Raw genomic sequence first — 128,972 nt, 5'->3', positions numbered from 1 at the left:
GCGTTTGGTGCCTTGTGCAGTTTTGGCTCGTGCAGGCGAAGGAGAGTTTGTGCCTTATGCAGTTTTGGCTCATGCAGGCGAAGGAGCGTTTGGTGCCTTGTGCAGTTTTGGCTCGTGCAGGCGAAGGAGCATTTGGTGCCTTATGCAGTTTTGGCTCGTGCTAGCGAAGGAGCGTTTGTGCCTTGTGCAGTTTTGGCTCGTGCAGGCGAATGAGCGTTTGTGCCTTATGCAGTTTTGGCTCATGCAGGCGAAGGAGCGTTTGTGCCTTATGCAGTTTTGGCTCGTGCAGGCGAAGGAGCGTTTGTGCCTTGTGCAGTTTTGGCTCGTGCAGGCGAAGGAGCGTTTGTGCCTTGTGCAGTTTTGGCTCGTGCAGGCGAAGGAGCGTTTGGTTGAATTTGTGTTAAGCGAAGTGAGAAGTATCCTCCTTATGTTTTTCACCTCGGGAGGTGCTCGACGCATTATTCTTGAAGAATCCCTTGGGGAAGAAGTCATGTAGCATGATGGGGCTAGGCGACCTTTGTTTCAAGAGTTCATCTTTTGGAACCATTTTGTTCATATTTGATAATTCATTTCCTCTATGCCTTTTATGTGATTGAGGAGAACTTCTTTTGCTTACAAATCTTTTTGATCGAGGAGTTCTTGGCAAAGGAGCATTTTTATGTAACTTCTTCCGAGTAGCCAATGCCCATCCTTCATTATCGTCATTGAATGAATCGACACTACTTTGACTTTTCACTCCAACACACTCATACGGATTGAGTTGATGGGTTTCAGAGAATGCCCCCAGTGATTGAAGTGAGGGCGAATGTGCCGAACCAGATAAGACAAACGAGATCGTAGCATGGTTAGACTCTACCACCTTGTCAAGATCCATTTCGATTCTTCCTTGTTGTGCCAACTTCATGATGAGATCTTTCAACACGAAGCACTTTTCCACTGGGTGATTGATGACACGATGGTACATGCAGTATTTCGGGTGGTTAATATGATTCATCTCTTCAGGGCGTTTGCACTCAGGTAACTCAATCACCTTCTTCTCAAGTAAGTCTTCCAGCATGCCTTCTACGTCAGAGTCTGGAAAAGGATACTTCTTCTCCTTCATTTCTTTTAGGGTGTGTCGTCGTGGTTCTTGATCTTGAGTCGACTCGGCCTTCCTCGCATCTTTCTTGCCTCGAGTGGAAATCTTCATTGGAGTAGCACTGATCGTCATTGACTCCAAGATGCGTGTCCTCAAAGAGTCTGCCCCATTTCTCGACGACTTGTCATTTCGATGATCACTCACCATTTCCTTTCTTCCATCGTGATTAGCGATACTTAGCTCTATATCATGCGCACGAGTGGTCAATTCTTCAAAGGTACGGGGTTTGATCCCTTGAAGAATGTAGAGCAGACCCCAATGCATACCTTGAATGCACATCTCTACAGCCGATAACTCTGAGACTCGATCTTTGCAGTCGAGGCTTAATGAACGCCAACGATTGATGTAGTCAACAACAGGTTCGTCTTTTCGCTGCTTTGTGCTAGTGAGCTCTAGCATGCTAACTGAGCGACGAGTGCTATAGAAGCGGTTGAGGAATTCTCTCTCCATTTGTTCCCAGCTGTCAATTGACTCAGGTTCCAAGTCAATGTACCAGTTGAATGCAGTGCCTCGGAGTGATCGGACAAATTGCTTCACGAGATAATCGTCGTTAGTGCCAGCGTTGTTGCACATCTCGATGAAGTGGGCAACATGTTGTTTAGGGTTACCTTTTCCATCAAACTGCATGAACTTTGGAGGTTGATAGCCCGTTGGCATTCGAAGGTTGTCTAACCTTTTGGTGTAAGGCTTGGAATAGATAAATGTATCTTGAGAAGGCCCACCATATTGAGCCCTGATGGTGTTCGTGATCATGTCCTGAAGTTGTTGGATAGATAAAGAACCCACCGAGGCTGTGTTGCCTTTTCCGTGCGACTTATCATCCGACTCTGTTTCATGGCCCAATCCTTTCTCACTGGATTCAGCTTCATGATGTGATTCTTTCTTATGCACGTCTTGACTAGGCTCCTTATCTTGATGTGTCTCCCACTTGTTAATGAGAGAAGCAATCTGCACATCCTTCTCCTCGACCATCTTAGTCAGTTTGGTGACCGCTTCGCTCATATGGGCCAGCTGTTCTTCAATAGACATAGCTCCCGTCACCATGACCTGCATAGCCATAGAATAAGACTCACCTACGGATGCCGAGGTAAGCTTTTTCTGTTGATCGTCAGGCGGGGATCCATGGTATGAGCCTGTGCTCGAGTCAGCGTCTGAAACAGGCGAGAGTGAGCGTTCTCTCGAATTTTTCGAACCCGAAAAACTCCTCCCTTCACTCCGAGAGTTTCTCTCATCCGCCCGAGAGGTATTCTTCTTTTGCCCCAATGAGGCCAAATTGATAACCGGTTCGCGCCTTCGGTGAACATCTTTCGCCTTGGCTTGAGTCGGTATGGAAGTAACATGTTGAGTTACGGATATCGCCTTGGCCTTGCTCCGGGTGACGACCCCAGCAGAATCTCCGCTTGAGAAGGAGGCGCTCACGCTTTTGCCTCTCGTCGCGGGAACGGATTGAATCTTCTTGGAAGCCATCGTTTTTGGTGTGTTGATTGATTTTGGAACTGGAGAAAGAGATGAGAGGCAGAGATGGTCCCACTGGGCGTGCCAAATTTGTAAACACGAATTTCCTGCGACAAATGAGACAAGAACACGTGTACAAAATAATATTGTATTTATGAAATTTAGGGTTACAATCTCTGTATTGAATCCTCTGATTCGATCTCCAAAGTGTTTAAAGAAAATTTGTGTTTGATACAAGGGTCGTAGAGACTTGATCTTGATCAAACGGGTAGCACGAAGCTTGTTTGGTGTTTGGGATTTTTATGGTGAAGGAACCGGCACGTATTTGTTGTGCTTGGTGGCTCTTCCAAGGTAGGGTGAAGAATGCAGAGAGTTTTCTGTTTCTTCTGAGTGCTAGGTTTTTTTCTCCGACCCCTTCTTTCGTCTTGAGGCCTCCTATTTATAGGCTTTTGTCGGATGCTTGACCTAAATAACTTTCCTTGATTTGTGGGATTTGATTTGATTTAAATCAATTCCCATAATCTGGCAATTTAACCAGATTATCTTCAATTGATTAACTTGATTAATATTTGATTTAAATCAAAGTCAATCACAGAAGATTCTTTCCTTTAATTTTGTCTTCATCTTGAACCGTTTGATGCACTCCGTCGGATGTCGCCATTTGCATTTTTGACAACTAAACCGATTTTGATGAGTCACACGCCACATGGGCGAATTACGGGGCCCACGATTTAATCCACCGAACCATAATTATTTTCTTGTCAATGGAATTTATTACACCAAAATTTCTTTGTCTACAGACACATGTGAGAATGTTCCCCATCATATACTCTAACAAGGAACTGACTTGGAAGAGTTTGCAAGATATGTAAGAGCATTCATGTTGTATGTTTTGGGAACTGCTTGCACAAAAACCAACACAACTGTCAAGTTGTGCAACTTAGGAGCGTTGAACGGCATAAATGAATTGAAAACCTATGCATGGGAGCTACAATGCTTGCACACCTTCATCATTCTTTCGAAAAGGACAAGGGGATGTAGGTGTTAATGGTCATACATTCTTCCTTATGATAAATATTAATTTTGATAGGGTTTCCTTTTTGAGTTCGGTTTGAATAGACATAATGAACAATATAGTGCTTGACACCCAGTTGAATTTAATTTGTTGTTTTTAGAGGTGTGGGCACTTGAGCACATTCCTAGTTTTGCTTTTATTTATTTATTTATTTATTATTATTTTTTATTAAAAAAAATAATTTTATTTTAAGCAAATGCCTAGAGAGTATCCAAATGAGTTTCCACTATCTCATGGTTGAGCAAAACTCGTAAAACATATCATCATTAACAACCAGTTTTCTATTTGTTTTAGTGTTTGTCAAAAACTGATGCCAACTTCCTCAGTCAACCATAAAAAAATAAAAACCCAACCTAAAATACCAAAATAACAGGCCTAAAAGAACGAAATCCCACAAATTACCAAAACCCTAAACGAAGCCAATTGTCGTCGCCATATGCTGCCGCCGCCATAAGAAGAGCGAGGTCCAGGGGAACCAAGAGAGGAGATGTGTAAAGTGTGGATTTGGGGGAGCAAGCCACCATACATCATACTCAAGCGATCTATTAAGTAGTGATCAAAATTGACCATAGACTTACAAAGCCTACAAATGCATATCCAAGTCTTAGATATGGGAATTTGTTGTTGGAGTAAAATAGCTGCAGCAATCCAATTGCAAACCAAGTAAATCTTAGGGATAGATGGCTTTTGGGTTTGAGATTTGGTGGGAGGAAAGACACAGGTTGACGAAGGTGTGGAGGGATGAGACAAAAGAGAGATGAGGGAGATACGAGGGTTATAGAACAAAGGGTGAGGAAGTTTAAAGAGAGAAGGAGAGGATCTATGGGCCAACATTAGAAAATACAGCATAGGGAGGGCTTTCGAAAGGAAACACGTAAAGTAAAGAAGAGGAGCCATACAAAAGGAGGCGCAGTAGCCACACCATAAGTGGCAGAGGAGCCGCTTCGAACGGCCGCAGGATAGCCACCAACTGCTAAAATATGAATATGGTTTGAATGTATTAGGTTAACTTTATTCTTCTCCATAAGGAGGCATATATAAGAGTTTACAAGGTGCTATACAAGGAATTAGATACAGTAAAGGATTAGGAAAGTATCTCATAATTATACAATGATTTATCAATTGTATAAAAAAATAGGAAAGTAAATTCCTTAATTAATCAAGGAAGTAAATCTCGGGAGAGTCTTGGGAGACCGCTCACTTGCTTCTTGCAATCGGTCGTTTTCAGGCAGAGTCTCCGGCGACTGGTCGCTTACATTCTGCGACCAGTCGTTTTCAGTCTGTGACAATTCTAAAGGAAAAAGTCATGAAATTTGAGAAGTGTTGGCACACACTGCTCTTCCTATACGGCTGAAAAATATATGTCGTGTTCCCGAAACACAACATCCATAGAAGTATAGACCTTCTGACTAGGAGGATGATAACACCAGTAACCTTTCTGATGAGGTGCGTAACCAATAAAAACACACTTTTCGACACAGGGATCCAATTTGCTGCGTTGGTGATCATGTAAGTGAACAAAGACCACACAGCCAAAAATCTGTGGTTCTAGGTTTTTGGTATGAGGTATTTGGATATGGTGGAAGAGTGTTTGAATAGGGATTTGGAAATTAAGGATACTGGAGGGAATCCGATTGATAATGTATGCTGCAGAGAGCACGGCTTCTCCTTAAAAGGACCGAGGCATATTGGCACCAAAGAGAGAGGCACGAACCACTTCCAATAAGTGTCTATTCTTTCGTTCAGTCACACCATTCTGTTGGGGAGTGTAAGGGCATAAGCGTTGATGTATGGTGCCATGATCTTGTAAAAACTGATTAAGATCATGGTTGAGAAATTCTCCGCCATTGTTAGACCGAAGAACTTGAATTCTGAAATTGTGTCTCCACCATGTGATAGAACTGTTGAAACTTGGAACTGACTTCCCCTTTTGTTTGGAGAAGGGAAACCCAGGTCATACGTATGCAATCATTTTTAAACGTGACAAACCATCTAGCTCCCCCGAGAGTGGTAATTTTAGCTGGGCCCCAAACATCAGAATGAACAAGAGAAAAAGGAGCCAAACTTTTATGTGAACTTAAGGGAAAAGGAACACGATGACTCTTGGCTATTTCACAGATGTCACACATAAAACTGGAGATATCTAACTGAGAAAATAAGGAAGGAAATAACTTCTGTAAATATCTAAACGAAGCATGTCCAAGACGGCGATGCCATAACCATACTTCGGAAGTTTGCTTCTCAACATTCGTACCCCAATTTTGTAAGCGTGACTGAGGCTGGCTTCAGTGTCAGATGCCAAGTCCAGATAGTAGAGTTTGCCCCTCCTAGTACCACAACCAATCGTCTTGCTGCTGAGAATGTCCTGAAAAACACAATGGTAGGCCAAAAGATTACAGTGCAATTCAAAGCCTTAGTAATTTGGGCAACATACAAGAAATTATGATGTGAGGATGGAACAATCAATATATAATCCAAAGTGAGGGAGTGAGAGAGAGGGAACCCTCCCCAATTACTGGGGAGGGGGTGCCATTGGCATTAAAGACCACCGATTGAGAAAACGGTGTATGAGAGGTAATTTGTCCAAGATCAAAGGTCATGTGATCAGTGGCTCCGGTGTCAATGACCCAGATGTGTTTCTTTGAAGAACTATGCAAAACATAACTGTGGAAACCTGTTGTGGCAATTGTGGAGGATGGGGAAGTGGAAGCAGTGGTTTGGGAAGATGAAACGATATTCATGGCAGCGGAAGGATTTAAGAGAAGAGAAGAAAGATGTGTTTAGGGTTTTGTGATAAGAGAAAAAATTTGTGTTTAGGGTTTTGTGATAAGAGGATATGAGGATTTGGGTATAAAGATCTGAATCTGAAGCTGGAAATATGAGGAATTTGATTTAGGGTTTGGGTGTAAAGAAATTTGATATGAGGATTTAGGGTTTGTGTTTAAAGAAATTTGATATGAGGATTTAGGGTTTGTGTTTGAAGAAAAATTTGATATGAGAATTTAGAGACAACCGAGGATCGATGGTACTGATACCATGCTAAAATATGAATATTATTTGAATGTATTAGGTTAACTATATTCTTCTCCATAAGGAGACATATATAAGAGTTTATAGGGTGTTATACAAGAAATTAGATACAGTAAAGAATTAGGAAACTATCTCCTAATTATACAATGATTTATCAACTATATAAAAAATAGGAAAGTAAATCCTTTAATTAATCAAGGAAGTAAATCTCCTTGATTAATTAGGAGACTCACGTCAACACCAACTGCTCAAAAGAGGGCAGTGGAGACGAGAGAAATTTTAGAGAGAATGAGGAGCCTATCTCTCTAAAACTTCTCTATTAAGAAATTGCACATTGTTCAATTCACTTGTTTAAACTCATGAATGTTACTATAAAAAAAAATTTGATGAGTATCAAGCTATAAATTTTTCACTCATTTTATCTTTAAAATTGTAGCACCCGTTAAAAAATCTGGATTCCATCTAGTAAATCTGGGCCTTTTGACCAAAAATATCTGGGCCTTGGGTCCTCATTGTAACTAAAAGATAAAGTTAAAAGAAAATTCATAATTAAAAGCTTTTATTTTATTCTTTTCATAATAAGACTACAATGTGTTTTATCCAAAAAAAAAAAAAAAGAAAAGAAAAAAAAAAGAAAGAAAAAGAATGTTTATTTTAAAAAAAATTTAATTAGACGAGGGACGTTCTGGAGTGAGAGATGGAAACATACAAAAGCGTTTTCAATATCTCATGAACATCTCCTACTCTGTTTCCTCCGCCGTTTACAAGCCGCCCACCCCCCTTTCAGAATCACCCTTCTTTCTCAAAAATGGCAGAAAACACGGAGATTGTAAGCAAAGAAGAAGATCCTAAAGGACCCAAAAACTTATTCTCACTGTTTCCCAAGTTCAAGCTTCAATTTCCATTCTTGAAGCAAGAACCAAAAGCAGGCGTGGCTGTTGAAGATGAACCGATGAAAGCAGTAGCTGGTGATGAAGGACTGGAAAGTAAGACTCAGAAACCGGACACTGTGAGGTTCCCAAAAGCGCAACTTGTTGTTCCTCCTCCTGTGGCGGTTGAGAATGAAGAGCCTTCAACTAAGACTTCCAATCCTATTATACTCTGGCAGGCATGGTTTTTTGAACTTTATATATTTATTTTTTCTGATTTACATGAATTTATGTTGGGTATTGAGACTAAATGGAGGGAATGAAGAAAGAAAAATGAAACCTTGTGTGTTATGTTGTTTGGTTTAGAATTAGTTATATTTGAAATATGGGTTTTCATTCATGATGTATGTAAGTTGAGTTTCATGCATCCTCTTAGGTGAAGATAAAAGTTTTCTTAAGGAAAGGTATTTTGAAGAAAATAAATTTTGGGTACGAACAAATATCATATCATGTTGTGTGGACAGAAATCTGTCAGAAAAAAAAAGTATTTTGTTTGAACTTTTGATTACAAAAAACCAAAATTGGATAGGAAGGGGCCAAGTATAGGAGTAACACTTAAAGAAAGGGGTTTTGGGCACCCAATTTGGGATTCACAACCCTTTATCAAAGTTTGCATTGCTTTCCCAAAAAGGGGTAGAAAAAGAAGTCAAACAGAAGGTTCTTAATTTTGTTTGTACCATGAAGCCTATAGAGTCACCTTGCTATTGATTTCATTATTGCTTGATTATAGTCCACTGAAACGTTGAGAACAGCAAGATGCTTGTAATAGAGAGCAGTCTATATATGCTTAAGTGGTTAAGCAGCCTAGCTTAGTAAACATATGGACTGTGGGATTTGGAGGAAGTACGGCAATGATGAGGACATCTGTTACTTAGCAGCGTATTGATATTTGAGATTTTGTTTTGAAGATTGGTGATGACACAGTCATGCCAATGTCAAATGATGATTATTTTAGCACAGTGGTGGAAAGTCTCAAGTTGGTTCCTTAGGTATGGTTGAAAGAGTGTGTAGGGGAAGTTGTCATTGAGATTTAGGTGGGGTGATGAATATCAAGTATTAATTCACTAGAGAAGAAATTACATAGTTATAGTTGAGTCAATATATGGCTTGGCAAATATGTGAGGTACTTATCTGCTATTTTTGGTGCCTTATTAGTGGATGGAGATATGTTGCTAAGAATTTGAATGATTTATGTTGAACAAGACACTTCCTTCAACCTAACATTTCAGTATCTTATGGAATGTAATTAACAAAGTTTATGGTTTAATTATTTCGCTTGTAAGGCAGTAGGACTTGGAACATCAGTTTGGTAACGGTTTGATACTTGTTGACTGGATGAGCTTTGCATCTCTTGTGAGACACCTGGTTATATGTTCATGGTCAGCTGAATCTTTAGATATTTTAGTAAAGTCCCATTAGTGGCACTGATTTCAAAGCTCTAAGAAAGGTGGTTAGGATTTCATTGTTTTGACTTTGATTCTTTCAAAAAAAAAAAAAAAAAAAAAAAATTTTTTTTTTTTGACGGAAAAAAAAAAGAAAAAGATGCACATGAAGCAAACAAAGAACAGTGGAATAGTTGAGGAGATGGGATAGGTCACTAGCCCTGCTCTCAACCATTTCCTTCAGTTCGCCTGTGTTCATATTGTATACCTGTACTCATTGAGGTGGGAGGCTGAAAGTTAATACCATGTGGATCCTTGTCTTCTCCTGTTGTGATGAAATTATCGGAGCTCGCTATGAAGTTCCGACTTTGTGGCTTTCTAGTATCCAAACTTGCACTTAAGTTCAGATTATGCAATAGCATGCTAATAGTCAATCCATTAGCGGCAAAGTTCATCGGCTTTCTGTCCGTTATTTGTCTCAATGAGCTATTTTCTTTCTTCTTCATCATGTTAGTTTTTTTCCCCTGTTAATTTGAATATTTTCTGTTCTCAATACACATTCACTAGCCTCCTCATAGTTGTACTGATCACCCATTTGTTTTGGGTACATGTCATATCAAATTTCACTCATTATGATAAACTGATACTTGAATTAAGCGAGGGAAATAGATAGGACTGCAACTTTTCCAGGCTGTCTATATAGGTGCAAACCATGCATTTTGGGGGTTTAAATATCATGTTGAAGGCCATATCTTGTATACAGAATAACATGTTTGTTAAATTTTGAGTTAAAGATTATGAATAAGAGGAAGTATGGGTGGGCTGTGGAATACCCACATATTTGAGACTTTGGTGTTGTGTTTGGCAGTCATCTGAATATTTAGTAAGGACAGTAACTGTTTGGTTGATTATATTAGCCATTGTGTTGCCTTTTCATTATATTTTTGGTACAGGTTGGCTTTTTTTTATTTAATCAATGTCGACTTTGTACTATTTTCTAATGTTTTTAATTGGCAGTTTTTCAGTTTGCCCTATGAATTTTCAACTACTTTAGCACTGTGCTTGTTTGTGGGTACTATGGCCAGATGGTTGAGGTTTCAGTACACTTTGTTTCAGATATGGAAGAAAAACTTAGCTGGAACTGGTGGGGTATATGCACAGGTTGTATTTTTCTCTCCCCGCTTGGAGAGTGAAAGACAACTGATTTATACAACCTTTTCATGCAAGTTTTTCTCCAGTTGTGAATATGAACAGACACTAAAGGAAAATAAAGAACTAGACTATCTGGATGTCCTTCAAATTTAAGTTTTACTTATTTCCTTTAATTATTTAGTAATTTTACTTTGCCTACTTTCAGGTTTACGCTATTGGGGGGTTTCTGGTTTTGAGGTGGATCTGGGCAAGATGGAACGAAAGAAGGGATCGAAAGGAGGGGTCTTCTGATGATGAACGATCTTCTCCTGATGATGAACGATCTTCTCCTGATGAATAGGTTTTTCATATGCCATAGTTAACCCTTGAAATATGGAACATCGAAAATGCACGTTACTTTCCGAATTCCTATTGTAAGAAAATCAGTCCATCAAAACATTAGTGTGCTTAGTAAAGAAAGTGGCTTCCCTTTTGATTTCCTCTATTCATTTTGTCACTACTAGTTATTAGATTAAATTGCTCTTTTGATTTGGTTCTCTTTGATTGATAATGGTTTACACATCTCATGGATGTGATTACTTGTGCTGCACAAACTAGATTTAGCTTTCTGATACAAAAATCTTGGACACCTCTTAACAATCTCCTTTGATAAATTGGATCAAGATATACATGTACCAAGAAAAGCCGGACAAAACTACCATTTGAGTGGCGAAACAATGCATTTGCAGCCTAATTTCGAGGACATCTGCATCCCAAATTAAGACGAACAGTGAAGCTTGTTAAAGTTTCTTGATACCATAATTAATGATGTTTGAACGTGATCTATTACCAAAATCTTTATCATGATACAAGGAGGAACGCCAATTTGATGAGTTCTAATTTCTAATCAAAAGTGCTTTTAACTGTGTTTGACAAAAAATCATTTAGAAGTACTTATGGTTCATAATAGCGTTTTATGGAAAAGCATTTCTAAATGCTTTTACACTAAAAATTTCGACGTTTCTTATAATAAAAGTGTTCACCACAAAAATGTACATGAGCAAAAGTGTTTTCTATAGAAGTAGTCCCAAATGAGACTGTAGGCCTCATCATTAGGCCTGCGGGCTCATGGGCCGATGGGGGCTTGCCCGGCCCATTGAAAAAAGGCCTGGCTCGGCCCCGTTATGGGCTTTGAGATGGCCCGGGCCGCCTTGGGCTGGGCTGGACTAGACTTGGGCTTGGGTGTCTGAAGCCCAGCCCGGCCCATAGGCCCAGCTCGGTTAAGCCCAAGAAAGCCCGGCCCGTTAGGCCCGCATACATATATATAATTATGTATAAATAAGAGTTTAAGTTTATGATTATATCACTTAAATCACATATATAATTTGTTTCATTTCATTGACTTTTCTTTACTCATTCCTAGTTTATAATTGGATGATTAGCACATTAATTTGTGTCAATTATTAATACAACAATTTTGTATATATATATATATATATATATATACAATGGTTCAAAATGATATATATAAATGCAATATGACATAAATGATTATTACCCGATTCAAGTCAACCGTTGAATTTACATCCAACAGTGAGTGACCATAAATCTCTTGGACTACAAGGGTCCAAGAGATCAGGACTGTATATAGACCATAGGGGTCCAAGAGACTGTGGTCACCCACCGTTGGATGTAACATCCAATGGTTCAAAAAAATTTCTTAAAAAGAGTGCAAGAGTAAGTGACCTGTTGAATTTACATCTAATGGTGAGTGACCACAAATCTCTTAGACCCCTGTAGTCCAAGAGATCGGGACTGTATATATATATATATACACACAAAAAACATATCATACCATCAAATATAATCATATCACGAAACATAATCATACCACCAAATATAATCATCCTTTTCTTGAACACATCACCAAACATTTGCATATTTATTCATATCATCCTTCAAAAAAAATATTTTTTTATACTTATTATTTTTTAAAATTATTTCTTAAAACGTATTATGGTCTAATTATGTAATAACCTCAAAAATAATATTTGGTTTTATTATTTTTGTGGAAATCTTATTAAGTTGTGTGACTTTATTGGGGTGTTTTATGAATTTGGTTTGATGTGAAAATATTGGAATTAAGTGAGTTTAATCTCAAATTTGGACTAAAATGCCCTTATGATTAAGTTTATGATTTTTTCGAATGAAGTGGGCCGGTTTCGACCCGGCTCGGCATGATAGGCTTTCTCAAGCTCGGCCCATGGGTCGGGCTTGGACTTTGAATTTTCTAAAAAAAACCCAACCTGGGCCGGTCTGGTATTTTCTCTCTCCTCTTTAAAGCCCGGCCCAGTTTAACCCAAGCCCATTCTCGGCTCAACCCATTGACAAGCCCTATTTGGATGAAAGCATGGATTATTTTGGTAAAGGGAGTATTTTACATATCATTTAGGTGTACAATCATTACCAAGTACAAAGAGAAAAATCATGGTTCTCCTTTATATTTTATAATTTTCTTATTTCGGTATAAAAATAAAAATAAAAGTTAAGAAAAAAAAAGGGGGAAATTTCTGTAGAGCAAATGAATAGAGACGTGTTGCTGGTCCAAGTGTAAATGTGCAACCAGACGTTTGGCGTAGCTGACGGAACCGTTACGACTGATGACAACACCACAATCTCACAAGTTCCCGAATCCCTTAGCCCTTCCGTTGCCGTCTCCAACGTTCCGTCACTTAACCTCAAACGCCGTCGTCTCCTTCCTTCCATTCTTCTCAATCTCAAACCCTAACCCTAATGGCTTCCTCCGACGATTTCCCTCTGATCGACTCCTCCTCTCACCTCCACGCGCCGCCGCGCCCCCGCGACACAATCGACTCCCCCACCACCGCCAACAACGGCGATTTCTTCCCCCGACCCTTCCCCGACGACCCGGACCGGAGTCCGAACCAGACCCGAACCCCCAACACTAAACGGAGCTCTTACTACTACAAAAAACTCAAACCCTCCTCCGCAAACCCTAACCCTACCACCAGCACTACCGAAGCCGAGTCCTCCAGCGGACAGGAAACGGCGTCGCAGCGGGGTGACTATCGGAAGGACCGCGAGGAGTGGAGCGACACGGCCATCGCGTGTCTTCTCGAAGCCTTTACTGAGAAATTCAATCAGCTGAACAGGGGAAACCTGAGAGGGAGGGACTGGGAGGAGGTGGCTGAGATGGTCAGCGAGCGATGTGGGACTGGTGGTGGTAATAAGTCAACGTACAAGACCGTAGAGCAGTGCAAGAATAAGATTGACAATTTGAAGAAAAGGTACAAGGTGGAGCTGCAGAGGATCACTAGTAGTGGGTTGGGGGCCAGTCATTGGCATTGGTTCAAGAAGCTTGAGGTCATTCTGGGGAGTTCTCTTGTGCCTAAAGGTGGCGGTGGTTCGGATGAGGAACGCAGTGGTGGCAGAGCCAATTCTAATGTGGCTAAGCAGCCTAAGAGGTATTGTAAATTGTAGTAATAAATCTGGTATAAGTTTGTTGATGAATTGATTGTTTTGGTTTGCTGGGTTTGTGATTTTGTGTAAATTATGAAAAGGGGTTTGTGAATTTTTATGTGGCTTTAAGACTAGGCAATATAAGAGGGTGAAATATATGAAACTGCTTGGACTTGTTTCTGTAGCTATCCTTCTGGGCCATTTGACTGAAAAAAGTGCGCTCTTTGGAATAGAGTTAATAGCATTTGCTTTCATGTGAGTGAAATAAGTGAAATAAGCTAATGTGTGATTAGTGATTATTGGTTTTCTTCTCCCAAACAAAACATCTTCATGGAGTGGCAGATATTTCTATTGGCAGATACACACCTGGCAGCACTGGATTTACAAACAACCTGAAATCCAAATCGATGCCAAATGTAAAATGGAAAAGAGTAATGCTTAAAATTAGTGGTGCTGCGTTAGCTGGGGACTGCCAGAGCATCGACCCCAAGGTGCAAGTTTTAGCTGACAGATTATTGATATTTGATCAAGTGTGCTGAATAAATAAGCTGAGCTGCTTCTCTCTGTCGTTAGGTAGCAACGCAGATTGCTGAGGAAGTGGCAAGAGCTTGCCGTCTTGGAGTGGAGGTGTTTCCTGAACTTGCATTTCTTTTTTAACAATAGTTTTTACTTCCAATCCTTTATAATATTTGTGTTTTTTCTCCTAACTTAAATTTTTTAAATTCTATTCTTTGTAAAGGTAGCAATCGTTGTTGGAGGCTGTAATTTCTTTTGTGGAGACACATGGGTGTCTTCTACTGGATTGGATAGATCTACAGCATACCAAATTGGGTAATGTCCAATGTTTTGACTGTAATTGCAAGTATTATCTGGTGTCTGCTACTTTTGTTCAATTATATGGCTTGGATATCATCGTGATTGTGTTCAATTGGTCAATGAGCAACATCAAATTGGGTAATGCCCAATGTTTTGAACTGTAATTGCAATTTTTTTCTGGTGCCTTCTACTTTTGTTCAAATTATGTTCGAATGATCATTCTCCTTGATCAAAACTAGTTTTGGGTACTTAAAGGGGGCCCTTTTTTATTTAAGCATGTCTGGATGTTTTGTGTAGCATGTATATGTTTTATTTAGTGGCTTTGTGGATTGTAAGGCTTGGATAGAAAATTGCAGGGATTTTTAGAATTAGCTAGATTTTGCATATGCTGCCTGTCTGGGTGTAAAGTAATGTGGGTATCACTAAAATCTTTTAGGCTTATTCCTTTGTTTGCTTCGTTCGATAAAAAGAAAATCCTTTCCTTGCTTACGTCTTTGCATTTATATCTTAACTTCTTTTAAAAGAATGGAATAAGTAATCAATACACTTATCCTAAACTTTGGATTGGTAGAAGCATACTGATGTTTTGACGGTTGATTTCTTACCAGTATGATGGCAACAGTCATGAATTCTGTACTACTTCAATCAGCTTTAGAGAAGGTAGGTGTTCAGGCACGGGTCCAAACAGCATTAACAATGCCAGAGGTTTCTGAGCCATATAACAGGCTTCGAGCCATACGACATCTTGAGAAAGGCAGAGTTGTTATATTTGGCGGAATTGGTGCTGGCACTGGAAATTATCTCTTCACCACTGATATTGCAGCAGCCTTGCGAGCTTCTGAGCGTGAGATTCTACCATGTCCCCTATATGTTTTGTTTCTAATATACTTTTGTTTTCTCTGTGCTTCTTGTTCCTTTCTCTTTCTGTTCCATATTTTAACCATGAGGTGTACATATATGTTTTCTGGTTCAGTTAATGCAGAGGCGGTCCTTAAGGGTACAAACTTTAACGGCATATATGAGTGTCATTCTGGTAGCAACAGTGTCACTGTTGATCATACTTGCTATAGGGAGGTTGTTTCTAGAGGCATTACCTCTGTGGACGTCATGGCATTAACATACTGTGAAGAGAATGGAATTCCTGGTTGGTCTCATTCCTTTCCTACTTGCACAAATGTTAAACCCTCATTTTTACTAAGAATAAATGTGCTTTGTCTGTAGTTGTAATTTTCAATTTGCTGGAACCTGGAAATATTTCAAGAGCTTTATGTGGAGACCAAGTTGGAACTTTGATTGATCAGGCAGGAAGGATTGGCTAATGCATATGGAGCCATCCGTTCCGATGCTTTGAAGTGCGGTTTAAGTTTCTATGAAGTACCACTGGTCCTGAAAAGGATGTCGGATTTTCTGTTTCAGTGGCTCCCCGTGCATTCGCATGACCATAATTTCTCTCAGAAAACCTCAGAGTCTCCGTGAGAGAGAGCACGAAAGCAGACGAGCTAAGGCAGTTGGTGTGTTGTAAATGTTAACAATTGTGTATGAAGAAAGCAGAGGAAGCAGCTGCGTTAGGCAGTTGGTTCATTGTAATTGTAAAATGTAAAACGGTTGTGTAATAAGAAAACAAAGGAAGAAGGCGGGTTAATGCCTATGTAAAGCTCCCAACCAACCGTAGGAAATTTATGAATTATTAATTCACAGTTCATCCATTTTTTCGGCTCCCATTTCATCTCTGCACAGAGCTGACCCATCTCCAAACCACTAAGTTCACCTTACCTTTTCTTTTTTATGTATTTATTTTTCTCTCTTTTTTCCTGAGCTTGTAATTCTTTTAAGCTTCTTTACTGCTAGTCCTGTTGTAACCATTGAGTTACAATAAAAATGTAAAATCCCAAATATTTGGCTGCAGCCCCCCTTTTCGTGTAAAATTTTGACTGAGTATTATACAATTTTCTTATGTCTAATTGTAATTGTTGCCTGACAATTTTGCAGTTAACATACAACCACATGTTTAATTAGTTGAAGCGATTTAAAGGATTAATAATGGAGCATTTCTTTTGGATACTTGATTTACCCGTTGCCCTTCATTTATTTAAAGAATGTAGCTTGGCTTCTTAGCTTCTTAAAATTGAGGATGAATTTCTTTAAACTAATGTGGTTTTGATATTTGTAATATTTCAGTAAAATTGACAACAACAAAAAAAGAAGAGAAAGGTAAAGGAAATTGACCAGTGTCAAAACTACATTGATTTCATCATCATCACGTCGAGCTCTCACAACTTGTTGAACTGTTTTGCTGCAATTGTTGGTGTATTTCCAAAAATGGATGGCAGTCACTACTACCTTACAAGGCAGGGTTTGCATGCACCCAATGGCGTTTCTACTTTAAGGGCAGGCTAGGTAGCTGCCCAACCCAATTTTTTTTTCCAAACAAAGATATTGAATGGCCAACTTCTCTCCTCGTCTTGTCTACAGCAATTTCTCCTCTACTTCTCTTGACATATAGACATCAACTTCTCATCTTGCTTGCTAGCAATAACTTCTCTTTTTGGCAACAATTATTCTTCTCATTCTCTCCTTTTTAATTATCTTATGCATCTTTAATTTGAAATTGAATATTCTAAAGTTTAAGAATGAATTAAAATTTTGAGAATTTGTTGAAATTAATTAGGGCTTTGATTTTAAGAATTTTGTTTTGATGTTTGATTTGTTGTTGGTATTTTTGAGTTGTTTGATTTGTGTTGGTATGTTTGATTAAATACATTAATGCTATTTTGAGAATTTGTTTGTTTTTGTTGAGATGTTGATTTCTCTTTTTGGCAAAATCTTCCTGAATCTCCCATTGTTAAGCCTCAAGCTAAAAGAGTTGAGAATCAAAGAGTCAATGATGATCAAGATTTTAATATCAATTATCTCAAGTGTGATCTAGGATTACATTGTCTAGTTTTAATTTTTGTATTTGTTAAACTTTTATTTATTGATAGAGATGCATTTGAGAGTAGGCTCAAAATGTCCCTCTGACTATATGTATCTTTATATGTTTATTAACGAAATCCACTCGTACCATCGAATTTAGTATCTAAGTTTTACCCAACCGACTGTTGAATCCTGAAACCGACATTGCATGCACCACTTCTAAATAACCAAAGTGTTGAAATTTTCTTTGGCCATATATGTTTAGTGCTCGTCTTCTCCAAATACGGGGCTGATGGCTTGCCTATTGTGGAATGCTGGAAAACATGATTAGTAGAATGGAAGGGGAAGATGAGGAAGGGGACGAGAAAAGGGTGGCGGCGGTTCAGGCAAGGAGGAAGGGCTCTATGGATATGAATGGTCAGCTGAACAAACACTACGCAAGCAAAAACAAGCACATGATTATCAGAACATAAACTCTGGCAACATGATCAAAGCACATAAGTTTAGTACACGGTACAACACCAATAGCTAGTTCACAGTACATCAAATCTTCAAGAAGAACTAATGGAATTTTCTTCTCCTTTCCTTAAGACCTCAATAGCAAAGAAGCTTTTTAGTTTGTGTCACTCTTCCTCGCCAAACTTACTTTCACGACCATCATCGGCACATTTGCGATTGGGATGTAAACGCATTGTCTGCAACAACAAAAAAAGAAAAGGATAAACTTGTTAAAAAAGAGAAGAAGAGCTTAGTAAGAGCATAGTAAATTAATGAAGGCTGCTAATGTACGCACAAATCATGCTGCCTATATGAATCGAGAATTTTCTCTAGTGGAGTTTTAACATGGTTAGGCCTATCTCGAAGTCCTCCCGGTATTACCGTTGCTTCGTCTGGATATTTCTCCACAATCACCTCTGGATTATAAGGTTCTTCTAAATAAGAGATATTATAATACAAAGAAAAAGGATGTTAAAGTGACCATGAAACCAAAATACTAAGGCATATATATCAACAAATACGGTGCTTCAAGAAAGTATTAAATTTTAATAATTCAATTGAGTGGTCAAATAGAGATGATCTTTGAATGAGTATCTACAAAATAGATAGTTTGGATTAGTGAAATACAATATGGAATGGGCCCTATAATGGTGTTCCTCAAATAAGCTAATTTGAGAGATCCCTCAATAGATACTCTCTGTGTAAATATATATATTATTATTATTCAGACACGCATGAGATACAAAATCCACAATTTATGATTTCTTCGAAAAGAAAGAAAGATTTTTTTTTTTTTAAAATTATAAAAAAGTAGCAATGACTAGAGAGCTTAAGTAACAGAGAAAGTAGTCTAATAGATGATATATGTTATAGTAGGAGAGACATTTTTACAGGGTAAACAATCCCCTACCTAATTCGACCAAAATAAAAAATTTAAAAACAAAAAACAAACCAACCCAAACCAAACAACGGATCGGATACAGTTAAACATGAACTTAACAGAAGAATTCTACTCTAAGCTCGATCGATCAAGAACACTAACCTCTGATACGGGACTTGAATCGGAAACCGTACTCGTAAACGGCATTCAAAGTGGAACCAGCGTTTTAGGTTAATACAGGCTAGAGTTCATTGTTGAGCATGAAAAATACTACACCAGCTTGTTAGGTACCTTTCTTCAACCTTTTTTTTTCTTATCTTTGTGCCAGTCTTTTAGAAAGAGATTTGCAATGTCTGTTCTGTATTAACAGTGTATGCTGCAAAGGTTGTACTGGTGACACACAAATTAAAGGTTGAGAAGATAAAATTAATATAGAAAGCTACCATATGATTTGAATTTGTAAAACAAAAGAAATTCATAAAGAGCTACATGCATACTGAGACTAATTAAGATGAACTTGCAAGTAAACAAAATGGTGTTGGGACACCATTTCCCCAATAACTTGGAGGGCAGTGTTGGGTGATGGTTTCCTCCTGTAAGTTGAAGATATGGCCATGTCACATGCTATGCTATGGATGCATTTTCTCCAAAAGTGATGGAATCATCTGCGTAGCATATGCAGGATAGTTGGAAGGGCAAAATGATATTGAGTCGTTGTCCCCTACGAAGAGAGCCTCGTCTCCAATGCTTTTGACCTCAACATGCTCAACGTGCTCAACATGCCCGTGGTCATGCACTGCCTAGAGGAGTTTTCCTTTCATTTGACAAGTCTTTAACGGATCTCCCTCGGTTGATTTCACGAGATATGCTCGGCCTTTATAATGGTCTTGGTTTTGGAACATATAATGAGGTTGTGCTGTAAAATCTCTCTTAACCAACATGTAGAGTGAGTTAAGGTCAAACGATACAATCGATCTAGTAACACTTCCAAATGCATAGACGACTTGGCCTTCGTTAAAAATAGCGTCAGTGAACTCATATGATAATCTAATGCCAGTCCAATCACTTTGTCCCCTTTTAATGAAAGAAAAAGAGTTAGAACTGCATAATTGTCCGGATTCAAAGCTGGATCCGCAGACAAAATAAGTTATAGCGCTTTGCCAATTGGTATTGGGTTGGGATCATGAGCATGGGAGGTATGTTCTTACGTCATCGAACCATTGTAGACTTCTGCAAGACAAGACCATTCTTTGCAAACAGCAGCAAATCGAGCATGATCAATGGGTTCCAACAACTTATCAAGGACAAAAAACATAGAGGAAGGCTTGCCCATTCTGAATCAAAATTAAACTCAGAAACAAAATCAGAATCGCTCAATGTATCTCTAGCACCACCACCACCCATGTTCCTAAACCTAGCTGCGGTAACTGGCAAGCCCTCCTCACCTTTATTTATGTATATATGCATGTCAGTTTCTCTAGCCTCTTCTTAATCTGCTTTATATTTTTTTGTCTTATTGTTGGGGCCTTTTAGTTTAGAAAATAGAGGAAGATATATCCACTGAAAGAAAAGCAAAATTTTATTGCATCCGAATCAATCCGGGCATACATCGATCGATGCCCACAAAAAATAAACAGAAAAAATTACACAACTCAAATTGCCTAAAATCTGTACGCAGGCTATCCTAATTTAGGAAATAAATTTTAGCCTTTATGGTTTCCATACGAGCACCTGACAAAAAGTGTATGAGAAGTAGACGACCATATATACACCAGATCTTGCTTGTATCATTTTGGTTTTCGTTTCACCACTCCACAGACCTGCCTATACTAAAAATGGCCTTCAACTAACTCTACATCCTCTGTACAAAAGATCTCGAGACCCATCCTTCAATTTTCGGGTCCCTCCATCTGCATTGCTCTCATGTTCATTTAATAGTATTCTATAAAAAATCTTGGGATGTTCTAAAGATACTTGGAACTCTACCTGAAAATTTCAATAGGAAGAACATTGGAGGAGTGAAGTTGGTGCTCAAACCTCCAGCAGCTCATAATCTAAGTACTGCTCATTTAGGCTGGAAATAGCTATCATAAATAGAAAGTTTATCAAATGCCTCGTAGTTGGCCTTCAGTCCGACAAATTGGCTACCCAACTGAGCACAGCCAGCATCTGGCCACCTGCAGCCTCCATCTCGCATGCGTAAAGGGCATAAAGTTTCACATACTCGATCAATTGGGTTGCTGGAAACCAAATCATCTGCCATAACTGTAATTGAAACAGAGAGGTCTGATTTATCATCACGCTGTACAGCGCCATCTGCTTCTCTTTTTGAAGGATAAGATGACTTCAGTGGAGGTTCAATTTGGCTGCTTTCAATGTCGACGGTGCAATCTCCACTGCTTGAAAAGTGGACATTGCATCCCAGTGATTGAATAGCTCGCTTTATGGCCTCACTTTCCTTGCTTGCCCTCTTGGCCAAAATCATAGCTGAGCTGCTGACTTGCTTTTCATTTTGCAAATCTGCACTTAACAATTCCATAACGGCAGTGATTTCTTTAGCTTTCCTTTCTGCCGCTTCTTTTTCCTGTGAGGAGTTCATACAGAACCAACATTACCAACAGTAAATGTTATTATTCATGTCACACAAGCAAATTTGGAATGCCATTTTATTTCTAGGAATGTAACGATCAGAGATGCGCAAAACATAAATCATTGCTTTCAATAACATAGTAAGCACAACAAACAAAATGTTAATTAACTATCCCAATTGTTTGTTGTATCCTTAATCAGGTGAGTGTGAAATAGGGGTGGTAATTTCAAATACAACTTGCAAGCAACAAAAAGATGCATAAACATGTTTCTTTTGGTTGGCGTTGTTGACACAATGAAACAGATCATATTCAGGTTGGATCTACCAAATAAAATAAATTGACATATATAATGACCAAAAGGCCAATTGGGTTCAATTTCACAAGTAACTATGTTGCAGTATGTTTAAAGTTTTGGCTGAAATCGTGAGCAATATTGAAAAGAGATTATAAATAAAAGATTAAGAACAGATACCTTTGAAACATAAAATATATGTTTAACTGGCATTTCATGAACAAAATGTCTGGTTGTCTTCTGCTTTCATTTCATAATCCACTTTTTATAAACTCTCTCGATTCAGCGATTTCTCAATTTTCTTTTTTAGTCAGAAAAAGAGTCTTAGTCTTGAGTTCTAGAGAGCTCAAGAACACACAAATATATATACTTAAAGCTTTCGACTGGAACATCCTACTAGGTTTGAACCTGCAATTTAACAATCCAGCCATTCATTCATTCACTCACTAGGGCCTAAAAGTAAGAACTATTACCTTCTGTAGTTCAGAGAATTTAATATCCATCTTCCTAAATTGAGCTTCAACATCTCCAGCTTGAGCCTCTGCGGGACAAGCCCATCGGAGATGGAATTGAGGCCAGAGAGTTGGTGCTAAAGCTGCTGCTGGAGGCAATATTGGACCATCATGCTTCAATGGATCATAAAAGTAGTTATAGTGCACATGAGAACTTCCCTTCGAAGCACGCAAATCGGCCAAATATGCCCACATGCATCCACAAGCTTCAGGTACACCACATTGCTGCCTCTCCTTTTCACTGAAATAGATAAGCAAACAGGAGAATAAGTTAGTCTATTTCAAATTTCAGTACTTCTCTCAAATAATAAAAAAAGAAATTAAATAACCAAACCATGATGAACTCAAAAGAAGCTCACAGAAAAAAAAAGAAGGGGAAGAAGAACAAATAGATGTTGACCAAGTGAAGGATTTGGTTTTTGACACTGCCAGTAACTATGATATCAATGCATATGAACAACTAGAAAACCTCACCACTATCAACATTCCGAAGACATGGACACACCAAGTGATTAACAATGAAATATACTACAAAATATCACGAGTAGAAATCAAAATATGATAAGAATTTTCTGAACTCATTATCATGAGTCTCCCCTGAACAAAATTTGATATTCATTCCAAAACATAATGTATGTCGTTGATAAAGTTTAATCCTTTCCAAGCTTCAAAAGCATAGTTGAAACAGCTAGTCGATCTACTAGATCCACTACCTTGCCCTATCAAATATGTCCAAGCATTTGAAACACAACCTGCTCTAGATTCTTCCCCATCACAACCTGCTCTAGATTCTTCCCCATCCTATCCAGACTATCACTGCGGCCCGCTACATGCAATCATATGATGACTTAGTAATACATGTACAAGTACATTATTACAGAGTAATTTATGATGACTAGGTTACACAATTCACTTACGAAATCTCTATAGTTACTGCTCAAGTCTGCTGCGTAATGGTCTGCTGGACCTTTGTTATTTTACCTGTTTATATCTTAGGTAACTGACTCCACACCCTAAAGTAATAAACCCTAGCCAGGAAAAACATAATAATAATAATAATAATAATTTAAAAACCAACAGAAACTAAACTGCCACTTGAGCTCCTCATCTATGCATATAATGATATTCAAAGGTTACCTTCTACAAAATGCAGGAGCTTATTTAATTAGGTTTTGACCTTTCGGGCTCTTTTAGTAGAGTTTTTTTTTTTTGGAAAGTAGAAACTATTTATGTTGAAATTAGGATTTAATTTTGTTAGGGCGAAGGTTTTTTTATCCTCTTATTTTTTTTTGAATAGAAACATTTTTATTCAAATTGTAAGGATCAAAACAAGGCATTTAGACTGCAGATAAAAGAAAACACTAGCCGAAGAAACAGACACAAGGCCACTCAACACCTAACTAGCCAACCTAACATAAAACAGCCCCTTAAGATACTACGGCTAGCAAATTGCGCATAATTGAAGGATAGGGTACATCCTTAAAGGCAAGGGAAGTTGATGCCCAAAGAGCAGCCCAAAACTTCACTCTATCCCATAACTCTGCCACTCCCACTCCCTTATAATTCTCAAAAATTCTCCTGTTACGTTCCAGCCATAGGTTCCAAACCACTGCCTGCATCAGACTACCCCAGAGAATTTTTGCCTTCTTTCCCCTTCCCAAAGCATCAATTCTTATGGAAAAAAGTTCAAAGCAGCCTTCTGGTATTACCCACACCGTGTTAACTTCCTGCAATAATGTTTCCCACAACTTTAGGGAGAAAGGGCAATGAAGAAGGAGATGGTCCACGCTGTCCCCAGCCTTATTACATAGAGCACACCAGTGAGGGCTAATGCACAAATAGGGACAACGTCTCTGTAAAGTATCCCCAGTATTTAGTTTTCCCAACACCGCTTGCCACACAAAGATCTTAACTTTCAGAGGAGTCTTGGCCTTCCAAATTTGAGTGTACGGGGGGAAGATCTCCCCCTCACCACAATTCTGAATATGAGAACAGAGAGAATGACAGGTGAATAGACCAGAGGGGTCAAGCTTCCATATTCTCTTATCCAATCTGGAGGTGAACAACCTCACACCCTCCAATAGATCCAACAATCTAGCCACCTCCGTTATCTCCAATTCATTGAGATTCCTTCTGAAACCAAAATCCCAGCTGAGAATGAGCCCATCCGAGCTCGTAAAAGAGGAAATATTGTGGTTTTGCTTCCTGGACAGATTGAAGAGTCTTGGGAACACCACTTTCAAAACACCTCCCCTGCTCCAGTCATCTTCCCAGAATCTGACCCTAACTCCACATCCTACCACAAAAACACAGCCTTGAAGAAACAAATTATAGCCGCTAGAAATGTCCCTCCAAGGGCTGCGGCAAGATCCCCGAGTTGCAGGTTTAGCATCCCACCCATTTGTATCCATTCCATAAATGCTTCTAATCACTTTATGCCAAAGAGCATGAGGTTCATTAGGAAAACGCCAAAGCCATTTTGCCCGCAAAGCCGCACATCTAGCCCTCAACGAACCCACCCCTAACCCTCCACAGAATTTTGCCTTGCCCACCACCTCCCAACTCACAGCGTGGTTACATTTCCCATCCAAGCCTTCCCACAGAAAATCCCTCATAAGCTTCTCGATTCTATTGGCTACTCCAATAGGAATCCGGAAAAGGGACATGTAGTAGATAGGAATACTACACAACACAGCCTGAATCATTGTGACTCTTCCCCCTTTGGATAGGCAAGCTCGCTTCCATTTTTGTAATCTATTCTCCACTTTTTCCACAACGGGATCCCAAAACTTGATCGCCCTGGGGTTCCCACCTAGGGGAAGACCCAAATACAACATAGGCCAGACCCCCACTTCGCATCCCCACGCCCCAGCCATCTCATTCACCATCCCTTCTTCAAGATTAATTCCAACTAGAGAACATTTTGATTTGTTGATTTTCATACCCGACACAAAACAGAACAATTCCAGAATTTGAAGGAGATTATTCCAGTACTCCTCTTTATCCTCTATGAAAAAAATGGTATCATCAGCAAACTGAAGGTGGGATATCTCTACCATCCCATTCCCCCCGGAAAGTCCATGAAACTCATCAGCATCTTGAGCTTTCTCCATAATTCTGCTTAACACATCCATCACCAAAGTGAATAGGAAAGGGGAGAGCGGGTCTCCTTGTCTCAGACCCCTAGAGGCACGAAATTTACCCCTTGGTCTTCCATTAATCATCACAGAAAAATTAGCCGTCTCAAGGCAACCACGAATCCAGCTTCTCCACCTGTCCCCAAATCCTTTTCTAATCAAAACCTCATTAACAAATCTCCATTCCACGTGATCGTAGGCTTTCTCTAAGTCAATTTTGAACACCATTCCAGATTTGTTAAGCCTTCGACTTTCCTCCACCACCTCATTGGCAATCAAGACCGCATCCAAAATTTGCCTACCCTGCACAAAAGCACTCTGATAACTAGATATAGTGCTGCCCAAGACTTCCCGCAGTCTAGAAGCCAAAACTTTCGACACCATTTTGTACAAACTTGTCACCAGACTGATAGGCCAGAAATCACAAACTTTAATGGATTCCTTCTTTTTGGGAATGAGGCAGATGAACGTCTCATTTGTGATTGCATTGATTATACCACAATTGAAGAAGTCCGCCATAACTTTCATAAGATCCTCTTTCACAATATCCCAGCAAGACTGAAAAAGAAGCATGGAAAACCCATCTGGACCTGGCGATTTATCAATCCCACAGTCGAAAACCGCCCTTTTAACCTCCTCCTCTTCAAAGGGTCTATCCAACCATTCAGCCTCCTCAACACTAATTGCATTCCAATTCAGACCTTCCAAGCACCCCCCCGCCTCTGCATTGCTGCTATATAGATTTTTGAAGAAATTAATTATCTCCAATTCTATTTCCCCTTCACTGACAACCACACCACCACCCGCTACTTCCAGCTTCTGAATAAAATTTCTTTTCCTTCTGCCACTAGCTATACGATGAAAAAACTTGGTGTTGCTGTCCCCATCTCTTGCCCACTGGATTTTCCCCCTTTGTCTCCACTTCACCTCTTCTTTGTGAACTAAATCACTCACCATAAAGTATAAATCTTCCCTTTCTTTTCTCAGAATATTATCTAACCCTCCCTGCCCTTCCATCAAATCAAGAGCAGCAATTCTAGCCTCTGCCTCTTTCTTTGCAAAGACCAAATCCCCAAATACTTCTTTATTCTAGTCCTTTATTTTCTGTTTTATAGTCCTCAGCCTTCTAGAGAACTTGTCACCCTCCCATCCGTTAATCTGATCTTCCCCCCACCACTATTTGAATTTCTTCTTAAACTCCGGGTGTTCGATCCACATATTTTCAAAGCGGAACGGGCCAGGACCCCATTTCAAATTAGAGGTGTCCAACATAATTGGACAGTGATCAGAAGTAACTCTTGCTAACCCCGTATGTTTAACATGGGGGAAGGAATCTTCCCATTCTTCAGAAAAGAGGAATCTGTCCAGTCTTCTGCACACTGCGTTTTCCCTAAAATTAGACCATGTAAAGGAAGCATTCAATAGGTTTGGGTCTCGCAGGTTAGTGTCATCGATAAAATCATTGAAAATCTTCATACTACTTGTCATCCTACCTCCGTTAGATTTCTCAGATACAAACCTAACCACATTAAAATCCCCCCCAATACACCACTTGTTACCACACAAACCGAACAACCCCGCTAATTCCTCCCAAAATCTTCTTCTATCCCTAGGATGACAAGGGCCATAAATACCTGATAGCCACCAATCCCCCCCAGAAGCGTCCAAAATTCTTATAGAAACAGAAAATTCCCCAATTTCAAAGTCAGAAATGGAGGTAGTTTGAGAATTCCACATCACCACAATCCCACCAGACCTACCCCTTGAAGGGGCATACACCCACTCTTTGAATCTAGACCCCCAAACACCAGCTGCAAGTCTTCTATCAAAAACTTCTTTCTTTGTCTCCTGCAAAATAACAATATCTGGATTTATTCTTAACAACTGCTCCTTCACCATCACCCTTTTCCTTTTGCTCCCGAGACCTCTCACATTCCAAGATATGATCTTCATTTATTTAACTTGACCTCCCTCATAAGCAAAGTAGACTGCACACTATCCACTTCCGGTTCAACCCTAGTCGAACACCGTTTCCCCTTCCTGCTAGATTCACCATTTGATCGGCTAGATTTCGAGAGGCACCCAAGTGATAACTGCTTCCTAATGGGAACCATCGTGAGATTCAGCTTGGCCATTATCCGGGAATGCTTCTCCTCCCCAAACCTCTTTCTTCTGCAGTAACTCACAAATTCAACTTCTTTGGTCTTCTCCCCTACCACTCCATCACCATTGTCCCCCTCAATGTCTTGTGAATTCAAAGGCCCGGCCTCTCCGCCTCTTTCCATACCTGGCACCTTATCATCTTCCTCACAATTTTTATCCTCCAGCCCGCCATGACCCTCCAAAACCAGCCCATCAATCAACCCAGTCAAAATTCCAGCCACAGACTTGTCGTCACTTTCAATTACATCAACTGTCTCCTCCACCTCAGATGGGAGATCGTCCTCCTCAGTTCCAACTGAAGCGATTGATCTGCCATCCACAGAATCGCACGATTCGTCCCCCTGTCTCTCTTCAGATATAGTTGCAAACTCCCCTCCGTGTCCAGATCGCACATCGTGAGTTGAGGAGACGCCCCGTCTTTTAGATATAGTCTTTCTTCCACTAATCCTACAGAACTTAGATCTAAATCTGGTTTCATGTTGAGCGGGCCCAGCCCAACTCACATTACCCTAAAAGTATAGTATTGGGTTGCAATTACCTCCAGGCCCATAATTAGATACAGATTTAATTGCAGGATTTGGCTCAGAAATGGCTTCCGAAACAGGCCCAAATTTTGGGCCTCAATTAAAAGCCCATGCGCAGGATTTCTTAACCCCCAAATTGGTTGACCTTCTGACGAGATCTACAGGAAGTTGACAAGACTTCGAAGTTGGCTCCAGCTGTGGATCCAGCGATCCAGGTAATCTGCCGATCCCACAGATCCCACTTCCGCATTCCAATGTTCTAGCCGCCAATCTATCGCAATCCTTCTCGATACCTTCGAAGTTCCGCTTCTCAATGTGATTGCCCCTTTCCCCCTCCACGTGCGTTGAAAAAAAGTCCCCATGATTGAAAAGACCTCCACCGTCGCTTGGTTCCACTGGTTTCCGGCCACCCGCCATTTTAGGCAGAGGGAACCGGTAGTTTGTGGGCCTAATCGCAGGAGATAAAGGTCTAATTTTCACAAAATAGGACTCAGATCCTTCATTGAGAATCACAATCTCGGGAAGAAATCCGACTTGGTTTTTCCTGGTTTTGATTCTTGCTTCGAACAGATACTTGAAGTTTTCCGTTCTCTGGTCCAATTCAATCAGCCCCCCACATTCATTCCCAATACGTTCAAAGAAATCTTTTCTCCACCAATGCATAGGAAGACCAGAGACCCCAAGCCAGCCTCCATAGCTAACAATTTTAGGGATATTATTTTCCAGACCACGTTCCCAACTATATAAAAGTACGTCTGTTTGTCCCTCCACCGCCAGCTTACCAATGTTATTAACACTAATAGCCTCCTCTTTACTATCACAAACAAAGAAGGCCCTGTTAATCTGGTATGGAAATAGTTCAATCTCTTTATCTCACCAGCTTGTTAGGGCCAACCTGATATCACTCCAAGATTGATGTAGAACTTGCCTCTCACAGGCTACCACCCAACTCCAGTTCGAGTTCCCAACCGTAGTTTTGTTCCCAGTAGCCACCCTTTCATGCCCATTCTCACTTTCTACCGCCTCCTTGTAAGTTTTACCCACCGATCTACCATTGCCACTCGAAACGAAACAATCAGCTTCTGCCGCTGGGTTGACCATGTTCGAGTTGATCCTCCCTGTCAATATGGCTCTAAGTTTTCTTTCATTAAAACCCATCCGAAGTTGTTTCGACCCTGAGGAACAACCACAGACCTAACTACTCCATGTACACATTTCGACAGTCGCATATGAAGGCCCTTTCCATTATTAAGCTTTTCCATCCACACTTGAAAAGAATCTCCCTTATACTGTCGGAAAAATCTCTGTTCTTTATTTTCCAAAAGGTTCTGCAGCTCTCTGACCAGCCAATTCACACATCTAAGCTCAAGAGAAACATGGAACACACGCGCTCTAACCTTCTCTGTAATCAAGATTGATCCTCCATAGGAGAGTTCGTCAACCTTGATTCTGAATTCCTTTGCTTCAATATTAAAAAACCTGGGCAAGTGTCTAACACTCATCGCACCCCCTCCCACTTTCTCTCTCTCTCTCTGAGGCCACTCATTCCTAAATTCAAAAACTATGAAGATTTTAAAAAGTATATTATCTCAAGGATAGTGTAATGGAGACTGCCTAGATGTGAAAGCACCAATTTCTATTCATAATAACAGTGAATTCCCAGGTAGGAAGTCCGCGAGAAGTGATTTCAAACAAAATGCACTGAGCAGAGTCCACAACAGCTTGTCTCATTCCTGGATAGATCTATACCATTATTGAAGACTTGATCATGGGTCGGAAATATGCAACCTATGTCCTTCAGACCAATGTAACACCAATTTGGGAAGAAAGGATATTGCAGAAGCACAACTCTATCCTCTTATAAATAGAGGCTAAAAGCTATGTTGTAAATTACTAAAAATGTCAATTACCAATAAAGTTTAGCCTTCAGCTTTAAAATTTCTTTTGAGAACTCAAGGTTTGTCATTTGTTTCCCTCTCATAACCATGGAAGATCAATATCCATCAACGTATGCCTACATCATATCACGCTCGTAAGAAAAGCCAATTCTGAGATACTAAACAAAACTGTGAATTCACCATCTTGAGATATCTAGATATTGGTTTGATTCTCATCATGCAGTCTAATCTAAAGGAAAACAGATCAATTAAGAGTATGCAAAAGATCAAAGCCCCTTAACAAACTGTTTCAAGGATAATGCTCATAAAGGAATTTACCTATTACAGAAGAAGTTTCCAAAGCGACAGGATAGAACACAGTCCACAAGATCCACCAGGAAAGCCTAAATCACAAACCAGTAGAAAAGTTAATGAACTATTGTTCCCCGACCACAAAGGGCAATTAAAAGAACAGATAAAGCTGTTCGATAACACATTCAACTACATTTGTGATCAGTTTCACCAAAAAGAGAAACAAGTGTATTTTGGAAGAAGGATACATACTGAAGAGAACTCAAAAGCGAAAGGATACATTCGCAACAATTGTGAAACGCAATCAACCCACTGCATCAAAATACAAGCTAGATTAATTACTGTATGAATGCTGAAGACAACAATTTTCAGTGCAATACATTCTCCTTTCAAATGGTGAGAAAGTACAGAAAAATCTAGCACACAACATTCGAAATGAAAAAGGAAAACTCGACAACAAACTGAAAGTTGGACTGAGAGTGAACTGCTGCTCAAATCAAATTCAACAAAGAACTAACCACTTATTTAACAATTTTGGTAATATGTAATTATATATTGGATGTCACTCTCACATCTCTCAATTAATGAACCTGGCTGCTCCTATTTGTGCACAAGAATAAAACATCAAATAACAAACAAACAATGCATTTGTAACTAGAAACCTCAAAAACATAAAGAATTGGAGATGATGTACTTTTATTGCAATTAGTGTAGAATACCTCACATCAGGTGGAACAAGAAAATTAGATGAACAATGGTGAATTAAGATAAGTCCTAAGAAGATGCAAAAGATAACTACCTAGATACACATTTAATCCACAACCTCTATAAGGTATTTTACGAATATTTTGTTTAGGAGGTGCGCGAGTTGAGCAAAATTTTTTTTTTTTTTACTTTCTAGGAAGATGGGAAAAGAGGTGGATGGCGAGAGTTGGGAGGTGACAATCGTGCTGCTCTGTCATCTCTTCAGATTCTAATCATAGCCATCGGATAATAACCAATAGCTTATTAATTGAAGGATATCCTCAACATTTAAAAATTGACATTGATTTAGAAGTATAAAATAGTGAGTTAATACTTTATCATATACCCACATAACAATGCGCACCTGCAGAAATATGGGAGAATAGTTGTTCTGTGCATGAGAAGTAGGCGGTTGAGATGTGAACGATGCTGATGGCTGACGCATGGGTGATGACTGGATACTCCCAGTAGAGGACTGCCTTGGCAATTCAGAAGGTATGCTGCAACTTCCTGTTACAGTTGACATGCCCACTCGATCTGCAAATGGATGACCAAATGCTAGCCAATCTTTCTCAATAAGTGCCTGCATAGAAGAAAATAATCAAAGTATTTTTGAGTCACATTACATCACAAGTGCACATTCTGAATGTTCTAAGTCAAAAGACATTCGCTACTGTCAGCACCTGACCATATGTTTAAACTAAATATTTTACAGTGCTACCGTGTAAGAAGTTGAATTCCAGGATATGTACCAGTTTCACAATTTTGCAAAGTATGCAACTCGAGCATGTGTAGAGTTAAAATAAAAAGGGAAATAAAAGGAGCTTTCAGCATTAGGTCCCTACACATAAGCTCTCTCTGCACCCAGTCAGGCAGAAGATTATATTCTGTATGTGGTCCCAAAAACAGAATTGTTTTTTTCTAACAATCTTTTTATTTCTGTCATTTTATTTTCATTTCTTAAAAAATGTCAATGTTTCGATTGAGAATTTACAGTGTAAGGTACCGGCCCAAACCCTAAATTCCCCTAAACATACTAAACCCTCCAAACTGTCTATTTTTTAGGTTTCCTTCAAAGATCATTTCTACAAAAAATCACTTGAATCCAAATCCATTAGACCGCTCAATTAAATGGTTGTTATTTTAGTGTTTTCTTGAAGCACCGTGTTCGTCTATTTTATTAGTCACAATTAGATGTCTTAATGGTTTTCAATTTATCTAATTTTTTGCCACAATATGAATAAAGACTTGAAAAATAGACGATTCGAATCATTGAAAAAAAATTTCTAGTGGAACCCCAAAAGGTGTGCCATTCCGAGCAATCAACACTCCAACATCAAAACCGCGGAAGGACCACCTAATAAATGGAAACAAATGCACTCCTTTTTAACAGAAATGAGTTTCTGTTAAGGATTTTGGCATATTTTGCCAAAATAAAAATTATCCTACATTCCACCTTGCATGTAAAGTACTCATAAAACTGAAGAAAAACTAGCATCATAAATGAGAACAGCTTAGAAAGAATTTTCTAAGCCTAATATGACTCGAGGACCACAGATAAAAATGCAACTTTAACTGTCCAATTATGTCCTGCAGATACCTGAAATCCTGTGACTGTCCGATAGTATGGATCAAGCAGCAAATTGGCAAGCGAAATCAGCTGAGTAGTTCTGTCCCATCCATCACTAAACAAATGAATGGATTATTTGGAGATTAAAACTCCATAAATGGAAACACTGAATCAGCTAATTTGATGGAGTGCAACAATAATATTACTTACCTACAATGCACAAGCACTGATGCCGACTCCAAAGCAACACGGGCAGCAATCCAAGCAGAACCAGCCAAGACACTTTGAACATGTATTAACCAACCACTGTCCCCGAGAGTTGACACTGAAGCAGACATACTGCTAAGGTTGCCTCCACCCCAAGTCCATCCACCGTGTCTCTGTCAATAGCAACAAGTATAAAACATATATTCTCACCCACCTCAAACACAACTTTTTTTTTTTTTGGTTAAATTTAAAACAAAGGCCATAAGAAACTTCACCTTCCCTTATTTTTTAACTGTAAATACTTTCACCAAAATCAACATTCTTAACAGTGCTTCTTCGAAACCCTCAACATCAGTGGCAAAACCATTTTTAAGCCCATGGGATTGGGGACCACAACCCTCTAAAAGTACTCTTGTTCCACTTTCTGATTTAATACATCTAATATTGGAATTGGCACCTTCCTAGTATATGAATAACCCTCATTTGGTAAAAAATAAAAACCTTACTTGTTGCAGAGTGTAAAAATCTTACTTCTAGGGATTATTTAACCCTCTACAATTTTTTTTTTCAGTTGTAAAGGGCCGCACTAAAATTATTTTTACAGAATTGTTGCAGGGGGTCATTTGTTTTGGCACACGGGGATCTTGCCCAAAAATCTTGATTTAGTCAATAAGTATATATTCAACTTTGAGAAAAGTTTACGGAAGAATATCAGATGCAAATTGTGTCTGTAGTTTTTGGGTGTTTATATTTCTAGGTTTGCCCATTTTTGACGTGAGAAGTGGATATTTCTTATAAAGGTTTGTGTGGAATAAATTGATGGATGGGTATGTTACTGTTTATGGAAACCCATATTTAGAACCAGTCCTATAGCTTCAAAAGAATGTTGGGATGCGAAAGGGGAGATGCAGCCTTGGGGTTCGATCGTCAGATGAGAGAGAGAAAATTGGAGAGGAAAGAAAGGGAAGAGAGAGGGACGAGAGGAAAGAGAGAGAGGGCAGTCCCCAATATACCCTGAAAAATTGACAGAAGCAATTGTAGGGGACCAATTTTTGACATAAATCAAAGTCGTTTAACTTGGTGATGCCACAACTTACGAGACAAGCTACTTATCGACATTCATGCTTTGGAATTGCAGTTGTATGGTCTTCCCAATAACCTTATCCCAACTATACTGCCTATTTCTCATGGTATTCTCGAGACAAGAAAAGATAATAGCTATAATTTTTTCAATAAGAAACTTGAAAGTTATTAAAGAAAGAACCAAAAAAAAAAAAAGAATACAAGATCCGATGGACGAGATCCATCAAAAGTAAAGAAAATCATGTTTTATCATACCTATAATACAAGATATAGCCATCAGAAGATAAACAAACGATAAGTACCACAATTTAACACAGATAAACAATCCAGATATTCATAAGATATCAAGACTAACCAAGAAAGATGACATCCCATCCGATGAAGCCGCACCATGAGTGTCTAAGTAGTCCCTAAGCCGGGCAAAACTCTCTCTCATTGCGTGTATGTTGTCTATCCCAAAGAAAACTATCTGATACACCCCCAAAAAAAATAGTATGTTATATATTTTTTATATTAAACAACATTGAAAATTGCAAACCATAGACATACCTCAGATTGAAAATAATTTGAAGATGACTCAGAGCCACCTCCCATGGCACCATTAGCTAAAGCATTTTTTCGAGGTCTTGCATCTGCTATATATAGCTTCCTGACACATAGAAAGAAAGCAATCAATCATTTTAATCTTCTTAAAACATATATATATCATAAGACATAAATGTTATTAAATAGTACAACCAAATTTGTTTATCAGAAAATGATTAACACCACCTCTACTTATTTTTTTTTGAATAGAAACATTTTTATTCAAATTGTAAGGATCAAAACAAGACAATTAGACTGCAGATAAAAGAAAACACTAGCCGAAGAACCAGACACAAGGCCACTCAACACCTAACTAGCCAACCAAACATAAAACAGCCCCTTAAGATACTACGGCTAGCAAATTGCGCATAATTGAAGGATAGGGTACATCCTTAAAGGCAAGGGAAGTTGATGCCCAAAGGGCAGCCCAAAACTTCACTCTATCCCATAACTCTGCCACTCCCCCTCCCTTATAATCCTCAAAAATTCTCCTGTTACGTTCCAGCCATAGGTTCCAAACCACTGCCTGCATCAGACTACCCCAGAGAATTTTTGCCTTCTTTCCCCTTCCCAAAGCATCAATTCTGATGGAAAAAAGTTCAAAGCAGCCTTCTGGTATTACCCACACCGTGTTAACTTCCTGCAATAATGTTTCCCACAACTTTAGGGAGAAAGGGCAATGAAGAAGGAGATGGTCCACGCTGTCCCCAGCCTTATTACATAGAGCACACCAGTGAGGGCTAATGCACAAATAGGGACAACGTCTCTGTAAAGTATCCCCAGTATTTAATTTTCCCAACACCGCTTGCCACACAAAGATCTTAACTTTCAGAGGAGTCTTGGCCTTCCAAATTTGATTGTAAGGGGGGAAGATCTCCCCCTCACCACAATTCTGAATATGAGAACAGAAAGAATGACATGTGAATAGACCAGAGGGGTCAAGCTTCCATATTCTCTTATCCAATCTGGAGGTGAACAACCTCACACCCTCCAATAGATCCAACAATCTAGCCACCTCCGTTACCTCCACTTATTGAACTCAAAAAGCTCCCAAGCATAGAAGAATGTTATGGAATAAGAAATGTTAAAAAGTAATTAATGAGGACATGCATCATGGAAGGACATAGAGGCTTTTAAACAGCTTATAAACAATTATTAATGCTTGTTGTTTTGCGACATGCCACACTAACGATACTAAGTCATTAGGAAGTCGATGAAACAAGAAAACATGAATGTGAAAAAATAACACAAACAAAAGTACAAAGCAAAATGGACAAGAAAACTTATCACTTACCTCCGTTTACCTCTTGTACCAGTAAGTTGAGCACAAAGTGCAGCAACAATCTTTTCATCGGTGTTGCTGTAGACAAATGAATGGATGTGAATTTGTGGATCAACACAATTTCATAAATAAATAATAATAATAATCCAAAATATATTATAATATATAGGTGCTCCAAATTCGAAGCATCAGAAGTACATTACTTTTTAGGCTGTCCCCTTGATTGTGTCATGCATGTCTGTGCTCTGTGTGTGCACAAAAAGACAGGAGATTCAGCTTTGAAAACATAGTTTATATTACCTTCTCATATTCATCATGATACCAACCAAGGGTTGGGAAGAACGTGCAAGAACTGCTCCAGTTTCTGTAAGTTGTCAAGAATATTGAGAAGCAAGTACAAATACCACAACAAACAGAGTAACGAAAGACTTATAGCATACTTGGATGACACCACGTAACTACAGGCAAGCGACCTCTTGCACGGAAATTGGAAGCCTGGAGCACCTCATCATCACTAGCATCAGCAACCATACAAAATTATTAGTTGTGTAGTTCCAAGGCAATGAAGCAAGCCTCATTAAACCCTGAAATTCTTAGGGCAGAAGTATGGAAGGATGCATCTCAAACTCTTACGTAATGGATTTCGGAACTATCAAGGCAAATGGATAACTCTGGCACATTGTATAGCTGGAATTTATACTACTTATTCTCCACAAATCATTGGAAAATGTGAATGAACCATCCTCAATCATATTCATCGATGCACGTAAGGAGCCTTTTCCGAGAAGCCGAAGATACTCATTTAGTAACCGCACCTTTGGGTTGGTGTTATTGAATTTGGAAGGTCCAGAAACAAAAGCATAAAGATCCCATAGATTCGCTGGCTTTGTACACTTTAATAGTGCATTAAATACTGCACGTCTCTGCAAGTTTTTTTTTTTTTTTCAGGTAAAAAACAATACCCATGTTAGACAGCTGTTCACAACTTCACATGCAAGCAACTAAAAGAATTCATCATAATTTTAAAAAAAAATTCAGCTTTGATACACGACACCAAGGTTTTGTAAGCCATTTCGAGTTGATAGGCCACAAGAAACCAATTATATAAACTGCTCATTCTTTTAAGTTATCATACCGTCGCATTCTCCCCTCTAAGCCAAATTATGTCAGAACCCCTAACATAACAAACTACTCTTTTCATCATTGTTTTTTGTAGTTTGTATTTTCTGCGGCGGAGAACTTGTCCACAATTTTGTAATTTTATAAGGCTGTAATTTTTAAAAGAAAAAAGCTTCTTTTACTTTGCACATATGTAAACATAAACTGAAGTATTATATAAAATAACATATATAAGCATAATGTACATATATAAGTATAATATACATATACAAGTATAATATACATAATACTTTTTCTGTATATGTGGTCCAGACGTGCTGCCCCTTTGTGCAGCTGCCAGCAGCTGTTACGAATTTGGTTTCAGCTGTTGCTAGTTGCTGCAATATGCTGCTGCAAAAGGTAGCTGCTGAACTGCTTTTTGCAACTTTAGCTGCATTTATTCTTGCTGAAATATCGGAGAGACTGTCCAAAATTTCGACCAGACTTATGGCATTTTTTGTGAAAGTTAAAGCTAAAGCCTCGATTTTCACAACATGGTAAAAGCATAGTAATGTCCCCTTTGGTGAAAGATGATGATGATGACTGATGTTAATTAGACAATCAATGTAATGAAGAGCATTCAAGGGATTTCATAAAGTACATTTTGTCTTTAAAAAGAAAAGGATGATCATCTTAATTTGATAACATTAGTTTTTGAAAGTGTCATTCAGTTTTTTCACACCATAAACCATTTGATAGTCTTTAACCGAAATTTTAAGGATATAAAAACTTTAACAGCGATATACTGGACCAGAATGCAAAAGAGTCGAGAAGTTTTCACAGGAAAATTTACCTGCCTTGTTTTAGGGCGAAAGCCAAAGACGATGATCCTCATGTCTTTACCTGCAAAATACAAATACATGGAACTATTAGTTCTCTCACAGTCTCTGCAGAAGACCTACCATATGACTAGCAAACTAGATTTAATAAAATATATGAGTATCTAATCAACGGATCCCATACACAACCACTCATAGTTGGTGCCACAATTCCAGTAGTTACTATGGAATTAAAAAGAAAAGATTGCTTATAAAAAATATAGACAGCTACACAGCTAAGTCTTATTGAAGGAACCTTAAATTTCCCAAACATTAATTAACAAAGGATCATAATGAACTAACATAATCCCTTCAGTCACTATGACCATATGTGGAAAGGGAAGCGGTCTAAACTTCAAACTTCTAACAGAAGTAAAGAGGAAAGTGCACGGCTGTAGTGAGAAGTCCAAATTGTTACGAACAAGAATCCACAAAAACATTTGGCTCGTGTAAAAACTTAAATCTACTGGAAACTGTTAACTTGTTCAAGTACAAATTGTCATTGCAAATTTCCAGAGTGGTCATGACAGTAAACAAAGAAATGCGTATGATCATGAACGCTCTCAGGTTGATCAGAACAGAAAAGAACACATGTAGGCTGCTTCTTTAAGTGGGCATTCAAAATTGTATAAGTTCTATTCTCACCACACACCCAGAGAAAGAGAGAAAGAGAGTCTGTGTCTGTCTCTGTGTCTGTGTCTGTGTGTGTGTCTGTCTGCAGAAATGCAAACTGGCACTATTCGAGAAAATCAAAGTAGACCATGAGGAAAACTTTTGCCTGCACAAAACCATTGATCTTTAATACCACTCAGTCAGATAACCATGTTACTGCCATGACACCCATACTTAGCAGTGCTGAGGATTTCTGTGTGGTTCACTAAAACTATCTAACAATCTACAAATTACCATTAAAACAGCAATTTGACTGAATTAGTTTAGATCTAGGATAGAATCCAGACCTCTCATCAAACACATTCTTCAAATGATACACAAAATCTCACATGACAACCGATTAAACAAGAAAAAGATACAAAGCAATACAAAATTAACATGAGTACTTCATATGAAATCATACCAATGACCTGAAGAAGTCGCCTTGATGGAGTCTTGTCAGATTGACGAGGGGCTGATTGATTCTTTACAACCTACAAACTCAAGGAAATACAATGAACTAGATATTGCCATACACACAAAGAAAAGCACAATAAAAGGTGAAAAACAACATTGAATAGTAAAATAATTAAAAGAGTCCGATCACTAACAGACATATATATATTGGTCATTTTTCTTTTTGAGTCCATTCAATGATTTAGTTGAGCAAACAAAACCAAGGAAACTTAAGTCGTCTTAAAGCTCAGCCATCTCTCAAAACATGGCAAAGAATGAATTTATTCTCAAAAGAACAAGAAGAAACAAACAAAGAAAATGCGACAACGAGTGAAGAGATAAATGGTTCAAAAGAAAAAGATCATATGTCAAAAAGGGTTGATCACTGATGTATTGTTGGTATATCACTAGCAAAGTGGAACAACCAATAGGAAAGCACGAATGGCAAACATGATGGAGGTGGAGAGGACTTGGATGAGAGAGCTTTTGTAGTTAAAAATGTAATAAAATATTTCATATGAATACAGTTTCTTTTAAATAATAAATATTAAGCATTTCACTAACAGTTAAAAACATGTTGCCAGGCATCTCCCGTAAAAGTTACAAGTACAAATATATTTGAGACTGGAGCACCAAAACCAAAGTTATCACAAAAGATAAATACGCATATCTCGATTAGAACTTACAAATTTGTTGAACTTCTCAATTGTTGCCAAAGGTATCGTGCCAAGTGCAATAACATTCCTAGTTCCCTCACTCTTGAAAAACAAAAAGTAAGCATATCAAATAACCTGGGGTAGAAAAAAATGGGAACACACAAGTACACCACCAACCAAGACCATCATTATATCAAAGATTATTAAATACAAGAATTAAATGTTTTACATTCCTCCAAACCATAGGCAACTTAGGGGCAAACAATTTCACTAACAGTAAAATACATAGAAATTAGGCCTAACAAATGCAATATCTAGTAGAAGACCTTTTTTTTTTTTTTAATGAGCAAGCCATAGGGCCAGAATTGACATCATGGAGATCTATCCATTGATAGGTAAGAGGGCTCCTCTCTTAGCGTTTCACACTAAGCAAGTATAACATAGCATAATATAAGAAAGGGATCAACAATTTCTTCTCACAAATCTTGAAGCGTTTTCTTCTCCCATTTGTTTTTTCTAATTTTCCCCATCACCTTCTTCCTCTTCATCATATGCATCAATTGCACATTGAAACAATGTCGAGCAGAATATATGAAACAAAATCAGAAGAGGCCGGATTAATATGGCTGACTGTTGACACTAATTATACAGATACTCAGGTCAGCCCAATATGTAAATTTATGGCTTTATGTAATTATACCAGTGGTGTTAGGACTCAAGATCCCACATTGGAAGAATAGCAAATCCTAGAGTGGTCTAAGAGCTCTTGGGCACCCTTCCCTTACAAGCTGGTTTTTATGGGCAAGTTCTACCCATGCAACTGGGCCCCATTCTATGGAAGGGGCGACCTATAGGCTTGATTAAAATGATTGGTGTTATGTATGCGCATGATATCGAGTTAATGAATACTGACGAAGACGTTGGGTAAAGAAGCGTGGTGGAATGTTAGGATTCAAGATCCCACATTGGAAAAATAGTATATCCTAAGTGGTTAAGAGCTCGTGGGTGCCCTTCGGGACATATCTAATTTTCAACCGAGAGAAAGAGAGAGAGAGAGAGAGAGAGCTTTTTGTTTCAAACTCACTCTTCTAACATTACTCACTCTAGATTGCCACATATATAACATCAATTTCAGTGTTACTCTTCTAACATAAATTTTCCTTGGGATATGCATAAAAAGAACAGAACTAAACTTTAGAATGAGCACATTGAAGAGGGTATATTGTTGAATATCATATGAATTACTTACCAAGAAAAGAAGACGAAAATTGGTCACTATCAAGGTACCTGCCTCATCAGTATTTACAAGAACAACGCCATACCCCTGAAAGTAAACTTTGAATATTAAGGTTTCTTATGCATACCATTAGTTAATGAACAAAACACCACATTACATCCATCTTCGTCAGTAACTATTGTTATTTACAAATTTTACAAAGAAAAAATCCTCCACAGCTATGCAGAATTGATCAAGAATTCAAAACTACAAGAACAAAAGAATTACATTGCACTTCAATAATCCCTATTTCGCATTATCATTCAAGAATTCAACAAAGCATTCCAAGTACCTCAACTTCGACCTGTTCAGCTTCAAGCAAGCATTCCAATTGCACACGCGAAACCGACTGAGAAACGGACCGCGAAACCGGCTGCAAAACAAAAACAAAAAATGAAGAAATTGATCAACTAAATTTCATTAGAAACGGAAAATTCATAGGAAAATAGCCCTAGAAGAGGGGAAAGAAGAGGACCTCAATGGTCCAGTCGAGGGCGTCCCAGCTACCAGTGGCCTCCATCTTCTCGGACTCGGAAGAGTCCCTGAGAGGCGTCGATCGACCTGAGCTTGAGCGGGGCTTTGGCGCTGCCATGCGGCGAAACGACACCGTTTGTCCAACTTTTGACAAGATAAGAGAAGAGAGAGAGAGAGAGAGAGAGAGAGAGAGAGAGCTCGAGAAAAAGGAGATGGAGACGTGAGGTTTTGTCGTCGCTGTTTGTTGTGGGTAGAAATCGGCTATGGGCTTTACCTGCATTTCAAAGGAACAGCGGTTCGCACGCCATCTATTATTATAATATAATCTATATATATAAAGCAAAAAGTAAATAACGGTCAAACATTCAAAACACCAGAAAATATCATTGGTTAATTCAAATATTAAGAATTAAAATTATTAATTAAATAAGAATAATATGATAAATTCATATTTTTCATATTAAAAAATTAAAATAAAAAATAAAAAAAGATAATAGATCCTACTTTTATGGAACATAACTATCCATATTATTTTTTCTTAATTCTAAAAATAAAAGAAAAAAGAAAACCAATTGACACATGCGTGAGTATGTGTCAAGAGGTTAGAGCATCTACAATGGGCTCCCTAAACCACCTCCTTAGACAAATTTTAGGGATGTATCGTAAAAATGCAACTCCAACTATACTCTCTATCCATCTCCTAAAATAGTGAGTTCTCTAGGAGCTCCTAAATATGAGGAGAGAGAAATGACTCCTAATGGCTCCCTATAATTTAATGCTGCTTTATTTAATGAGTTTTTCAAACCTTTATTTAATATTAAATATTTTTTATTTTAATTTTTAATTGAGATGGACCAATCAAAAAAGAGTTATAGCATTTATGACTCTCTAAATTAGAAAGTATAGTTGGCGTTGAAATTTGTTAGACAGCTCCTAAAATAGTTTCTTATATTTTTAGCTAAATTATAGCAAAAAAATAGAAAGTATCATTGTGAATGCTCTTAGTATACATTATTGGACTTGTTTTCGTTCGGAGCACTCCTACTATTTCCGCACTTTTAAGTCAACTGGACCCAAACTTTGATGAGAATTTTTGTTTTGACTAATATCCTCGAGGAATTAACGCTCCACCCAAATTGTGTCAATTTATCCTTCATTTGACCGAAAGAGAAAGCTGACTGGGACACTTAACCAAAAAAGTGAACTGCCATTTGGTCTTTTAAACAAATGAGCTTGTTATCTATGATTCTTTAGATTGTTGCAGTGCAACTTTAGACTGGTCTTTGATCACCTGACAACCGGACATCGACATGTTTGCGCTTGGTAAGATTACACAGTAGAGCTTAGATCGATCTATCCTTGAGCAACGTCACAAGTTTTTTACGAAATCCAACGATATTGACCAACTTACGGTGATGTGGACATCATTGATTAGTTTCCTAATTTATTTGTTAGTTTTTTAGGTTATCTAATTTTTCATATTTCTAGTTTCTTAATTTATTTGGATTAGGATTTCTATTTTAATAAGGAATTTTTATCCTATTCCCTCTTGGAGAGATATTTAGTGATATACCCATTTCTAGCACTAATATTATAAATAAACCCTACACAATTGAATTCCTATAAATAAACCCAAAAAAAAACCCAAAAAATGATAGCTAGCCTTATTGAATTTAATATTGATTATTAAATTACTTTGATGCCCTATTGAGTGCTTTGGATATTTTTATGAGATTTTGGGGTTGGGCTTGTTTTAAGAAATTGATGGCAGTTTTGTAATTTATAAGAAGTTAAAAGNTTTTTTGTTATGTTGTAAATGGGCTTTGGGTGTGTTTCTAAAGTCCATTTTATATAGGGTATTTTTATAATTTGGGCCCCCATATTGGGTATAATAGTGAATCTCCCTTTAATTTACTATAAATACCCTCATGTAGTTCATTGAAATGGAAGTTGAGTTATTGAGTAAAGTGTTGTAAAGTATAAAGTAGTGGAGCCCACTTACTATTTGTTGGTAGACTTTGGTGCATAAGTTTATTGCAGATTCACGGGTGTCATTCACCTTTTCCTATAAAAGGCTTCTCTCTTATGCAAATAAGTGATACTACGATCAGAGAGATAGAAGAGAATGAAGAAAGAGGGTGAGTGAGTGGAGAGGAAAGAGAGCAGAGAGAAATTCTCCTAGAGAGAAAATTCAGTGAGCCACATATATTGTAAACACTAAAGTTGTAGCCATATTATTTTATATAATGAAAAGTTACTGCTGCTGTTCTCCGAGGACGTAGGCATAGCCGAACCTCGTTAAATGCTGTGTCTCATCTACTTTACGTGCAGCTCAATATTCGCACATATCCCAGTTCATTTTATAACATAAAGTTTATTTTTCCATATATTGGAATTCTGATGTGAAGCCAAACCCCTTGTTTTCCTATCTTTATTCATCTATTTTCTATCTATTTTCATTATTTTCGCTTCCGCTAATCTGCCTAAATATTCAATTGACCTATATTCTACATCAAATTTGTCGCCAGAGCATTTTATTGTTTTTCCTAGGGTTTGAAAATTTCGAGTCACTTTTTTTGCATGTTATGTATCGATTGTATGACTCCAAGGCTGGTAAGACATGCCAACTAGAGATGGACTCTGAACGGATTGTTCAAATGTTGGGAACTCTAACCAAGCAAGTAACAAATATGACCACCATATTCGAAGAACGATCCAGACTTGTTGATCGTCGTTGCAGACATAGAAGCATCTATTCAACACAGCATGACAAAGAAAGTGTGAATGGAGAAGAGCTGAATCATGATATGAGACATCACGATAGGACGAATGACCGAGACGGCAAAAGACATAAATTTCAGCAGGGCTATGAGCAAGACCTTGATGAAAAGGTAATGAGATTGGTGAAACTTGACGCACCTAATTTTGATGGTGAGTTAAATCCTAAAGCTTTCCTTGACTGGTTATTTTGAGTGGCATGACAAGTCTGAGGGGCAAAAGGTTAGACTTGCTAAAATAAAATTGATGGGTTTAGCTGGATTGTTTTGGGAAAATGTTGAAACACTACTAGAGAGAGTTGGTGAAGAACCAATCGTCCATTGGGCTAAGATGAAAGAAAGGTTGAAGCAAAAATATGTACCTTTAAGCTGAAGGAGCACTAGTGGAAAGAACATCATGCTGAAGGAACACTAGTGGATACCAGTGGTGGTGGGACGACAAGATGTTATAAATGTCAAGGTTCTGGACACTTCGCCGTCCACTGCCCAATGAAGAAGGCAACAAGAAATCTGTGCAAAGAGCTGAAGGCACTTCAACCCAAGCTTGTGAATCAGTCTCCACCAAACAAGCAGGTGCAAGTTAAAGAGGACATGCAAACGCATTGATCCCGACATTTTGGATCGTGATTACAACTTTATCTCGCCGGAGTCGAGCTCTTCTCAGCCAGGAGGAATGATGCGGACATCAGTGATTAGTTTCCTAATTTATTTGTCTCTAGGCTTTAGTCTGAATCCTATTGCATTTGGTGCTATGTTAAGCTACTGAAACATTTTGACTATTGCATGTCTTTCTAACAAAGGATTAGGTTCTTGGAAATGCTTTATGTTTAAGAATAAATAATATGAAATGACTTTGTTTCTGGTACACGCTTTATATTTAGTTGTATAGGCTCTCTTACTCTCTGTCGCATGCATATAGTTTGCTCACGCATCCGTCAGAAACATGTTTATCAGTTTTGTTTGGTGTTAAAATGAGTCCAATTTTAGTCTCAAAGGGCAGTATGAATTTGACCGGTGAAAACGTGCGGCACCAGTTTATGTACTTTGACTGAGTTTCGCATATTTTGGATTGCCTGAAGTATTAATTTAAGTTTTAATACTAAAGTATTAAAAAACTGTGTTCTTTTTTCTTTTTTTTTTCACGATATGAAATTCTAAACTACTCTAATCTAACGAGACGGAGTTTCGAATCCGGGCAAAACATCTGCAAATACATTGTAATTTTTGGATTTGTAATACAAGCTCAGACAAATTTCTATTCACTCTCCTAAATCATGGAATTCAAATTTAACTAATTATCCAAAAAGTACATAAAATAATTCTTAAACTTAAAAAAGAAAATTTCTAGAAAACATCCTCATAATTCTAACCAAAACAAGCTAGCATTTACTGAAGATGAGGGAGGGCCTGGTAGGCAACAGACAAGGGTAGTGCATATTTTAAGCTCACCATCACAATTCAGTCGCTAAGAAAAGAACATGATTTCACCATAAGAGGCCTTTGAGACATGGAGAGAACCTTCTATGCTAGATTTACAATCAATTATTAAAAACGTATAGCTGATGAAATATACACGGTACACAGCTTAAGTAAATACGGCAATCCATGCTGTGCGAATAAAAGAAGAGAGGAGCCGATTCCAGTGGCTTGAACTCTCACCAAAAGAAAGAATGTTCGGAAGCTCTGTCTCTACCTTTTAACTTGCACAAGGATGCCTTTAATACAATCATATTGAAAGTTGTGGTTGTTTCTCCGGGACCAAGCAATGATCAATCTGTCCAATAGCATTCAGGAATTTCATCGACTAGCCAGGCAAAAGCATTTGCTTAATGTGGTTAGTCGTGAAAATGATTTGGTAATTGCCGTGATCTGAAAGTAATACTACCCATCCAGATCCAAAAATTCATCATAGATTCTACTGCTACCACTCTCTAATAGAGCTTTTGCATTGACTTCTCTGCCAAATCGCCAGACATAATTCAACCCAACAAGCAGCTCTGTTATTGTTGCTTCTGTCTTTTGCTGATTTGCAAAGTAAAGGGTTTGTACCAAAAGCACATGTGTCCTGGAAACCAAGCTTTGCTGTTCAAAACTCCTCTCGGATTGCCATCTTATCATATTATGAGCAAGAGGTGCCAGCCACTCTAATATTCCTGCCATTGCCTCATTCCACTCTCCAGCAAGAACTGTATCATAAACTGATGAAGTCAAACTCTTACTGTATGGCTTTAGTCTGGCCCTTAATGTAGCTCTCACACTTGCAGGCAGCATATTGTACAGGTCATCTCTTGCATCAAGACCAATCAAGTGAGGAGATGCAACTAACTTCTCAATTATGATGACAACATTTGCATAGTGCAGTGCTAAGGCAGCAGCACCAAGGGTTTCAGGTGGGGCATCCAACAACCTGTGCTTGGAACTGAAGATTGATGTACTAGGATGACTTTTGTTGCCAGAAGCTAGAATGTCTGCATTGAGAATTGCTGAACGAACATCATTCGAACTCAAGTAGCAATTGGTGATGGGTGAATTGTTTGCAGTTATCATGCATCCTTTGAAAGGTCCAACTTGAGTCAACCTATTGGACTTTGTGTGTGATTTCTTCCCATGATTACTGCGTGAGTGATTCCACAACTTCCTGATGGTTCTATTCGTTGCAGCAATTGCGCCTGACTTTGTCGTTGACCTCCCAAGAGGGCCTGAAAAAAAGTTGACATCTCTATTCTTTCCCGAAATAGGGCCTGATTTTGTAATTGAGTCACCAAGAGGACCTGAATAGCAAATGTTGGTTTTATTTGTTTCCAATATTGGCCCTGATATAGCACTAAACCTCCCAAGGGGGCCTGAAGCAAATCTTGGAAGACCATTCTTAGGTGGACGGACTGAAGATTGCATTAGTGCAGAAACTGAATTGCTACGATTAATGTGATCAGAATTAATAATTCCAGAATCTTTGGTATCACCCGCATCTACCATCTGTTGAATTCCAAAGACATGATTGATCCTACTGTACATTGTGAAGAGAGATCTTGCCAAAAGGAGGACTACGTAATCATAAGTCCTGTTCCACAGAGAGACCTCTTTCAAATTCTTCACCTCCTGCTGCTTCCACACTACCTTCTTCTGAAACTCAAGCAAATTCACACCATCTAAGTCATCATTTCCCTTCATTCTCCTCAAATTTTGTTCAAGCTCTGTAAGCACTTCCATCTCTTCATACAAATTTGCATTTGCTGAAATGAACTTCTCCATCTTCTTAGCTTTCCTTTCCATCTTCTTCCATGAAAATTCCCATCCATAAGGGTCAATACCATTATTGATCCACTCAGTAAAAGCATTCTCAAAACTCTTCAACGCAGGATCAGTACAATTTTTGGCAAGCCTGGCCACAGATTTTGCCACGCGGACCATATTCTCAATCAATTCAGCGCATATCAACCCTACAATGAAGTCATCATCATCTGACACAAGCTTTTTTATACCCACTGAATTTGTGATTTCTTCCCTTAGCTTAGTAACCTGTTTATCACTCAGAAATTGCCATAGATGGACCAGCTTAGACATCAAGCTTGCAACTTCAAAGGCCAAAACTCCAACCACTGCTTTCTCAGGCCCTTCATGCTTCCTTTTAGTCTTCCAAAGACTGCGAAACCACGATTCTGCAACCATCTCTTACACCCAGAAAAGGTTTTGATAAATAATCACTAAGTCAAACCCCACATCATATTTCTTGATCCTGCAAAAAAAATTTATAAACCTATGATCAAACGATTAGGTCAAACAGCTAAAATTCAGGGCATTAACTTGAAGAAACACCCAGACAGCTTCCTATCAAAAATTCAATTACCATAATGCTCTCCTAGGTTGCTTGTCAACTACATGAAAAGTAGAGGAAGGGGAGAAGGGAGAAGCATAATCCGGATACTAAGAAGAACCTAGTATTGGTAAGAGAAAAGTCTGCTTAGCTAATGCATGAAATGGCAACCCCGTAGACTTTTTCTCACAACAACTAACCTCAGAATTCACTAAAAAAGAAAAGCAAACCCCCCAAAATCACAAGAAAATAAATCTTTGGGCAAACAGTTCATAACAATATGTGACATAAACCTAAAACCCAAAATCAAAATCCCATTACATAAATCAGCAAAATTCCAAGATCCATTTTTCAGAACACAAAAAGTTTATTTTCATTATATTTCTATAAAATTTCTGAACTTTTTCTTTCTTTCTACTTGGTTAATTAAGCAATTTATACAACGAAAAAATTAAAGCCAGATTTACTGATTTAGATAACAGCGTCAGTTGTATAACCAAGAAAATTCACAAACACTATAAGCATCAACCCAGATTTAGACAACTCTGTTTTCCAATTTCTTTGTTCAAATGAAGTTAAACAAGAACAAGTGTACGATCATATGTACAAAACTTCATAAACAAAATATATAAACATGTCATAAAGCTCACCGATCATATGAAGAAGAAGTAACCGACGAATCTTTCTACCCAAAAATTAGAAGAGAGAGAGAGAGAGAGAGGAAGTAGCGGGGAAGCTGCACTGAGAGCTTCCGCAGCCCACATGGAAGAGAAGCAGAAAATGTGGAAAGACCCAAAACGAGTGATATTTAAGATACATATCTTATTAGTTATTACTAATACTTTGGGTTTTGCATTTTCTACCCTCTGTCCTCTAAACATTTATACCCACCTACCCCCAAGTTTTTGTGTCTTGCTAACTTTGTCCATTCTTTTTCACAAATTTATCTTCTTTGTCCCCTTTAATTCTTTTTTGTGCACCAAAAAAAAAAAAAAAAACAAGAATTTAGCTCAAAGTATTTCATAATTGATTCATTGTTTTTCTTGAATCTATTTCTATGTATAGGCTGCGTTTGCTTGCCTCGAATCCATATTTGGAATGAGAAACAGTTCATTTCATTTGTGGCTTTAGTTAAATGGGAACTTCAAAGACAACTAAAAGAAAGATAATTAATTCTGTTTAAAAGGCATACTACAAATTCAATTAGGGTATATTTACTAATTAGGAATGGAAGTAACTACGGATTAGATTAAGCATGAACCAAATTAAACAAGCATCGTAGTTATGCATTTCATCCATCATGAATCGGAGGGAAAATCATTTTGATTACGAAAATACCATTAAAAAAAATATGTTTTTTTTATTTTCCAAAGACCACTACAATTTTTCATATGAAAAAAAATTAAAATTGTGAGGGGTATTTTTTGGCATGAAAAACTTGATTCCCTTCACTATTTTCCAATCCCACCTCCCCTTTTCGGAATCAAATCTCTTCAATATCAAGAATCAGAAATCAGATTTGTTATGGGCCGCGTATTACCGTTGATTCATCAATGTAAATAAACAAAGGAGTCATCCAGAATGAGAATGACAAGAGGTGGCAATATTGTACACAACCCGTTAACTCGACACAAATTCGCACAAAAAAATTCAATATTCGGGTCTGAGTTATCATGTTATGTTGATATCGTGTTGACTCGTTAGCCACCCATTAAGCTGTCTTGTTGTGTCAATTCACGAATACCTATTAACTTGTTAAACTCAGGGGATTTTTTATAAATTTATTTTCTTCTTCTTCTTTTTCTTTGTTTTTTCTTTCTCTTTCTTCTCTTCCATCTTTTCCTCCACCATAATTTTGAAGCAACAAATCGTCATCAATCAAGAGCATCAATTTATGAGGAAGAAGAGAAACATACTCCGGGAGGTTTCAAACCTTAGCTCTCAAAGAAAGGTTCAAACTCATTAATAGGGTGGTACCGTAGATAACCCTATTCCATCTCTCTCTCTCTCTCTCACTCTCATCCTCTTCCAAATCCAGAAGCTGTGACTGTTTGAATTGGTTGATTTTTTAATTGTTTAATATTTCTATTTTTATTTTTTATTATGATTTTTTTCATTTTGTTTTTAATTCTTAACTGGTTATCGTGTCGTGTTGTGTTCGTGTTTGACATTTCCAACCTATTTTCTTATCGTGTCGTGTCGTGTCGTGTCAACCCGTTAAGAAAAACGAGTTGACACAAACACGACATGAACACTGCAAACACAACACAAATGCCAAGTCTAAGAAGGATTGTCATTCTACTCATAACCATTTCGGTTATGTAAACATGCACTTATTTAATCTAATACACGAAATGCAAAATTACAGCTTCTACCATTTTAAACATTCAATGTGAATAAAAATAAACGTAACCTTTCAATCTGTTTTTTTTTTTGTTTCCAACAAATTGAGTAGTTTAATTTCTTCATCACGATGGATATAGGTGAAATTTCGACTATATTACAAATGTCATCATGAATTGTAGACTTCCATGCCCCGTTTGTTTGGTTGGGATTCTAATCATGAATGAAAATTCGTTTCTCATTCCATCACGACATGATGTTTGGCCAATTTGGAAAGGAAACAAGACAAAGCAATTGATATACAGCGAGAGATGGGTCAAATGATGTATAAGGCTATATATATGTTTTGGTGTTTCGGATTGCTCGAGCACTTAAGTAAATAGTGAATTTTGGTAAAGCGCGATACAAGTTTCATGTATCATTTTTTAATGTTGGAATAAGTAGTATTTTCTTTGTAATTAAGTTTAAAAATTATTATTAAAAAACTTCAAGAATTATTTTTGTTTTGGGAACTGATTTTCCCACTCATCTTTTGTTCATTTATACTCATTTTGTTGGAAATTATATATTCCCTCTCCACTTTGTTCACTTACATTTCTTTTTTATGTTATAGTAAAAAGTATTAGAGAAACATAGGAGTGGGAAAATCATAAAAGAGTGTAAATGAAAAAAAAAAAAAAAAAAAAGGGAAAAATCAGCACCCCTTAGCGTTCTATGTTTTCTTTTGCTAATTAAATTTCCTTATTCTATTGGGGCTTATGTGTATTATACAAATAAACATCATATTTATTCTATATCTGGCAGAGCCCATTCGGCAAGGAAAAAAATCAGGAAATGTGGCGGCCCCCTGCCAAAGAACCAGTCAGGCTCCCCAAACCTAGTTGCCACATCGCCCTCATGACATCTGCCTTCACCACTGTAAGCACAACGACCACCTTCGGTCAAGCCACTTGCCATGCTGGTCTGCTCTATGCACTTGTTGCGCCACTCAAAACTTGTGACATGTGTCATCAAAGAAATAACACAAAGTGCCTCCCATTTTTCCTCTATCAAATACGGCACTCGCCCTAATGCACCAGATAATAGTAATTTGGCACATTCACTATTACGCTGTCAAATTATCTTCGCTAATCAAACTTATGATAACTTAAGTATCGAAGTATCTTCGACCAGTACCATACCAATGTTAAATTTCTTCCCTTTGCTTTGCTCTTTTATAAATCCACCAAGAGTTGTCTATAAGCGAATGACACAACTTTAGAACCAATTGTGTATGAAAAAGAATTATGTGAGAATTATTATTTTGGTTTATACCAACGGCCAAATAGTTTAAGGCATTCATGTTCATTGATTAGCTAGTAAGTCTGGTTTTATTTCACTAGGAAAAGTTCAATGTTCAAAGCTACTAGCCTTTTCCACTGAACTCTTTCAATTGTATTCATTTTAATTTTTCGAATATTATCCAAGCATATGGGGAATTTTAAGGAATCATATTTTTAATTTTTTTAATAATTGAATGGAAATTAAAATTAAAGGTGGGATCAATTGTTCTCAATTGGAAAGATTTTTTTACCTACCGAAATTTTACATGTCTAATAGGTTTGGTACTTGACCATTCCAAATTCATTAATGTGTTATAAAACTATATATAATATTTTAAAATTTTCAATGTTATGTTATTCCAAAGAAAAAATTAAATATTTTGAAGAGTACGGTTAACTTGTCAGTTCTAAAGAGAGAGAAATGGGTTATAGTTGAGTTTGACAAGTCTGTTGGAGGGAGTTTGGCTTATGTGGCTCACCTAAATTAACATTCCAAAACTATTGAAGATGCTCTTACTACGATAGAATAGCATTTGGTCCCACAATTTTAGAAAATGACCCTACCTTATGCCATATAACCCTAGAAGCTGTTGAGAATACCTAAAACTCATAATCATGAATATTTTGAAGTATGAAATCTTTAATTGGAAAATGTGGATTTGTAGATAAATGACCAAAATACCCCATACGTGTTTTATTTCTCTCTACACAAATAAAATGTGGATGTGCTATAAATGTTCATATAACGTGTTTCTCATATATTTGTTGAATATAGAAAGTCATTATATATATATATTTATATTTATATTGTATATTTGTTGTGAAAATAACCAAAATCCTAGCTGATGGTGGATATTGAGGCCACTCGGCACCCTTGGCACGAGGCCTATTTGATGTAGTCCAAGCCGTACCTTCAACGGCCAAACGACAATTTGCTACTTTCTAAGAGAAAATTGATTTTGTTGTACTCAATCAGTCATGATACAAACAAAAGAGAAAGACTATTGGAATTGACAACCTGAAGGAATCTAAGGAAAGTGTTATGCAATTTCATTACAATCAATTTGTATACTTTCAGCCCACATTTGTTTGACTGTTCAATAATATGCTGATGTCAATTTCTGCAAGAAATGTATGGCAAAGAAGAGCACGGCATAGCGACAATTAGTAACAAAATGAATGAATCATTCTTTTGTTTCGTTTATGTATTGAACTAAAAATATGTAAGGTCAAAATATAAATACATTAAACTGTAAGGACTGCAATGCAAAACCCCGATCGAGAGATAGAGACTCGTCGCAATCATTAATGGCGACCACGCGGAAACATGACGTTTTACCGTTCTGTCCCCAGCCTTTATTGTATCTGCAAAGCGGGTCGGGTCATGGAGTACGGAGGGACCGACATGCAAAGCAAATGTGTAAAAGTCCGACCCCGGGAATCAAGAAAGTTGAATTCACATGGAATGCTAAAAAACAGAGAGAGATTCAAAAGGCTTTCACCACACCAACCCTCACTAATTAAATACTTGGTAGTTGCCTAGTTGATATTATCTTCTTATCCAAAAAGTCCAAAAACACCTTTTATTTATTTATTTATTTTTATTTGGATTGATTGTCTTTCTTGGTCACTTTTTTTTGGATGGTTAGTGCAAACTCAACTTAATTAGGGAATGTTTTAATGAATTTTAATTAAAATTTGACTGACCAATATGGGCTTATTTGCCTAACTCATGTTTGTTTAATTTAAAATTAGGGCATGCTTAGTTGATGAGTCAATTTGTTTATCTCTGTCTTTGTGCCAAGGGGACCCAAGAAGAGACTATGGTGGCAATTACTATTTATAATATTATAGGGGGGGTAGTTTATTATGATAGTACATGCCTCTTATTTGCACAAACAAAGAAAGTTGAAAGTTGAATGATTAACTCTCATCATGAGAGTAAACTTGCGTTTATCACTTTTTTAGGTAGATTGTCATAATTTCTTTTTTAGGTATAAGAGATAGTTTAAATTAGAGTGCTGAAGGTTCGAATATGAGACCATTAATCTGTAAGTTAAGAACAAATTATTTTTAATTCCATCTAAAAGCGATTCGAAACAAAAATCACAATCCTCATTTTAATTTGTGGAGTCATGCAACCATGATCCTCGTCTAATACTACATTTCACTGATGAAGAGTAGAGAATTGATGGATCCTATACAAGAAGGTTTGGTGGTGGTGGCCCTATCTCATGGAATATCATCTTTGAGACATACTCGATGTTAATTAATCCCTTAATTAAGTTGATTGGTTGTTCACGGACGATTCTGGATTATTTCACTTCCATGGGTTATCCGTCAGCATTTGCTATGGCACATATCTTCCTGTTATGGATGGTGCGTCTAATACATTCTACGTGACACTATGACACTAGTATTATCATCAATATACTTTATCATTTTAATTTATTATGGCTAACATGTAGATAATTTGTTCAACGGAGTCTAGCCTAAAGGAAAAGGGTATTGACTTGAAGGTTAGTAGTCTCACGTTTGAATTTCATGACACCTTAATGCGTGTGTATGTGAGAGAAAAACCTCCACCCCTTCGAGTTTACACTTGTACTAAAAAAAAAAAGTCTAAATAATTTGTGCGCAAAAGGAGCTAGTAATAATAAAAAAATCTTGTTTGTACCTTGCACCAAGGGGCTTGATATTTGACATCAGCATGAGGAGGACTACAATGCCCTTTGGTACCCTCGGTCGAATGGCAAGACTTGTTCTTGAAGCCATTTTTTGTTCTGACTAAGGACTCCACTATTTAGGGACACGTATCACCACCTCGTGTCACATCTGGAGTCCTGTTGAAGAAAAATGTGAACTTCCTAACATAATTTCACCATCACTAATTAAATAATGAGATTTTATTATTTTAGGTTCCATCCATTTGAGACACGGTGTCTCTTAATTACAATCTCTTGCTTCAAAGGAAAACCTTTTGATTCCATTATAAAGAAATAGAACGTGTGTGTTTGGTTTTGTTGCTGCCCCTAAGTCGAACCTCAAAGTGCCAACATATCCCTTCAGGGAATCAAGCCACTCGTAGTTCAAAGAATTGCAATGAATAAAGACTCATTTCGAGGGAAATTTGATTTGAATTGTATTGGGAAGTGTTTGAGTGAATTTAGCTGAATAAACCAGGGATTCGATATGGAATTGTGTTTGGGGGGAATTTGGTTAAGAATAAACCAGTGATTCTGTTCAATTTAAGATTTGAACGATTGCATCTAGATTGAATCTCTAGATTGCCTACTTACCCTTTTGAAGGGATCAAACCAACGTAGTTCCAAAATTGATTTGAAAATTAATGGGTAAGTGTGGCATACTAATTAAGAATTTGTGTCTTTGAGACAATTTGGAGACTTTCATATGTACATGACCCATGGTAAAAATTAGGAATTAATGGGTAAGTGTGGCCCACTAATTGAGAATTTGTGTTTGAGATATTTGAATTTAATCTTATTGAAATTTGCATGGGTAGATGACCCGTGGAAAAATTGGATGGTTTTGTACCATTTTTCTTATTGTCAATGTCCAAGAAAAATAATGAGCAATTTTGATTAACCCACTAATTTTTTAAAATTGACATTTGCACTTGGAAAAGTGTCTTGGTGAATTTGGATAGGATAAACTAGGGATTCAAATTTGGTTGCGGTTGTGTCTATTGGAATGGTAGACTACCTACGTACCCTTGATGGGATCAAATCGACGTAGTTCCAAATTTAGAAATTAATGGGTAAGTATGGCCCACTAATTTAGAATTTATGTCTTTAAGATAATTTGGAGACTTTCATATGTACATGACCCATGGTAAAAATTAGGAATTAATGGGTAAGTGTGGCCCACTAATTGAGAATTTGTGTTTGAGATATTTGAATTTAATCTTATTGAAATTTGCATGGGTAGATGACCCGTGGAAAAATTGGATGGTTTTGTACCATTTTTCTTATTGTCAATGTCCAAGAAAAATAATGAGCAATTTTGATGAACCCACTAATTTTCTACAATTGACATTTGCATTTGGGAAAGTGTTTAGGCGAATTTGGTTAGAATAAACTAGGGATTCAAATTTGGTTGCGGTTGCGTCTATGAGGATGCTAGACTGCCTACGTGCCCTTGACGAGATCAAACCAACGCTGTTCTAAATTTCGATTTAATTTGCATGATTTTGTGCCATCTGGGCTTGTGACATGGTTTTGTACCACTTGGGGTTTTGGCGTAGCTTTCTACCACTTGGGATTTGACGTGGTTTTGTACCACTTGGAATTTGGGGTAGTTTTGTACCACTTGGGATTTGGCGTGATTTTGTACCACTTGAGTCTTCACTGTAAGATCCCACATCAACCAACGGAGAGGGGGTGATGTGCCTTATATGTGCACACCCGCATCCATCTAGCACGAGGTCTTTTGGGAGCTCACTGGCTTCGGAGTCGTAGGAACTCCGAAGTTAAGCGAGTTGGGGGCTAGAGCAATCTCAGGATGGGTGACCCACTGGGAAGTTGCTATGAGCTCCTAGAAACAAAACCGTGAGGGCAGAGAGGGGGGCCCAAAGCGGACAATATCTTGCTACGGCGGAGCCGATCCCGGGATGTGACAATTTGGTATCAGAGCCACTTTGCCGTGTGGTGCGAATGTGCCGACGAGGACGTCGGGCCCTTAAGGGGGGTGGATTGTAAGATCCCACATCAACCAACGGAGAGGAGGTGATGTGCCTTATATGTGCACACCCGCATCCATCTAGCACGAGGCCTTTTGGGAGCTCACTGGCTTTGGAGTCGTAGGAACTCCGAAGTTAAGCAAGTTAGGGGCCAGAGCAATCCCAGGATGGGTGACCCACTGGGAAGTTGCTCGTGAGCTCCCAGAAACAAAACCGTGCGGGCAGAGAGGGGGGCCCAAAGCGGACAATATCGTGCTACGGCGGAGCCGATCCGGGGATGTGACATTCACTTGACGATTTAGGAATTAAAGGGCATTTTTGAAATTTAAGCCCATTAATCGATAATTTGAAAACTTGAGACTTTGCACCAATTGTTCGCCAACTGGATTTTTAATGGACAAGTCCATTAAGCTTGGGACTTATAATGAACAAGTCCATTGTATTTGAGGCCGTCAAGTCATGGAATGTCGACTTGAGATTGACTGATCTTGAGATGTGAGACAAGCCCAATGCATATGAGACCATTAGGTCTTGGGCCATCAAATCTTGTAATTTCGTGTTGGGCCTATTGCTGTCGATGATTTGGTAATGAGCTGAATCCTCATAAGCCTTTAGCTTTCTTGATCATGTCTTCTGAGCTCAAGGCAACAACACACATGGTCTTTCAACATGTGAATTGAAGTCTTTTGTGACCTCTTGCTATTTTGTTTGTTCAATTTTGTGCAGGTGGCAAGCAATTTATCTCCTTCTGGTAATAAAGTAAAGAGAACAAACTTCTCTTTCTCAACTTTATTTGTTGCAAGCCAAGAGAGAAAGAAGTCTTCTTCCTTTTGGTTTCCTTTCTCTGAATGTGTGGGGCCCATCATAGACTTCACCTATTTCTTAGATACTTCCTGCATGACAGAGAGAGGCTTGAAGCATGACAGAGAGAGGCTTGAACCTTTACGTGGTGGGTGAACCACCACATCCACATCCAATCTTTTTATTTTTGTTTGTCTCAAGCCGGTTGGAATATCTCACTTAGTAAATCAAATGTCTCACTTGCAAGTGTTGAGGAAGAGTCCTCCTTATTTAATTTTTTTTTTCTTGCTTTGATTGTGCTGCATAACAAAAGAAAGAAACAAAGTTTTTGTTTTTTTTTTCTTCTGCACATCTCACGTCCCTCCACCACACTCATTCTTCTTGTTCTATTTTAGCTTTGCAAATCTCCACCAAAGGCAAGATAACTTGTCTTGCTTCATGTGCAGGTGACGCAATGAGATATAAGAGATAGGGAGATCGAATGATAACCCTACAAGTAACAATGTCGGAATTCACCAACAAAATGGAATCCACTAGAGAAATTGAGTAAACCTCAAATATATTCATTGAAAATAATATGAATAATCTCAGGATGCACCAACCTATTCCTTTTATGCAAGAGAAACCTTAGACTTGCTTGGAAAGCTAATGAGAAACCCTAGACTTGCTTGGAAAGCTAATGAGAAACCCTAGACTTGCTAAGAAAGCTAATTAGAAAACAAAAAGGAAAATAATAAAAGTTTCCTAAAATATTCTAAAAACTTTAAACGCAGAAAAGTCAAAGTAAACGATCAAATTTGGCTAAAATAGCCCATACGTCACAACAAAGCAATGTGTTGCATTTGTCATGACATTCTCTTCTAAACGATAGGTCATGGACCTGATTCTGAGCTCAGAGCCCATACTTGCACAGATTGGGCTTTGCTGACTCGACGACGTGCACGCCTGTCCAGCTATTCCTCGATCAACTCGGCCATATGTTCTACATTAGTCCCTTCCACTTCGGAAGAACTCGACCCCGAGTTATCTTTAGGATAGAGTGGATCATCTTCATGGCATACAGGTCAGCAACATTGAAAGTGCTTGAAATCTCCATGGATGAGGGCAAGTCCACAACATAAGCATTGTCGTTGATCATCTTTAGAATCTTGTAGGGACCATATTTACTGGGCTATAAACTGCGATAAGTACCCACTGGAAACCTCTCCTTCTTCAAACAGACCATGACGGAGTCGCCTTCATTGAACACCTTAACTCGTACATGTTTGTCTGCGGCGGCTTTGTATTTAGCTGTGGTTTTCTCCAACCTCTCCTTGACCTCATTCTTCATGGCCTGGACATTTTCTGCCATATGCTCAGTTGCGGTACTTACACCATGGGCCTTGGGTAGCTTCACTAAATCAATCACATGGTTAGGAATCGAACTGTAAACCAAATTGAAAGGTGATTTTCCTGTGGCATGTGAACAACACTATTATATGCAAACTCAACTTGAGGCAGTGCATTATCCCACTATTTGGGTTTGTCTCCCCAGATGCTACAGATCATGTTACCCAAAGTTCCGTTAGTAACTTCTGTCTGGCCATCAATTTGGGGATGTGCGGTACTGCTGCGATTAAGGGTGGTTTCAAACATCTTCCATAAAGTAACCCAAAAGTGACTGAGGAACTTCGTGTCACGATCAGAGGTGATGGATTTGGGCACACCATGCAAACAAACAACCTCCTTGAAAAATAATTTGGCTACGCTAGTTGCATCATTCGTCTTCTTGCACGCGATGAAGTGCGTCATCTTGGAGAACCTGTCAACAACAACAAAAACAGGATCTACTCCCCTTTGTGTACAGGGGAGTCCCAACACGAAGTCCATTGAAAGGTCTTGCCAAATATCATTAGGCATAGGCAAAGGCATGTAAAGACCAATGTTTTGAGACTGGCCCTTAGACACCTGACAAGTATAGCACTTTTGCACGATCTTTCCACGTCATTTTTCAATTGTGGCCAATAATAACGCTCCTCCATGCCAGCAATTTTTTTGTCTCTTCCTAAGTGCCCACTTAGGCCGCCTCCATGTAAATCTCGAATTAGCTTCTCCCTCAAGAAGGTTTCAGGAATACAAAGTTTGTTACCTTTAAACAAATAACCATAAGTGGGGTGAAAATTTGTAACAGGTTGGTTGCGAACACACTTAGACCAAATCTCCTTAAAGTCTTCATCGACTTCATACAACTCCTTCAAGAACTCAAATCCCTTAACCTTTTGAGCCATGGTAACTAGTATGTTTGCTCTTCGGCTCAAAGCATCTACCACACGATTAAGGGTACCTGATTTATGTTTAATCACAAAAGGGAATTTCTGCAAGAAGGTACTCCACCTTATATGCATCTTGCTTACGGATTTCTGACTGTGGAGGAACTTCAGGGCCTGGTGAGTTGCATCAAGTAGTGCTCATACTATTTCAAAACATGAACCACTGCATAAAATTCTTACTCATAAATACTCCATATTTGGTGAGCTTCACTAAGTTTCTCACTAAAAAAGGCCACTGGTTTCTTCTCTTGAGACAAAACTGCACCTACTCCCACTTCACTTGCATCACATTCGACCTCAAATATCTTCTCAAAGTTAGGAAGGGCTAGGACTGGGGCGGTGCATAGCTTGTGCTTAATGAGTGCTAAACTCTTCTCTTGCTCATCACCCCACTGAAACTTTCCTTGCTTCAAACACTCAGTGATGGGTGTAGTAATGATGCTAAAATCATGAACAAACCTTCGATAAAAGGTAGCCAACCCATGAAAGCTTCTTAACTCACTTACTATTGTCGTGGTAGGCCAGTCACTAATAGCTCGCACCTTCTCATCATCCACCTGAATGCCATCCTCGCCAATAACATAACCTAGAAAGAGTAATTTATTGGTACATAAATTACACTTTTTCAGGTTGATGAAAAGTTGGTTTTCCAAAACTCGAAAGACCTGTTTCAAATGCTCCAAATGTTCTTCCTTGGTTTTATTATAAATTAAAATATCATCAAAATATACCACAACAAAAGAACCGATAAAAGGACGAAGAACCTGGTTCATAAAGTGCATAAAAGTGCTTGATGCATTTAATAAACCAAACCATTCACTCGTACAAGCCATCCTTGCTTTTGAACGCAGCTTTCCACTCATCACCCGGATTGATGTGAATTTGATGGTAACGACTTCAAAGGTCTATCTTCGAAAACACCTTAGAACCCTCCAACACATCCAGCATGTCTTCCAACCGTGGTATTGGAAATCTGTATTTGATAGTAATTTTGTTGATCACCCTACTATCAACATACATATGCCATGTTTCATCTTTTTTGGGCACCAGCAATAGTGGGACTGCACAAGAACTCATGCTCTTACGAATAAACCCTTTTTGCAGCAACTCTTCTATCTTCTCTTGTAGAATTTCATTCTCCTTGGGAGTCATGAGATAATGTGGTAGATTGGGGAGACTTGCTCCAGGCACCAAATCAATCTGATGTTGGATATCCTCCTTCATGGGAGGTAGCTGGTTGGGTATGTTGTCAGCAATCAACTCCTTGAACCCTTGCAAAATTTTCTGCAATTCTTTTGGAATTTCAGCTTTATCAAGTATGACTGCACCATGGGATAAATTGTTTCTGCATCTTTAACAGCTTATAAATAGTCACGTTCATTACTAGCTATGGTGAGGAAATTGGGATTCGCGGCTGGTTTCTCAAGTTTGACAAAGTCGTTCATGGGAGCCTTAGCAATTTTATGAGAGCCCCAATTGAAAACATACACGTTATCATGTCCGTTATGAGTGGCATATGTATCAAACTGCCAAGATCTACCCAACAAAATGTGACTAGCATCCATATTAATAATATCACAAAGAACCTCAGACTTATAATGCTTACCAAATGACAGCGGTACCTTGCAAACTTCTATCACCAGAACTGAAGGGCCTCTCTTCACCCATCTCAAGGAATAAGGTGATTCATGCTTCTCTGTTGGCAACTTTAAATAATCCACGATTTTTTTGGATATGAGTAACTCCTGCTGCAAGATTAGGTTAATTAATTCATCGTCTTCCTCATAGGCGAAATCAGCTCATTCGTACTATTCATCAGTACCATGATCCTCATTGTCATCCTCATTCACTTCAGCTAAGTTAACTTGCCTACGATTGAGACAATCGTTGGATTTGTGGCCCGGTTTGCTGCAACGATAACAGTGATCTCCATAAGGTTTTGCATAAGGATTCGGTCTTTGGAAACGACTTTTATCCCCAGTGCAGCTACTGCCTTCTGCTGCTCCCTTTATGCCTTGTCATTTATTAGTATTATTATTCCTAGGAACTTGTTCAATTTCTTTACCTTTGTCTTTTGCAGGGATAGGTGAATTGGCAGATTTCTTCTGAAAATTGCCAGAACTCGATCGTCTCTCGTTCTCCATAAGTTCTGCCTTGAGGGCCATATTATTAGCCTCTTGCACGGTCCAGAAAGTCTGCAACCCAGTTCGATCTTGGATGGAAGGTTTAAGCCCATTCATGTACCTTCACACTTGTTGACTATCAGTTTCATCTAGGCTATTACATTCTGCGATGTGCAAAAATTCAGATGTATACTCTGCCACCATCCTATGGCCTTGGATGCAATTGTGGTAAAGGCAATACAAATATTGCTAAAAGTCTGCCAAGAGGAATCTATCCATCATTAATTGCTTCATCCGTCGCTAAGTTCACGCAGGAGCTTTGCCTTGCCTTTGGCGCCTCTTCTGTAATTGATACCACTATATTGCAGCACTACCTTTGAGACGAAAAGTTGTTAGCTTCACCATGTTCACCACGGGAACCTCCATAAGTTCAAAAACCTCTCCACTTCAACAAGCCAATCCAAGAAATCTTCAACTTGTAAGTGCCCATTGAAATATGGAATTTTAGTCTTCATGCGATAGTCTTCTTGGCCTTGGTTATTGGGTTGGGCATGAACGTCATGAATTTCTTCCTCCGACTCCGCATCACTATCTTCTTGATGAGGACGTTGTGGGGGACATCGTTCGTTACACCGATCTTCTCCTCTGTCTTTGTTTGGCCGTGCTTGGTTTCCTAAGGTCAGGATCATCTGACGTAAACCCTCGATTGCTGAATTGAATTCATCACGAGTGATTGGTTCCCTATCTCCACGGGTCCTATCTTCTCCATCTGGACGAGCCATTGGAGGCACTTCGAGTCAGGCAAAAATCTGCTCTGATACCAATTGACGCATCGAGATATAAGAGATAGGGAGATCGAACGATAACCCTACAAGTAACAATGTCGGAATCCACCAGAGAAATTGAGTAAACCTCAAATATATTGATTGAAAATAATATGAATAATCTCAAGATGCTCCAATGCATTCCTTTTATACAAAAGAAACCCTAAACTTGCTTCGAAAGCTAATGAGAAACCCTAGACATGCTAAGAAAGCTAATTAGAAAACAAAAAGGAAAATAATAAAAGTCTCCCAAAATATTCTAAAAACTTTAAACACTAAAAAGTCAAAGTAAACGATAGTATTTGTCACGCTGTTCTCTTGAAATGATAAGTCATGGGCCTAATTATGAGCTCGTAGCTCATACTTGCATAGATTGGGCTTTACTGGTGCGACGACGTGCGCGCCTGTCCAGCTGTTCCTCGATCAACTCGGCTATATGTTCTACATCAGCAGGACATCAAGTTCTCCATTTAAAAGATAATCCAATCATGATGGAATTTGAAATTGCTTTTCGGGTACTCGCATAAATTACCACATGGTTTCTTCTTTCCTATTTGATTTCCTTTTTCTTTGATGTCCTCTTTGGCAGACACGAACAACATTGAACAAGTCTTAGCCATTGTGCCGTTGAAGTAAGAGAAGTCCAGAAAATTCTAGGAATTTCTCTACATCTTTTAACGGCATTGCCAATCAATTTTGGTTTTGTGATGGATAGCCCATCATGATAAGCAATCCCTACGGAGTGCTTATGAATTGGATGTTGAGCACATCCTGGAAGCGCCTGAGTGAAGCCGCACTTTGGAGAAAATCAGGTCTTGATCCTATGATGATTGAAATCATATTAGCTGTCAATTCGTAGCTGGATGTTATAGAGATATTTGAGAGGAGGTACGCCTTGGAGTAGATTCTCGACTTAATTTATGATGATTGAAATCATAATAGCCAAGAATCCCCATGGGTTGATTATACTGGATGTTGAATGCATCCTTGCCATAGAGAAATTCCTGACTTCTTTTGATGACGGGTGCTCCTTTATGCCACTGCTCCTCTCTACCTTCTGCCCCTCTCCTTCATTCCTGCGGCTCCCCCCTTTTTTTTAGGCCTCCTAACTCCCTTTTATAGGCCCTTAGTTTTGAGAAGTTTAAGATTAAATGACTAATCACTCATTGGCCTCAGTGTTTGACACAAACACTTTAGCCAAAATAACCTGCGGCCATGTTTTCTAATCATTGAAAAGAAAACTTCTTAATTATCAGAGAATTATATATGGATCATCTATCTAAAGGGAACATTTTTGCTCATCATTTTAACCCAATATGTATGCTTATTATGCTAAAATATGAAAACTATGAGAGAATATTTGTTTGTGAGAATTTTCTGTGTATTCTTCTCCTTGTAGGAGGTCATATTTATAATACAACGAAACCTGAATGGGCAAGTCAATAATAAATTCCTAAATCTATTTACAGTAGGAAATCAGGAATTAAAGTAAATCAATTACAATTATAATAAGAATTCTTGGTGTGTAAGGAAAGTAAGTCAATATCCACAAGTCACGCCAACATATCACCCATTTCAACATTTGACACGTGTACATAAATATAACCATGATTACATAAATCAAAGTAAAAAGTTAATCATGGTTATGCTTATGAACACGTGTCAAGTATTAAGAAGGGTGATGAACATACACTTTAAGTTAAAGTGACAGCAAAAATATTTCCCTATCTAAAAGGCACCGAATTTTCATGTATAGATATTGAAAGCAGATACATACTGTTTCCACTATTTTTTACATGTTAGCAAATAAGCGATATGTTTTGGCATCAAGAACTATTTGTCGAACAGATGCCACTGCCCCTACCCCGACCAACAAGAAGGAAACTCCTGCTATCAATGTGTTCACCCAAAAAATAAGGCTCTGTTTGGAGGGTTTGAAAGTTACGTTGTAGAAAATCATTGGCAAAATGAAGTCTAGAGGAATGCATCCAAATGCCCCAAACAAGGCCATGATATCTCCAAAGAAAGGCAACATTGCAGCAAATATTGTAGCTACCACGACGGAAAGTGACCGGAGAATCAATCTCGGCACAACATTACGGATGGAAAATTGAGGCATCTTTGGGTCTGCAAATTTTTTCTCAAACACTTCATTTGTTGGCTGCAAGTAAACCTACAGATAGACAGACTCATGTTAGTCTTGTGGAATAAGATGCATGGAGCTTCTAAAATGCACTCAAGCATTTGATCAGTGCACCCATCACCCACAAATATATCCAGACTTCCAATTATACTCCTAAATTTATTGATCAAAGAAATTAAATAATCCTAAATCCTAATTTATGTGAAGAGAAATTTAAACTTGAGTGTAAAGGACGGACTTACTGCCCTGACTAACTAATCTAACTCACGTGTAATATGCTTTTTTTATCGGTTTTAAGATGCACATATGTTAAGGCTCTAAACTTATGTTGGTAACGCGTTTGGGTTTCTTGTGGGCTTGAAAGTCCACCCAGAAAAGTCCATTTTAAAATTAATTTTTTATAATTGGAAAAGTAATTAGTAAGGTTATTTTGGGCTTTTGGATAAGAAATGTTGAAGCTAGCTTTTCTGTTTGTCTTACCACTGTGACAGCAGAAACTTGCGAAAGAGTGAAGACATTGGTCATGAGCAAAAACCAGGTAGGCAGTAAAGGCTTCTCATCACCCATAAAATTAGAAAGAACTGTTCCCATTGCTTGATTTCCAAACGCCCAGTACCCAGAGATTGCCACACTGAAATATGTTGTCACTATCACACTATAGCAAACACATAGGCCTTTGAACATCTTGCCTTTTACCGGAGGAGCTAAAGTTGCCTGCAAGTTTGATACATCTTTAGCCCATTGAATTCAAATATACAAATAATTGATTGATTTCTTAGCTCATTATCTTTCAAATAAAGAAATAATTGATTGTCGTTATGGCAATATTGTTTTCTTGGAAAACAATCTACCCTATTCTATTATGAAAATGTTATTCTAGCCCATATACATACAAGTACGCACAAGCGCTAACCAGTAAGTTCATATGCCGCTAGTTACTCGTTTGGGACTACTCCAAAATGTAACTTCATAATCCTAACCTTCTTGTGAAATTTCATCCAAATGAAAGATCAACCGTTTAACCACTTGATTATTATCGCGATTATTTACTTGTTTATCGAAAATATTGTGTTCGCTTATTTATTTAGTTACACTAAGATAATTAAATATTTTCAATTTGAGTGAATTTTTACGCGGATGATATATCAATGATCACCTAATTAAAAAGTGAAAATGATTCAGATTATGAAATAGATTGGTGGTATGGGCCAAAACTTGTGAATATGGCCGTATTAACATGATAAATAATTTTTGTACACTACCACGTGATCACACGAACAATCTCACAAATTTTTCTTTGATTGTTTCACAAGAAAATATTTTTCTAGTTTCAATTCATGAGCAACAATTTAAGCAAGTAAATGAATGAAAAATAGGTCAAATACCTGTATTTCAGGAATTATTCCACTTGCATATGTAGTAGCGATGATTGAAATGGCATTGAAGATACCAAAACTGCGGTCTTTTGCACTTCCTTTCACGGTATAGTCCCTTACAGGAGCCTTATTAGAATGTCCTGCAAAAGAAAAAAGAAAATGTATATTTTCTTGAAAATTAGTTTTCACTTCTGTAAAAACAGAAAACGAAAATTATTACCAAACATGTTTTCAGCTTTTAGAAAAAGTGATGAGAAAAATTGAAAAATTGAAAAATGAAATGATTATCAAATATGCCCTAATAATACCAATGTATATAGAACCAGCCGTGACGCAAGCGCTGAATGCAAGGCAAAGGATAAGAGATACAAGGTTTATGTGCCTTAGGGAGTGGAAGGATGGCATTTGAGCCAAAAATAGTGTCACGCCTCCAAACATAGTTATAAATTGGTAGAGCTTCATTTTCCCATCTGGGTTGGAAAGCAGGTAAATAAACTGCCAAAGAAACCCAAGAAAAGACAATTATATATTAAGTTTATACATAAATCTACCAAGTTCACTAGCATAAAGTAGAAGTGTAAACTAGAAGTGTTCATGTTTAGTGAGCTATTTTGTTTAAACTATAAGTGTAAACTTGGTCATGCTTTGTCGACCCACAATGTATACAAATCAGGCATTTTCTAGTAGCGTGATGATAGAAATAGAATAATTTTTCAGTGAGACGATAATACTGTCATTTCACAAATAACTTTGTTTTTTTGCCCCAAAATAAAGAATTAGTTGATAAACATGAAATATATACTAAAAAATGTACCAAAGTGTACTAATGACAAATCTGGGGGACACACTAACCTTTAGGCTCTGCCCTCCAAGTAGAGTGCAAGCAATAACAGCACCATAACATATCCAAAATTGCAAAGGACCAACAAAATATTTGCCCCATCCAGGACCTGGCAACACATGAAATTAACCACATGCATAAATATATATAGTCTCATTTTATAGAGGGATCCCTCAAATAGACATTATGTGGGATCCACAATGAATTCCACTTCAACGATTCAAACCGTTTATGTTTTAAGTCTTCGTTCATAGATATCTTTGGAAAAAAAAAAAAAAAACATTGGAAACTATTGAGACATCTAGTTGTTATCAACAAAATCGACGTACACGATATTGTTTCAAGAAAACACTAAAATAACAATTACACTCACCTAAAATGTCTCTGGCCATGTCTCGAAAGCGAAGCTGACGATGTCCAAGCTTTTCTTGGTGCTCCAGAACCAGAGATAAAAGATTGTAGGAATAGAAAGTGACCAAACCAGCCAAGGCAAGGCAAATGAGTCCTCCAACCCAGCCTAGCAAGGTGAGCGCAAATGGAAGACTTAGAAGCGCGGGAGCCGCTATGGATGTCGTCAAGTGATACCCACAATGCAACCACGACCCTATACCACAAATCAAACCACCCACATACAAAACATTTAGAGACGGAGAAGTAGATAAATACATCTTATAAGTACATCATTTGCCAATTTGTATTTTGATCCGTCAAATTTAAGGAACTAAATAGTCATTTTTCAAGTTTGAGGACCAAAATGTAACGAGTATAAGTTCAGGGACTATTGTTCCTAAAAACTCCAGCGGACTCGACTTGAAATGACCATTTTACCTCTAAATTTGACAGAAAATGTAACAAATCTGACGACAGATCAACAGTAGGAGAGGAAATGAAATTACGTTGGAAGATCAAAATGCAAATTGGCCATAAAGTTAAGAATTATTACTCCTAAAAAGCCCGAAAAAGAAAAGGAAAGAGAAAATAGAACCCTAGTACTGAAAGCTCCGGCATAAAGTAAAAAGAAAATCAAACAATATCATATCATATAATAAGTTCTAAGCACTAATAACCTTGAGATTTGAGGACGAACAAGGCTCCGGCATCAAGCTCTTTTGGAGGGTTGGCAACCACACCGTTTTCCTTGTGAACACTTGCAGTTGCAGTTGCAGATACTTCCATCAAGTTTGGAGCCACCGTTCCCATCTCTCTCTCTCTCTCTCTCTCTCTTCAGTGTATGCTGAGACACATATAAGTATATCCTGTACTTGGGTGGGTGACTCGCTATACTGATGAGAGCATAAGAAAGGGATAGCCATGCCCAAGTCAAAGGCAACCATACACTTTCGACTGTTGGATGCTAAAATTAAGATAAATCAATAAAATGAAGAAATAAGAAATGATATATAAAAGCTAGATGCACTTGCACGACGACGGCATCTTGGAAAGAGTTCAAAGACTGTTTTGGACAAGTCAAGAAAGCCGTCCGCCAACAGCATATTATACTAAGATACAAATTTGGTTATTATTTTTATGTAGAATATGTGCATCTTGGTCTCAAAAGTCTTAACAGTGACGATTAATTGGGACCTGAAACCAAATCATTTTATAGCGACAATGGATTCGCTATATGAAGAAAGAACAACGTACAATTTACATGGAGAGGTTTGAGATCCTAGAACGACAATGGATTAAGATATCTCTGTTTGGCAATGCGCACACTTATTTAATTTACTGTCAGAAAGTGAGTTTTTGTTTAACATTATAGAGTCAAATGATCTTCTCTCCTCATATTATATGTAGATATTATCAATTCCCCCTTCCCCCTCCCTCCTCGGAACTATATAAAATTGGTCAAACTACTTGCACAATAGGATGCCGTTAAATAGAGTCACGAGTTGAACACATGAGTCATCTTTAAGGGCCTCTTTGTCATTTCATGCCTCATTTTAGTAGGTCACGGTATCAACACTTGACTTTCTTTTGACGACATTTAAGGGCACTTTTTGTATAGAATATGGCATGATATGACCAAGAGGCCCTCAAAAGGTTCGACACGTGATTTTATTTGATGGTATCTTGGATAAAATTGCGAGAGATGATGGTGAGAGTAGATTGACCAGTTTTGTATAACGTGGGGGGAAAATAGGCCGAACAAAAATTCTGTGGCGAAAATTTTTCATGCAGTTATTTGGACTGGCCTAAGCGGGTTCAATTTCAGACTCTCTTCTTGTTATTTGGCTTGATGCTCTTGATTTTGTAAACTTTGCCATTTGATTTTGCATTTTCTTGCACAGCTTCTCCAATTCCATGACCTTCCATTGCATACCTTGTAAATGTGCTCTTATATCTCATTGTCAGCCGAGAGATTGAATTTATCGGCATAAACCACATGTTCATTGGCATCAAATTTCCTTCCCCCATTTCTAACCTCATTTGCACTACTACATACACCAACGACAAAGCATAAACAGCCTCATATAGATAATCTTTAAAAGAGACTCCATATTTTTTTTGGTCTAAAGGGACTCGATGGAATAAGAATTTTTTTAAATGTCCTATTTGAATGCATGGATCATAATTTACAGAATCAAAATTTAACAAGAACAAAGGTTACGCAGTAGAGTAGAGTGCAGATCAAACCCACAAAACAAATTTTTTTTTTTTTTCCTGAGAAAACGAAGTAGTTCTTGCATATTTAGCTGTGACAGTAATCTGACTGAAAAGGAGTCCTTTTCGCTTCAACTCTCAAAGACCATAACACATGACACTAGTGAGTCATAGTTTAAACTAGTAGTAAAAACACTATATGATAAATAAACAAAATAATAGCCATACCAGCTTTGATGTCAACAGCTGCAATTTTCAGAACTAATAGCAAGGCATATACACCATCCAAAAGCAAAAGAAGAAACTCATAGAGATACAATGATAAAACTAATAAAACAAGATTTTGTTCCCTTTCTTTCTCATTTCATTCCCTTTTCATTACAACTTTCCATGATATTCCATTCCTTTCAAAACTCCCAGATTAATACAATAATCAGGAACAAACCGCCAATTACAGATTTGACAGCATTGAACATTGGTTCTAAAGTATCTGGATTACTAAACTTTTGGCTACAAAACTTAGTCCAGATAATTTAGAAAACTTAAAGGGAGAACCAATCTGAATATAACCAATCTACTGTAGTATCAATAATTAATGTAGAGCTCAAAACGTGCTTGTTCACACCACAAATTACAAATCAAGTGATGAGCAAACCAAGTGTGTTTTTGTCGTGGGTTGCAGCAGCTATTCGATTATCATATTCAGACCACAGAATTATAGTGCTCACCAAGCCCAAATGCATGCTTATGGTACGACAACATAATACTCGAATCAGAAGAACCAGTACTGCTGCTATCAGATTTGTACTCCTTGCCCATCTCCACATCAGGGAAGGATCCTGAGTATATCATGATATGCTTTTTGAGGCAGTGAGTTAAAGCACCAAGCTCTAGCTGTCCTCCCCATGCTGCTGTTGACTCCACTTCTTTACAGTAGTTCTCAAACCTCTCTGCAAGTGAATCCTCAGAATCTCCATCTACTGGATTCTCTGACAAGAAAAATGGGAGAAAATCAGATGCATGCTTCCTCATATAAGCAGCCACCATTTCTCGAAGCTCTTGGTACGTGTAAGGTGATGAACCTCCGGAAAGATGGGCCAGCTGATCCTGGATAGCTCGGTAGAGGCAATGACCATCGGGCTTTATTTCATTAATGGTCAAACCAAGCGGTTCAAGCTTTTTCGCTAGTTTCTCATTCTCAATCATTCGATCACTGACTAGGTTGCTCTGCTCTTCTTGAATTCTTTGCTCCCTAGCTGCATCTTGCTGAGCCCTTTTGTCCCGCCTCTTTGAACTCTTGCTGGGCTTTGCTTGGTCAGGTTGACTGAGGACAGAAACACCAGCTATGGCTTTGACTAAATTGTCAAGTTTGGCTTTCTCAGTTCCATTACTAGTGCTATAGCCTAATGAAGCAAGTTCTTCAGCATGTTTTTCTTTAAGCTTAGCAGAGAGCCGAGAAATCTCTTCCTCCACCTGCTTTTTCTTAGCTTTTTGTTCAGCCTTGCTCCCTTTGGCAGCTGCCTTCTTCATTTCAGTTTCCTTGTCCTGAAGTTTTGATATCTCTTTCCTGTATAAGCAGACATGTCAAAGGGGAATAACAGAACTATCTATGGGAAAGTTAACAAGGTCGACCTAAACAATTTTAAGGCACCAGCCTCAATGAACATATAATAAATCGTCATTCTTGTTATATCAACCACTTCTTGGAGAACATGAAAACGCATCACCAATACAAGTTCGTCAATGCAAATATATATAAGTTAAACTGATCTTATTTGCACTACCAATGTAACCACCAGCAAAATACAACATCATAAGAATAAGTAGAAGAAAACAACTGATAAAAATGCAGACTTGATGAGCAAACAACCTGTGCCTTGAAAGCATTTCGTCGCGAGTTTCCTGTGCATTTTCAGATAATTTGTCTGACATTGTTTCAGATACTTCTTGGGCATCCTCCATTTGAGCAACCCTTAAAGCCACGTTGAAAAGTATTAGTATTATCCATCAGGAAGATCATAAACTTTCACACTTACTAAACCCTGGCCTAACCCAACATCTAATAAAAGAAGAAAGTAAGAAATTTTCATGACTAAACCAAATCCAAACATGAAAGATAACAGACCAAGAGCTAATTTTACAATAAAAAAATAAGACACTGTTTCGGTTCACGGATTTGAACCAACGATTTGGGCATGCTGAGATTATGAACCTGAAAATCCAAATTAATTTGAGCTGATATGTATAACGAAATCTAATTACCTGAGAGTCCTAATCAAATTTGATTACCCCTTGCAGACTGCAGTTGATGACCCTGGTTGACCGGCGACGTCTGGGAGTTTGACAGAGAAACAGAGTGTGAGAGATGAGAGATGAGAGATGAGAGATGATAGTTTGGGTTAGGGTTTGAGTTCGAGATATGGGCCGAGTAAATGAAATTAGGGATTGCGGCTGAAACTGAGAGTTTGCGAATCTAGAGAGGTGACGGTGGTATGAGATAAAGAGTTACAGAAAAGAGAAGGGGAAAAATAACATGCTAAAAAAACTACTATACCCCACGCGACCACATTAATCATAATTCCGAACAAATATCACAAAACTCTAAATTAATTTAGTGCCTAAATGAACACTATCATCACTATTTGAAGAAGCGCCGTCACGATTTACACCAATTATCTCATGTAGCCTTAAAGTGACAAAACTTATGATAAATATGGGAAAAATATGACTCTCAATAATAACTACGCATAATAACAAACAAATACACCAAAACAACCATTACAAAGAACAATTGGGTGATTGTTGGGGTCTTTTTATTGGAAGGCTTGACTGGTTGCTGGTTGTTGGACTGCTGGAAATAAGGTGCATCAAGCCTTTGTGTACCCCATTTATGAGTTAGCAAGAACTAAACCCAAAACACTCCAAAAGATAGTGGATCTTAGAGAGTACTTTGTTTGGACTCCTCTTTGGCTCCTAGAACTAGAAATGGAAATGAGATTCAATGCTTGAGACAAAATTAGAAAAGGGCTTGACATGAGAGGCATGAGGTGTGGGAGCTAAAGACCACAAGTTTAGCAAATGAGAATAGATGTGTTTCCCTTGGTGTTGGCTATTCTTGAGCTTGGGAATAAGGTTTTTAGGAGATTTTGGTGTTTAATGACGTTTTGACTATGGTGATGGAATGCATAGCTTGGGACTTTGAAGATTATGGTGTTTATGGGTATGCTTCTTAGAGAAGTTTATGAGTTCTAGAGATGGGAGGATGAAGTAAAGGCTTGGGGTTATGCTTCTGTCTGGGCTTTACAGGGAAGAAGGATTTCAAGAATAGAAATGTGAGAGAAACATTTGAGGAGGTTATGGATGGGATGCTGGCAGTAACCAAGGGAAATGGGTCAATGGTTGCTTGGGTGCTTGCAGCAACCTAGAGAAAGGTCCCTTTGCCTGGGTCATGAATGCCAAATTATATAAGGCAGGGATCTTCCCTTATTTCCAAAAGGTAACAAGAGGTGTGGAACCAGCGTATTTCCAACGAGTAAAAAAGAGCATTGAGACATGCTTATTTCCAGTAGGTAAAACTAGTTAACAGAAAATTAATTATTTCTTATGGCTTAAAGGAAGTACGGAAAACAGATTGCTTTGAGTGGGTAAAAGGAAGTACTGGGAACGGCTTGTTTCTAGTGGGTAATAGGAGTGGCGTAACATGAGGCACCATAAAGTATCTCATTTGCTTATCCATATGGAAGAGCTCCAATGGGCTTGGACTTTGGTGCTCCCTATTTTTTAGTTAAAATTTAGCTAAAAAACCCACAAAATATTGTGAAACTAGGTAATTTGTAAGGAGAAATAAGAGGAAGAAAGAGGCAGTGTAATTTGCTCAAATCAACTTGTATTCTATTCATATTTGGATCCACTATTTATAGGGGTAGAGAGGCCTAAATCATTTACCAACCATAATTGGTAGGTTACAAGTATATAATGATGGGTATTATGATAGGTTAATAGTGGCTATTATTGTGGGCATCCATAACCTATAAACCCATAACGTATGGATTTATAACACTCCCTCTTGGATATCCACCATACAATGATATCATGTTGGATGTGCTAAATGTTGCCTTGTTAAAAACCTTGTCAGGAAAAATCACATGGGATAAAAACCTGATCAAAGAAAAAAAGAGTATGTTGCACATACATCTGATGTAGTAAAACTGAGGAGTTTCCTCGATTGATATCTCCCCCTGATCTTCAACAGTCTGATTGCTTGTAAAGTCATCCCATCCCTATATCATATACCAACTTCTGAAATATAGACTTCGGAAGAGCTTTGGTGAAGAGGTCTGCTAGGTTATCTTGGGAACAAATTTGTTTGACTTCAATCTCTTGATTCTTTTGAAGCTCATGTGGGTAGAAGAACTTTGGTGGTATATGTTTGATTTTGAGCTACACAAGCAGCATTGTCTTCATACATGATTGTCAGAGCTTTTGTTGTTGAAGAAAGATCACATGTTTCCAAATGTGATGAACTAGGGATCTTAACCAAACACATTCTCTACTGGCCACATGGAGCGCAAGAATTTCTGCATGATTAGAAGTAGCAACCAACGTTTGTTTTGTAGATCGCCATGAGATTGCTATATTTTCACAAGTAAACACTTAACCAGTTTGGGAGCGACCCTTATGTGGATCAGAGAGATACCCAGAATCCGGGTATCCAACAAGATTTAGACCATTGGGAGGTTCGTTCGAATAAAACAGGCCCATTTCAGTTGTTCCGCGAAGGTAGTGCAAGATATGCTTTATACTATTCCAGTGTCTACGTGTTGAAGCTGAACTATACCTGGCTAATAAATTTACTGGAAATGCAATATTTGGCCTAGTACATTGGGCTAAATATAATAAAGCACCTATCGCACTAAGATATGGTACTTCTGGACTGAGTATCATTTCATCATCCTCTTTAGGACGGAATGGATCTTTATTTGTGTCTAGTGGACGAACTACTATTGGAGTGCTCAACGAATGAGCATTATCCATATAAAATCGCTTCAAAATTTTTTCTGTGTAAGCTGATTGATGGACAAGAATACCATTGGGATGATGCTCGATCTGCAAGCCCAAACAATATTTAGTTTTTCCAAGGTCTTTCATCTCAAATTCACACTTTAAATATTCAGTAGTTTTAATGATCTCTTCAGGAGTTCCAATTAAGTTCATGTCGTCGACATACACTGCTACGATTGCAAATCTAGAATTCGATTTCTTTATAAAAACACAAGGGCATATGGGATCATTGATGTAGTCTTCCTTAATCAAATATTCACTAAGACAATTATACCACATTCTCCGGATTGTTTCAACCCATATAGTGAACGTCTCAACTTAATGGAGTACATGTTCAGTGATTTAGTGTTTGATTTTGCCAACTTGAGTCTTTCTGGGACTTTCATATAAATATTGGCATCTAACTCCCCATACAAGTATGCAGTAACAACGTCCATAAGACGCATGTCAAGTTTTTCTGAAATTGCAAGACTTATTAAATAATGGAACGTAATTGCATCCATAACAGGAGAATATGTTTCTTCATAATCAATCCCAGGCCTGTGAGAAAATCCTTGCGTAACGAGTCGTGCCTTATACCTTGTAATCTCATTTTTCTCATTACACTTTCTTGTGAACACCCATTTATATCCCACAGGTTTTACACCTTGCGGTGTTTGAACCACAGGTCCGAATCAACCCCGTTTTTCCAAGGAATTTAACTTAACTTGGATTGCGTCTTTCTACTTTGGCCAATCAGGCCTCTCTTTGCATTCATCAACATATAGTGGTTCAATATCTTCATGACCTTTTATAATTTCAACAGCTACTACGAAAGAAAAAATATAATCGATAACCATTTCACTACGGTCCCACAATTCATCATTGCATGCGAAATTTACAGAAATTTCTGTATTACGTATCTTTTCCTCTTCATTGGCTTGTGTCTTTTCAATGACACTTTCACTCTCTGGATGATTTGTAGGTTCAAGGCCAATCTCTTTCCCAATAATATCTTCATGAGCGTTTTCATTGGGGTTGGAATATGCTTTCGATTTTCTCTTTCTAGGAGCTGAGTCCTTCAAACCAATAGGTCTACCTCACTTCAGCCGTGCAGTAGATGATTCATTTGCTGCAACATTGGTTAATCTGATTGGGATATCAATCCTTGCTGGTGTATTTGCTTCAGGTATATGTGATTTTGTCACTTTTCCTATGTCAGTGAATGCCTTTGGCATTTGATTAGCAATTTGCTGAAGGTGGACAATCTTTTGTACTTCATTTTCACTTTGAGTTGTACGAGGGTCAAGATGAGACATAATGGATATGTTCCAACCTAATTCACGATGTTCTTCAGGAACGATCTTTTCTCCCCTTAACGGCGGGAAAAATGTCTCATTATAGTGACAGTCCGCAAAGCGTGCTGTAAAAGTATCTCATGTCATAGGTTCGAGATAGAGAATGATAGTTAGTGAATCAAAACCAATGTATATTCCCAATCGACGTTGAGGACCCATTTTAGTGAGTTGTGGGGGTGCAAATTGTACATAAACTACATAACCAAAAACCCCTAAATGTGATATATTGGGTTGTCTCCTAAAGGCAAGTTGTAAAGGGGAGAATCGGAGTTGGGCAACGGGCCTCAAGCGGACTAAAGTTGCTCCATGTAAAATTGCATGTTCCCAAGCAGAAGTTGGCAACTTTGTCTTCAATAGCAAAGTTCGAGCAATGAACTGGAGACGCTTAATAAAAGCTTATGCTAATCCATTTTGAGTATGGACATGGGGAACTGGGTGCTCAACATCAATCCCAAGTGACATGCAATAGGCATCAAAAGTTTGGGAGGTAAACTCACCAGCGTTATCAAGTCAAATTGACTTTATTGGATAATCAGGGAATTGTGCTCGTAATTTAATTATCTGAGCAAGGAGCCTAGCAAAAGCAACATTGCGAGTTGACAATAGGGAAACGTATGACCATCTTGTAGATGTATCGATTAAAACCATAAAATAACGAAATGGTCCACAAGATGGGTGAATTGGCCCACAAATATCCCCTTGAATTCTCTGTAAGAAAGATGGACATTCAAAGTCAAGTTTTGACGGAGATGGTCTGATGATCAATTTCCCTTGGAAGTAAGCTTTGCAAGACTGATCAATGGACAAAGTACTATGGTAAGGCTTTAAAGGATGTCCATTTGAATTTGAAATAATCCTACTTATCATTGTGGATCCAGGATGCCCAAGACGATTATGCCAAAGCATGAGAGTCGTTGGGTCAATGAACTTCTGGTTCATGATAGCATGGACTTCAACTGCTTTGATGGTTGTATAATATAACCTAGAAGAGAAAGCAGGAAATGTTTCCAATATACGCCTCTAGTTGTTGATATTGGTAGTAATGCAAAGATACCCCACATTGTGATCCTTTCTAGTTTCAATATGGTATCCGTTCATTCGAATGTCTTTAAAGCTAAGTAAATTTCTTCTCGATCTCAAAGAGTACAAAGCGTTATCAATGGAGAATTGAGTCTCATTGGGTAACAAAATTTGAGCTCTTCCAGACCGTCAATTAGGTTTGCAGAACCTAGTATGATAGCTACCTTTGCTTTTGATAAATGTAAATTATCAAAATATTTTTTATCTCGAAGAATTGTGTGCATAGTTGCACTATCCGCAAGACAAATGTCTTCGTCATTTCTCCCAAAACGAGAGCATCCATGATTGTTTTCCATGCCTTCAAATTTATAAGAATATATATATATATATATATATAAATGTTATTCAGAAAAATAAAATGCAAATAAAGTCTTTTATTCAATTTTATTCAATGAAAAAGATCCAAACTAACATGTGTAAAGGAAAAATAAAAATAAACAGGAAATAAACTTAGCTCAAACAACATAAAGCGAAGAAAAAAAAATACAACAAAATTAATTGGGAAGCATCCCACCACCAATCATAGGATCAAAAGATTTGCCATCAATATCAACAAAGAGGTCTGAAACATCAAGGTGAGTTGCATCCACTGGTTCTAACTCTGTTGGATCAACATCCATCCAATATGTCTTACCCTTTTTTTCTTTGCCCTTGATTGAGGCTTGGTAAAGATCAACCAAATGTTTTGGTGTGTGGCATACACGTGCCCAATGCCCATTTGTACCACACCTATGACATGCTTCCTCAATCACCCTGTCAGTTGAAGGTTGGGAGCCATTTGCCTTGTCTTGTTTGTTCCACTTCTAGTGGTTATGGGATGCTTGGGTATTTCTTGGACCCAAGCGATTTCTATTACTATTTTGGTCTTGACCATTACGGGTACCCCTACCACGACCACGTCCTCGACGACGGTCGCCATGTGATGAGGTAGCATATGCCTCATGAGATGGTGCCAAGGCAGCATTCACTTCATGGAGTAGTGCAAATCTAGTTGGACGGGACTGATGGTTCTGCATCAGAAGTTCATTATTCTATTCAGCTAGAAGTAGACAAGATATGAGGTCTGAATACTTGTGGAAACCTCGCTCTCGATATTGTTGTTGCAAAATCACATTGGAGGCATGAAATATGGTGAAAGTTTTCTCCAATAGGTCTGCATCAGTTATATTCTCTCCACAAAGTCGTAACTTGGAGCTAATTCTGAATAGAGCAGAATTATAGTCAGCCATTGATTTGAAATCTTGTAGACGCAAGTGCATCCAATCATGGCGAGCCTTAGGAAGAATAACCGTCCTTTGATGGTCATATCTTTCCTTGAGATTTCCCCAAAGGGCCAACGGATCCTTGACCGTAAGGTATTCACACTTCAATCCTTCATGGATGTGGCGTTTGAGAAAAATCATGGCTTTCGCTCGATCCACCAAGGATGCCTCATTGCCTTCCTTAATGGTTTCCCTTAGGTTCATAGCCTCAAGATGAACCTCAGCATCATTGATCCATGAAAGGTAGTTCTTTCCAGAGATGTCAAGTGCAACAAATTCGAGCTTTGCCAAGTTCGACATTTTCTATATAAAATAAAATGGAATATGTTAGAGCTCATTGTTGATATAGTAAAACATAAATATATAATGACCAAAACTTCTGGTTTGGGATGTTTAGACAATTAGAATTGAGGAACTTCATGCCTTCAATTATTTTGAATCACAGAAACTTAGGTTCTGATTCGATAAAAGAACTTCAGGTCCTTATCTATTACGAGGATCGAGGAACTTCAGGCCCTGATCTCTTGTTAAAAAGAAAAAGAAAAAAAAAACTCATCATAACATATTGTGTTTAAATAAAATAAAATAAAAACTTCAAAGTAGAAATGAAAGAAAGAAAGAAATAAATAAATTGCATAGTACTCGTGTTTTAAATAGCTACAACAAGCATGCATACAAGTTTTCAATTAATAGTGGTCATATAACAACCAAAAAAAAAAAAAAAACTACATGTTCATGCATTCATTGGAGTAGGGCTCGTTAATGGGCTGGGCCGGACCGGGCTTTAAAGAGAAGAGAGAAAATATCGGGCCGGGTTTTTTTAGAAAATTCAAAGCCCAAGCCCGACCCATGAGCCGGGCTTGAGAAAGCCCATTGGGCTGGGCTTAAACGGGCCCTACTTCATTTAAAAAAAAATTCATAACTTAATCATAAAGGCATTTTAGTCCAAATTTGAGATTAAACTCACTTAATTCCAATATTTTCACTTCAACCCAAATTCATAAAACGCCCAATAAAGTCACACAACTTATAAGATTTTCCACAAAAATAATAAAATCAAGTATTATTTTTGAGGTTATTACATAATTAGATCGTAATACGTTTTAAGAAATCATTTAAAAAAATACTAAGCATAAAAAATAAAAAAAATTAAAGGATGGTATGAATAAATATGCAAATATTTGGTGATGTGTTCAAGAAAAGCATGATTATATTTGGTGGTACGATTATGTTTCGTGATATGATTATAATTGACACAAATTAACGTGCTAATCATCCAATTATAAACTAGGAATGAGTAAAGAAAAGTAAATGAAAAGAAACAAATTATATATGTGATTTAAGTGATATAATCCTAAACCTAAACTCTTATTTATACATAATTATATATATATATATATATATATATATGCGGGCCTCACGGGCCGGGTTTTTGTGGGCGGGCCGGGCCGGGCTTTCTTGGGCTTAATCGGGCCGGGCCTATGGGCTGGCCCGGGCTTCAGACACCTAAGCTCAAGCCTAGCTTGGCCCAAGACGGGCCAGCCGGGCCCCCATCGGCCCATGAGCCCGCGGGCCAAATGATGAGGCCTACATTGGAGAACCCATAAGCATACAGACTTTAAATTAGGTGATACTCTCGGCAATTTAAATCATGTCAAAAACATGATTTTAAAAAAATCAGCCGTCATCGAGTTTTGTAGATAAAAGAAAATATATATATGGATGAATGTAAGCTATGGAGAAGAACATTACCAAGAGCTTTCGTGCTGATAACGTGTTGTGAAACTAGGAAATCTATAAGGAGAAATAAGAGGAAGAAAGAGGCAGTATAATTTGCTCAAATCAACTTGTATTCCATTCATATTTGGATCCACTATTTATAGGGGTAGAGAGGCCTAAATCATTTACCAACCATAATTGGAAGCTTACAAGTATATAATGATGGGTATTATGAAAGGTTAATACACTACAAAAAAAAAAAAAAAAAACTTTTTTGTGAAGGCAAAACGAAGTCGGAAAAACGTTGTTCCGAGAGCAGATGGCCGTCAGACGGTGTCGGAAAAGCGATCATCGGAAAAGGTACATTTCCGACGAGCCGTCAAAAAAGGTTTTATTTTCAACCAGTGATGTGTGTCGTAAATATTATGACATCGTCGGAAATTAATTTGACAAACAATGATAATTTAGTATTTCCGATATACCAAAATAGTCGGAAATAATTCGAAGGTAGTCGGATCTATTTCTTATAAGATGGCTTTTGTTGTTTCCGACAAAACTTTTATGACAAGAAATCTTGTCTGAAATACTATTTCCGAGGACTAAATTTATTTCCAACTATGTTTGTTCATCTGAAATAAACATTTTCGAGAGAAAAATTGCATTGAAAAATAATTATTCTTTGTTGGAAATAATGCGTAGGACCTATTTGTGAGGAACATAGGTCGTCAGAAATGTTATTTATGACGGTGTAGACCGGTTGGAAATAATGAAACGTGTCATCGGAAGTAGCCAATTACCATGGGAATGTGGTGTCATAAATGAAATCACTATTCTCGAAAATGACTCGTAAGTTATATTTCTAATCAATATAGGTTGTCATAAAAGTTTTTTACAATGAGCAAGGATGTCGAAAATGTAATCAGAACTGTAGTAAATAGAATAATTATTCTCATAAATATTATATTTTCATAATAAAATATATAAATAATATTTCCAATCAGAAACTTTTTTCATAAATATGTTTTTGTCATTCATTAATATAAAAGAATTGAACAATATTCATTTCATATCAACTCATATATGTCTCCAACTTCTAAACTTTGAATTCTGACATTACTAAATAAAATGTCTTTGGCAGATGATAAAAGAACTAGTTGGGCTCTTCCACGACATCATCACTAAGATAAGCATCAGAACAACTTCCCACATTGTCCTGGTATAACAAAAACAAAAACAAAGAACTATAATAAGACCTAATATAATTTGAAAATGGGAGTAACAAATGCAATTAAGAAGTAATATACATAACAAAAGCTATACCGCATTAGGTGATTGCCTTGCACTGTGAGTAGAATTTTGTGGGTTATTGTTAATCAGCATTTGAACTTGTTGTTGCAAAGTGCTCAATTGACCTTTGACATCATTCAATTCCTCTTTCAAATGCTCATGATTTTCTTCCAATTCCACGCACCTACGCTTATTACAGTTTTGGTTAGTTGAGGAGTAGTACGCATTTTTAGCTTTAACGCCACCGCCAAAGCCAAGAACACGACCATGACTCTGGGCAATCACCTCCCTATATATATCCCAATCATTGACATCAAGGTTTTCCTATTCAACAATAGCCTTTTTGTTTTCCATTTTTTCCTGTAGTAAAACTATAAACACATGTTTCATATATAGACACAATATCATGCTAATGGAAAAATAAGAAGCTGGACATTGAAGTGGAAACCATACATAAAGTTCTTTCGCCTTTTTGCTTGGCCAATTTTCTCCTTCTCCATTCTTACCCTTACTTATATGAATTTTTTTTGAAACAATCGATTGGATTAGGTTCAATTACAGTTCTATCAAGTTGTTAACAAGAAAACATGAATATGATAAGACAATAAATTCAGTCATCCAAGTTCCCTTAAAAAACAAATGACATAAGCTCTAATCATGATACTAGTGCAATCACCAACTTCACAATCATAGCTTCAACGATGAAAATAGTTGAAGACCTTTACATACATGCCTTACATAAAATATTCAATTGTTTACCTCATCTTTTTGGTATTTCGCCATTGGAAATGAACCAGTGTTGTGCACTATTGTTGATTTTTCCTGATTAGATATGTTTCTTTTACTTTGATCCTGCAAATATAATTCAAAGTAGATGCCATCAAATAGATAGTTATTGCAAACGATGTAAAAATTAATAACCCACAATAGAATGGTAACTCAATAATAATGTATGAAATAGCTAAAACATCTTATTTAAATTAACGTTTACCTGCCACTCAGGCTTTAACCATTCATCAACCATTGCAATCCATATTGCAGGATCAGGTACATTCTCTGGGCGGTTTGCATATCTCTGACCAGTGCTTTTGTATTTTTGAAAAATTGGCCTTCTCAAGTTCCACATCCAATCAGCAATTTTTTTATTTTTTTTATATGTTCGGTGAATGCAACCTTCAATTCTTCCTCAGAACATGTGTAAGTATATCCAACTTCTATGAAATGCTCAAATAATAGATTTACTTGAGTCTCTGGATAATTTGAAAATTTTACCCAAGCTCCTTTAATCTCTTGCTTGAAAAGTACACCTATATTCCGAGCTGCTTCTTTGGTTACCATGCTAGAGGAAATTGAATCATTAAAGTACTTTATATGCCATCAAATAAACTAATAATAATTAAGCTACACTTGTCAAGTCTAAGAAATAACTAGAATAACTATTGGTAACAATAAGTAGTGTATATGTTTAACTTCTCTTATATATTTCAATCAGCATACCCTTTCCTTTTCCTCCCTTGGCCTTCCCTCTGCCCTTTTTTTTTCCAGCACTTAATCCTAATTAAGAACAACAATTAATAACATTATATTATTTATATTATTTATAGTTTTGAAATAATATAAGCTATACCTTGGGTATTTGAAGGTTGAGTCTCAGAGCATGTCTCTTGAGTTTCTTGTACTTCATTATCATGAGATGGTTCAACAGAGGCATGTTGGACTGCAAAGGATCTAAGTAACTCTCTCTGTTCATTGGTTGATGATGTATTGCGACTCCTTCCTTTTCTTCCCACAGCTACATTTGTGTTCATTAGCAAAATAGACAATGCTAGAAAGAAATACTATTATAATAGAATTAGACATAAAACAATCAAAACAGTAATAAAAAATACTCTACCAAATATAATAACAACTGAAATAACCAAAGACTTTCAGTATTCCAAACATAAATAAAAATACTACCCATTTATAAATAAAAAATTTATGACACCAAATAATGCAATAATCAGAATCACACTATATCTCATTCCAAATCCATATGATTAGTCTCATCCTCGTCTTCATCTCCACCCTCATCCCCACTGTTATTAATATCATTACTTTCGTCTTCATTTTGGTTGGTAGTTGTGTGTATACACCTTTGAGCCTCTTCTTCTTGGTATGGTTGTCCTTCATCATTAGGCATTTCATAAACATTTCTAGCCTTTGTTTCCACCACCACACTCCATGTCTTATTCTTTATTTCTTTGACATAAAATACTTGTGTTGCTTGGCTTGCCAACACAAATGGATCCTTAGTATGTAACTTGCATGTTGTGTTAACACTTGTAATCCCATAGCGATCAATCTTATAACCCCCTCCTCTTTGGGTTGTATCATACCAATTGCAATTGAACAATACAACCATTTTCTTCTGTGTATAACAAAGCTCTACAATTTCTGTTAATGTTACATACCAAGGAACATCATCAATTTGATTCTCCCCTTTAACCATGACACCGTTATTTTGTGTTTTTTTATTCTCATCATGATGCAAGGTATGGAACCTAAACCCGCTCATATTGTAACCAGAATAGTGAGTGGCTCGCCTTTCAGGACCATGGGCCAAAGCAAACATTTCCTTACTCACTTTCCCGTCCTTGTATAGTAGTTCAATCTACAAGTTAAGAAAAATATATATTTTCAATGACCTTTATATGATCCCAAAACTTAAAGTGAAATTGCAAACAAAAAAATATTTTCTTACTCTCTTTTCAAACCAATTGGCAAATTGATGCCTATGTGTCCCATCCACATCTTGGACTCCAGAGTGGACTAGAGAATTTTTATGTTCTCTGCATGCATGAGATAGTGTTAACAAACAAGTTAATGTATGCTCATATTCTCTCAATGAGTGTGAAGATTTCTTACTGAATAAAAGGCTCAGAATCATCATTATTTGTTAAGACATAATATGTGGCAGCCCTGTGAAGCTCAATACTCATCTCCCTTAATTCACTTTTCCCAAAAGCTTTACCAAATGCTGAAAATATGGACATGATTGTTGTCCTCCATCATAGTTTCTCTCTGTACGACTAAATCTAGTTTCAACATGACTCAAATAGTGAGAGCAGAATGTTACGCATTCATCTGCCCAGTAACCTTTCGCAATAGACCCTTCTGGGTGAGCCTTATTACGAACATAACTCTTTAGCTTGTGCGAATACCTGTATAAGTATTAAACATTAGAATTTTTTTTTTTTTTGAAAATATAAATCAAAGACAATCTATAGAAAAATAACTTCTAAACCATACATTACCTCTCTGCAGGATACATCCACCTGAACTATACTGGGCCATGTCTTTTGCTTCCCATGCTAAGTGACAAGATAAGTGAACCATGATATTGAAAAAGGCAGGAGGGAATATTTTCTCCAACTTGCAAAGGTTAGAACAATCTCATTTTCAAGCAATTCTAAATCTTCTATTCTCAATACTTTGGCACATAATTCTCTAAAAAAGTAACTAAACTCTATTAAAGCATCACATTCATCTCTAAGTAATAACTCTCGCGCCACAAGTGGGATTAATCTCTCTAAAAACACATGACAGTCATGAGTTTTCATGCCTAAAATAATGCATTCTATCGCATTGACACACCGAGATATATTTGCTGAGTATCCATCTGGAACTTTTAAGTTCATCAACCATTGAAATACAGCTTTCTTATCATTATTTGATAGTTCGTAATCAGCTTTAGGCCAAATAATCTTCTCAGCCTCTTCTATAGGATGAAGTTTTGATCTTATACCCATTTCTTGGAGATCAAGGCGAGCATTTAACGAATCTTTTGTCTCACCATCAATGTTCATCACTGTGCCAATCACATTTTCAAATACGTTCTTCTCAATGTGCATAACATCCAAATTATGCCGCAACAAGAGAGTTTTCCAATAAGGCAATTTGAAAAAGATACTATGTTTCTTCCAATTGTGAGTCTTTCCAAACCCAGCTATTGTTTGCTTTGTTCCATTCTTATTGTGGGTTATTTCTCTCAGTTCACTAAGTTCATTTATCATATCAATGCCCAATGGTCTAGTTGGAGCAACCCTCTTCTCTCTTGTATTATCAAACTGCATCTTCTGATTAAGCCATGAGTGATCTAATTGTAAGAAACGTCGATGACCCATATAAAATTGCTTGGAGCCATGATGTAAATTAAGATGTGAGGTATTGGACCCACAACATGGGCAAGCCAATTTTCCTTGTGTACTCCAACCTGACATATAAGCATATGCAGGATAGTCGTTGATAGTCCACATGATTGCAGCTCGCATTTGAAAATTCTGCTTTTTAGATATATCATATGTTTCAACGCCAATTCCCCATAAGTCTTGCAACTCATCTATCAATGGCCTCATGTATACATCAATATCTTGACCAGGGCCTTTTTTTCCTGGTATAAGTAAAGACATGAAGACATAAGGCTCTTTCATCAACATCCATGGAGGAAGGTTGTATGGGAATAGAAGGATTGGCCATAAGCTATACTTCACACTCATATTGCCAAAGGGGTTGAATCCATCAGTTGCCAAACCAAGTCGTACATTGCGCGACTCATTACCAAAAGACTCACGTATTCTATCAAGAGATTTCCAAGCTTCAGAATTTGCTGGGTGCCTTAACACACCATCTTTCACACGTTCCTCATAATGCCATCTCATATCTACAGCAGTCTTAGAAGACATAAATAATCTTTGAAGCCTTGGCGTTAGTGGAAAATAACGCAACACCTTCCAGGGAACCTTTTTACCTTTCTCTTTCCCACCCCGACCTTGTGACTTCTATCGTGAAATCTTACATGTAGGACATTGAGATAAATTTTCATGCTCCTTATGATAAATTACACAATTGTTCTTACATGCGTCAATCTTCTCATAATGGAAGCTGAGATCTTTAACAATCTTATTTACACCATACTTGGTTGCAGGCAACTTTTTACAAAAAGGAGATGTTTTTTTCAACACTTCCAGCAGCATGTTAAAAGATTTATTGCTCCAATTATTGCTGCACTTGATATGCATCAAGGTAACAACAAAAGACAGGTTGGAGTATGTCTCACAACCCATGAACAATAGCTCTTCCGCCTCTTCTAACAATTTGTAAAACTTTCCTACATCTCTATGTGGCTCTTGCAGAAAAACTTCTTCTATTAAACCGTGCATGTCATAAATTGACTCCAGATTATCCACTTCGTTTCCGTTACTACTACTACTATCACTTTCATCACTATCATTATCCTCATCTTCCCCGTGCAATACCATCGAGTATAATCAAGCCTAATACCCTTAAACAGAAGATGTTCGTGTACTCCATCACGAACCCGTTTATCCCTATTACTACATTTAATGCAAGGACAATAAATTTTCATGTCGTCATACTTCAGATGCTTATATGCTTATATGCCTAATCAATAAAATTGGCAACTCCAGTAAAATACTCATGTGTTGACCTCCTTGATCGCATCCATGATTTATCAATTGGCATATTATCTACATTTGATTGAGACAAGATAGAAATAAATTATAGTAAAAGACAAATAACAATTGGCATATTACATTGATCATATATCGATCATATACATAACACGTTACACTAGACACTACCAAACTCTGATAAAATGCATTGACATGCATCTGATATGCATAAAAAATCTCATGCTTTAATTAGCAAAATCGGTACCTGCAAAAAGTTGGGGTCACAAATTGCTTGACTTGCTCTCTGTTTTCTAGCTAGAAGGTAAGTGGTCACATTTGCTTGGCTTAGCTGAGGAGCATAATGTCATGGTACACAAGTTTTGGGTGGTTAAAACTAGATTACAGAACCAAGTCGTCCAAAATATACCAAAAATACAACACAAGATATTCAAACATGTTATGCATGAATAAGATAAATAAACGTAGAGCTGCTATTGATTTTGCATATGTGTTGTTAGGCTTCTATCTCAAACCCCATTCCTCTTGTCTTGAAATCACTAACTGGAGTAGGACAACAACACATAAAAGCTGAAATTATAAATGATATTGCTCTAGACAAAGCTTTATACATACCATTCATTCTTTTACAGGCCAAAACTACATAACAGAGTATTTAACTAAAAGATGACATCAACACTTAAACAGATTCAGGAAAAAACAAACAAACTAAGAGAAAATTCCAAATTGACAGAAAATAAAAAAGATAAACAGATTTAACTAGTAATTTTGCAAATTGAGTAAGTCAATAAAAAGCACATAACTTTATGTCATAATCAACTAGCAGTAGTGCAATTTTGCATATTCTCTAATTGCGTCCTCAGCCTTCCCTCACTTCTCCCATAATAACCCAATAAAAAAGCCAAACCCACATAGCCTATTATCAGACAAATCTCATAAACCAATCAATTGAATATCAAAACTCATATAATATATCGTAACACATAGTAATTTTCACACAACTACTCAAACGTTACAAATCAAAGAGAGAATATTGATAGACAAACCTGAGTTCGAATTCTTGTAATAAGAAGCAGATGACTCTGTAAATAGAGAGAAACAGAACATAAGAAATTGGAAGAAAAAGAAAAATATGAAGACATAAATCGAGGTGGTATTCTAATTCATGTAGAATTAACCCATTAGGAATTTATCTGTTTAACCAATTATATCCTCACATAGTACCACTCCTATCCAAATTCCATATGAATCGTTGAGGGTAGACCTTCTAAATATCAAGTGTAATAACAATGGTTAAAACCTGAATATCTAATGTTTATACACTTCGATATAAAAGACAATTTACAATTTTGTTATATATAATTAATAACACTATAGAATAGGGAGGTTACTACAATTTGGAAGCCTGGGAAGATGTGTAGTTATTAGAGAAAGAGATTAGAGAGGTGGTGGCTTTTGGAACTTGGTTTGAGATGGGAAGAGAAACGAAGGGGTGCGCTGGTCTGGTTCCTAGTTAAATGTAATCCACCGTGTGTATGAAACTAAAAGGTAAAGCGGTGGTGTATTTTCTCATATGTTGTGGAAATACATGTCTTCTCTTCCATTTATTGGAGCAAATGATAGGCGTTCCTGCCCAATCACCAAACAATCCAGGGGTCAACCATCTTGCCTTCCATGGCTTTTTCCCGCTTCTGGGGGTCAATTGACCACCCTTGTCCCAACGTGGGTTCGCCCCTGATAACATATATGCACACTCTATGTGATATTTTTATTCACACAAGAAATTAAGCATCAAATTTTTCGACAACTTTTTCCGATGCAAGTTATATGCCATAGCAAATATAACTATTTATGACAGTGATTAATTGCAATCAGAAATGAAAAGTTACTTCCGATAACTAAAATTATTTGTCGGAAATCGACAACTTTTTTCAACAAGCAAAACATGTCGTCGGTAAAATGCAATTATTTCTGACCGCACATAATTGCCCTAGGAAATATAGACTCATTACCAAGAAGACATATTTTCCTTCGGAAATAAGTGACTATTTTCGAGGGCAAAAACAGCCCCCTTAGAAATAACCATTACAATTCCGACGGCCATGCATTTGGTCGGTAATACAACTGGCGCCAAGGCTTCCCGCCTAAAAACAATGTATTTCCGACATCCATGGAAACTGTTTCCGAGGGTACATTCATAGTCGGAAATAAAATGAATCATATTGACATATTTCCGACGGCCAACGTTTTTTAGTCGAAAAAAGGACCTTTTCCAACGATATTTAGGGGCCATCGAATAAAGTTTGTCGCAAAAGGCCTTTTTTTTTGGTAGTGATAGTGGCTATTATTGTGGGCATCCATAACCTATAAACCCATAACGTATGGATTTATAACACAAAAGTTATTTTAGGAGGTCTCTATAAAATTTGAACTCCAATTATATTCCCTAGTTTAGAGAGTCATAAACAGTATAATTATTTTTTAACTCAATGTAAATGGTCTATCTCTATGAAAAATATATAAAACTTAATCATTGTTTAGGTTGTTAAATCATATATACTCCATGTATTATCATATGGATAATAAGCATACAGTTGGTGATGCTCGTTTATCACATAAGTACATTCACGTTCACATGTGAAGCTATCTCTACTTTGGTCATATATTAGGTTTGAAGCTCCAAGTAGTTTCTTGTCCATTTGCCAAAATTTGCAAGCGAATCATTGTCTCCAGATCTGCAGTGAATCTTCATGCTTTGTCCACCCCCTAACTTGGTGGTTATGTAGACATGCATGCTTGCATGAATGCATGCACTAAAATGCAGCAATAAAACAAATATGAAGAAGGTAGTGAAATGAAGTCTCTGCAAGACCTCTATTTAAATATGAACCTTTCAAGTATGCTAGGTTTTATTGAAATCTTTGTTTCCCCAATTTCCATATTATTCGTTATTTTTGTTTGTTATTAACTCTCTATGAGCTATATGTTTTGAAACTTAATTTTTAATATGTTTCAGTATCCCAAGCTAATTTACATTTTTTGTTTGAATTAGCAACAATAACATAGTCAGTAGAGTAAAGCTAAGTTCGTTGAGCTCTTCAACCTCCACCCATATAAGTACAGGTTTGAAACCCCAAGCATCCAAGGAATATTTGTGTAAGTCCCCTCCCCCAATCGCTTGTCCTAAAAATAAAGCAATAACATATGGATTTTTTTAACATCATTAATTTAAAATCAAAGTGAATTTTTAATATGTGCTAAGTCATCAATTTGACAAAATTTTGGACAGAACCAGACGATATAGACCATTTTTGAGCATGGATGTTAATGAGGATCACGAATGACAAAAAGAAAAAAAAATGCAACCTGATAATTTCGTAAACTTCAAGAATGTTTTGTGATAAAAAGAAAAAAAACAAAAAACAAAAAACAAAAAAAACAAAGGGTAAAAGGATTGGGCGTCGTGTAAACAGTTTTCAGTTGTGGGTTTTCGACCACCAAATCTTAATTGAAATAAAAAGCCCATCTCAAATAAGCTTGGGCTTACAATAGAAATAGTCCTTCATTCCTAGGTCGCCAACCATCGCATCTTGAACGTCAAACGAGCATCAGTTTCAGACACAGCAGAAGCTCAAACCTTGCAATATAGTTTCAAATTACCAAACTACCCTTACACCCCCAACCGCAACTGAAGTCACGAAAGGGCACACACTAGAAACCGCCGACCTCACTTGAAGAGAAGAGCAACCTCCCCTGTCTCTGAGCGTTGCTGCTATGGCGAAAGGTGACGATGCAGTGAGGAAGAAGCAGAACAAGACCAATAGAAAGAAACTCCGCAAGAATGACCAATCTTCCTCTGCAGTTTCTGCTCGTGTTGCCTCCATTATCGCCGCCAAGAAGCGCCGCCATTCTGGTAAACGCCGCAAATGTCAGGTACTTGCCGTTTGCCTTTCTTCTTTCTGTTCTTGGAGTAACACGGTTTCTTAAATTTGATTATTTTGTATGATTAAAAACAACACATGGAGCAAAAAAGAGAAATTCGTATCTCTTTTATGTGAATGTCAGTTTGTGATATTTTGTTAAGATTGCATTGAAGTATATGGAAAATGAAATTATGGGTTCTTTATTTTATGTGATTCTTTTGGGTTTTGTGCTTATTTCTTTGCGGTGTGTCAATATGGAGTCTAAGTTGGATATATATAAATTTTTTTTTTCTTCTATTGGTGGATAAGTTGTGTGTGCGCGCTTGAGTTTTGTCTTGAAAGATTGTACATTTACTATGGGATTAGTTTGAGTTTGTTTTCCCTTCTGTTATCAGGCATTTTCTGAATTAACCTTCTTTCTGCAAAAAAAAGTTGTCGATGTATAACTGTGTTTATCTTTGTCATTTCAACTGGGTGGCTTCCTAAGTAATTCTTGTGTTGCTACCTTCCACATGATATGTGAGGCCAAGTTTTACAGTCGTTTTCCTATATTTGAGGAATTTTCAGGGAAGCATTTTAGATTTGAATATCTGGTCCTGAGTAATTAAGACCAGTTTTATTTATCATGACATTGCAGGGTATGTGCTTTAGCCTTCCTACCCTTGATGATCCCTTCAACGACAGGAATGGTGCAAAGACTTTTGAAAGAAAAACAACCAAGAAAGAGATGCTTCCACGTAATCATGAGAAGGTGTTTTTTAATGAAACAAGTAGAGAAACTCTAAGAAATAGTGAAAAGGGAGATAATCCAGGGCAGGAAAAGGAGACAGTAACAAGTTTGAAGGATAAGCTAAAGAAATCACTGACATCAATTAATAGCACGGCCCAGAAAAGCCAAATTGACCCAGGAAGGAAAAAGACTCAGCTGAATGGGAATGGTGGCGTCTATGGGCATCATGGACAGGTCTCTGAAAACTTAGACTGTCCATCTAAGTATCTGATTCAGTGCTTGAATTCAATAGAAAATTCATTGCGTTGTGATGGTACCTACAATAATGAGGAGGACAAGCCTTTATTTGTTAGTACTTGGGGAGTTGAGTTTTGGAAATGTTATTCAGCTCGAAAGGATATATTAGAGACAAGTGGAACTTCTTCTACAATAGAGCAAATTGCATGGATGGTTTCCAGCGCTGCTGATTCAATTTCTAGAAAGGATGAAGAAGATCTATCAGTAACCAGCCCATTTCTTTTGTTCCTTGTTCCATCCCAGGTGAAAGCCACCCAGGTTTGTGTAATATAGTAGCATAGCTATCGTTGATCTTGCCTCTCAGTTCATTGTCTTTACATAATGGTTTTAAGCAATCATTGTTGAAATTTTTAAAGACCAGTTTGAGTGGCTGAACACTGTAAGGTTCAATATAGACCCCATAAAAGTGACATAAATAAGGGGCTTAAAAATATTAATTTAAGCATGATATAATATATCACATGAAATATTAATTTAAATATATATAATAGACATTATGCCCTCATTAAAAGATTAATCTGGTTGTTTGATATTTTTGAAGGTACGCTCAGTATGCAGACCTTTGAAGGTTCTTGGAATACATACAGTGAGTATACACCCTGGTGCTTCCTTAGATCATCAGATTGAAGGGTAAATGTCAACTCTGATCTTATGAAATTGGTGCCTAAGGATAATGTCATTTCGGCAATGTTTATTGCGGATTTGACCCAAAGTTTATGGCAAGTGGCCTTTTATTAGTATCCAAAGCCAATAATTAGGTTATTCAGAATACTGGAGTTCTTGTCATGGGCATTCTTGTACCTATGATATGGCAAAAAGTTTGAGTTAATATACTCAAGTACAGTGTGCCTAGCCTAGCTGGGTAAATCATTTTTTAGTCTGGTCCAAGTCCAATTAAAAAACTGTATGCATTTTGCTTGAAATCCTGTTATGAACCTGGATGCAATTGACAGTTGAGTTGAAATGAATACTTGCAAAACTGTTCAAGTTCAGTGCCTTATTGGTTCTTGATGAGACATATACCATTTGGATATCCTTGTTTTTTGTGTGGAACTTTCATATCCGTTATATTTATTTATATTTATGTTATTTCCGTTTGATTAAATAAAGAGTATTTGGAGGATTTCTCATTTTATGTACTTGTTGACCTTATCACGTAAATATTAGTTAGTGAGTTTCATCACCTTAGTTTTATTTTATCATTGAAGTTTTAAAAATTATATATATATATATGTACAATGATGCTGTTCCATGTGATGCACATGTGTGTTTGCTTTCTCTATGTATGCAGAGCTATAAGCTTTAAGTTGTTGGTTCTGTGCTTTTATTGTATGTGCTGGATCTACTCAGCCTTTCATATACAGTTTTGCCTTTATTCAGTTGCTGATTAAATTTTGGTTTTGTAAATAAATAGTCTGAAGAGTTCTGAACCTGAGTTTATGATTGCAACACCTGAGAGACTTTCAGAGCTTCTTTCCTTGAAGGCCGTAGATCTATCTGGTGTTTCCTTGTTGGTAATGTGTTTGTGAACTTTTTTATTTGTTATGCAATATCTAATATCAGGTGCGCGTTTGATTACCTTATTTACATATAACTACACAACCGCTGTTACATAAGGTTTCATATATTCGATTCCTGGGGACTTTTTTGTCATTTTTATATTTTTGAGTGTGTCCATAAGTGTAGAATTTGTCTACTTAGCTACAGAGGCCTTTAGCCGATGAGAACTAACAGTTCAGTTTTTTTCATCAATGATCATCAATCCACCAAAGTGTTACCATCACGACATGTTATTTTCCTTTTCTTTCTACCTGTTTTCAGAAAGAAAAAAAAAGTTTGTAATGCATCCCTTGTCACTTGAACAGGTTGTTGATGGACTGGAATCTTTCTATAAACAAGGTTGCTTTGATAAAATAAACTCCATTCGCCAATCTATGAGTGGAAAAACCCATACAGTTGTTTTCAGCGATTGCTATAGACATGCCTGTGTTCGAGGGTTACAAAATCTTCTGATGGGATCAGTCCATAGATTATCTCTAAATAATTCTGTCACCGGTCAAAGTGCATGCATCGTTCAGTCTGTAAACATTTGTCTGATGAAAGAAAAACTACCAAAGGTATGTATATGATTTTCCCAAAAATTTAATTGTGTGGTTAACTGTATTTCCAAAAGAAAATCATTCCATAATTTGTTTCATTTTGCTACTATAATTATTTTATTTTATGTAGGAAGTTTGATATATATATTTGAAAAGAAGAAGATAATATTGGTTAGATGGTAACTTTCCAGAGTTGAAAATGGAGGTGAGCTGTAATCCTCAATGCCTAATGTATATCAGAAGAATTGGATGGTAATGATAGAGTATTTAGGGTTGGTTTGTTGAAGAGGGGAACTTGGAACTTGGAACTCTTTTCATGAGCAAGTTCCAGAATTCTTTGACGTACCCACTGAGAAGTGAGAAGGATTCCATAAAATATATTTGCATAAATACTTTTGATCTCTCTTTCGTGTTGAAAAAAAAAAATAAAAAAATACATGAGTAGTTTGTAAGAAGATGTTGCTGAGTTATAGTGGAGAAAGTGCATTCGTGGTAATTATTTATTTATTTAATTTATCAGTTAGTTAAACTGTATTCTTGGGGAATATATCATTGAAGTAGCATTTTCAGCTATACTGTCAAATACTTTTGCAGGCCATCCAAGTTCTTGATCAGGCTTACGGTGGTCGACTCCGTCCTCAGGCTTCAAAGGTGCTATATATAGTAGGGAAAGATCACAAGCATCATAAACTAGTTAATGCGCTAAAGTTCAAGGGCTATTCCATCTCACCTGACTCAGTTTTCTCAGAAGTTGGGAACAGGTTGATGTTCATACTCTTTATTTTATTCATGGACACTTCTGATGACTTGCATTTCATTTTTTCATGATGAATATATGTTTGGACTTGATTGTTATCCAACTTTAGGGTTTAAACTGAAGGCAACTTGTTCAATCAATTGAGTTTCTAGTCATAAATTTGAAGGCTTGTATGCAGAAAGGTAGACGTTAGTTTACATTGGACTATAAGGTAGAATTTAGGTACATTCTCGGTTTACATGCTCTTAATCTATCATTTAAAAAAACCAAAGTTGATCGGATACCTTGGCTTGCTTGCGAAAGAAAGAGTATTGCTTCCCTTTTGATGTCTTGTAGATGCTGCTCTATGTTTGTTCATACCTCTCTTTGTGCAAATGACTCATTGTTTGTCTTTGTCATCTGTTCAGTGTGGAATCCAAGGGCAGGGCAAGGCCTGCAGTCTCCATGATTGACATAGACCAAATTGGTACAACCGAATTGGGTGAATATGAAGTTGTAATTATACCCGATATGACTCTTTCAATTGAGAGTTACGTTCAAATCCTCACGAGAATGGCTCGCTACACTGTGAATGGCATATTGCATAGCTTGTTTACCAGAGAAGACGCAGAGCTTGCTGGACCGCTGACGAAGATCCTTGAACAATGTGGGCAGGCAGTGCCTGACGCCCTAAGAAAAATGTCTTTTTCATAAGCCATGCCGGAACGTTGACATTTGAGTTTGCTTTTTTTCCTTTTTCGCTTACCAGTTTTGCCAAATGTTGTCAGTTTATGATACATTTCATCTTGCTAGCCTTGCCAACTTGTGTAAGAACTTCTACAACGATATAATGCTATATATGACACTGAATTTTCATTTTCAAGTGTAAAAGGGTGCAAATTTTGCTTACTTTTAATCAGGAGATCAGATTATATGTCAAGAGTTTTTACCAATGACTCTTATAATGTTGTTCGTATGGTTTAAAATATTGTGAGGTTAACACCGGGAATGTAAATTTTCAAAGTGTATTTGTTATCCTTCCTTTCTTATTTTTTCTGAAAATAAACTTCTATTTTTTTAATTTGTTTTTACTGAAGTGTATAATATTAATAGTCTTAATATTATCAAGTGCATGGTTATCGTTTTTGTCCTCACATTCTTGATTTTCTTGTTTGTCGTCTTACTCATCAATACAATCAAGAACAAAACAAAGCTGGATTATGTTTGCATAATTTTTTTTTCTTCTGCCAAAGTTAAGAAGGAGAGGAGGGAAGTACACACACGGATATTATGGGGACTTGGATCTAGAATCATTTGGAAGCACACCAAAAATTTGGGCCAGTCCAACTAACACCCTGTTGAAATTTAGATCTACAATCACTTGGAAACACACCAAAAATCTGAGCCAATCCAATTAATACCTTATTGGTGTTTGCATTATTTTGTTTATGTTTACTAATTGGGCATATTGATCATGAATGATCCAAATTCAAATGCTCAATCTATATAAATAAACTTTCGCTTTATTCATTCCAAGGACATAAGAATTCGCATTGAATACGCCACAAACTTGAATGTCGTAACTATTTGTTTTGTCATAAAGAAAATGCTATATGTAAACACGTAATTTTAGGTGTAATTAAAAAATTTTGTCAGCATAACTCAAGGGGTTTGGTCTAGTGGATGACTAGGTCCATAAGTTCGGTAATGCCTCTGAGTACTATCCTCAGGGAGGTCAGGAGTTCGAGTCTTGTAAAAAATTTCTTAGGGAGAGCTTTTCGTAAACAGCGACCCGACATTATTCATCTATGTAATGGTACTCTTGTTGTCTAAGAGCATCTCCAAGGGAGATGTCAAATGCAAAATGTTAAATTTGAAATTTGATGGCTTATGTGGCAATTTGACATCTTGAAAAAAATTGAACTCCACCCGAAATGCCAAATATCACATTATTTTATTATATTTTTAAAAGCAAATGGGGCCTATATGATGCATAAAGTTTTAAAAGAGATTAAATGATAGTGCGGTACATAACTAAAAAAGTATTAAAATAATATTTGACATCAAGCTTTTCGATATGTTATTTTTTACATATCTTTTCCAGCCTTCAAATCCATGTAGGATTTGATTATTCGGTTGGAGCAATTTTAATCTCCTATTTTTGTCATTTTATAAAATATTGTTGATGAATTTACAAAATAATGTTCATAAAGAAATTCATGTTGCATTGTTCATAAAGAGACAGGTTAGCGGCCCACTACTAACAACAACGATATTATCCTCAACTTAACCACTTACAAAGCCCAGTAGGTATGAGAGTTTATCACAAAAGGCCTCGGTACAATTAGTAGTGGAACAATGCATTATATATTATATTTTACTTCGTCAAATTTCCGATGTGGGACTTTATTCTTCAACATACAATACTTTAATTACATAGTGCCTCCTGTTATTGTACTTTTTTGTTGTTGAGAAATTCTATGATTGCATTCATAATTCAGCCAAAAAAGCCACTAGCCACAAAGGACCATTACAATAACGGAGCGGTCTAATATCAAAATTAAGACAATCTGGTGTATCTCCACTAACGATCAGACATGATCAAAGAAACTCTGGCATAGGCATCCCAACTAAGATTGTAAACTTAGAATAATAAAAAAGAGATAAAGCTTGAAAAAACCAAGCCATAACAATACAAATAAAACTCTTACAAAGGAGAGATGAAAAGCTCTCACAAAGGAGAGATGAAAAGCTCTCACAAAGGAGAGATGAAAAGCTCTTACAAAGGAGAGATGAAAAACTCTCACAAAAGGAGAGGTGAAAACTACACAGAGAACCTAAAGAGTCTCTGCAACTTATTCCAAACATAAAAAAATTGCAAAAAAGATGGTGGTGGAGATCCGACGCCAAAATGCAGGTGAAGATCCGACACTGAGCCGCAACTACCTATAATGGTTGGATAAAAATCATAACAAAACTAAGACAAATAGGAAAACCCTTTGTCTCTGAAAAGGGGGGAAGAGGGGAAAGGAGGAAGAGAAGAGGGGAACAATGGCTTCCTCCCCCCTCAAACTGGAAAAGGCTTTAAGAGTGTTTTTTAGGAGAAAGGGGGCTAGGGTTTTTTTTCAAAGTTAACCTCCTTGTTATTGTACAAATACGTTATCATAACAAGAAACATTTTTGCCATGTGTATAACTCAACGGACTTTATTAGTGTTGTAAAAGTAGTAGGTTCATATTTATAAGCGATTATGGATAGACGATGCATTTTAACTTAACCAAGTTGAAAAAAAATCTCGTCTTTAATATTGTAGGTTATGTATTTATGAGGTACTAGAGCGTTTTGATATCCCAAATCACTCGGACCCTTGCAAGAAATCTTATAAATGGATAATTACTTAAGACTTGACTCCATCCAAGACTTCTTTCCATTTCCTAAAGAAAATAAAAACTAAATCAGTACCACAAAGCACTATGGCAGCAGAAAATATATATCCATTGTTGGTCATTTTATTTTTGGTGAGTCCATCTGGAATGGTTTTTGCAGGTTTTGGAATTCCAACTTCAAAGGCATCAAATTTGAAGACCTTTAATGACTGTTAAAAATATATCTTCATACAGTACCTTTGGAAAGTTGGTGGAAGTATTCGAAGTTGGGACTAGTGCAATGAATGGATGTTGCCATAATCTTAAGTCTGTAGGCAAAACTTGTCATGATATATTCTTCAACTATGCTCTTGTCTTGAGTCTAAAACCAATGTCAACAAATCTGAAGTTTTAGAAAAGAGTATGCAAGTTTGGAACTGATGTGTTGAAATTACAGTTTCTCCAATATCTTCCATCACAATTCCAACTTCAAAGGCATCAAGGTTGAAGAGCTTGGATGAATGTACAAAACATATCTTTATTAAGTGCGCTCAGGAAGTTGGTGGAAGTATTTTTGAAGGTGTGACTAGTGTAACGAATGGTTATTGCCATAATCTTGTGTCTGCGGGGAAAACTTGTCATGGTCTATTCTTCCACTATTCTCTTGCTTCTAAATCCAATGTCGACAAATCTGAAACTTTAACAAGGAGTACACAAGTTTGGAACCGATGTGTTGACATTACAATTTCCCCTACCTGTTCTATCTCCTAATCAGAAAACTAAATCGATCATGAAGAGAAACATATAGAATCCAAAATTAAGAGATACACATGTAGCCAATTATATTTGAATATTTATACTAAAATGAATACAATGTTATATATATATAACATTCTGAATTCTCATTTTCAAGTGTGAAAAGTATTACAGTCTAATCAGGAGATCAGATTATATATTTCAACATTACTTTGCATTAGCATTAATTTCAGACAAATTTGTTCAGACCTATCGATTTCAAATGTGGTATGAGAGAGTTGCTTCTGACTGCTGTCATGAGTTTGCCAAAGTAGAAAGATTAAGAGACTTCCCACCTGCTTTGGGCTATATGGGCAGCACAAACACTTGACCATATCGTTGAGCCGTTCTATCAAAACAATTTCCACGAATTAATTTTGGTCAAGACCAATTTATTAGGTACCAATAGACTATGGTCAAAGAAATTATTGCAGAAAATTCTAAAATTTTGATCTACATATTAAGTAGGAAATCCAATTAAGTTCTGCTTGAACACAACACAACACAACTGCTGTCGACAATTTGTCTAACTTTTCTCAACTGTCTAACTTTTCTTTCTAAAATTCCCCCACAAACTATCATTCTTTGAGTTGGACACCTGAACCAAACACACTCAAACACCTTTCTAAACTTAAGTCCCAAGGTTTGAATAAAAGAATATAGAGATCATTACAGTTAGATCTGCCAGAGGTATGAGTCCAACTCCACATGTTTCATTTGTTACACTCACACCACATATTTTTAACATCTATGAACTCCCGCTGACATCCAAAGGGCTCTGAAAAGGAAAATAAAAGCATGATGAACACCTCTCATGTTTCCCATTTCTCATGGCTATATATATTATGCCAACACTTGGTAAGTATTATAGTTCATCCCTCTATCAAATGGTCATCACAAAACAGCTCAAATAATTTCTCAATATAAATAAATAGTTTTCATGCATCAATCATTTGGTTGTTCTTTAAAACCCCCTATGAGTGTGTTGACTGTTGTCTTCGAACAACCACATTTCTATTAAAAGCAAGAAATATCATTATCACAACATTCAAATGCTATCAGGTGTCATCCATCCAAGAAGTAGAAAGAGGAAAATTCTGATGAAGTACAAAGTAATTGCAAGTGCTGCCTATACGTGGCAGGCTTCCAAAATGCCACATCATCAGTCTTTGTATTGTCAATGTGTATGCCATTTTTCATGCTTTCAATAAATACATCATTGTACATTTGTTATAATTTTGTTACTAATTACCCAATTACTTTCCCGTTTGAGAAAAATTAGTGAGGCAATTATAATAAGGCATCTCACCCTGGCTATGGCCTAGGTCTTGAGCCGAAATGACTATTTTATGCTTATCTTAACAATACTTAACTTTTAATTCGAGACAGGACCTAAATGTTAGTTACTTTTTTCTCTTGTCTTTCATTTTTGATTTTTTTCATTCACTGTATGCCACGTGTATTTCACTCATACATAAATACTAAGTGGCATAAAATGAATTGAGAATGTAAAAAGGGAAAGGCAAGAGGAAAGGTACTTCACAACTATAAGAATTGGATGTTTAATTTAATTAGCATATCATGAAAACGAAATGTGTTTCTAATCATTTTTTTCCCTCTAAAAACAAAGTCTGTCCTATGCCGTAAAAGATGATCATAACCATAGAATTATTGTCATGTCACAGAGGACCTGCACTGTGGACAGCAAGATAAGGGAGGGTCCTTCCCAATCATTTCCTTTTTCTATAAACAGCCAAAGAGATGGTAATGCATGCGGGCTTAATTATTTTCACTGCCATGATAAGCAAAAGAGGTAAAGAGGAAGTTGACATACCTTGTGTACAAGACAAGCACACAATAGTCATGGTCCCTTTCATGGTCTATTAGATCTAAAAGTTTAATAGCATAATTGGTAAAACAAAAAAGTAATGGTGTGATGATTCTTCAATTAGAATCACTCTTCCCAACTTTTTTTTGGATGATGGTTTCAAATCCCACAGATTACCTAGTCCATAGAAAAAAGCAGTCAAGATACTGTTTAAGCAAAATGATAATAAAAACACAAAGATTGAACCCATCAAAATATGTCTACCGAAAAAAAAGAAAAGGCTATGAGCATTGAACGTTATTTCTTTAGAAAAATCAATGATACTAGGGACACCGATTTTTTTTAAACCAAGTTTCTTCACTAATTAAATGATGCGTCTGCACATATGTAACATGTTAGAGTCTTACTTGTTAAAAGCGAATAAGATTCAGAATGGATCTATATTTGAATAAATGATAGACTGACATATTATTTCCTTCAAATGCTAAACGTAATTAATCTGAGTTGCATATTATGCTAGCCAGGTTGTTATTTTGAATAATTAATTATGTAGATTGTTGTTTGAATGTGTGGTCTAAATCGAGCCCTTGTTTACCCTCAATTTGATTGTTGAACATTTAAATTTCTGAAGAAATAAACCTAGCTGGTGGTTTTTGGAGCCACCCAAATGAATCCAGAACCCAATTAATTGAGGTCTAATTCAAGGTATAGCCAACGTTTTACCTTCTAGAAAATGATAGCTAAACTAGCCAATTCCAGTTAATGAGCATTTAATATTAAGAAGAAGAAAAATGGGAGTGCCAAAAGGAATTTATAGATAGAGGCTCAACTTATGTTAATAAACAACTCTACTTTTCTTCAGAATAGTTGTAAATTGTAATGCAAACGCTGCCGGAATATGACATTGTTTCAGGTCCACTGTCTTTATCATTTTGACCTGTCTCTTGTTCTTCATATAGCTATTATTTTTCTTTTTCCTTATATATACATACACTGCATGTCACACATAATTTGCAGCCTCAAGCAGTAAGCCTTCTCTGTTTTCATAAATAGCAGAGCAGGACAGCCATTACTGAAGAGAAAGAGAGACACACTCAATTATATTTGGTTCTCTCTCTCTCTCTCTCTCTCTCTCTCTCTCTCTCTCTCTCTCTCTCTCTCTCTCTCATCAGGCTTGGCTTGTTTTTGTGTTTTACTTGGTGATTTTTGAGTAAAGTCCAAATTTAGTTCTTCAAGCTTTCATTCGTGATCATAAAGCCAGAGAGTGTGCTTGGATCCAAATTCACTGACACAAGTACATCCAGCTCTCCAGCATTAGCTTGAAGTAACTCAGAAGCAAAAATCACTGCAAACACACCAATACAACCAAAAGCTAAACGGAGCAAAAAAGAAGCTTGTTCTTTTCGCAAAGCCAGAGAAACACCTTTACTATATATAACCAATAAGCACTTCTAGTCCCAAACCCAAAAAAAGCACTTCTAGTCCCATCAGTTTTTTCATTGCTTTCTCTTTACAATGGACACATTGCAAGTAGGGCAATTTGGGTTGGTTTTGCAGCAAGCCAAAGCCCCACTGATTGTGCCATTGCTGAAGTTTTTGGTGGTTGTGTGCTTGGGCATGTCTGTGATGCTTTTTGTGGAGAAGGTGTACATGGGCATAATAATAATATTTATTAAGCTGTTTAGAAGAAGGCCTGTGAAGCATTGGAAATGGGAGGCCATTAAGGACGATGTTGAGCTTGGGAACTCAGCTTACCCTATGGTTCTTGTGCAAATTCCTATGTACAATGAAAGAGAGGTACTTGTTTCTTTTTTCTTTTGAAAAGATAGTTTTTTTTTTTTTTTGTATTTGGAGTTTTTCTTAGAAGTGCATTCTGCTGCTTGATGCAGGTTTATCAGCTTTCTATTGGAGCTGCATGTGGGCTTTCCTGGCCTTCTGATAGGATCATAATTCAAGTTCTCGATGATTCAACAGATCCAACCATTAAGGTACTCATTTATTTAATTTAATGATTTTTTTTTTTCTCCTTTCGCATATTCTTTAACCGAAGTTGATAGACCAATATGTCATATTGCTCTGGTACAGTGTAAATATGTACTAGGCATTTAAATAAACATGTTCAATCATTGATACTGTAATTCTATTACGTAATATGTTAGACTGTTTGATAAGAAGATATTTTATATTAATTTGTACGCTGATTAAGGTTTTTTTTAGTGTTTGTGGGTCAAATCTTATAAAAGTGTATTAATGATTAGTCTATCAAAGTGAAACAGTCCCGATCTCTTGGACCACAGGAGTCCAAGAGATTGTGGTCACCCACCGTTGGATATTAATCCAATGGTTCAAAATGATATATATAAATGCAATATGACATAAATGATTATTACCCGATTCAAGTCAACCGTTGAATTTACATCCAACGGTGAATGACCATAAATTTCTTGGACTACAGGGGTCCAAGAGATCAGAACTGCAACGGTCAAAGTGAAAATATTAGTTTATGAGAGTAAAAAAAGTCATCTTGGTCACCCTCATAGATAAATTTTAACCAATCAAAATCCATAAACTAATGTTTACCAATCCAAACGTGCTCTAAATCCATAAAGCAACCCAACCAAACTCAGCCACGCGACTTTGGCCTCCTACTTTTAAGCATTCCCTTTTGGGAAAAGAGTACAAAGCAGCAATTTCCCCATCAAAACACATAAAGACCAAAACTTTCCCAATTCACTCAACAAACCTTTAATTTCTGATGTGGGTTTTTGGCCTGAAATAAAACTACAGGATTTGGTGGAGCGAGAATGCCAAAGATGGGCAAGCAAAGGAATAAACATAAAGTACGAGATCAGAGACAACAGAAATGGGTACAAAGCAGGGGCCCTCAAGGAAGGCATGAAGCACAGTTATGTCAAACAGTGTGACTATGTTGCCATCTTTGATGCTGACTTCCAACCTGAACCTGATTTTCTCTACCGCACCATTCCATTTCTGGTCCACAACTCTGATATTGCCCTTGTTCAAGCTCGCTGGAAATTTGGTAATCATATGATTAATCTTGTTTTTATTGTCTTTAATTAAATTAAGCTCGTTACTGCCTTGGTTTGGTTTTGGTGACAACCATCCTTGCTATGAATTATGAATTTGACAATGCTTCTTTTCTTTAAAAAAGATGTAGAAATCTAGAGCTAGTGCTTAGATACAGGGGAAGTTTTAGTCCACATATGTTAGTTAGCTGACGCATGAGAAACCAAATCCCGATTAATTGAGCACTTAACAATTGCAGGGTTTTCAATTTTATGGATTTTTAATTGTATTTGTTTAGATTCTGCTGTGAAATAACTTGTGAGAGAGAGGATAAGTCTTTACTGGTTATCCAATATAGGAAAATAGAGTTGTAAAAACACAAGGGTAAGGGTAAGGGATGATGATGGCTTCTTGGTGGCATTGCAGTAAATTCGGATGAGTGTTTGATGACAAGAATGCAAGAGATGTCACTGGATTACCATTTCACGGTGGAGCAAGAAGTGGGGTCTGCAACTTATGCCTTCTTTGGTTTCAATGGTATATCTTATTTTATTTTTTGAAAATTACCAAAGGAGCTATGAAGAAAAGTTTCAAGTATCCCTAATTAATGATATGACACTGAGAATGTGATGCAGGCACGGCGGGTGTGTGGAGAATTGCAGCGCTCAATGAGGCTGGAGGATGGAAGGACCGCACAACAGTAGAGGATATGGATTTAGCAGTCCGAGCTAGTCTCAGAGGCTGGAAATTTGTATATCTTTCTGACCTTAAGGTAATGAAGTTTGTTAAAACGGTTGTAATCTTGCAAAAATATCAAGAAATCTCAAAAGAAGTTAGCTACCTAAGCTTACAACGAGCTAGAATCAGACATCCTCTGTTATTGAGGCTTCATAAATTACCTCGGAAATAAAATTATGCTGTTTTAGTACAATTCCATTGACATGAGCAAATCCCACATGATGCTTTCTTTGTTTCTGGGAAGAAAAAGGCATGCATGCATGTATAGTGCACGTACTGTAGATGTAATATGAAAACATGTTGGGAAAACAATGGAAACTTGTTTACTAACCAATCTGAGTAGAGAGCAACTCGTAGTCAACTTTTCATTGGACTTTTCCTCGTTGTGTGATATTTTCAATATTACCATTTCACATTTGATCCCGTATTAATAATTGTCTACATTTCAGGTGAAAAGTGAATTGCCAAGTACGTTCAAAGCCTACCGTTATCAGCAGCATCGATGGTCTTGTGGCCCTGCTAATCTCTTTAGAAAGATGGTAATGGAGATTGTGAGAAACAAGGTATTTCCCAACCATATCTGTTTTAGTTTTTGCCTAAGTTTATTCCTTCATACTCACTGTTACTTTACAATATATTGCAGAAGGTGTCCCCATTGAAGAAGTTTCATGTGATCTACAGCTTTTTCTTTGTTCGCAAAATTGTAGCACATATCGTCACATTTGTCTTCTACTGTGTCATTTTACCAGCAACGGTTTTGGTTCCTGAAGTTCAAGTTCCCATTTGGAGTGCTGTTTACATTCCTTCTACCATTACTCTCCTCAATGCTGTTGGAACTCCTAGGTCTCCTACTCTTCCCTTTGTTCTTTTTCTTTTTTAGTGAGCCAGTTTTCTTTTTTGTCTTGTGGTACGTTGCATTATTAATGGCAATCTATTTAGCTTTTCAACCCAAAACGCAGTGTTTTCTTTGGGTTTGGGTTTACTGTGGGTAACGTTGTTGTTTCAACTTGTTATAAACTTTAGCAAACCTGCAGAACTTCTAGCTCTGCATTGACAGATATGCAAATGTTTTCCTTTGTATTTACTTATTCATTGCTAATGGTTTCGAGGTCATATTTACAGATCACTCCACCTATTGATTTTCTGGATCCTCTTTGAGAATGTGATGTCTCTGCACCGGACTAAGGCGACATTTATAGGTCTTTTTGAAGCAGGGAGAGTAAATGAATGGGTCGTCACTGAGAAACTGGGAGATGCTCTCAAGAAAAAATTAGGTGCAAAAGCTCCCAAGAAACCTCGATTAAGAATTGGAGAAAGGTATAAATCTATGCATTTGGTTTCTGTTCTGTTGATAGAATTCCTTTAAAATGAATAACTTTTCAATTTGTTATGATAGCATTTGATGCCACAAGATCTTGTCAAATGTAAGAATATGAAGTTTACATTTTCTTTTCTTGTGATTACTAATAAACAGACTGCATGTGCTTGAGCTCATTGTTGGATTCTACCTCTTCTTCTGCGGCTGCTATGACCTTGCCTTTGGAAAGAACGGATACTTTATCTACCTATTCATCCAATCTGTTGCATTCTTCATTGCGGGGGTTGGTTATGTTGGCACCTTTGTCCCCAACTCATAGCCGTACACATTGTTTTCAAAAATTCATTCATCAACATCCCTTCTGTCAAGGAAAGATGAAATTATTATTTATTTTCGTCTGGGAGTTATACCCGTTTTACATTGTTTATAGGTCATTCTTTTCTGATGAGCGATGGTTCAAATTAAGTTATTTCTTTGTGGATAGTCTAGGAAAATTCAAGGATAAGAGGTGCAGGGCCCGTAAGTTATATATATATATATATATATAAAATAAAACAAATAAATTGCATGTATATAAGAAACCATGATATAAGAAAACATGATGATACTTCAAATATAATCTATCATTGAAAGTAATTTTTATAAGACTTACAAGCTTATTCTCAAACTAAGGTTGTTCTCCAGAACATGATCTCTGAAAGAACATTTTTGAAACTGAGAAAGGAACTGGAGAGAAAAGAAGAGAAAAATGAAGAGATGCCTTCAACTGAGGCCGAAGCCTCCTTTTAAAGACAAACATTAAAAGTAACTCAGGTTTACAAAAGTAACTAAAGACAAACATTAAAAGTAACTCAGGTTTACAAAAGTAACTTAGGTTTACAAAAGTAACTCAGGTAACTGGCTTTTACTCAGGTAACTTGCTTTAACTCAGGTAACTTGTCTGCAATAGTCTAATCAGAATTCAAGTCATAGGCTTTATAGGCTTCATCATAAGCATCATTAGGATCTTGACCATGCAGATAATCAGCCCATCGCACAGGACGCTCAGGAGTTGGCTGTGCAGGTTGACAACTAGAAGAAGTTTCAGACTCAGCATCATCATCATGCATTTGAGAGGCTCGAAGAAGGAGCTGCTGGGCTAAGTCCTGTAACTCAGTCTTAGATTTGCCTTCAACTGTAAGGATAGTATCTGAAGAAGAAGAGGGCTCATGCTTGGATTCAGGGTTACGATGAGGGACTTGGGGAAAGTCTTTATAAACATAATCTGTAATACGATGCACTTCAAAACGATCCCACCATTTAACAAAGAACTGTCGGGAGAAGAAACGAGTTTCCCAATTAACAGTATAATTCCATTTCATTATCCAAGGGAGTCTGTATTTTGTGAAAAATATGAGATCAATAGGGAAAAATAGATCTCGCTCAGAAATTTTGTGTTTTTGGGTAAAATAAGTGATTAACTCATGAACTGCAGAAGGGATGATATCAGATTTGGGACCATGGGTGTCCCACCAATGAAGGAACCAATAAGGAAGCTCAGTATTTTTAAATTTGTTATCAAAATTAATGAACCAAGAGTGGGAAAACTCAGGGGTTTGATGTAAGAAAATGTAGTACCAAGCCTCAACATAGTCTGCATAATTATATTGATATTTAGAAGGAAGGGTACGGAGCTCATGAGGACGGGATCCCCAAGACTTAGGATGTAAAATTTGGTGGATGTAGAGGGAGTGATAAATAATTTTTGTAGGATCAGTTTTGTCACGAATAGGCTTAATCTCAACAGATTTGGTTTCATGAAGAATTTCTCTGTAAAATTTTAAGGTCTTGTAAGGGCTATGGGGAAGATAATGAAAGCCAGGAGGAAAATGATAAGCTGCAATTTGGGCAGGACTCATAGATGTAGGGATATGAGAATCAATAATGACAAGATTAGATGTATTTTTTGAGACATAAGGAGAAGATTTGGCAAAAGACGGAGAGGATATAGGTGATGCAGTGGGAGGTAACTGAAACGGATCATAACTAGAAACTAAAGCAGACTGGTAGTTGGGTCTTGCAGGGGTGACTGTAGATCCTAAGGGGCTAAACCTATTGCTCATGACTGGTATGGGTGTATGACCAGGATAGGGAGTAATTGTAAAAGGCTCAGATTTAACAGAAAAAGATCCAGGCTCATTTTTTATGAATTGAGAAGGCTTTTGGCTCAAGGTTGCAGGAAGAATTCTAGGGGGATTATGACTCATTTTTTGCTTGTCTTTGGGTGATCCAGCCATTGCTTATCCTGTAAAAATTCTCGAGAAAGAAAATCAGGAATAGAATTCTCACTACCTCTCAAATATTCTATATCGAAATCAAAAATACTTAAAAGAGCTTGCCAGCGTGCAAAAATCTGTTTTGATGCAATGTTTTGAACATCTTTTTCCAATACATGCTTAGCAGATTTGCAATCAACACGGATTAAAAACTTTTGATTTAATAAATCATCTTGAAATTTGGTAATGCATAATACAATAGCTAGTATTTCTTTTTTAATAGTACTGTAATTAAACTGGGAGGAAGACCAGATACCAGAATGAAAACGAACTATTTGCTCAGAAGAATCAGACTCAGATTTCTGTTTAAGAATACCACCATAACCTATATCAGAAGCATCAGTTTTAACAATTTTAAAAGAAGTAGAAGTAGGAATGCCAAGACAAGGAAGAGTTTTAACATGACGTTTAATCTGTAAGACTATATCTGTATGGATAGACGACCAAGGAGGAGGATTAGTCTGCAATCTATCAAATAAGGGTTTACATTGTTTTCTCAAATTTTTATAAAAATAAAAAACATAATTAAGAGAACCTAAAAATCTCTGTAATTGATTTTTATCTGTAATTTGATCAGGGAATTTATCTGCAAAATGGATAACTCGATCTATAGGGTGAATTTGTGATTGACTTATATTATATCCTAGAAATCTAATATCAGTCTGAAATAATTTAATTTTCTTAGCAGAAACAACTAATCCATTAGTCTTAATGATATGCAGAAATGTATGCAAATGTTTCCAGTGTTGATCTATGGACTCAGAAAAAATTAAAACATCATCGATGTAAACAATAGAGAAATGACTATAAGTATTGAAAATTTCATTCATAATATTTTGGAATTCACTAGGAGCATTCTTAAGACCAAAAGGCATAACATTCCATTCATAATGACCAAAGGGAGTAACAAAAGCAGTTTTGTAACGATCAGACTCATGAATTTGTATTTGCCAGAATCCACTTTTCATATCAAATTTAGAAAAAACGACAGCTTTATCTAATCGTTTAATCAAGTCTCTTTTATTAGGAATAGGATAACGAATCCATTGAAGAACAGAATTTAAAGGCTTATAATTAATAACCAGTCGGGGAGATCCCCGTTCTAATTCTGCATTTTTCTGAACATAAAAGGCAGGGCAAGACCAAGGAGACTTACTTTTCCTAATTATATTTTTCTGTAATAGATCATTTATCTCATTTTTGCAAAATTCCATCATTTCATGATTCATTTGTATAGGTCTAGACTTAGTTGGTATATTTTTCTCAGAAAAATCTTTTATGTAAGGCAAATTAACAACATGATTTTTCCTATGCCAGAAAGCAGTAGGAAGATCAGAACAAATCTCAGAAACCAACTTTTGTTCAAAATTACGAATATCATTTTGTAAAGTAGGTTCATTTAATTGAAACTTAATCCTTTTATTTTTGACTTCTTGCTGTAGGTGACTCAAATGATTTGATTTATTTTTAATTAAAGTAATAGTTTTTGTAAAATCATTATTATGCAAATGCTTTAGATCATGCAACTCAGATTTAGTTAAAAAAGTAAATTTAACTTTTTCACCTAAATAATTAGAAACAACACCATCATATTTAACTTGGAAAGGGTAAAGCATGCTTATAAAAGGTAATCCTAAAATGACATCATCAGTTATATTTTTAATCAAAACAAATGAAGTTTTAAAACAAATTTTATTTTGACAAACATGGGCTTTAGGAATTTCATAGTTTAATTGCAATGATTTACCAGAAGCAGTACGTAAAGACTCAGTAGATTTTATATAATACTTAGTAGGAATTAAACCCTCTTTAATACAATTAAGATCTGCACCAGAATCAAACAAAGCAATAACATTAAACTCATAGTCTTTTACAGATATAGTGACTTTAGAATACCATTTTCTAAAATTAACTTGTTTAATTAGATTAACAGCTTGTTCTTCTTTACCAGACTCATATTTAGGACTACTGGGTGGACTATTTTTCTCAGTAGGTTCTTTATCTAATAATGCGTTTAAGGCTTGCTGAATATCACAATTTTCAGTTTGTAATTTATGACTTAATTGTTTTAATTCAACTATTTCTGTTTTGATTAGTTTTACTTCAGCATGTAGATCTTGTAAAGAAACATCTTTTTTCTTATTAAATCTTTCTATTGTAGAACTCAAATTAATAACTGGGCTAGAGTGACTTGTGCCTGTATCTTGTGTAATAATTTTTCTTAATTTTCTTAAATACTCAGATTTTAACTCAGGGTTTTCAACTTTAGAAATCAAATCTATTAATAATTCTTCTTGTTCTTCTTGCTTAGTTAAAACAGAAATTTGCTTAAGAGTATTACAACAATTATCTCTGCAACCTATTTGTATTCTAGGTGAACTTATCAAGGAATCAGAATACTCATGACTAGCTGACTCAGAACTTATAACCATAGTTTCATTTTCACTAGACTCAGAGTTCCGTAACTCAAGGACTTTAATTAGATTGTTTTTTTCTTCATCTGTAATTTTCAGTTGTCGGATAGCATCTTTTACTTTACAATCATTTGCATAGTGACCATACTTTTGACATTTAAAACATTTTACTTTACTTTTATCTTTATTTTTACCAGACTTAAAGCGAGCATCTTTCTTATATCGAGGTGCTTTTGACCATCTTTTCTTAGGGGAATATTTCTTCTTTTTGTAAAATTCATCAGGCTCATCATTATATCTAAAAGATTTTCTATTGCTATAATTGCGTTTTTTACGAATATGACTCGGATAACTATTCTTGTTTCTTCTAGAGGGAGCTGTAGAGATTAAACCATATTGTTCACAAAAATTACCTAACTCATATTTAGCAGACTTTCGCTCAGATTGTATTTGCTTATTTAGTTTCATATCTACACACATTTTCATACCTTCTTGATTAATTGTACTTATAATATTACCATAAGTTAGACTATCATAATCTATATGTCCTAATTCATTACTTAAAACGGTGCGTATTTTATGTGCAAACAGATTAGGTAGACCATTTATAAATTTTTCTTTCCAAAAGGCTTGATTACTATCTTCTCTTAACATTACACGAGAAATAAAAACATCTTTATACCATCTAAAATCACTTAATTGCGGACATCTTAGATTACTCAATTGATCATGTATTCTAGACTGCGTATGGCTTGGTGTTCCTACAAAATGCTCAATTATAGTGTAAAGTAGTGTATTGACTCCATCTTCAGTGGCTCTGCCTATATTTGTATCAAATAAAGGAAGACCGTCTTCATTTAATTTAACAGCATGTATAATATTATTTCTAGACTCATTACTTAAATGTTTATCCCACCAAGAACGTAGGGTTCCTGTAAATCCAGTTTCTAAAAGAGGAACTACCTCAGATTGTCGTAAACTATGATTTGCAATATATGTATTAGCAACTATTGACATATGTGTAAGTTTATTCATTATCTCTTGTTCAGAGCCACTATTATGTTTCTGATTTTTATAAAAATTTGAGAAAACAATGTAAACCCTTATTTGATAGATTGCAGACTAATCCTCCTCCTTGGTCGTCTATCCATACAGATATAAAGCAATTAGATAAAATAGAAACTAAAGTTGATAAATTAGTCCCTTCTGAGCCAAAACTTAAGTCTAAAGAAAAACCCCTAGTCTGTTTTCAAGATTTAAAACCTACACATGCACTTAAAACTTCCACTACTATGCAAAAAATTGAAGGAATGCTTGAACAATTAACTCCTGTTAAACCTGAAAAATCTGGTGTTAAAGTATTAGGTTCTTCTTCCTTGTATAATAATAGTGATTCTGAAATGAGTCTAGAAACAGATGATTCAGAAAAGTCTAGTAATATTTCTAAGATTGAAAATGCGTTTATATATATATATATATATATATATATATATATATATATATATATATATATATATATATATACAGAGAGCTTCTATTGAGGAATCCCTCAAATAAGCTTATTTGAGGGATATCCCTTGTAGGCCCCACTCCGGATTGTATTTCACTAATCCAAACCGTCTATTTTGTAGATACTCATTCAAAGATCATCTTTACAAAAAATCACTTGAATCAGATATCATTTGACCACTCAATTGAGTTATTGAAATTTTAGTATTTTCTTGAAGCACCGTGTTCATTGATTTTGTAAGACACAATTGGATGTCGAAACGGTTTCCGATTTGTCTAATTTTTTGTAAGAATGATCTATGAATGAATATCTTAAAAATAGAGAGGAAAGTTGTCAAGCCTTGCACGCAAAAAGTTGTTTCCCACATAATGCTTGAGGGGGCATTTGTTGAAACGAAAAAAATTTAAAAAAAAGATGGCTGCCCACATTGAAATTCCTATAAAATAAGATAACACCAATATTCCAGCTATGGAGCGCGTGTTCAAATGGAATTACAATTCTTTGCCTACAGGTTATTTGTATGAATAGTTTTTAAAAATTGTCAATATAATGGCAGGTGAATTAGTAGAATTTGAAGCTAAAGTGTTTGTGCCAAACACTGAGGCCAAGGAGTGATTATTTATTTTGTTTGTACCCAGTTTTGGTAAACGGACCAAATATGGTCTAATCCTCTAAAAAGAATATTTTTAAAGAGAACCCAGGGCCATTAGTGCTTGTCTTTTTTTTAGATGCCCATCATTCTCCTAACGGGCTTTTTTGGAATAAGTCGATAGGAAGGCCCAAAATTGAGAGGCGTAGACCTTTATTTCACACTAAAGGTTAAAAAAATCAATTAACGTGTTTCCTAGGTCCACATGAGGGACTGAAGAGGATTATCACCATTAATGATGACTTGACCTCCTTCTCTCCCGACAAGAAAGCAAGTCGTACAGAAGCCACCAAAACCAAGAAAGGACCAAGTTGCCAGCCAGATTTTCAAGTACGAGGGGATCAAATCGAGAGAACTTCGCCCAAAAAAAAAAAAAAAAAAAAAAACCGACGCATCCTGCCAGTGGCCTTCCATCATTCCCTCTATGAACCGGTTAAGACCAACAAACCAACAACGGACCTTGAACCACAAGCCAAATGTCTTGTCGCAGTTTCCATCATTTGGAGGTTCACATTTTTTCTTCAACAGTGTGGTCTAAATTGAGCCCTCGTTTACCCTCAATTTGATTGTTGAACATTTAAATTTCTGAAGAAATAAACCTAGCTAGTTTTTGGAGCCACACCCTAATGAATCCAGAACCCGATTAATTGAGGTCTAATCCAGTTAATGAGCATTTAATATTAAGAAGAAAAAATGGGAATGCCAAATTCACTGACAAGTACATCCAGCTCTCCAGCATTACCTTGAAGTAACTCAGAAGCAAAAATCACTGCAAACACACCAATACAACCAAAAGCTAAACAGAGCAAAAAAGAAGCTTGTTCTTTTACTATATATAACCAATAAGCACTTCTAGTCCCAAACCCAAAAAAAGCACTTCTAGTCCCATCACTTTTTTCATTGCTTTCTCTTTACAATGGACACATTGCAAGTAGGGCAATTTGGGTTGGTTTTGCAGCAAGCCAAAGCCCCACTGATTGTGCCATTGCTGAAGTTTTTGGTGGTTGTGTGCTTGGGCATGTCTGTGATGCTTTTTGTGGAGAAGGTGTACATGGGCATAATGATAATATTTATTAAGCTGTTTAGAAGAAGGCCTGTGAAGTATTGGAAATGGGAGGCCATTAAGGATGATGTTGAGCTTGGGAACTCAGCTTACCCTATGGTTCTTGTGCAAATTCCTATGTACAATGAAAGAGAGGTACTTGTTTCTTTTTTCTTTTGAAAAGACAGTTTTTTTTTGTATGGGGAATGCTAGCAACTTTCTCTCCTAGTATGGGGAATGCTAGCAACTTTCTCTCATAACCTTCTCTTTTGGACCTTCTCCCTTCTCTTCATGACATGTGTTACTTTATCTACACTTAGAACAATGTCATTAATACATTTGACAATGCATCTTTTGTTTCCCAAATTTACCCTTATTAAATGCATTGGACAAACTAGTTTTTGTTTCCACTTTGTTAAAAAATTAAGAGAAAATTTTAACATCTTCCATAAAATTAACGTTAGTTTTGTTTAAAATAAAAAAAATATGTTTACTCTTTTTTTTTTTTTTTTTTTGTTGAGTGAAGGAGAGATGGGTTTTTAGGTATGAAATCGAAGGAGGAGAGGGAGTGAGAAGCACAATGCACGGTGGAGTTTTGGATTGGAGAGAAATGGTGATGATTGGGTAAGGATGGGGGCGTTATTTTGGCCAAGGGAGGGGACTAGGTTTTGGGAGAGAGAGAGAGAGATGGTGTAATAGGTTTGAGAATTTTTTTTAAAAAAGTTTCTTTTTATCCTTTAACTTTTTCAATCAATTAGAATGTTGATTAATTTTAAAAAATATTTATCTGTTTTTTTTTAATTCCATAAATTTTAACATTTTTATTGAAAAACTTATTTTTGGAAAAAAAAACAAGTTTTGTTTTAGGGAAGTATAATTCGTTTTTATTTTCAAATATTTATTTGATTGAACTTTTAGTGTTTTTTTTAAAAAAAAAATTTGATTGTTTAAGTTGAGTTGTAAATTGAAGGAAATATGAAGTTAATACATTTAATAAGGGTAAATTTGGGAAACAAAAGATGCATTGTCAAACGTATTAATGACATTGTTCTAAGTGTAGATAAAGTAACACATGTCATGAAGAGAAGGGAGAATGTCCGAAAAAAAAGGTTAGAGAGAAGGTTGCTAGCATTCCCCTTTTTGTATTTGGAGTTTTTCTTAGAAGTGCATTGTGCTGCTTGATGCAGGTTTATCAGCTTTCTATTGGAGCTGCATGTGGGCTTTTCTGGCCTTCTAATAGGATCATAATTCAAGTTCTTGATGATTCAACAGATCCAATCATTAAGGTTCTTCCTTCAAACTCATTTATTTAATTTCATGATTTTTTTTTTTTTTTTGTTTCCTTTTACATATTCTTTAACCAAAGTTGGTAGACGGATATGTCCTATTGCTCTGGTAAAGTGTAAATTTGTACTAGGCATTTAAACAAACATGATCAATCATTGATATTAGTAATTCCATCACATAATATGTTAGACTCTGTCACACGAGAATATTTCATATTAATTTGTATATTGTTTAAATTTTTTAGTTTCTGTGGTTCAAATCTTATGAAAGTGCTTCAATGATTAGTCTATCAAAGAGAATAAAAAAAGTCATCTTGGTCAACCTCATAGATAAATTTTAGGGCTCTTTAGTTTTAACCCATAAAAAACTTAATTAATTTGGAAGAAAGATAATTAATTTTGCTTAATTAATATAAAACCAAAGCCACTTAATTTTACCAAAAGGACATCCAACAACCCTAAAATTACTACATGTGTCATTGTGCTTAATTGTCCAGGCTTTTTAAGAAGAAGGGTAGAATTGTCTTATCAGTTGTTATTTTTTACCTGGTCCAACGAATCTGGGCCTCTCTTTGGGCTAATCCAAAATAGTAGTTTTTTCCTAGGTATTAAAACTAAAACCAAAATATCTAATATCTTATAAACTAATTAATAAAGTTAATTATGTCTAAAACCTAATTTTTCTTAAATTTTAACCAATCCAAATCCATTCACTAATGTTTACCAATCCAAACGTGCTCTAAATCCATAAAGCAACCCAACCAAAGTCAATCATGCGACTTTGACCTTTTGGGAAAAGTGTCCAAAGCAGCAATTTCCGCATCGAAACACATAAAGACCAAAACTTTCCCAATTCACTCAACAAACCTTTCAATTTCTGGTGTGGGTTTTTGGCCTGAAAAAAATTACAGGATTTGGTGGAGTTAGAATGCCAAAGATGGGCAAGCAAAGGAATAAACATAAAGTACGAGATCAGAGACGACAGAAATGGGTTCAAAGCAGGGTCTCTCAAAGAAGGCATGAAGCACAGTTATGTCAAACAGTGTGACTATGTTGCCATCTTTGATGCTGACTTCCAACCTGAGCCTGATTTTCTCTACCGCACCATTCCATTTCTGGTCCACAACTCTGACATTGCTCTTGTCCAAGCTCGCTGGAAATTTGGTAATGATTATTCTTGTTTTTATTGTATTTAATTAAATTAAGCTCGTTAGTGCTTAGGTTTGGTTTTGGTGACAATGCTTGCTATGAATTTATTGGTTTTTAGATTTAAGTTTCTGGGTCTCTTTTCTTTAAAAAAGATATAGAAATCTAGAGATAGTGCTTATATACAGAACAAGTTTTAGTCCACTTATGTTAGTTAGCTGTTAGCATAGCATCATAATTTTTTAATTTTATTTCACCTACTTTGATGCGCAAGGAACCAAATCCCGATTAATCTAGCACTTCACAATTGCAGGGCTTTCCAGTTTTATGGATTTTTAATTGTATTTGTTTAGATTTTTAATTGTTTTGTGAAATAACTTGTGAGAGAGAGGATAAGTCTTTACTGGTTATCCAATAAAGGAAAATAGAGTTGTAAACACACAAGGGTAAGGGTAGGGGATGATGATGGCTTCTTGGTGGCATTGCAGTGAATTCAGATGAGTGCTTGATGACAAGAATGCAAGAGATGTCACTTGATTACCATTTCACGGTGGAGCAAGAAGTGGGGTCTGCAACTTATGCCTTCTTTGGTTTCAATGGTAAATTTTATTTTATTTTTTTAAAATTACTAATGGAGCTATGTAGAAAAGTTTCAAGTATCCCTAATTAATGATATGACACTGGGAATGTGATGCAGGCACGGCGGGTGTGTGGAGAATTGCAGCGCTCAATGACGCTGGAGGATGGAAGGACTGCACAACAGTAGAGGATATGGATTTAGCAGTCCGAGCTAGTCTCAAAGGCTGGAAATTTGTGTATCTTTCTGAACTTAAGGTAATGAACTTTGTTAAAATGGTTGTAGTCTTGCAAAATATCAAGAAATCTCAAAAGAAGTTAGCTACCTACGCTTACAACGAGCTAGAATTAGACATCCTCTGTTATTGAGGTTTCATAAATTACCTCGGAAATAAAAATTATGCTGTTTTAGTACAATTCCATTGACATGGACAAATCCCATATGATGCTTTCTTTGTTTCTGGTAAGAAAACGGCATACATGCATGTATAGTGCACGTACTGTAGATGTAATATGAAAACATGTTGGGAAAACAATGGAAACTTGTTTACTAACCAATCTGAGTAGAGAGCAACTCGTAGTCAACTTTTCATTGGACTTTTCCTCGTTGTGTGATATTTTCAATATTACCATTTCACATTTGATCCCGTATTAATAATTGTCTACATTTCAGGTGAAAAGTGAATTGCCAAGTACGTTCAAAGCCTACCGTTATCAGCAGCATCGATGGTCTTGTGGCCCTGCTAATCTCTTTAGAAAGATGGTAATGGAGATTGTGAGAAACAAGGTATTTCCCAACCATATCTGTTTTAGTTTTTGCCTAAGTTTATTCCTTCATACTCACTGTTACTTTACAATATATTGCAGAAGGTGTCCCCATTGAAGAAGTTTCATGTGATCTACAGCTTTTTCTTTGTTCGCAAAATTGTAGCACATATCGTCACATTTGTCTTCTACTGTGTCATTTTACCAGCAACGGTTTTGGTTCCTGAAGTTCAAGTTCCCATTTGGAGTGCTGTTTACATTCCTTCTACCATTACTCTCCTCAATGCTGTTGGAACTCCTAGGTCTCCTACTCTTCCCTTTGTTCTTTTTCTTTTTTAGTGAGCCAGTTTTCTTTTTTGTCTTGCGGTACGTTGCATTATTAATGGCAATCTATTTAGCTTTTCAACCCAAAACGCGGTGTTTTCTTTGGGTTTGGGTTTACTGTGGGTAACGTTGTTGTTTCAACTTGTTATAAACTTTAGCAAACCTGCAGAACTTCTAGCTCTGCATTGACAGATATGCAAATGTTTTCCTTTGTATTTACTTATTCATTGCTAATGGTTTCGAGGTCATATTTACAGATCACTCCACCTATTGATTTTCTGGATCCTCTTTGAGAATGTGATGTCTCTGCACCGGACTAAGGCGATATTTATAGGTCTTTTTGAAGCAGGGAGAGTAAATGAATGGGTCGTCACTGAGAAACTGGGAGATGCTCTCAAGAAAAAATTAGGTGCAAAAGCTCCCAAGAAACCTCGATTAAGAATTGGAGAAAGGTATAAATCTATGCATTTGGTTTCTGTTCTGTTGATAGAATTCCTTTAAAATGAATAACTTTTCAATTTGTTATGATAGCATTTGATGCCACAAGATCTTGTCAAATGTAAGAATATGAAGTTTACATTTTCTTTTATTGTGATTAGTAATAAACAGACTACATGTGCTTGAGCTCATTGTTGGATTCTACCTCTGCTTCTGCGGCTGCTATGACCTTGCCTTTGGAAAGAACGGATACTTTATCTACCTATTCATCCAATCTGTTGCATTCTTCATTGCAGGGGTTGGTTATGTTGGCACCTTTGTCCCCAACTCATAGCCGTACACATTGTTTCAAAAATTCATTCATCAACATCCCTTCTGTCAAGGAAAGATGAAATTATTATTTATTTTCGTCTGGGAGTTTAGCTGTTTTAGATTGTTTATAGGTCATTCTTATCTGATGAGCGATGGTTCATATTAAGTTATTTCTTCGTGGATAGTCTAGGAAAATTCAAGGATAAGAGTGCAGCGCCGGTAAGTTATATATATACATGGCATAGGAACTGCCTTTGTACTGTAAAAAGAAGCACCAACAAGCAGGAAAATTTTTTAATTGAAGGGCTGCTGATTTGTAATAACCAATTATATAGGATTTTGCTTGGGAATAATGAAGCTGGTATTCAAGCACAAATGTGATTTGGTGCCATTGGCCAAGGCAAAAAAAGTTTCATGAATCACCAATGTTGGGGCGTTGTGAAGAATTGTTTGAGATTCAAAATTATTTCCACTAGTCCGGCGGTTGTGTTGAATGAGACGTCGCTTCATGATCCATTGGCAACCGATTCGCCATTGGATTCCCTAATGGATCAAGACCACCTAGTCTGCAGATCCCCCATACGCAAGCAGCTGCAAAACAGCTGTAAGTTTTTACTTTAGAAGAAGACACAAAACCCCAAGAGCATCGTACTTTTGAACGAAGTATGTGTCGTAATTGCAAACATAATGCATGATTTTTTGGAACAAATTGGGTTGCATTCTATATCTCTCTCGAAAATAAGAAACAAGATATAACAAATTTGGAAAGTAATCTTCCATGAGATTCTTACATCGAGAGTTCCTATGTTTGTCAACGTTCGGGGCACGACGACAGTGGTATTGCCTTGATTGATTGAGCATACCCACCGCTAGAACAACTTTTTCGTCTTTTTCATCCAACTCACTATATTCTTCAGCACGTCTGTGCCTGATTTCTTCATCTTTTCGATGTTGCCTCTCCAACACCCTCCTCAGGTTAGACATTGAGAGTGGAATGTGTTTTGTAAAATCTAAGAAATAAAAGGATAGAGAAGATATGGCGTGAGAGGTCTGAGTTGAGGGTGTAGTTTTATAGAGGGATTTAGAAGATAGAGATGACACGTGGTGCAATTTTAGAAAGTGAAAATCTTATCTGAAATATTAGAATTTTATAATAAATATCGACACGTGGCAATCGAGAATCTTATTTGAAACTTGAGATATAAATGTTATAACAAAATATGGACACGTGGCAACCGAAATTTTATCCGAAAATGTTATCTGAAATTTTAGGTGAGAATTTTATAATAAATAGTGACACGTGGCAACCGAAAATCTTATCCGAAAAGCTTATCAAAATTAATTTTTTAAGCATAAAAAATAGAAAATAAATTAAAGTGAATAGTAACTGCCTTGCCCTTACTCTTTGGGTGGAAACAAAAAAGGCAAGGGCTGCCACTATTCACGTGAATAGTGACAAACCTTGCATTTGCCCTTTGGGGTGGAAGTGCTCTTAGACTTCATGTCTCTCTCTATATCTCTCTCTCTCTCTCTCTCTCTCTCTCTCTCTCTCTCTCTCTCTCTCTCTCCCCCTCTTTGCTACATTAACTTGTTTCTCCCTCTTTTTTTATTTTTTATTTTTTTTGAGTCAAATTCTCCTTCTAATGACTACATCTTCTATTATCTTGGGTCGGCAACTTGGCAACAACATCTTCTCCTCTCCCTTTGTCAACAACAAGTATTATTCTCATTCGCTCTCATTTTTTTCTCTTTTAAGAAAAACCTGAGCCGCACCCTGGTCCCCTTTCTCCTCGCCGACAACCAACCGCAAGGAAGCTAAGGGGGTAGTTGGCCATTGCCCCTCCTCCCCTCCGCCCATCTTCCTCTTCCTCTCCTCATCTCCCCTTCTCATTCTCCCATATTTTCCCTTCCTCTTATCCCATCTTCTTCTCCCCAGATAGTCTAGATCTGTTTGGATCTAGGTTTCTTTGTCTGTTTGTTTTGTTTGGTTATTTTTGCAGTGTTCTAGGTGGCTGGTGTTGTCTTTTTCTCAACGACAACGACAGTAGTGATGTTGGATTGTGTCTCTCATTGGGAGAGTTGTGATACCTAATGGCTGATGTTTTGTCTCTATTTTAAAGGTGGCGGCAGCAGCGACGCTAGTAGGAGTTGTTGGGATGTGGTGCTCTTCACTACTCTTCATCGACCGAAGAACTATGTTTGGTCATATGAGGTTTTCTTTGTCAAGTTCTGAGTTGAAGTGGAGTGCTTCTCAAGAGTCCTTTTACTGTTGTTTTTGTGTTCCTCCTCCGTATTCTTTCTTGGTTTCTACTATGGTATGCCTTGTAGTTTGTGTGGGTGTCAAATGACTATGATTTTCCTCATAGAAGGCCTCTTTTGACAATTGGGATGTTCTGCGGTCCTCTCTTATGGGTTTACTATTTGGGATTTCTGCGGTCCTCTCATGTGGGTCTACTGTGTTGGTCTCTAGTTGTGGTACTCGTTGATGGTCTTTCTGTTAGTTTTCATTTTTTATTTGTTCTTTTATTGTAATGGTCTAAAGTGACATGAATCAAACTCTCTTGTTAGTCCATGACATGTGTGATACTCTTTCCTCCTCTGGGGTTTGTCCCATGAGGTTGTCCTAAGAAGGTTTTAACGAGGTCATTGTATTATGTCGCTCTTTGTACGTATTTGGTTCTATGAATGAATTCTCTTTCTAAAAAAAGAGAAAGTATTATTGTCATTCTCTCCTTTGCTATATATATTTAATTATAGTTTTAATTTAAAACTGAGTATTCTAGGGTTTGTTTAGGAATGAATTTTAATTTTAGGATTTTGTTGAAATTAGTTAGGACTTTGATTAGGGATGAATTATTCTAGGGCCTTGATTTAGAATTCTGTTACAATTGAGTATTCTAGGGTTTAATTACGAATGACTTATAGTTTTTGGTATGGTATTGTTGAGATGCTATTATGAGAATTTGTTTGATCTTTTGTTGGTATGTTTGATTAGACCTGGCAATATCCCACACGACACGATAACACAACACGAATTCGCACGAAAAATTCAGTATTCAGGTTGGATTATCGTGTCGTGTTGCTATCGTGTTGACCCGTTAGCCACCCGTTAAGCTAACAGGTCGTTTCGGTGCCCATTCGTGAATACACGAACCAACCCGTTAAGTGTGTTTCAGTGCTCATTCGTGAATACACGAACCAACCAGTTAAGCGGGGGTAATTTTGTAATTTTTAATTCTTAAAAAAATACCTTTTAACCCTGGCAGCATCTCTCTTCATTCTGCGTCGGCTGTCTCCTACTCTCATCTCTGCAGCTTTCTTTCTCTACCTCTCATGACAGGACCCGACCCAAATTATCCCCTTTGGAATCCGAGCCGAACTCTGTTCGTGATCGACACCTGGCAGGTGCCGAGCACAAATAACCTGGTTGCCCTTCTAGTTACAAACTTAATTTCAATTTAGCCTTGACTTCTACCAAAAATTCGGCAGAGTCTCCCCTGTAATTTGTTCAATCCCAAAATTGCACCTGTCAAAACGAGCATAAACACAACCCAACTTCCAGCATGCGTAAATACATATACAATCAACAGTAAAGTTCGAGCCCAGGGGCAATATCAGAGCATCTATACCGGTTAATTTACAAGAAGAACATTTGGAGGGTCAAAGACCCTACACTAAGCTGAAGATATGCAGGAAGCGGAAACAGCCCTGTGGTGGCTTTCAGATGCACGTCTACGGTCTGGGGGCGCAAAACATTTAAAAGGTGAGTGGACCCAAAAACAAGTTTTAAGAAAAAATAGCATAAGAACATACTAACCCACTATAAAAACAGTTATACAAAACTAATTCATTCTTTTAATCATATACATACTGAAATCAATGCACTCATATATATATATATATATGTCAAGCATACTCATATCATTTTTAAACTCTTAAAAGCACTGAAATCAGTTTAAAACTACCACCCAGGTGTACCCCTTAAATTCTGTCAATTCCTGATAATCCGTCAATTCCTGATAATCAATAAAACTTATTCAAGATCAAATAATGAAATTCATTTGCATAAAATCATTTATAAAAGAAAAGTCCACTCACAACTGGTCCGAGCTCGCTGGACCTTTTAAAGGTCCCTCCTGCGGGTCAACTGGTGCCCGGGTGCCTGATTCAATTATCATAATAATATATATTAATAAAACTGCTCGATATAAATATTTAAATAAAACCCTGACCCCCGACTCCTAGAAGTGCGTGCATCCAATTAAAGTTACTCATATGCCCACATTAATGTTCCGTTAAACCTAGGACACAAGTCTCAAGAGTCTGGTCTCAAACAGACGGTTGGTTTGGTCACAAACGCATGAATAACGGTTCGAACCCATTGAACCCAGAAATCACACAAGATGCGAAATCCGTTCAGGGTTCATACATTATCCAAATTAAGATCTGCGAATTCCTACGCGCTCGTGACGACACGAGGATCATTTTAGGCCTGAGTATGGTCCCCACCAAACTGCCCACGTGCCGCCACACGCACCGCCAGCGCGTGGGTGGCTTGAGAAATTCATGGCGGCCGAAAAAACTCCAAACCGCCGGCCCAAACTCCTAACTTAGGTAAAACACCCATTTTGGAACCACTTTTGTTCTTAGGCCTACCTCAAAAAGTGGCCGGAATCACACTTTCAAAACCGGTATAGATTGAGGGAAGCTGTGGTCTGAGGAAGAAGAGTGAGGGAAGAGAGAGAGAGTCAGATTTTTTTTTTAAAAATCCTGATTTCAAAAATTATCACTTTGCCCTTGTAAGTATTTTGATCGTATTTTCTTCGTTATAACTCCGATTCGAGTCCACTCCGTGTCTACAGACTCGTTTCGTCACGCTCTAAGCAACGATGCAAGTAGAATAGTCAAATTCTTTCTTGGTCAAAAAGTCAACTTTTTCTTTACTAGAATATTCTAAGGGCAAAAGTGTCCTTTTCTCTTCATAGTTTAATAGTTAAATATTAATTAAGGTTTGGGTTATTACATCTCAAGTCCTCATCTTCTCCTTCTTGCGATCTCTCCTCTCTATGTCTTTGAAGATCTTCCTCCATTGCCAAATCCTCTCTCAAGGTAGGAATGTTTTTCTTAATTTTTGTTGTTGGAGATTTTGGGCTTTTTGCGGCTTGGTTCTATAAATGAATTCACCACTGCTTAAATGATGCGAAAGAGCTTCAAACTCTTCTTGCTATAGTTGTTAAAGCAAGATCAGGCTGCTGAATTTTGCTAGGCCTTTGGTATCACAAACAAGGCACCTGGGAAGGTCTTTATTTTTTTTATAATGTTATTTATATTTTTCATTTTAGAGTTGCAGAGCAGACATTTACTTTATGAAGTTGTTGCATAGATGTTTTTTTCATATACTTTTCTCATAGTTTTTTTTTTTTTCTTCCAGGAAAATTGCAATGGTGAAATGTTGAAGTTTGGATCATCTTCATGGAATTTTTTTTATGCGGATCTTCATGGATTACTTCATATTTGTTTTGCCTTGTCCTTTTGTTATCATGGATCATGTTCACGGATGTTGAAGTTTGGATTAAATTCAAGAATATTAGCTTTTGTTGGAATGATTTTGATTTTTTGGGCATGTATTTTTTGGGGATGTACTGTTTACATTTAAAATTTGTTAAAAAATATAAAATTTGTTAAATTTTTATTAAAATTTTTTAATTCTTATGGTGTGAATCGTGTTGTGTGATTCGCGAATTGTAACGGGTCGTGCTCGTGTTGGTCATTTCCAACCCGTTTTCTTATCGTGTCGTGTCGTGTCAACCCGTTAAGAAAAGCGGGTTGACACGAACACTGATAACACAACACGAATGCCAAGTCTATGTTTGATTAAAATTCTTTCAGCACATTTATTCATAGGCTATCTTTTATTATGTCGGATCACAATTGGAATCCCAAGAGAGCAAAAAATTTGTTATCTTTTTTTAAAAAAAAAAAAAAATGATGGGCCATCATCTGGTACATTGCCTTCTAGCACTGTCTTATCTACACCAATATGCGATGAGCAAAATCTTCCAGAGTCTCCCATTGTCGAGCCTCCAGTTGAAAGAGTTGAATCTTAAAGAGTCGACGATGATAATGATTTTAATATTAATTATCTTGAGCGTGATCCAGGATTACGTCATTTAATATACAAATATTCGGTGAATGAACAAGATAATGTGCGAAGAGCATATAATCTATCATGCTGATTTCCTTGTAATTCCTTCAAGTCTTTTAATATTGAGCATATATGTAAACTTGCCAAGAAATTCTATCATGTTGATTTCCTTCTACATGAGTTGAAAGCTTTAGAAACAGAGCTCATGTATTTTCAAAATGATATAGATCGCCTTCTTTGCTTTAAGGAAGCCACTACTCTTCCTCAGTAACGTTATATCAATGATTGGTGGAAACGAGTTTGGCAGATAACTACATTTCCTTAATAGGTTGATTCTTCTTGTTTCTACAACAACAATAGAACGAGCATTCTCATGTATGAGAATTATTAAGAATCGGCTTCGAAGCACCATAGCTGATGAATTTCTTGCTGATTGTACGATCCTCCACATTGAAAAAGAATTTGCCAATAATTCTGATAATGCATCGATAATTGAAGAATTTAAGAGTTCCAAGCCTCACCGGGTTAGATTTTAGATTTAAATAGTGTTGTTTTGTATTGCATTGCATTTACTTTTGGTTTTAGTTTTAGCTTTTGTATTTATTGAACTTTTATTTATGGATAGAGATGCATTTGAGGGTAAGGCTCATTTTGTCCCTGCTGACTAGGTATATCTTTTTGTATTTATTAATGAAATTCACTCAAACCGTCGAGTTTAGTACGTAAGTTTGCCCAGCCGGATTTTGAATCCTACAAATATAATCATCCCACCATTTATCAGCATTGCCTAGACTTTAGTATAGGTGGTAAATGTACTGTGATAAATTTCGAAGGCAAGATTGAAGCTCACAGGATTGATACAGCTTATTAATCCCTGAATTGAAGGCAACTATTTCAATCAATGTGTTTTGAGGTAATGTCATCATTCAATCATGCATTTTGATTGTGTTAATTTTAGAATTGTTTTCAAATCAACTATTTGTTTGGAACTCTGATTTTAAAGCAATCAAAGTTTGATTAGGAAGACTTTTCATTTGAAGGAAGTTTGTTTCAATTCAAAACTGCTTTCTAGTTTTTCACGTTCAAAAGTATTCTATGTTTTCTTTTCTGATTAAGAGTCATCTTTGTCATTATACCATTCCTTCTAAATTGATCTCTTGATGACATATTGATTGGAGATCAATCAGTTTTCTTTGTAAATCAATTTATTTGATTATCAATTTAGGTGCTTATTGGTTTTTTTTTTTCCTTGTTTAGAAAACCACTATAAAAAGGAAGCTTGTGCTTCATCTTCCACACCACTTTCAACTTTACTTTTCTAGTTCCTAAAAAGTGAAACAAAGTTGCTATGCTTCTTAAGAAAAATCATCATGTGTAAGATTAGCTTGGTGATTTATCAATTAGCGTTTCATTCATTTGCATAAGTTTTAGTGGCTCGTAAAGTTGAGTGCACAATGAGTGTAGTGACGCATCATTCAGCAAGTTTGAATTTGATTGCGACTAGTATCAGTTTCAACATAAGGAGAGAAAGAAGTACATCCCACAAGACGTTGAGGCTTGAGATCGCAGATCATACGGCGGAGGAGGGCATGAGGAAAGCCACGTCCACCGTGACTATCGATCCCAAAGATGAAGGTAGCATCATGACCGCTGTTGACTTGGAGACTGTCGGCACAATAGCAGGAGCAGACCCACTGAAATCACCATATCAAGGCAACCACCAGAAACGCAGACGCACCAATGAGTAAGAGAATGATAAAACCAATACCATAGATCTAAGAGAGACGACAACGAGGCCAGTAACCCAAAGTCGAAGCAAGGAGTGACGGCAGCAACTCAACATGGAAGAAAAGTGACTTGACATGCCAAGTCGAGGAGGGCGACGACGGCTGAACCTGGATGAGAATGAGCGATGTTAGGCCAAGGAGGGAATGACAGCTGAACGTGAAAACCCTAAACCCTAATATTTGACACACATCTCTCCTCGCATTCAATATGCTACTAACTTGAGTGTAGTATGAAAATGCTATATGTAAACAAGTAATTGCATGTTTACTTAAAGAAATTCATATTGCATTATTCATCAATGTAAAAGTACTCTTGTGATCTAATAGATCTATTTTTAAATTTTAAAACAATTCCACCCTACTAAAATCAATAATAAGTTCCATAAATAAAATAAAGGGAGTGTAAGGGTCTTTTTATTCTAGCAGCCTGACGAATGGGCTTGGGTTGTTGAAAAGAGAAACAAATGTGTGAAATTGCCCCTTGAGTTTGAATTCAAGGATCAGGCCCCAAAAGTGTTTCGAAAAGGTAACTGAGCCTTAGGAAACACCTTGGTCTTCTTCACCAATGAAACCAACAGTCGCTTACAGATAAATTCTTGGCTTCGCATGAGAAGCTTGTGGCATGGGAGCTGAGCATTGTGAGTTTAGCATGAGAGAGAGAAGGCTTGGGTTTCCTATGAGAAACAGAGGCTTGAAGTAATGATTTCGTGAGGATTTGCTGAGGAGAGAGAGTGACATAGATTATGGTGGATGAACAGGTGCTTTGGGTAATTTTCCAGCAACTTGACAAAGGCTCTGTCAAGCTCTACAATGGCTTGCTAGAGGAGAAAATGGGAAGCAATCGAAGAACAAGGCTTGAAATCGAAGGGTTCCAGAGATGAGAGGTGATGCTTGCTCTCTCTGGATATGGTTGCTTGCCTTCGATTGGAAAGAGAGGAAAAAGATAGAAGCATGGGTGACTTTAGCATATTTCCAGCAGCTTGACAAAAAGCTTCGTCAGCCTCCTGGGTTGCTCGACAGAAGAGAACATGGGAAAAGATGGAGGAGTAAGGCTTGAAATTGAAGTGTTCCAGGGATGAGAGGTGATGCTTGCTCTATCTGGATGTGGGTTTTGAGAGAGAGAGGAAGAAGATGGAAGAACAAAGCATGAAATTGAAGGATTCCAGAGGGGATGCTTGCCTTCGATTGGTTTGTCGTCCCTTTGCTGGGTAGAAAGTGGTTCCTTTTATAGGCGCTTGGAAGACTCAATTTTATCAAGCCACCCTCTCCTTTTTTCCTTCACTTTCTTCCATTCCATCTTATTTGGTGAAACTTCCTTAGCCTGAGCATGTAGGCATGAAGCTTTTTGGAGTTCCAAGGTCCTCAGGCAGCTGGACTTCTCCATGTGGGTGAGGAGCCACCCACTTTTGTTTCTTGTTTTCTCACTAAAGCTTGAAGATGAAAGAATGGGTAAGGGTGCTTGGTCAAAAAGGTGATCAGCACATGGGTTTGCTTGGTTTTGGTAGTTTGGCTATGATCTGGTATTAATAGAGATGTACAACGTTGGATATTTTATAAGGTGCTGGGCTGGGCTGTTTTGTTTCCAGCACTTGTGAGTTCCCTTTGATTTCGTTAGGCTGCTGGAAGCTTTGGCTGATGTGGAATTTTATGGGCTATTAGGTTTTCTTAAGGTAATGGGCTACTAGGTTTTCTCTCATGCTTACCCATATGTTTGGGCTCAAGGAATGGGCTTGAGTTTTGGTGCTCCTAAGTAGCCCAAAACTTCCACTCCTTGGACCATCAATGGGTCTCATGAATGCTCGTAACCATCCATACCACAACCGGCTCAGCAAGCCCCAGGCATTCGCGTGGCTTTGGCTCACTTAAACTTGTAGCGTGGCATGTTGCTTAAATAAGAATTTTCCGCTTGATGTTGTACTGGGCCAAAAATATATTTGGGCTCAGCCTTGGATTTTTTGGGCCTCAACAGGGAGATTCACTATTATATCCAATATAAGAGCCCAAATTATATATATATATACCCTATATGAAATGGACTTTAGAAACACACTTAAAACCCATTTACAACATAACAAAAAGGCTTTTAACTTCTTTTAAATTACAACACTACCATTGATTTCTTAAAACAAACCCAACCCTAAAACCTCATAAAAAAGCCTAAAACACTCAATAGGGCATCAAAGTAATTTAATAATCAAAATTAAATTCAATACGGCCAACTGTCATTTTCTGGATTTATTTATAGAAATTAAATGGTGTATGGTTCATCTATATTATTAGTACTAAAAATGAGTATATGACTAAATATCTTTATAATAAACTCTGTTCAAGTCAGAATAAATTCAAAATATAATGAAATATAAAAGGGCATCTAGATGCAATACTAGTGTCTTATTATATACTTTGTCCATATGAGCACATAGGTTACATTAAAACTTGTTAGTTGTATTATTATATACTTTTTACAGTTGTATTCTATTAATTTTCGTAATGGAAAATGTATAAAAAGTTTCATTGTTTTTGTATTTTTTTAGTCACTGCATTGATTCGATTCGTTGTAAGATGTAGTCATAATTTATACAATCTTGGGACTTATTATATAACACAAATGTAGCAAATTATTATTAAATTATTTTTTTAAAATGGACTTGTTAGAAATATAGAATACTATTACATTTTGGTGCCATAAATTTTAAATTCTTCTATCATGAATCGTAGTTGGGGCACATGTCTTGCTTTATAAAAATAAAATGAACAATTATGAAAGAGTGTTGATCAATTTACAAGATATTGTTCGTCCGTCATTTTTCAAACAATTATGAAAGAGGTAATAAAGCATCAAAATTCATCTTACGAATTAATTTTTATTTATGCATACGATGAAGCAAACAATGGCTAGTGTAAGTTTGTGCACGTATTTTCGAAGGTGGCGCTGGTGTAAGTAATTATTGTTGCTTTGAACTTGTATATGTAGGCAAAATATGCCATGGTCTATTCTTCAACTCTTCTTTTTTGTTTAAATTCAATGTCGTCAAATCTAGAGTTTTGACAAAGAGTGCATAAATTTGGAGCCGATGTGTTGCTATTTAGAGTTTCTCCCACATCTCTTCTATCACAAT

At 37.0% G+C, this 128,972-nt stretch overlaps 11 protein-coding genes and 1 long non-coding RNA gene across 18 annotated transcripts; 5 read left to right on the top strand and 7 right to left on the bottom strand.

Moving 5' to 3' along the window:
* Positions 1-7,313: 7,313 nt before the first annotated feature.
* LOC117620047 lies at positions 7,314-10,677 on the top strand. The gene is made up of 2 exons (XM_034350137.1): positions 7,314-7,806; positions 10,367-10,677. Exons 1-2 carry the CDS (start codon positions 7,507-7,509, stop codon positions 10,499-10,501), a joined length of 435 nt encoding a protein of 144 aa, XP_034206028.1. The 5' UTR covers positions 7,314-7,506; the 3' UTR covers positions 10,502-10,677.
* A 2,019-nt stretch (positions 10,678-12,696) lies between these two features.
* LOC117619924 (uridylate kinase-like) lies at positions 12,697-16,157 on the top strand. 2 transcript variants are annotated; one of them, XM_034349994.1, is made up of 7 exons: positions 12,697-13,625; positions 13,979-14,111; positions 14,194-14,247; positions 14,360-14,451; positions 15,045-15,280; positions 15,410-15,580; positions 15,658-16,157. In XM_034349994.1, exons 1-7 carry the CDS (start codon positions 12,934-12,936, stop codon positions 15,753-15,755), a joined length of 1,476 nt encoding a protein of 491 aa, XP_034205885.1. In that variant the 5' UTR covers positions 12,697-12,933; the 3' UTR covers positions 15,756-16,157. The 2 variants fall into 2 exon arrangements, with proteins under 2 accessions (XP_034205885.1, XP_034205886.1); XM_034349995.1 differs by lacking the exons at positions 13,979-14,111; positions 14,194-14,247; positions 14,360-14,451.
* Positions 16,158-20,281: 4,124 nt separating this feature from the next.
* Positions 20,282-41,377, bottom strand: LOC117617226 (phosphatidylinositol-3-phosphatase myotubularin-1-like). 3 transcript variants are annotated; one of them, XM_034346517.1, is made up of 19 exons: positions 41,097-41,377; positions 40,914-40,994; positions 40,595-40,669; positions 39,376-39,447; positions 38,658-38,727; positions 37,558-37,607; positions 36,240-36,529; positions 36,047-36,120; positions 35,907-35,970; positions 35,619-35,684; positions 34,289-34,388; positions 34,095-34,208; positions 32,660-32,829; positions 32,480-32,564; positions 31,244-31,462; positions 30,388-30,447; positions 30,163-30,227; positions 22,084-22,363; positions 20,282-21,311 (listed from the first exon to the last, which is right to left on the bottom strand). In XM_034346517.1, the coding sequence occupies exons 1-19, from the start codon at positions 41,373-41,375 to the stop codon at positions 20,793-20,795; spliced, it is 2,733 nt and encodes a 910-aa protein (XP_034202408.1). In that variant the 5' UTR covers positions 41,376-41,377; the 3' UTR covers positions 20,282-20,792. The 3 variants fall into 3 exon arrangements, with proteins under 3 accessions (XP_034202408.1, XP_034202409.1, XP_034202410.1); XM_034346518.1 differs by lacking the exon at positions 30,388-30,447; XM_034346519.1 differs by lacking the exons at positions 20,282-21,311; positions 22,084-22,363 and adding an exon at positions 29,873-29,960.
* A 3,855-nt stretch (positions 41,378-45,232) lies between these two features.
* LOC117618587 (protein PSK SIMULATOR 1) lies at positions 45,233-48,472 on the bottom strand. The gene is made up of 2 exons (XM_034348227.1): positions 48,337-48,472; positions 45,233-47,608 (listed from the first exon to the last, which is right to left on the bottom strand). The coding sequence occupies exon 2, from the start codon at positions 47,539-47,541 to the stop codon at positions 45,754-45,756; it is 1,788 nt and encodes a 595-aa protein (XP_034204118.1). The 5' UTR covers positions 47,542-47,608; positions 48,337-48,472; the 3' UTR covers positions 45,233-45,753.
* Positions 48,473-57,804: 9,332 nt separating this feature from the next.
* On the bottom strand, positions 57,805-61,400 carry LOC117618095. Its single transcript, XM_034347719.1, has 8 exons — positions 61,226-61,400; positions 60,082-60,482; positions 59,906-59,924; positions 59,351-59,746; positions 58,799-59,174; positions 58,405-58,652; positions 58,043-58,303; positions 57,805-57,899 (listed from the first exon to the last, which is right to left on the bottom strand). Exons 1-8 carry the CDS (start codon positions 61,398-61,400, stop codon positions 57,805-57,807), a joined length of 1,971 nt encoding a protein of 656 aa, XP_034203610.1.
* A 2,424-nt stretch (positions 61,401-63,824) lies between these two features.
* LOC117619560 (GABA transporter 1-like) lies at positions 63,825-67,667 on the bottom strand. Its single transcript, XM_034349546.1, has 7 exons — positions 67,535-67,667; positions 66,841-67,071; positions 66,479-66,576; positions 65,935-66,121; positions 65,636-65,766; positions 64,731-64,964; positions 63,825-64,280 (listed from the first exon to the last, which is right to left on the bottom strand). The coding sequence occupies exons 1-7, from the start codon at positions 67,665-67,667 to the stop codon at positions 63,900-63,902; spliced, it is 1,395 nt and encodes a 464-aa protein (XP_034205437.1). The 3' UTR covers positions 63,825-63,899.
* A 1,726-nt stretch (positions 67,668-69,393) lies between these two features.
* Positions 69,394-71,656, bottom strand: LOC117620312 (OVARIAN TUMOR DOMAIN-containing deubiquitinating enzyme 5-like). Its single transcript, XM_034350476.1, has 3 exons — positions 71,334-71,656; positions 70,942-71,043; positions 69,394-70,638 (listed from the first exon to the last, which is right to left on the bottom strand). Exons 2-3 carry the CDS (start codon positions 71,031-71,033, stop codon positions 69,774-69,776), a joined length of 957 nt encoding a protein of 318 aa, XP_034206367.1. The 5' UTR covers positions 71,034-71,043; positions 71,334-71,656; the 3' UTR covers positions 69,394-69,773.
* Positions 71,657-75,211: 3,555 nt separating this feature from the next.
* On the bottom strand, positions 75,212-78,111 carry LOC117618094. The gene is made up of 3 exons (XM_034347718.1): positions 77,662-78,111; positions 77,433-77,559; positions 75,212-75,534 (listed from the first exon to the last, which is right to left on the bottom strand). Exons 1-3 carry the CDS (start codon positions 78,109-78,111, stop codon positions 75,212-75,214), a joined length of 900 nt encoding a protein of 299 aa, XP_034203609.1.
* A 2,509-nt stretch (positions 78,112-80,620) lies between these two features.
* Positions 80,621-82,141, bottom strand: LOC117620129. Its single transcript, XR_004584676.1, has 4 exons — positions 81,809-82,141; positions 81,577-81,669; positions 80,851-81,001; positions 80,621-80,743 (listed from the first exon to the last, which is right to left on the bottom strand). It is a non-coding gene; the product is annotated as an uncharacterized LOC117620129 (long non-coding RNA).
* A 7,738-nt stretch (positions 82,142-89,879) lies between these two features.
* Positions 89,880-94,990, top strand: LOC117620036 (ATP-dependent RNA helicase DBP3). Of its 2 annotated transcripts, XM_034350125.1 has the most exons (7): positions 89,880-90,221; positions 90,849-91,496; positions 91,780-91,868; positions 92,653-92,752; positions 93,104-93,355; positions 93,932-94,098; positions 94,502-94,990. In XM_034350125.1, the coding sequence occupies exons 1-7, from the start codon at positions 90,063-90,065 to the stop codon at positions 94,785-94,787; spliced, it is 1,701 nt and encodes a 566-aa protein (XP_034206016.1). In that variant the 5' UTR covers positions 89,880-90,062; the 3' UTR covers positions 94,788-94,990. The 2 variants fall into 2 exon arrangements, with proteins under 2 accessions (XP_034206016.1, XP_034206017.1); XM_034350126.1 differs by lacking the exon at positions 93,104-93,355.
* Positions 94,991-101,663: 6,673 nt separating this feature from the next.
* Positions 101,664-105,463, top strand: LOC117619022 (glucomannan 4-beta-mannosyltransferase 9-like). Its single transcript, XM_034348839.1, has 9 exons — positions 101,664-101,858; positions 101,951-102,049; positions 102,849-103,101; positions 103,515-103,625; positions 103,724-103,860; positions 104,276-104,389; positions 104,470-104,669; positions 104,949-105,143; positions 105,301-105,463. The coding sequence occupies exons 1-9, from the start codon at positions 101,679-101,681 to the stop codon at positions 105,461-105,463; spliced, it is 1,452 nt and encodes a 483-aa protein (XP_034204730.1). The 5' UTR covers positions 101,664-101,678.
* A 9,785-nt stretch (positions 105,464-115,248) lies between these two features.
* LOC117618963 (glucomannan 4-beta-mannosyltransferase 9-like) lies at positions 115,249-118,207 on the top strand. 3 transcript variants are annotated; one of them, XM_034348763.1, is made up of 7 exons: positions 115,249-115,524; positions 115,995-116,105; positions 116,204-116,340; positions 116,756-116,869; positions 116,950-117,149; positions 117,429-117,623; positions 117,906-118,207. In XM_034348763.1, the coding sequence occupies exons 1-7, from the start codon at positions 115,380-115,382 to the stop codon at positions 118,030-118,032; spliced, it is 1,029 nt and encodes a 342-aa protein (XP_034204654.1). In that variant the 5' UTR covers positions 115,249-115,379; the 3' UTR covers positions 118,033-118,207. The 3 variants fall into 3 exon arrangements, with proteins under 3 accessions (XP_034204654.1, XP_034204652.1, XP_034204655.1); XM_034348761.1 differs by having other exon boundaries at positions 117,781-118,053; XM_034348764.1 differs by lacking the exon at positions 117,906-118,207 and adding an exon at positions 117,771-117,895.
* Positions 118,208-128,972: the final 10,765 nt, after the last annotated feature.

This window comes from Prunus dulcis, chromosome 2 (genome assembly GCF_902201215.1).
Source record: "Prunus dulcis chromosome 2, ALMONDv2, whole genome shotgun sequence".
NCBI lineage: Eukaryota > Viridiplantae > Streptophyta > Magnoliopsida > Rosales > Rosaceae > Prunus > Prunus dulcis.
The sequence above is the reverse complement of the archived record's forward strand: the minus strand, read 5'-3'. Positions and strand labels throughout refer to the sequence as shown.

Excerpts from the sequence above, each read along its gene's own strand:
- LOC117619022 (XM_034348839.1), top strand. The coding sequence starts at position 101,679 with ATGTCTGTGATGCTTTTTGTGGAGAAGGTGTACATGGGCATAATAATA. Across the intron at positions 104,390-104,469 it reads TGGAGATTGTGAGAAACAAG|AAGGTGTCCCCATTGAAGAA; the intron begins GTATTTCCCAAC and ends AATATATTGCAG. Across the intron at positions 105,144-105,300 it reads CGATTAAGAATTGGAGAAAG|ACTGCATGTGCTTGAGCTCA; the intron begins GTATAAATCTAT and ends ACTAATAAACAG.
- LOC117620036 (XM_034350125.1), top strand. The coding sequence starts at position 90,063 with ATGGCGAAAGGTGACGATGCAGTGAGGAAGAAGCAGAACAAGACCAAT. Across the intron at positions 91,869-92,652 it reads TTAGATCATCAGATTGAAGG|TCTGAAGAGTTCTGAACCTG; the intron begins GTAAATGTCAAC and ends GTAAATAAATAG. Across the intron at positions 94,099-94,501 it reads TTCTCAGAAGTTGGGAACAG|TGTGGAATCCAAGGGCAGGG; the intron begins GTTGATGTTCAT and ends TCATCTGTTCAG.
- LOC117618094 (XM_034347718.1), bottom strand. The coding sequence starts at position 78,111 with ATGTCGAACTTGGCAAAGCTCGAATTTGTTGCACTTGACATCTCTGGA. Across the intron at positions 77,560-77,661 it reads CCATATTTCATGCCTCCAAT|AACCATCAGTCCCGTCCAAC; the intron begins GTGATTTTGCAA and ends CTTCTGATGCAG. Across the intron at positions 75,535-77,432 it reads AGGACGTGGTCGTGGTAGGG|CACGCTTTGCGGACTGTCAC; the intron begins GTACCCGTAATG and ends ATACTTTTACAG.
- LOC117620047 (XM_034350137.1), top strand. The coding sequence starts at position 7,507 with ATGGCAGAAAACACGGAGATTGTAAGCAAAGAAGAAGATCCTAAAGGA. Across the intron at positions 7,807-10,366 it reads ATCCTATTATACTCTGGCAG|GTTTACGCTATTGGGGGGTT; the intron begins GCATGGTTTTTT and ends GCCTACTTTCAG.
- LOC117618587 (XM_034348227.1), bottom strand. The coding sequence starts at position 47,541 with ATGGTTGCAGAATCGTGGTTTCGCAGTCTTTGGAAGACTAAAAGGAAG.
- LOC117619560 (XM_034349546.1), bottom strand. The coding sequence starts at position 67,667 with ATGGGAACGGTGGCTCCAAACTTGATGGAAGTATCTGCAACTGCAACT. Across the intron at positions 67,072-67,534 it reads GTTCGTCCTCAAATCTCAAG|GGTCGTGGTTGCATTGTGGG; the intron begins GTTATTAGTGCT and ends TTTGTGGTATAG. Across the intron at positions 65,767-65,934 it reads GGCTGGTTCTATATACATTG|GACATTCTAATAAGGCTCCT; the intron begins GTATTATTAGGG and ends TTTCTTTTGCAG.
- LOC117618963 (XM_034348761.1), top strand. The coding sequence starts at position 115,380 with ATGAAGCACAGTTATGTCAAACAGTGTGACTATGTTGCCATCTTTGAT. Across the intron at positions 115,525-115,994 it reads CCAAGCTCGCTGGAAATTTG|TGAATTCAGATGAGTGCTTG; the intron begins GTAATGATTATT and ends GTGGCATTGCAG. Across the intron at positions 117,624-117,780 it reads CGATTAAGAATTGGAGAAAG|ACTACATGTGCTTGAGCTCA; the intron begins GTATAAATCTAT and ends AGTAATAAACAG.
- LOC117620312 (XM_034350476.1), bottom strand. The coding sequence starts at position 71,033 with ATGGAGGATGCCCAAGAAGTATCTGAAACAATGTCAGACAAATTATCT. Across the intron at positions 70,639-70,941 it reads GAAATGCTTTCAAGGCACAG|GAAAGAGATATCAAAACTTC; the intron begins GTTGTTTGCTCA and ends CTGCTTATACAG.
- LOC117617226 (XM_034346517.1), bottom strand. The coding sequence starts at position 41,375 with ATGCAGGTAAAGCCCATAGCCGATTTCTACCCACAACAAACAGCGACG. Across the intron at positions 36,530-37,557 it reads TTCGCCCTAAAACAAGGCAG|AGACGTGCAGTATTTAATGC; the intron begins GTAAATTTTCCT and ends AAAAACTTGCAG. Across the intron at positions 34,209-34,288 it reads CAAATTATTTTCAATCTGAG|ATAGTTTTCTTTGGGATAGA; the intron begins GTATGTCTATGG and ends GGGGTGTATCAG.
- LOC117619924 (XM_034349994.1), top strand. The coding sequence starts at position 12,934 with ATGGCTTCCTCCGACGATTTCCCTCTGATCGACTCCTCCTCTCACCTC. Across the intron at positions 15,281-15,409 it reads AGCCTTGCGAGCTTCTGAGC|TTAATGCAGAGGCGGTCCTT; the intron begins GTGAGATTCTAC and ends TTTCTGGTTCAG. Across the intron at positions 15,581-15,657 it reads TGAAGAGAATGGAATTCCTG|TTGTAATTTTCAATTTGCTG; the intron begins GTTGGTCTCATT and ends CTTTGTCTGTAG.
- LOC117618095 (XM_034347719.1), bottom strand. The coding sequence starts at position 61,400 with ATGAATGGGCTTAAACCTTCCATCCAAGATCGAACTGGGTTGCAGACT. Across the intron at positions 59,175-59,350 it reads TGAAGCTCACCAAATATGGA|GTACCCTTAATCGTGTGGTA; the intron begins GTATTTATGAGT and ends AACATAAATCAG. Across the intron at positions 57,900-58,042 it reads GAAGGAGAGGTTTCCAGTGG|ATGATCCACTCTATCCTAAA; the intron begins GTACTTATCGCA and ends TATGCCATGAAG.